The sequence below is a fragment of the Phragmites australis genome, chromosome 17 (genome assembly GCF_958298935.1).
Source record: "Phragmites australis chromosome 17, lpPhrAust1.1, whole genome shotgun sequence".
In the NCBI taxonomy this organism is placed as follows: Eukaryota; Viridiplantae; Streptophyta; class Magnoliopsida; order Poales; family Poaceae; genus Phragmites; species Phragmites australis.
Window position 1 is genome coordinate 28,814,960 of NC_084937.1, and position 121,896 is coordinate 28,936,855.

At 46.6% G+C, this 121,896-nt stretch overlaps 13 protein-coding genes, 1 non-coding gene and 1 pseudogene across 21 annotated transcripts; 7 read left to right on the plus strand and 8 right to left on the minus strand.

Moving 5' to 3' along the window:
• Positions 1–526: 526 nt before the first annotated feature.
• LOC133897430 (NADPH--cytochrome P450 reductase 3) lies at positions 527–6,416 on the minus strand. Of its 2 annotated transcripts, none has more exons than XM_062338164.1 (18): positions 5,849–6,416; positions 5,654–5,713; positions 5,473–5,549; positions 5,283–5,340; positions 5,109–5,192; positions 4,983–5,019; positions 4,417–4,486; positions 3,855–4,049; positions 3,679–3,771; positions 3,340–3,568; positions 3,174–3,257; positions 2,935–3,086; positions 2,751–2,847; positions 2,394–2,543; positions 2,217–2,294; positions 1,819–1,941; positions 1,616–1,729; positions 527–809 (listed from the first exon to the last, which is right to left on the minus strand). In XM_062338164.1, exons 1-18 carry the CDS (start codon positions 6,179–6,181, stop codon positions 729–731), a joined length of 2,115 nt encoding a protein of 704 aa, XP_062194148.1. In that variant the 5' UTR covers positions 6,182–6,416; the 3' UTR covers positions 527–728. The 2 variants fall into 2 exon arrangements, with proteins under 2 accessions (XP_062194148.1, XP_062194149.1); XM_062338165.1 differs by having other exon boundaries at positions 5,858–6,415.
• Positions 6,417–8,745: 2,329 nt separating this feature from the next.
• LOC133896652 (uncharacterized) lies at positions 8,746–10,190 on the minus strand. The gene is made up of 3 exons (XM_062337254.1): positions 9,754–10,190; positions 9,447–9,675; positions 8,746–9,324 (listed from the first exon to the last, which is right to left on the minus strand). The coding sequence occupies exons 1-3, from the start codon at positions 9,999–10,001 to the stop codon at positions 8,746–8,748; spliced, it is 1,056 nt and encodes a 351-aa protein (XP_062193238.1). The 5' UTR covers positions 10,002–10,190.
• An 18,009-nt stretch (positions 10,191–28,199) lies between these two features.
• On the plus strand, positions 28,200–33,505 carry LOC133897220 (mediator of RNA polymerase II transcription subunit 8). Of its 3 annotated transcripts, none has more exons than XM_062337863.1 (12): positions 28,200–28,535; positions 28,664–28,788; positions 29,803–29,927; positions 30,031–30,214; positions 30,341–30,448; positions 30,789–30,856; positions 31,206–31,484; positions 31,704–31,757; positions 31,845–32,051; positions 32,274–32,327; positions 32,927–32,960; positions 33,067–33,505. In XM_062337863.1, exons 1-12 carry the CDS (start codon positions 28,291–28,293, stop codon positions 33,243–33,245), a joined length of 1,662 nt encoding a protein of 553 aa, XP_062193847.1. In that variant the 5' UTR covers positions 28,200–28,290; the 3' UTR covers positions 33,246–33,505. The 3 variants fall into 3 exon arrangements, with proteins under 3 accessions (XP_062193847.1, XP_062193846.1, XP_062193845.1); XM_062337862.1 differs by having other exon boundaries at positions 30,341–30,436; positions 32,900–32,960; XM_062337861.1 differs by having other exon boundaries at positions 28,204–28,535; positions 32,900–32,960.
• Positions 33,506–33,980: 475 nt separating this feature from the next.
• On the minus strand, positions 33,981–36,253 carry LOC133897218 (uncharacterized). Its single transcript, XM_062337860.1, has one exon. It carries the CDS (start codon positions 36,173–36,175, stop codon positions 34,106–34,108), a length of 2,070 nt encoding a protein of 689 aa, XP_062193844.1. The 5' UTR covers positions 36,176–36,253; the 3' UTR covers positions 33,981–34,105.
• Positions 36,254–51,673: 15,420 nt separating this feature from the next.
• On the plus strand, positions 51,674–54,114 carry LOC133897509 (organic cation/carnitine transporter 7-like; annotated as a pseudogene).
• A 1,651-nt stretch (positions 54,115–55,765) lies between these two features.
• On the minus strand, positions 55,766–55,838 carry TRNAE-CUC (transfer RNA glutamic acid (anticodon CUC)). Its single transcript has one exon. It is a non-coding gene; the product is annotated as a tRNA-Glu (tRNA).
• Positions 55,839–55,965: 127 nt separating this feature from the next.
• LOC133897406 (protein STRUBBELIG-RECEPTOR FAMILY 5-like) lies at positions 55,966–60,347 on the plus strand. The gene is made up of 16 exons (XM_062338136.1): positions 55,966–56,242; positions 56,340–56,484; positions 56,597–56,668; positions 56,750–56,815; positions 56,904–56,975; positions 57,089–57,160; positions 57,304–57,375; positions 57,475–57,540; positions 57,807–57,872; positions 57,950–58,212; positions 58,386–58,657; positions 58,967–59,232; positions 59,340–59,460; positions 59,542–59,678; positions 59,808–59,964; positions 60,093–60,347. Exons 1-16 carry the CDS (start codon positions 56,134–56,136, stop codon positions 60,225–60,227), a joined length of 2,091 nt encoding a protein of 696 aa, XP_062194120.1. The 5' UTR covers positions 55,966–56,133; the 3' UTR covers positions 60,228–60,347.
• Positions 60,348–60,812: 465 nt separating this feature from the next.
• LOC133897887 (TORTIFOLIA1-like protein 2) lies at positions 60,813–66,668 on the minus strand. 2 transcript variants are annotated; one of them, XM_062338711.1, is made up of 8 exons: positions 66,555–66,668; positions 65,053–65,828; positions 64,306–64,500; positions 63,974–64,076; positions 62,646–63,289; positions 61,488–62,195; positions 61,209–61,390; positions 60,813–61,106 (listed from the first exon to the last, which is right to left on the minus strand). In XM_062338711.1, exons 2-8 carry the CDS (start codon positions 65,674–65,676, stop codon positions 61,049–61,051), a joined length of 2,514 nt encoding a protein of 837 aa, XP_062194695.1. In that variant the 5' UTR covers positions 65,677–65,828; positions 66,555–66,668; the 3' UTR covers positions 60,813–61,048. The 2 variants fall into 2 exon arrangements, with proteins under 2 accessions (XP_062194695.1, XP_062194694.1); XM_062338710.1 differs by lacking the exon at positions 66,555–66,668 and adding an exon at positions 66,401–66,544.
• Positions 66,669–76,865: 10,197 nt separating this feature from the next.
• Positions 76,866–80,429, minus strand: LOC133897062 (uncharacterized). Its single transcript, XM_062337638.1, has 4 exons — positions 80,162–80,429; positions 78,099–78,481; positions 77,707–77,764; positions 76,866–77,055 (listed from the first exon to the last, which is right to left on the minus strand). The coding sequence occupies exons 1-4, from the start codon at positions 80,427–80,429 to the stop codon at positions 77,039–77,041; spliced, it is 726 nt and encodes a 241-aa protein (XP_062193622.1). The 3' UTR covers positions 76,866–77,038.
• A 1,011-nt stretch (positions 80,430–81,440) lies between these two features.
• On the plus strand, positions 81,441–85,788 carry LOC133897400 (transcription termination factor MTERF2, chloroplastic). The gene is made up of 8 exons (XM_062338129.1): positions 81,441–82,113; positions 82,567–82,704; positions 82,800–83,045; positions 83,144–83,257; positions 83,378–83,560; positions 84,015–84,232; positions 84,510–84,969; positions 85,201–85,788. The coding sequence occupies exons 1-7, from the start codon at positions 81,526–81,528 to the stop codon at positions 84,838–84,840; spliced, it is 1,818 nt and encodes a 605-aa protein (XP_062194113.1). The 5' UTR covers positions 81,441–81,525; the 3' UTR covers positions 84,841–84,969; positions 85,201–85,788.
• A 1,238-nt stretch (positions 85,789–87,026) lies between these two features.
• Positions 87,027–89,713, minus strand: LOC133896833 (uncharacterized). Its single transcript, XM_062337482.1, has 2 exons — positions 89,442–89,713; positions 87,027–87,421 (listed from the first exon to the last, which is right to left on the minus strand). Exons 1-2 carry the CDS (start codon positions 89,613–89,615, stop codon positions 87,347–87,349), a joined length of 249 nt encoding a protein of 82 aa, XP_062193466.1. The 5' UTR covers positions 89,616–89,713; the 3' UTR covers positions 87,027–87,346.
• A 485-nt stretch (positions 89,714–90,198) lies between these two features.
• LOC133896832 (uncharacterized) lies at positions 90,199–92,535 on the minus strand. The gene is made up of 3 exons (XM_062337481.1): positions 92,216–92,535; positions 91,132–91,341; positions 90,199–90,588 (listed from the first exon to the last, which is right to left on the minus strand). The coding sequence occupies exons 1-3, from the start codon at positions 92,447–92,449 to the stop codon at positions 90,475–90,477; spliced, it is 558 nt and encodes a 185-aa protein (XP_062193465.1). The 5' UTR covers positions 92,450–92,535; the 3' UTR covers positions 90,199–90,474.
• A 103-nt stretch (positions 92,536–92,638) lies between these two features.
• Positions 92,639–96,102, plus strand: LOC133896830 (RCC1 domain-containing protein RUG3, mitochondrial). Of its 2 annotated transcripts, none has more exons than XM_062337478.1 (6): positions 92,639–93,135; positions 93,298–93,437; positions 93,591–93,785; positions 94,330–94,458; positions 94,703–94,858; positions 95,556–96,102. In XM_062337478.1, exons 1-6 carry the CDS (start codon positions 92,657–92,659, stop codon positions 95,756–95,758), a joined length of 1,302 nt encoding a protein of 433 aa, XP_062193462.1. In that variant the 5' UTR covers positions 92,639–92,656; the 3' UTR covers positions 95,759–96,102. The 2 variants fall into 2 exon arrangements, with proteins under 2 accessions (XP_062193462.1, XP_062193464.1); XM_062337480.1 differs by lacking the exon at positions 95,556–96,102 and adding an exon at positions 95,265–95,549 and having other exon boundaries at positions 92,657–93,135.
• Positions 96,103–97,423: 1,321 nt separating this feature from the next.
• Positions 97,424–99,267, plus strand: LOC133897913 (dihydroneopterin aldolase 2-like). Of its 3 annotated transcripts, none has more exons than XM_062338739.1 (4): positions 97,424–97,563; positions 97,767–98,011; positions 98,082–98,286; positions 98,418–99,267. In XM_062338739.1, the coding sequence occupies exons 2-4, from the start codon at positions 97,816–97,818 to the stop codon at positions 98,641–98,643; spliced, it is 627 nt and encodes a 208-aa protein (XP_062194723.1). In that variant the 5' UTR covers positions 97,424–97,563; positions 97,767–97,815; the 3' UTR covers positions 98,644–99,267. The 3 variants fall into 3 exon arrangements, with proteins under 3 accessions (XP_062194723.1, XP_062194725.1, XP_062194724.1); XM_062338741.1 differs by having other exon boundaries at positions 97,767–98,002; XM_062338740.1 differs by lacking the exon at positions 97,424–97,563 and having other exon boundaries at positions 97,570–98,011.
• Positions 99,268–110,377: 11,110 nt separating this feature from the next.
• On the plus strand, positions 110,378–111,656 carry LOC133897063 (probable pectinesterase/pectinesterase inhibitor 32). Its single transcript, XM_062337639.1, has 2 exons — positions 110,378–110,846; positions 110,923–111,656. Exons 1-2 carry the CDS (start codon positions 110,378–110,380, stop codon positions 111,654–111,656), a joined length of 1,203 nt encoding a protein of 400 aa, XP_062193623.1.
• The last annotated feature ends 10,240 nt before the right edge of the window (positions 111,657–121,896 follow it).

Here is a 121,896-nt window from a genome sequence, read left to right on the forward strand (position 1 = left end):
CAGCAGCATCAGCATGGATGGATCCATCTCAGTCAGATATCCAGATGCCTGACTCCTCCCCGAGAAAGAGATGGAGCATGTCAGACGCAAGCTTAAGAGCTAGCGGAGGACATCTCTTGGAGGTAGCTGGGCGTCACTCGCCAGTCGTCACTGAGCTACCCTACCCGGCAGGGCCGGGCCACGAAAGAAGGGCATGTGGCGACACGCGACTGCTGCGCTTTGGGTCTTCGGTCGTTTCACCCCTGTCCCCCAAATAGACTTTTCACGTACGAACGGGGGTGCAATATAATTCTCGTGTTGCAATAGGGCTCAATGCTTCTTCATTCACCAACTGCATCGCACGACACACACACCACCCAGAGTTTCTCGGCTCCAGTATTTCTCGACAGTTTCACACATAAAACATCGAGCAACAACACTACACGAGAGAACGCAGAGCAAGAACCTAGCGCAATTGGCCTGGGCGCGTTGTTGTGCTAGCGTTCGAGCCTACGATACGATAAAAAAACGCAGAACAAAAATGATCTCTTGTAAAATATGAAATTAATAGCTTGCTGCAGTCCTATGTATAAACAACCCTGCTGTGCTTTCAATTCAATATCAATCTGAAAATCCTACTGCTAGTGTATATTCCCCACACCAAACAGATCCCAGTTGAGGCAGAACTTGTGTTCTCTGATCTTCAAACGTTTGCCTAAGGATGCATGGATTCATGAGGGCGGGATATGTCACCAAACATCTCTCAAGTACCTCCCTTCCATCTGTAGGCTCTTCACGTAGCTTTCTGTCTTCGAGTTATCCAAAGACCCCTGCAAAGTATGTTCAAAGTTAGCATCCAGTCAGTAGATGGATGTGATGCAATGAACTTGTTGTCAAGCAAGAGCACCGGCAAAGATTTAGCAAGGTGTTATGCGACAAAGTCAAGCAAGCAGTTGTTTCACCCCCAGTAAGATAATCATCAATCATTTCACCCTGTTCTGAGTCACCAACAATTACACTTACCTAAACGGGACTAATAGAGTTGAACTGGATGATCATAAGTCAGCAGCAGGGTTGGCACCAGTCAAAGCCAATGAAATCTCCAGATTCGTTTTGACATTGGTTGGCCACAAACTACTGTTTTCTACAACAAGATTTGATTACCCTTTTTTTTGTGTTACTCAAGAACAAGATGCGTTAACAGGGGAAAACTGTCAACAGAAACTCTCTATGACCTTATAGTCAGGAGGAAATATATGTTATCTGGAAGCAAAAAGAGCAAAAAGATTTTTTTTTTCTTTCTAAAAAGACAATGAAAAACTAAAACAGCAAAACTCGATGATATTGATATGCCAACAGCAGTCAGCCATGCTTTGCAAGACAGATGTTTGGCGGTGGTTTCAAAAGCTTGAGTTTGAGTAACAGAGTTAACAGTCTAGCCGTGTGGGGCTAGGAGTAAATTTTTCCAGTGCAGATGACCAGTTCGTGTTTCATACACATGATATATTTGTAAACAGCATTTTTTCCACCATCCCAAGCCTACACACCATTTAGTCCCTTGGTAAAGTAAATAAATAAATCTAGAAAGCAACAAGGGATAGTGATACAGCGACAAACTTTTGGAAGCTAGCAATACCTGCTCCTGAACAACTGTATGCAGTGTGCGGTGCACATCTCTAGCCATGCCCTTCGCGTCACCACAGACATAAATATAACCGCCGTGAGAAATAATGCTCCAAAGCTCGGGAGCCTGGGAAGATTACACAGGAATGGTTAGAAAAGGGGGAATTTATTAGTCTTATGAACAAAACTTGATTGAGCAGTGATAAATCATTTTACCTTCTGTGCCATTTTGTGCTGAACATACTCTTTTGTAGGACCCTCACGAGAAAAAGCTACAATCAACTCAGAAAGGGCACCAGTATTAACAAAGTTATCGAGCTCATCCTCATATATGAAGTCCTGGACAAACAAAACATTGATTAGGAAAACTATAAAGAGGCTAGGAAGTACATCCAAAAACTTGTAAGATCATTTACTGCATTTCTGTGAGTAAACAGCAATGCAGAAAATTTTCCTGGCAGATAAGGAGATTCAAAAGAGGAATAATCACATGGCAGATAGGTATTTTCTATGTCACAAGAAGTATAGGTGACAGACTGAAATATTTCAGCAATTATGAAATTCTGCATACTAGTTGCGGATGAAGATGAATAAAGTTAAAACATAAGCCATACCATCTTCCGATTTCTGCACCCAAAGAAAAGGATAGCACGGCCTAGTTCCACCCCTGCCTCTTTTAAAGCTAATCGCTCCTGGCAGTCCCAAATACATCAGATATCCACATGAAAATCTTGAAGCGTGACAAAGTTTGAAGAACAATTAACAATGCCAATTTAAGAAGAAGAAAAAACCTGTAAGAAGCCCCTGAAAGGGGCCAGACCAGTCCCAGGGCCAATCATTATAATGGGCACAGTAGGATCAGCAGGCAGTTTGAAGTTTGACCGCCTAACAAAAATTGGAGCCCAGTGACATTCTTGGCTCTCTTCCAAGGGAGTCGAATGCTGCAATAGGATTGGCAGACTAAAATGTTTACTAGATGACATGATGATTGATGCAAAATAACTTCAAAGGATTTGATAATTTTATACTTGAATATAAGTACAGAATTATATTTATTGGAATAAATACATCCATGTCTAAGAGTCATCTCAGAAGAAAGAAAAGAAAAAAAATGCCTTTTAAACACAAAAGAATAGGCAACATTGTACCTTCATCCAAGTAGAACAAACTCCTTTATGGATTCTTCCAGTAGGGGTTGGCCCATATACGAGTGCACATGTCACATGAATTCTTGTTGGCACCATTCTGTTGCAATATAATAGTAGCATCAGTCCTAACTGACTTATCAATTTACCCAGGTTAAACGAAGTGTTATTTAAAAGTCATGGGTACCTCGGTGAGGAAGATATTGAGTAGTATCTTGGCTGCAGGCGAGGAGAAATAGCTGCAAAGAAGACACCAAGTGGAGGCTTTGCTGATGGGAACTCTGAAATAACTTCCAAGAGACTTCTTTGGCTCGTGACTATCCATTGTGAATACTCCTTCTGCCAATGAAATTCATGTGAGAAACTAAGAAATACAACACCAACATCAGAAAGTATATTGATCTGTATTACAAAGTACAAACCAACCTTTCCAGCAGGAGATGCGAGATGTTTAAGCCGCTCAGCCTCTTTCGAATCAGATGCATGAGCAGCCAAAGCGAGTAAAGCACTCTGCAGCAACCATTGAGGGAATAACATGAACGTAAGAAAAAACATCAGATACAAATGAATGTAAATAAAACCAGCAGTTCACCTTTTTAGGAGAATTCAACAGATCTGCGTATCTGGTAAGTGCAGTCCTCACTGTGCAAGGGGATGGGAAAGGAGGCGGCAAAGAACTCCCACAAAGCGGAGTACCATCATCTTGGTCAGCATAAATTGAGAATAAAGTATCTGGCGAATAACCTAGCAGCTTTTCTGCCTCTTCAACAGTTTCGATGCAGTTTTCAGCATATACACCAACATGATCTCCAGTCTCATATCTAGTAAGGTAAAATAGTAGCTGTCAGCATTCTGAAGACCGATTTAACAATCTATGTATATCTACTCTTATTTTCGGAATTAGCAGATCCAGTCTATTGAATATACTTACGTGAGGCTAGTTCCTGCGATATCAAACTCTAAATGAATGCAGGACCGGTCAGAAGCTGGTGTATGAAGCTCTCGCCGCACAGCCACATTAGCCCTGCAAGAAAAGCATGATCAGCATCTGCTCATACCACAGGCACAGCCAAACTTCCAGGCATATGAAAGCAAAAAAGTTCATACCTGCAAGGATGTTGAATGTCATAGACAGCATGACCATTGCTGAGACTAAAAGACTTGTTGATGTATTTGGCATCCTCTGGTTTGACAAACACAACTCTATATTCCGGAATAGCAACTGTGTAAGGAGTTGGTGCTGCTGAAGAATCATCTTCCTCGCGGAGCAGTTTATCCAATTCTGGCCATAGAAGTTCCTTCCTTTAGTCGAAGGAAAAACCAAAAGGCATTAGCTTTGATGTATAAGTGTCAAAGTCTACAGACTGTAGTCTACAGTTGAGCTCAAAGTTAAAATATGTGCACATACAAACGCACTACAGGCAAGATAAGCCAGATGAGTCATCATTAAAAGCATCCATGTGTCAGTTCAAAAGTCGAGACCACAATTAAGTTCATTGCAATTCTTACCACACATTAAAGTCATCCTCAATGCACATATAAAAGTTAAGATATGTGCACAAGCAAAAGCACTACACGAAAGATGCGCTAGATGAAACATCAGGAAAAAAAAACATTAATGCCTCGGTTCAAAAGTTAAGACCAAAATTAAGCTCATTGCAATTCGTACCACAAGTTAAAGTCATCCTCAATGCATTGATCATCATCTCCAAGACCAAGAGGAACAATGCATTTGCCACCTAGAAGAGATGTGAATGGACAGGAGTTAATCAACCTTGGATGGTCAAGAACACAAGAAAACTGGAAAAGGCATGTAACCCACAATACATGATTCAGAAGATCAGTAGTATCTCACTGAAAACTATTACATTGTGAAACAGTTGTTCAGTCCTTTCTGAAAAATAATGCTTGGTTTGACTTATTTATAGAGTGCAAAAGTTCCACTCAAGAAGCCAGAAAAACATCATAAGATTCAACTCCTTTAGCATTTGGGCATTATTACAAAATAGCACTATGCAATGTGTTATAGTGTACATGGTTGTGCACATGTATAAATAAGATAAGGTGTAACCCTTAAGCAGCGTTCTAAAAGTGGAAGTTCAGCCTGTGAACTAGAGGAGTGGCATGCAGAACTTTTCAGTGAGCACACACATACAGACTATATGCAAAGTCAAAAGCTTCGAATCAATCTGAATTGAGATAGAATCAATAACGTGGGCATTCTGATTTAGTTACCTTGTTCTGCGAGGAGCTGATCAACCACCTTTCCAACCTTCAGTAAAGAGAAAAAAACAAATTAGTGTGCATTGTAGAAATCAGAGTTGACATACACATCCAATCAATGTAGACACACCATCAAACCTTGTTAAAATGCTCGTATTGTCTGTTTCCAAGGCCAAACACTGCAAACCGAAGATTACTCAACCATTCACCTCTCTCATTCCCCTGTACACCAACCAAAACAAGAGGTCATCAATACAGAGTACCAAACACCCATACACAAGGTAAACCACAACAGTACATTTGTATTCCAACCTCCGAGAACCATTTATAGAACCTCGCTGCATTGTCAGTTGGCTCCCCATCACCATAGCTACAAAGACAACAACAAGACATGTTAGCAACTAACTGAAACCAAAATTCACACTTTATCCTGGCTTGATCGACTCGGTAAGAAATCCAGTAGCAGAAGCAGCAGGAGTGGGTATGGTCTGCTAATCCTTACGTTGCAATGACGAACAATGCAATGTTCTCCTTCTTGAGCTTCTCCTCGTACTCCTCATCCTCAGCAGCGTAGTCGTCCTAAACCCCAATGAAGCATATATCAATCATAGCAGTCGAGGTGCTACGCACATGAAATTCTATTCTCGACGCAGCAGCATGAGGATGAAGTATGTGCAACATACCAGATCGATCACCTTGAAGACGGCCTTGTCGTACCTCGCCTTGGCCTCTTCCGCGAGCGCCTACAAATCCACACCACACCAAAAGAGGCGACAATTTCCATCTAATTAGCATTCAGCGGTGCGGCAGGAGCAAAGCGCTGAGCTTTGGCCTTTGGCTGTACGAGAGAAGGCGGGGTGAGAGGAAAAAAGCAATACAGTAGGAACCTTGGCGAAGCCCTCGGCGGTGCCGGTCTGTGTGCCGAAGAAGACGGTGACCCTCTGCCTGCCGTCGTCGGGGTCCGGCTCGGCCCGTTGCCTGGCGGCGAGCGGGAGCGGCGACGCCTGGGCGGTGGCGGCTGCGCTGGGCGCGGCGGAGTGGCGGGCGAGCAGGGCGACGCCGCAGCCGACGAACACGGCGAGGGAGGTGGTGAGCAGGACGAGGAGGTGGCGGTTCTCGGCGAGCGAGGAGGACCAGTTGTGCGCGCCCTCGGGGTCCCGGCCGGCGAGCAGCGCCGCGAGGAGGTCGAGCGCCGCCGACGCGGAGTCCATCCGGGTGCGAAGCGGAGCAGGTGTTTTGATGAGATCGAGGCGGCAGGGTGTCAGAGATTTGCTGTCGAAACACCGGCGGTGGCACGGGAGTTTTGATGCGGATCTGCTGCGGCCGCGACTTGGGAACGAAACAAGTCCGGTCGCGTTGGCTCGAGGCCCCCACCACCACCAGATCCGTTCGCTTCGGTTCGCTTCGCTTCTGTTCGCTCCCCAGCCAAGTTTCGAATGGGAGTACTACACAAGCTAAGATATAGATATCCACCACGGAACGAGATCCTCGTCAGAGGGCAGTCGGTAGCCAATCGACCGCCCGTCCGGATCGGACGCCCTTCTCGCCTCGTTCCTTCCTCGCTGCCTTTCCAACACAGCGGCAGCGTGCGACTGCAGCTCAGTTTTGGCGCGGACGGAGAGGAAAAAACAGCGATCTTCAGGGCCAGGGCCTGGAACTAGTGACGGCGACGACTTCTACAGCTGCGCGACGGTCGCCATCGCCGGGGCACCTCCTTCACGCAGGCAGGTTCAACTTACCGATTGGGGTTCGGTTACCGAGCCCCTGCGGTAAACGAAAATTCGTGATTATTGCGATAACTGTTAGAAATTTGAATAAAATTTATTTACTAAAATTTAAAATTTAGTTAAAAATTTGTCAAAATTGTCTCTCGGTGAGCGATTTTTTCGATTTATTGAGTGATTTTTTCGAATTTTTCATATTATCGGTAACCGCTCGGTTTTGTTGGTAACCGTTCGTTTTCTCGATTTTTAGTAAAGTTCAATCAGAAAAAATCTAAAATTTGGTTAAATCTTATAAAATCAATAACTAATTTATCTGAGCTTCAAATCAAATGAAACAAATTTTGTTGGTTTTTTTTAACATGATCTACATAAAAAAAGTATTTATACTCATAAAAGTTGAAAATTTTCTGTGAGAAAATGTATTTGTTAAACCAAGTTAAATGCATAGTTTACTCTTTGCTAATCCAAAAATCACGAAACTAATTTTTTTAGTCTTTTTACATGATCATATATCTTTTAAAAATACATGAACTCATGAATTAGTTATTGTACCATGCAGGATTGTGTAAATATGTTGCGACTAGATTAATTTATAACTGACTCATCACACCTTTAAAATTAGTGAAACAACTTTTATTAGTTTATTTATACTATGATTTATATAGGAAAAATAATAGTAGACATGAAAAAATTAATTACAGTGTTGTTTCTTAACATATTCACTTTATGCTTGTGAACTTTGTAAAAATCATAGAGAAATTCATAAACTCTAAATAAAATGAAATCAATTTTAAATATCTTTTAAGATACGTCCTACGCAATAAAAATATGCGTTTGCATGTTAAATTTTTCCTTAACACGAGTTAATAACTGAGCCGCACGCTTCAACTTTTTTCTTTTTTTTATACTTCCTCCTTATAGAATAGGATGCAAACAACATTATTTTTGAAATTTGTTTTCGCAGAAGTTCTTAGAATTGTATCTATTTTTTAGGATTTGTTTTGATTTTTTTTTTGAATTTTTTAAATTCAAATTCAGTTACCGTTCGATTTCTGAAACCGGACCAAACTAGTAAGCTCGATAACCACAAATTTTAACCAATTACCATCGATAAATTGAACCCCGCCCTCCATTTGTTCCCTCCAGTCGCGCCAAAACTAAGTTGCAGTCGCATGCTGCCCCCTCCGACAGGCCCATTTCTTTCCATTTTTGAAAAAAAAATATTCCCTTCCCTAACTTACCTTTTTGAATGTTTTTTAAAAAAACTTTTTTAAAGATATTTTGAGAGAAAAGTTATCGAGAAAAAAAATTATGTGAGCCGCAATTTAGGCTGCTACGTGAGCCGCACATGATATCGCGAGTTGGGCTGTCGATGGACACGCGAGTTGGGCTGACGTATCAGAAATTCTGGTCCAATCCGGACAGACAGTCGATTGGCTGTCGACTGCCCTCTGACGTAGCTTTTCTCTACGTCAAAGGATCTCGTTCCATCTACTAATAGCATTTTGTGATAGCAACACAAAATGCTTAATTTATGTGAACCTACTACGTACTAGTCTTAATTTACTCTTGGTATATTTATCGGAGAACCACTCGACCTCCAGCTGCTCGGCGTCCCACTTGTAGCGCGCAGGAGGATGGCTGCCAAGCTCGGCGATCTTCGTCACTGCTCTAGTCCATTCCATAGGATCTTCGTCACTGCTGCTTTCTTCAAGATAATAATCGTCGTCGCTGCAATCGAATCCCGATTTATTATTTTGTTTGAACGTCAGAGTATGATTGATTAAAGAAACGATTTTGATTCGAAATTTATGCTCTGCTACATTCTGCAAGTGGTCCGTTTCCAAACTTTTGATTCGAAAAATGCTCTGTAATACCGTGCATATATAATACTCAACATGAAAACATTACGTGGATTTGTTACTAACACATGTGGGCATCCTCACACTGAAAGTCTGAAACTGAATGTTTGCATGGTGCTCGAAGAAAAGAAAAAACAATGAATGTTTGCATTGTTATTGACAAAGAGGCTTGCTTAGTAAAACTAATCTCTATCGCTGGAAAACACGATTCGGATTCCGAACACAATTGCACCGGCAGCCGCCGCCGCCATTATGCAATCCCTTGCATTGCCTCATAGAAGCACTCCACATCAGGCATCTGCCATCACTCGACTTCCGGTTTATGAAGCTGATCCCAGCAACATGCGGCCCCTGCATCTCCAGCTTCACCTTGTCATCCTTCCTCTCCAGAGATGCTTCGATTAGCCCTATCATGGGATCGCCGATGGCGCCGTAATTTTCCTTTGGATCCCTCACCTGCATCAGAACCATATAGACCATGCAATCTTTACCGAATGATTCATGGCGCGGCCGGTCGGCGGCGGCCGTGGCAGAGTCGGTAGCTGTAGAGGCCATCTGGATCTTTAGGCCTTCCAGGACCAATGCTTCCAACTTATCCATTGCTTTGAAGATGAGAGCTTCCACGAGGTCGTCCCCTGAGCTCAGCCTTGCCGTCCTGCGCACAGGCTTGCCAAGGTTCTGCCGGCCGGCGATGTCCTTTAACGGTATCATTTGAACCAGGAACTTGCACAGGTCCTCTGCCCTCATCGTTGTCATCTTGTTAAGAACCTAGTGAAGAAGACGCAATTGTCAAACCAAAACAGGGGTCAGGGGTCAATATAATGTCTCAATGATACGTAGATGCATTGATCCGTGGAGGTGGATCACAAGGTTAACTTAACCGAGCTCACCTCTGATGCGCTCGCCGCGTCCTCGGGGACGACGGGCCGCGACACCTGCACGACCAGCCACTCCCACGGCCGCCCGACTCGCCTGACCTCGTGCAGGTAGCTCCCGTCCTCCAGCCTCACCATCCCCTGCACGCCGCCGGCCCCATGCCCGACGCTAATGCACCTCTTGGTAGCGGTTGTCGTGGCCGCGGCCGCATTGCCACTCTCCTCCCTGGCCTTGGCGCCGCTTCTGACGCAGTCAGTGTTGGTGGCCGCGCTGCCTGTGCCGCCCTCCTCCCTGGCCTTGGCGCTGCCCATGACGACGCACTCGGCGGCCGGCGCGAGCCTCTCCTCCTGGCCCAGCCACTTGCTCAGCCTCCTGATCTCCTCCTCCAAGAACTGCACCCTCTTCCCGTACTGCTCCGCGGCCGCGACCGCGTCGCCGCCGCCGTCCGCGTCATCGTTTCTCCGAGGTAGATTCGGCGTCGGGCCGCGGCGGTGGAGGGAGAGGCAGGACATGAGGCCCGAACAGCCGGTGGAGGCCACTGCCGGCGCCGGCGGCTTCTTTCGGGACATCGATGCTCCGGTGGCAACGTACGGATTCTTGCTGCACTTGCACCGTCGCACGTACCACTCCGCTACTAGCTTTTGCTGGATTTTGTAGGTGCGGCGGCGGCTAGTGGAGTGGGAGCTGTTGGGATTAGTTGCGATTCGCAGTTCGAATTCGAACTCGAACCGGAAGGCCTTCGAGCTTTGCGGCGGACGCCGGCCGTAGAGTGCGGTGATGGGGTTGACACTGGCTCCTTTCCAAGTGCAATAACTTTCGCACTTCGAAAGTAGTACTGTAGCGATGCTCAGTGTACCTAAATGTGTAATGAGGTACCGTATGTTTGTTAGTTTCTTTTCTAAAGTGCAATAGAACGACTGATTTTAGGACGTATGGTTATCTTCAACGGCTATCTTAAAAATTCGTACTCTATAATATTATTATCGTATCCACTATCACTATTATAACACTATCTTTTTCAACCATCTCCTAGAGATACTTATAAATCAACCATATCTTCTCTCTCCTTTATTAAATTGTTTTCCTTTATTATCCGTTTCGTTCACTCCCTGGCTCTCTTCGTTCCCTCGGTGCCATCCGCTGCCTCCCTCCCTCCTCCATCCGCCACGCCCCTTGCACCCCTCCGCCACTGGCTCCCCTTGCGTCGAGCAGGTCGGGCGGAACAGGGGCAGCCGAGCAGTGCGGCCAGGGCGAGGGCGGTCGAGACGGGGCGACCACGCGGCGGGCAGCACGGCCGGCAGGGCGCAGCGGAGGCAGCGAAGACTTGGAGGAGCGGGTGGGGTACTGTCGGAGACAGCGCTCGGCCGACCCCACGCCGTCCGCCGACGCGATCTGGTCCTACAGCCCGACGTCAGAGAGCTCGAGGTTGTCGAGCACGGCGTTCAGGGGCGACAGCCCGCCAGTGGAGGGAGGACGGGCAGAGCCGGTAGGGGGACTCGGATGAATTGTGCACAGTGTTTCCGGTGCTCCTCTCCGTCGTGCTCAGCGTCGTGGCGCCGGCACTGCACTTCCGCCAGTTCGCGGGAACACGGCGTACAGTGTTGCGGCTCCTCCATTTCATCCGCAACAATGCCGCCCCTCTCTCCTCCCTTTGCCGTCACCGCATCGCTGTAGCAGTAGAAGACGATTCCATTGGAGAGCGTTTTCGGGCGTCCGTGCACTGTATCCGCACTGTAGCACTGGATTTGCCGATTTTATCATAGCTGTTGGACATGGCCTAAGTGGGTATATAATAGATAGTTTTAATTCACTATTTAGTTTATTTTTTCTTAACTTAATTAGGTGGTAGTGAATTTTTAGTTTATTTATTTAAATTTTGGGTCAACTCAATAACTAAAAATACAAAACTTGCGTTCTACTGATCCCTGTAACTTTCCAGAGAGCTTGACAATTAAATATTTTGGGATTATATTTTTTATATATAAAAAATGGGAGTAATAAATGTGGGGTAAACCATATAATATCAAAACCCATTTAATATAAAGAGCAGAACAGAACAAATTCCATTCATCTGAAGAACAAATTTTGCTTCTAGAATACCAAAGGTTAGCATCTGATTTTGCGTTGCATCATGGACATAACACTTTAGAAGAAAAAAAAAACTCATTCGTTATTTCCGGCCTCCACAGGCTTTCCACATTAATGAATTTCTATAATTGCGATTGATAAATCAACTGCATTTTGAAAATAAGACCCGGCATTATAGAATTTTTTTATGCTACTTTAAAATGCTATATGTATGTTTGAAGTGCTAAAACAAGGTTGTATTTGTTTTTTTGACTGAATTTCACGTATACTGATGACTGATCTAGTCCCACATGTCAGTATATATTGATGATTGATTCTGTCACACCCTTGATTCTCAGAAAAAAAAAAATCCTTTTCTCTCTCCCTCTACTTCTCTCTCCTCCCCTTGACCCGACGTCACCCTACCTTGCGTCGCGCCGCGTCGTGTCGTCTCGTCACTGCGCAGGCAGACCTCGCGCCCCGTGCAGCCACCATCGCCTATAAATACGAATAGTGCTCACGTTTCCCCCATCCGCACCGCACCACACCACCCTCTTACTCACCGACGATGGGACCCTTCGGGTTGTCGAATGATCTTGCGCGAACCTTCGGGGAACCGAGTCCTCGGGGGCCGCCACGCGCAGCCCCGAGCACTCTCTCCCGAGCACTTCGGTGAGACCTTCGGGGATCCGAGTCCTCGGGGGCTGCCACGTGCAGCCCCGAGCACTCTCTCCCGAGCACTTCGGTGGGACCTTCGGGGAACCGAGTCCTCGGGGGCTGCCACGTGCAGCCCCGAGCACTCTCTCCCGAGCACTTCGGTGGGACTTCGGGGAACCGAGTCCTCGGGGGCTGCCACGTGCAGCCCCGAGCACTCTCTCCCGAGCACTTCGGTGGGACCTTCGGGGCACCGAGTCCTCGGGGGCTGCCACGTGCAGCCCCGAGCACTCTCTCCCGAGCACTTCCTTCCCGGTATTTGGGCTCTGCGGATCATCGGGGGACCTAGGGTGCTCGGGAACCAGAGGCGGTGGCCCCGAGCACCTTCTCCCGGGACTTAGCTTCTTCTTACCTTGCAGGGTGGTGACATGTGGCGGATGGCCGGCCTGGTCTCGGGACTTAGGGACCCCTGGTTCCGAATACACCGACAGCAGCCCCCGGGCCCGTTGGTAGGTGACGGGACGGAGACTGCGAATGGGCCCTTCGTCGCGGCCGAGGCCGAGGCTGGTGCAGACGCCATGTGGCAAGCTTTCGAGAGGTGGCCCTTGCGGACCCGAACCTCAAGTACGCCCCAACGGGAAAACGAGTGGACGCGTGTCCACACAACTTCCGAAGGGTATAATGACCATACGGGTGGCACGCGCGGTCGCCGCGCAGATCGAGGAAAATACGCCTGGCAGCCGCTGACATCGCGCGATCGACGGGAGATTTGCCTGGCAGTTGCGTCGATCGAGGCGACGCTTCGCCGAGCGAACCGTTTGGGCGGCAGTTTTTGAACTTTGAGATATAAAAGGGGGAATGGATCGGTCTGTTCTCCTCTTTACGCTCTCTCGTACTTGTGCTCCTGCCTTCTTTGTGCTCCGAAGCCCTTAGGAAATTCTCAGGCGACCGGAGCATTCTCCCTTCTCTCTCTCTTCACCACCAAAACACCTTCCATCTTTGCCGAGATGACGAGGGTTGGAGGAGGACGCCGGGACAAGGCTTCGGACAGCATCTTGCCGGAGTCTCGTCTGAGGAACGAGGAGGCGGCGGACAAAATCAGGAAGCTGCTGGTGCCGGAGGGGCAAGAAGGTGCTGTGGCGGTGAGGCCGGCGAGCCTGACGCCGGCGACGACCGTCCCTGGGCGGACCGTCCTCTTCACTTCCTTCGTGGCGGCGGGGTTGGTGCCGCCGTTCTCCGCCTTCTTTCTGCAAGTGCTGGAGACGTATGGTATTCAACTAGTGCACCTAAGCCCCAACTCCGTGGTGGTGTTGGCGACTTTCGCGCATCTCTGCGAAATGTTCGTGGGGGTGTTACCGTCGGCGACGCTGCTTCGCCATTTTTTCGTCCTTCGGCCGGTGGGGAAGAAGAGGGGGCACTCCACGGCGGACGTCGCGGGGTGCTGCAACCTTCGGCTCCGGGACGGCCTGGGGGATCGTTACATTCCCCAGGTGCTGCGCAGCAAGTGGGAGGAGTGGCGACGGGACTGGTTCTTCGTCGACGTCGACCCCCACGAGCGCCTCGAGCTGCCGGAGGCGGCGGCGGAACCTCGGCGACCGACGTGGGAGGCGCCGCCACCAGAAGATGTGAGGATGAAGCCGGTGCTGGAGCGCATCCTGGAGCTGCACGAGTCCGGGCTGACCTCAGTCATGGTGGTTGTGGACTTCCTGCGCCGTCGGCTGGCGCCTTTGCGAGAGCGGGCCCGGCCGAGCTGGTTCTACACCGGGCCGGAGGACATCACCAGGACCCAGATCGGCGCGAGCTGGGATCTGGGGCAGGCGGAGCTGCGGGGGATGACACGGGTGATCACCGGAACGGAGGACATGAGCCGGACGGAGCTCCCGTGGCCGGAGATGGCGCTCTGCGCCAACCCCAACCGGGTGGCCATTATGGCGGGGCTGCCGGAGTTCGACGCCCAGGGGCCTGTGGACCGGCCACGAAGCCGGAGTCCCGAGGCCTCCGAACTCCCCGGGCTGGAAGAGCTACTTGGCGAGGAGGTCGCTGGCAGCTCGGCACGGGCTGGTGAAGGGGTCGCCGCAGGCAGCAGCCGCCGTGCCGAGGAGGAGGTCGCGACTGAAGTCGTCGAGGAGGTGGCGCCGGGAGATCGGGGAAAATGTCCCCGGGCCCTGATCCTGGTGCCGGACTCTCCGCCGTCGCCGACTGCAGCGGCGGCATTTCCGGTGCTGGAGCCGCGCCTGGTGCGGATGGGACCTGCACCGGCGCCCGCGACCCGCATGGCGGAGACCGAGACCAACGCGGCGGCACCTGAGGCCCGCACGACGGCGCCCGTGGCCCGCGCAGCTGTTCAGCCGAGCCCCCAGTGGAAGAGGCGGCGGGAGGAGTCCGGACCGACGGCACCGGACCCGGACATTAGGCTCCCAGCGGCCAAATGGCGGTACCGGTGAGTCTCTTTTCTTGCTTCTCCATGGGCATTTCTGGCCCGAACTAAGCTTCGGCATTTTTCATTTGTCTCCCGTAGGTCGGCCGCAGGCGCTACTGCGACGGAGAAAGAGCGGGCGCCGAGACCAGAAACGAGCCCGCCTGCCGTTGCAGCGGAGGCGGGCACCGGAACGGCGGAGGCGCCAATCGTCGTGGCGGCCAGCTGGAGAGAGACGGAGGCGGCGGCCGAGAGGAGGACGGAACAAGCGTCCGGATCCTTGGCGCCGGCGGAACCTACCCCGGGCGCGGAGAGCCCGGGGCGGATGACGGTGGAGGTGGATGCTTTGCCGGGGCCGGCGGACAGGGCGGCCGATGCGGGAATGCGGCCACCGTCCGAGACCTCGGCGCCGGCGGAGCCTACCCCGGGCAGGCAGAGCCCGGGGCGGATGGCAGCGCAGGGCCCTGCAGAGAGCTTGGCCCCCCTGGAGGCACTCTGCGGAGAAGCCTGGGACCCACTAGCGCCCGGCCAGCCCGCCGACCCCTTCCTGGCCGCCATTGAAGGCGTCCAAGTAGCGGTCGGGCGGCTGGGCGCAGCGGTGAACGCTAAGGAGGGGGAGCTCGAGGCCGAGCGCGCCCGCCTGGCGTTGGAGAAGGCGTAGCTGGCGGGCGCTCAAGAGGAGGCCCGTGCGGCGGCCGCGCGGGAGCAGAAGCTCCTAGAAGACCTCCGCGCGGAAGTCACGCGGGAACAGGAAGTTTTGAAGACCGCGCGGGCAGAAGCCGCGCGGGAGCGAGAAGACGCCGCCCGCCTGGCTGAGGCGTCGAGGCAGCAAGCTGCCGAGGCCCTTGCCAGGATGGGGCAGGCGTAGGAGAGGGAGGTGGCAATCGCAGCCCGCGAGCAGGCTGCGGAGGAGCGGCAAGCCGAGCTGGCCCGCCGGGAGGGCGCGGCCGAGAAGACGTGCGCTGACCTCCAGCGCAGGGAAGACGACCTTCGGAAGATCAGGGAGGAGATCCACCATTGGGAGGAGGACGTTTCCTTGAGGGAGGTGAACATCGAACTATTAGCGTCGGAGCTCGACGTTCGGGAGGATTCGGTGACTCAGCAAGAGGACGTGCTGGCCCGGCGGGAGGGCGAGCTGAGTCGTCGAGAAGGCGAATTGAGTCGCCGAGAGGGCGAGGTTGACGCAGCGGCGGCGGCCATGGTGACCAGGGCGGAGCAGAACGCGAAGCACGAGGCGGAACTGACCGCCCGTGAACGCGCTTTGTCCGAGATGGTGGCCAAGACGAAGCAGGCTGCCGCCCTCGCAGCAGTTTGCAGTTCTTCTGGTCCGGTCGGGGACCAGGGACTCGAGGCACAACTGCGGGCCGCCAAGGAGAAGCTCGAGACCGCCTTTGTCTCGCGGGTCAACCTCGAGCATATGCTGGAAGACATACTCCGGCGGATGCGGCGGGCCGTAGAGAAGGGGGGCCTCGGACGGCTCGTTGAAGGCGAGAAGGGCGACGGCCCCGCACGACAAGTGTTGGGGCTGCAGCAGGTCTGCGAGCGCCTTGAGGCCCTGCCTTGGGCGGTCCAGGAACTCGCCGCCCGGGAGGGACGTGGCTTGGCGCACGCAGTGGCCGAGCACGTCCTGGCCTGCTACCGAAGCAGGGACCCAAACTTCCCGCTGGAGCCGGCGCGGGAGGGAGTGGTCGAGGTTGAGGGAGAGGCCGCCCGGGCAGCGGTCCGGAGTACCGCCGCCGAGGTGGCGGCCGGCTTCAGGCGAGAGGTGCCGCCGCCGCCAGCGCCCGGGGATGACTCGGAGGATTCAGCCGACGCCTCTGCCGCCGACTAGACCTTTTGTACCCTTTTTTCTTTTGCTTTTGTTGTTGATGTAGGAGTGAACCCTTAGAAAATGCCTTGTATATATCCTGTGAATATTAATGGCAGTTTTTCCTTGGGCTCGCAATTCCAATTTCTCTGAGTGTTTGTTACTTCTTCTAGAGTTTCACCTTGAAGTCCCGGGGAGTACTCAGTCGGGCCTCTCCCGACCTTCCCGTCCCCGAGGATAAAGTGGTCCTGATTGCTGTTGCTGGCGCAGTCGGCCCTCGAGCTCTCGCGAGTCTGCATTGCCTAAGTTAAGAACAAAGACACAGACTTCCTTGCCCAGGAGATGGATCGATCCTGCTCGAAACACGCTATGCCTAATGAACACTTTTTCACTTTGCGACCACTCAGTTAGTAGAAGGGAGACGCGTGCGGGCGAGAATGTGACCATGAGTCCTCGCGGTCCGGTGGTGTCCGGGCTTGAAACGGGCCGGACCGAGCACTGACAGCCTGCCCCCGAGACCTGAGCTCCGGACTACTCGAGTAGCTCGAGCGATAGGATTACCCAGGGTACCCGAGGACTCGGTAGTGCTCGGGGTCCTTAAAAGCGGACCGAACACCACGACCATCACGAAGGGCTTCGGTCAGACATTATCGCACGCGCGCTACTCTTTTCTGCAAATCGCTCTGTCGTTCTGGGAAAAAGTAGACACGCGGCAGGGTTTTTGCGTGCGAGGAAACCACCTCACCGAACAGATTAAGGCGCGAGAGCCCCCGAGAATGACTCAAGAACATAAATTTACTGAAAGCAGACTTGTCTGAATATAACCACTCACCGGACAGCTGTCGGCCTTCCGGCCCACCGATCCAGGTGGGATGTGCTTTTGAGCTCGGGTGCCCGGGAACTTAATTCTTTCAACGGGGCGCCTGAGCACTCGGAGGCGTACGAGGCTCCTAGGGTCGGGTGATCTCGACCACCCAAGCCTAAGTGGTAGGACCACCCGAGGACCCTTGGGGCCGACCAGAGACCGGGGCATTGAAGCCCTCGCGGCCGAGCTGCTCGCGATCGCCAGCCTGTGACTTAAGAGAAAAATATTATTTCTTTGTCTGGTGCGCTCTGTTAGTGCGGTACTTGCTATAGATTGCTCTCATTTTCGACCCGAGACCTCTTGAACACCCAAACCGGCGGATAAGAGAGGGCAGAGGCATAACCCAGAGGTCCTATGGTTTGGTGGCGCCCGGGTATGACAAACCAGACCGAGCACCGACAGCCCGCTCCGGGGGCCCGAGCTCCGGACTACTCGAGCAGCTCAAGCGATGGGATTACCCAGAGCACCCCGAAACTCGGTAGTGCCCGGGAGCCTGTCATGACACCGAACACCACAGCCTACCATGCCGGACGTAAGGCAGCGGCGACTGCTCGCATGCATACCGATCGGGATTCTTTTATCAGCGGGGAAAAAGAGAGAGAGCAAACTTTTTCTCGCACAACCGAACACCTCACCAGACAGATTAAACATACGGAACCCAGAAAAAATATTTTGACATAGCGATTGCTTATTGAAATACTGAATGTGCAATATTCACAAGGTTGGGCGACAGCGACTTACCCAAGGGGCGAAGCCCTCGGACTGCTTGGGCGGGGAGAAGCCCCCGGCCTTGCTGACCTGAGTCACGAGCACGACCATCTACGGATAGAAGCGTCGGAGATGCTCGATGTTCCATGGATTCGGGAGTGGCTGTCCTTCCTCCGTCGCCAACCTGAAAGAACCTGCCCGCGGGACCGCGATCACGGTGAAGGGACCCTCCCACACAGGGGACAGCTTATTCATTTCTTCGCGCGACTGGACGCGTCGGAGAACTAGGTCCCCCACCTCGAGAGACCAGGCCCGGACATGGCGCAGATGATAACGCCGCAGACTCTGCTGGTACCGAGCCGCCCGGACAGCGGCACGCCGCCGGCGCTCTTCCAGGTAGTCCACGTCGTCGCGTCTTTGCCGCTCCTGCTCACCCTCAGAGTATGCGTGCACTCGAGGGGAGCCCAGAGTGAGCTCGGAGGGGAGGACTGCTTCGGCGCCGTAGACGAGGAAGAACGGAGTCTCCCCGGTGGCGCGGCTTGGCGTAGTCCGATTGGCCCACAGCACGGCTGGCAGCTCGTCCACCCATCCCTTCCCGTGCTTAGCGAGCACGTTATAGGTCCGGGTTTTGAGGCCCTTCAGAATCTCCGCGTTGGCGCGCTCGACCTGCCCGTTACTCCGAGGATGAGCGACGGAAGCGAAGCAAAGCTTGATGCCGAGATCTTCGCAATAATCCCCGAACAAGGCACTAGTGAACTGGGTGCCGTTGTCGGTGATGATCCGGTTCGGGACGCCAAAGCGGCTGGTGATGCCGCGGATAAACTGGAGCGCCGTGTTTTTGGTCACCTTGATGACTGGGACCGCCTCCGGCCACTTGGTGAACTTGTCGATAGCGACATATAGGTATGCATAGCCCCCGACTGCTCGGGGGAATGGACCCAGAATGTCCAAACCCCAGACCGCGAAAGGCCATGACAGGGGAATGGTATGGAGAGCCTGAGCTGGCTGGTGAATCTGCTTTGCATGGAACTGGCACGCCCTGCAGCGCCGAACCAGCTCGGAAGCATCCTGGAGAGCTGTAGGCCAGTAGAAACCTTGCCGGAAGGCCTTCTCGACCAGCGTGCGGAACGATGAATGGCCACCGCACTCGCCCTCGTGGACCTCGGTGAGAAGATCACCGCCTTCTGCCCGGGAGATGCATTTCAGGAGGACACCTCCTGCGCTACGCCGGTAGAGATCCCCATCTACTATGGCATAGCGTCTGGACTGCCGAGCAACCCTTTCGGCAGACGCCTCATCCCCGGGTAGGAACTTTTCTTTCAAGTACCCTCGGATGTCAGACATCCACGAGGCATCTTGAGAACATTCGGCGAGCACGGCGCACTCGCCAGACGGCGGCGCCCTGACGGGGCTTCCCACTGAGGGCATCGCCGGGGTTCCCTGAATTGAGTTCGAGGTTTCCCCTTCATCCTGTTCGGCAGGCAGGACGGAAGGCCGTGTGAGTCTTTCTTCAAAGACTCCGGCAGGGAGAGCTCGTCGGCCGGAGCATTATCGCGGCGAGGGATATGCCGCAATTCGAGGCCGTCGAAGCGTCTCTCGAGCTTCCTGACTGCAGCCACGTACGCCGCCATTTGAGGATCCGTGCACTAGTACTCCTTGGATACCTGGTTGACGACCAGTTGGGAGTCCCCTTTGACCAGGAGGCGACGAATCCCGAGCCCCACCGCAGCCCGGAGGCCGGCGATGAGACCTTCATACTCCGCCATGTTGTTGGATGCGCGGAACTGCAATTGTACGACGTACCGGAGCTCTTCACCTGTTGGGGAGGTGAGAACCACTCCGGCCCCTGCGCCTTTAAGCGAGAGGGAACCGTCGAAGTGCATGACCCAGTACCCGGGCGTGTCGTGCCCAGGATAGGTAGAGATCTCTTCTGGGGCGACGCAGGGGACGGGTGTCCATTCTGCCAAGAAGTCGGAGAGCGCCTGGCTTTTGATTGCCTGGCGACAGATGAAGTGTAGGTCGAACTCCGCCAGCTCGACCGCCCATTTGACAACGCGCCCGGTGCCCTCCCGGTTCCGGAGAATGGGTCCCAGTGGATAAGTGGTAACCACCGAGACCTTGTGCGCCTGAAAGTAGTGGCGCAGCTTCCGGGAGGCGATGAGCACGGCATAGAGTAGCTTCTGCGCCTGGGGATACCTTGCCTTGGCTTCTCGGAGGACTTCGCTGACGAAGTATACCGGTCGCTGCATCCGGCGGGCCCGGACGGTGGCCCTACTCGGGGGGCTGCCGCAGCCCCCAGGGTCGGCGGTATGGTCGGGGCTGGCCGGGTACTCGGGCTCGATTCCTTGGCTGGGAAGAGCAGTGTGCTCGGGTTCGACCCCTTGCCCAGGGGGAGCCACGAGGACAAGTGAGTGGTCGGGGGCCTCTGGGAGCTGGGACCCAGCACCCGGCCCCGAACACTCGTCGCGCTCCACCACCAGCACTATGCTCACGACCTGAGGAGTGGCCGAAACATAAAGTAGTAGGGGCTCACCTTGAGAGGGAGCCACCAACACGGGTGGCGAAGTAAGGTACTTCTTTAAGTCGCGGAAGGCCTGCTCGGTCTCCGGCGTCCAGTCAAAACGTCCGGATTTTTTCAAAAGCTTGAAGAGGGGGAGCCCTCGCTCCCCGAGCTTGGAGATGAAGCGTCCGAGGGCTGCCATGCAGCCGGCGAGGCGCTGGACCTCCTTGAGTCGAACCGGGGGTCGCATCTGTTCAATGGCCCGGATCTTCTCTGGATTGACCTCTATCCCTCGGCCAGAGACCAAGAAACCAAGGAGCTTGCCCGCCGGCACCCCGAAGACACACTTCTCCGGGTTGAGCTTGAGGCGGGTAGAGCGGAGACTGTTGAAAGTCTCGGCAAGGTCCTCGAGCAGGGTGGCGCGGTCTCGGGTTTTGACCACGAGGTCGTCGATGTAAGCCTCGACGTTGCGGCCAACCTGCGAGTTAAGAGTGATACGGATAGCGCGCTGGAAAGAGGATCCAGTGTTGCGCAGGCCGAAAGGCATTAACATGTAGCAATAAGTCCCCACCGGAGTGGTAAAATCAGTTTTTTCCTCGTCCCCTATGGCCATGCGAATCTGGTGATACCCAGAGTTTGCATCTAGGAAGCATAACAGATCACATCCCGCAGTTGAATCTATAATTTGATCAATGCGAGGTAAGGGGAAGGGATCTTTAGGGCAAGCCTTGTTAAGGTCGGTGTAGTCCACGCACATGCGAAGCTTGCCGTTGGCCTTCGGGACGATGACTGGGTTTGCTAGCCAGTCGGGGTGGAGGACTTCTCGGATGAATCCGGCGTCGAGGAGCTTGCTGACCTGCTCGCGGATAAACTCCTGGCGCTCTGGCGCCTGCCGCCGGACCTTCTGCTTCACCGGGCGGGCGTCCGGATGCACGGCCAAGTGATGCTCGATCACCTCCCTAGGGATCCCGGGCATGTCGGACGGTTGCCAGGCAAACACGTCTACGTTAGTCCGGAGGAAGGCGACGAGCGCGCTTTCCTATTTGCTGCCCAGGTCGCTGCCGATACGGACAACCTGGGTAGCGTCTTCGCCCACCACGACCTCCTTCGTTGGAACAGAGGTGTCGGCGGCGAGTCGGGGTCTGGATGAAGAGGGTCCCGGGCCCCCTGTAGAGCCATCGACCTCGGCCTGCGCTGAGACCAGAGCCATGTATGATTGTTCAGCGTAGGAGACGGCGCCGCCGGAGTCGGCGATCACAGAGATAGAGCCTGCGGGGCCGGGCATCTTAACCGTAAGGTATGCATAATGCACGGCCATCATAAACTTGGCAAGCGCCGGACGCCCGAGGATGACGTTGTAGGGGAGAGGGAGTTCCGCGACATCGAAGAGGACGCATTCCTTGCGGAAGTTGTCCCGGCTCCCGAACGTGACAGGCAACTCAACCTGCCCGAGGGGCAGGGAGTGCCCAGGGGTCACTCCACAGAAAGGGAGCGACGGCTTTAGGCGTCGGGAGGACACCTGCAGCTTCTCAAAAGCCTCTTTGGAAAGGAGGTTGAGGCCGGCACCACCGTCGATCGGCACTCTGCCGACCTTGACATTGCAGATAGTGGGAGACACTACCAGAGGTAGCCGTCCCACGGCTGCAGTACTGGCGGGGTGATCAGCCATGCTGAACGTGATCGGAGCATCCGACCACCTCAGGGGCCTTGTGGCCTCCTCGCTCGGGGTTGCCGAGCACACCTCGCGTCGCATGACCTTGATGCCACGACGCGAGCAGGGTGTGTAAGCGCCCACGTCGATGAAGGCGACGGTATGCTCGGGCTCGTGGAAGCCGAGCTCGGCGTTATTGGGAGCGACCTCAATATCGCCTCCTCCGCGGGACTCGTCGCGCTCCCTCTGGCGCTGCTCCACGAGTCCTTTGACCGTACGACACTCCGTGAGGTCGTGCCATCTGGTCTGGTGTATGGGACACCATTTACCAGGCTCGGGCCCCGCGGGAGCGGGGGCCCTCGCTGGAACGGGGGCTCGGCCGGGGGCCGGGGCTCTTGTTGGAGCCGGGGCCCTTGCTGGAGCCGAGGCCCTGGTGGGTACGGAGGCCCGAGGAGGAGCCCGAGCAGGGGCCCTGACGGGGCGTCGATCGACACCCGGCCGGCGCTCTTGCCGGTGGTCGGGCTCTTGCGGCACCCTATGAGCGGGGACCTGGGCTGGCTCAACGGGAGCGGCCTCACGCTTCCTCCTCTTCTTCTTTTCTCGCTTGTCGGAGCGGGAAGAACTTGGCTGGTCGGAGGTGGGGCGAGGAGCATGCCACGCCCTGGCCTCCGTAGCCTTGGCGCACTTATCGGCCAGTGCGAAGAGTTCCACAGGGGTCTCGATCTCGTGCGTACCTAGCTTTTCGAGCATCCGCTCATCGCGGACGCCCTGCCGGAAAGCAACAATAACAGCATGGGGGGCCACTCGAGGAATGGTGTTGCGAACCTGGCTGAAGCGCTGTATAAAGCGCCGTAGCGTTTCCCCCTCCTGCTGTTGGACGGCGTGAAGGTAGCACTCCAAACCGGGGCGTGTAAACGTGCCCTGAAAGTTGGCCACGAACTGGTGGCACAGGTCATCCCAGGAGCCGATAGACCCTGGGGGTAAGTTCATAAGCCAAGAGCGGGCGGAGCCCCTCAGGGCAACATGAAAATAGTTTACCATCACCTTTTCGCTGCCTCCGGCCGCTTGGACGGCCGTCGTGTAGATTTGGAGGAACTCGACGGGGTCGATGGACCCGTCGTACTTCTCCGGCAGCTCGGGGCGGAACTTAGAAGGCCACCTGACCCGGCAGAGCTCGGCGGTGAAGGCACGGCAGCCGGTGCCGTATCCCGCAGCGCGAGCGGGGGTCCTTGGTGGCAAGTGGCGGCGAACCGGGGATCCCCGGTGGCCTTGGGCCGGGAGAGAGGAAGCCTGGTCCTCTGCCCCGACCCCCTGCCGGGTCTCCCGCTGACGCTCGAGAGTAACCCGGGCATCCTCGCGGCCCCTGCGCTCGTCAAGGCACAAACGAAGATCCTGGGCTTCAGATACGGCCAGGGGGACGGCACTCCGCCTAGAGACCCCTCGGCCCGTGCGAGTGTTGCCCGCTGAGGAGCCGACTCTGGCGGCACCATGCTGGGAAGTGGTGCGAGGACTCCCGGCCTGTACCTAGCGACGAGCAGTGCCGACCAAAGCAACGACATCTTGGATCCACCGACCTTCCGGAGTGTTCGGCGTGGCCTGAACGGGCGGGTGCCTAAGCAGAGCATGTGCCGCAAGCAGCGCGCTCCCTGGGCTGGCCTCGCTGAAAGCGAGCCTGCGCCGAGGTGGCACCCGACGTGGTCCAGAGGCGGACCTAGCGGCCGGGGTCCCGACCACCTGCTGGGGGTCGGAAAGTGAGTCGGCAGCGGCGGCGGTGGCCCTGAAGGGCCCAGCGCCTTGATCCCCTTGAGCGGGAAAAACCGCGCCCGCGGATGGCGGCTGCTGCTGGCATGCAGCAGCGACTGGGCTCCTTCTGACGTCGGGCAGCGCTCCGTCACTGGAAGTGGAGCCGGAACGCTGGAGACGGTGCCCACCGGCCATCTTTTCCTGTGGAAAAACGTGAAACAAACAATCCAGGGATATTCCCCCCTACCTGGCGCGCCAGCTGTCGGAGGATGAACTCCTGTCGCAGGGATCCCGAGAGACCCTCTTTTAGAGATTCGGCCGGGGGGATGATCCTGAACGAGCTTGTTTTGGGAAGTAAGCGGGAAACGGAAATAAATGCAGTGGCTGGTGGGAGATGATCGTCCTAATGCGAGAAAGATGGGTGCACCGGGGTTTAGACAGGTTCGGACCGCACGGAGGCGTAACACCCTACTCCTGTGTGAGTGTTATATCTGCCCTTGAAGGGAATTCTTCAAGGATGTATCTGGTTATAAGAGAGAGCCACTTACTGAGAGCTTGAGGCTCTTGTGTTCTAGCTTGGCTTGAGCTGGTTTTAGCGTCTGCGTCCTCTTCTTCACCCACCCCTTTTACGTGTTCTCCATCCTTTCCTTTTATAGGCGCACCGACCTCGACATATCCTGAATGGGAAAGAGGGGATGCGAATGCCAAGGTGCCACGGAGAAAGACGTCATCATTTCGTCTTGGCGAAGTGACAGGGGCGGTGGAGAAATGCGGCGCGCATCCGACCACCCGCCACTGTGGAAGCCCTCGGGCGCCATAAAGGGGGCCCACCGGGCAGCCTCAGAGGTGCCCGGTGCGCCCACCCTGTCTTGTCTTTCTGCCAGGGCAGGGTGGCGGGCGGAGCGCTTCGATTCTGGCAACGTTATCCCGAGGCACCCGGGTGAAACGGGACGGGACCCGTGCATTTAATGGATCCACGCCCCCCTGCCAGTGCATGGCAGGGTCTGACACTGGGGCGTGGGCAGCTGAGAATGTCAGGATGTCAGGCCGCGCATGCCTATTAAATGCAGCATTGGGCCTTTGACTGGCTGACACCCCGACGATGGGACCCTTCGGGTCGTCGAATGATCTTGCGCGAACCTTCGGGGAACCGAGTCCTCGGGGGCCGCCACGCGCAGCCCCGAGCACTCTCTCCCGAGCACTTCGGTGAGACCTTCGGGGATCCGAGTCCTCGGGGGCTGCCACGTGCAGCCCCGAGCACTCTCTCTCGAGCACTTCGGTGGGACCTTCGGGGAACCGAGTCCTCGGGGGCTGCCACGTGCAGCCCCGAGCACTCTCTCCCGAGCACTTGGGGGAACCTTCGGGGAACCGAGTCCTCGGGGGCTGCCACGTGCAGCCCCGAGCACTCTCTCCCGAGCACTTCGGTGGAACCTTCGGGGAACCGAGTCCTCGGGGGCTACCACGTGCAGCCCCGAGCACTCTCTCCCGAGCACTTCGGTGGGACCTTCGGGGCACCGAGTCCTCGGGGGCTGCCACGTGCAGCCCCGAGCACTCTCTCCCGAGCACTTCCTTCCCGGTATTTGGGCTCTGCGGATCATCGGGGGACTAGGGTGCTCGGGAACCAGAGGCGGTGGCCCCGAGCACCTTCTCCCGGGACTTAGCTTCTTCTTACCTTGCAGGGTGGTGACATGTGGCGGATGGCCGGCCTCGTCTCGGGACTTAGGGACCCCTGGTTCCGAATACACCGACAGATCTAGTCCCACATGTCAGTATATATTGATGATTGTTTCTGTCACACCCTTGATTCTCAGAAAAAAAAGAAAATCCTTTTCTCTCTCCCTCTACTTCTCTCTCCTCCCCTTGACCCGACGTCACCCTACCTTGCGTCGCGCCGCGTCGTGCCGTCTCGTCACTGCGCAGGCAGACCTCGCGCCCCGTGCAGCCACCATTGCCTATAAATACGAATAGTGCTCACGTTTCCCCCATCCGCACCACACCACCCTCTTACTCACCTCTGCCGCTTCCCTCTCTTCCTCTCCGAGCGCCGCCGCCACCGCCGGTGAGCTCCACCATTCTCTCTCTCCATTTCCCTCTCTCCTCCTCCCCCCAGTGGAGCATAACTGGGCCTCCTCCATTGTCACCGGCTAATTCCCTCGCCCCCCTCTCCATCAGCCAGATCCGCCCCACCGGTCGGATCCGGCCACCGCCACCTTGATCCACTGGTCGGCAAAGCCCACCGCCGACCTCTGCTGTGCCTGCCGCTGCCCCGTCGCCCCTCTCTCTCCCTCTCTTTCTCCCCAACGAAACTGGGCCGGCTCCCCTCTCCCTCCTTTATTTCCTCTCTTGTCATCGTTGACAAGTGGGCCCCGCCGAGCCGTCGAATCGAGCTGAACCGCCGAGCCAATCCCCGTGCCGAGCCGTTGAGCTGAGCTGATCCCCGAGCCGAGCTGATTTCAAACCAGAATATTCCCCCCTTTTTCTTTTTTCTGATTTTCTCTCTCGGCAAAACTTCCGAAGCCCGTTTCTCCCCCGTGCTAACTCCGTTTTCAATGATTCTTCCACTGATATTCATCTAAATTTGAGATCTACCCAATGATGTCAATTTCATAATATTTATAATTTATTTACTTTTTATTATAATCATTTGATTGATTGTTTATGTGTGCGTTTTTGTCGTATGTTGCGATTGTTAGAGGAAGACACGTCCGTGGATGACCCTGAGGATCTAGAGTTTAAAGAAGGAGCGGATGAGGACTTTAACAAAGGCAAGTTCTACACCGTTGATCATATTGATCCTATATTTTTAAATACAACCCGTAGAGCCATTGTTTTAAATGATAGGGGATATGCATGCTTAAGTTATTAACTGTAATTTTAAAGAATATGCTAATATAGTTATGACCTAGCTTGTTTATGTCATGTCTTGATATTGTTACTTCTATTTTATCGAAACCCTAAAAGGTTCCCAACATCAACTATAATAATTGTTTAGATAAATGTTTGTTTACTAGCATGCTTAGGATTGTTTTGCTCAAAAGAAAGAACCGGATTAAATTACATATGTTAATCATACCTTTTCAAAAAGTTGAAGTGTTGTGTGCTTAGTGTGTGTGCATATAAGACTTGGGTTCCTGAAAAACTCTAGAGTATTATTGACGAGGGTGAGTAAGGTACCCCACAAAGATGGGAACTACCTTGGAGCAAGGTTTGCCTTTGTTATGTTCTTACTTAAAGACAATTGCCTCGGTCGTATAAAGACCGGTTCGCTGTGACATACTACCTAGTATCAAATCGTACAACCACATGTCCTGAATAGGCAGGACTTGACCCAACCCTTCCAACTTAGTTCAGTACCCACTCGGAGGCCAGTAGTGGCAATGTGGACTAGGAGAAGACTTGGGTAGTACGTAGCCCAAGATCCGGCTGGTGATAATGTTGAGGCCATGTCAGAGCATTGGGATTGCTAAGTGGTCCTTCCCGTATATCTTCTAAGGCCCCTAGTATCTTAGTGCCCTATGGGTGGATATTGTGACTACTTTGTGAGGTCGTTGCATCTCGTTATGACAGCTCCACCAGCTGCTAAGGTAAGAGCATGTGCATATCTTGTGGGTAAAGTGTACAATCTCTGTATTGTGTTAAACCTATTCGGATAGCCGTGTACTTGTTCAAGGACATGCTATGTTTCGGTCACAATGATTAGCTTTTCGGCGTGAATACCTCCTTGGTATGTGAGTGGACAGTGTGCCCGTATTTTCGAAACGAAGGGGTTGACTGTGTGCCTTGAGTATCCTGGACTATGTGTCTACCGACAAAAGAAGTGTGGAAATTGGTTACCCTCAGAAATGCTCTTAAGATAGTCTTTGCAAATTGAACCTTGTATATAAAAAACTAGCTTTCTACAAAACCTAAAGACTCTACAGTCTTATCCTTGATATACCTATATGCATCTAATGTCCCCTCTTAAGGTAGAACTTGTTGAGTACTCTATGTACTCGCACTTGCTATTTGTGGATCCAGATGATCCAGAGATCGATTTTATTGAAAGAGAAGATAAAGAATAGAGAAGCTAGTTTCGTATGCACTCAAGTTACCTAAAGGGCACGTGTTGCTTTTGCATTATTTCTGTTGTGTTGTGAGGGTTTATTTAATTATGCCTACGGACCTTTATTGTAATGAACTCTGTGATATTCTCTAATATCGTATTTAATCGTTGTATACCTACGATATCTATTAAAAATATGTGCGTAACAGTTACTTATCAAAAACTGGTACGAGTTACGCAAGGTGAATGAGCGGTCGACAGGTCCGGTCCCACCTGTCGGTATAATCGGGCAGGAAACTGACCCCGCTGCCCTTTCGCAGGAAACTGACGCTGTTGATCCCGACGCCTTCCAATTCGAGGACTCCTCCCCCTTCCACTCCGCCGCCCAACGCAAGTGATCCGGCGATGGACGCGGCGGCGGCGGCGGCAGCTCTAGGGGCAACACCCGCCGCCGGCGCGCCACCCCCGGTCGCGGCCGCGGGGGAGCAGCAGGCGGCTCCCCGGGCCGAGCGGCTCAGCGCGGGGGTGCAGCAGCAGCTGAACCTGGAGGGGATGCGGGCGCGCGCGGTGGGGCTGTACAAGGCCATCTCCCGCATCCTAGAGGACTTCGACGTCATCGCCCGCACCAACCCCGGCGCCTCCCCCAAGTGGTACTGCCCCCGTCCTCGCTCTCGGTTCATGGCCGGAGTGGGCGCTAGGGTTTAATTAGGATATCTCTGCTGCTGTGCTGTTGCTGCGCGATTTCTGACTGGTATGGCTGCCTCGGGGTGAATTGCAGGCAGGACGTGCTCGGGCAGTTCTCGATGGTGAGCATGGAGCTCTTCAACATCGTGGAGGACATTAAGAATGTATCCAAGGTGTTTGTTGTGTACCCCCGGAACGTCAATGCTGAGAACGCTACAAGTAAAGTTCCGTTTTATTTTCCCCTTCATGTATCATGCATATATCTCATCTCTGTGACTACCAAGTTATCACATAATGAGATATGTTTGTTAAAATCATAATTATATAGTTTTCTTTAACATAGGAGAGTTTTCCAACTGTCAGTTATATTCTAGTTGAATCGTGGGGTTTATTGATTCAGTTATGGAACGGAGTTGCCTCCAATTCAGGGATGCCAGTTTAAGAGACATGTTAAGAGTTCATTATCCTTGTCTGTAAAATTTAGTCGGTTCATTTAGACCTGAAAAGCTAGCTTTTGGAAACAATATAAATGGATGCACACAAGTTTGGGAAGAAATGATCTGATATGAAAGAAATCTTCTCGGTTTATGCCTTCACTTAAATATTTCCTTTAACGAGTTTTGTTTGGTAACCAACTGAGCATCAACTATTGAGTCCAAAGGAATCCATCAAACAGATAGTACTGTCTTACTTGACCGAATACCAAACAGTCTTTGAGTGTTCAATGCTGGTCTACAGCTGATGAGATTATGACTCATCTATGATTTCATTTATTTTAAGAAGAAAAAAATCTATGATTTCTGTTATTTTACAGCAGGATGAATGAGGTCTAGAAATATAGTGATTTGAGCTAATACAGTTACTTTTTTCTATGCGTTTATTTGGTTTTCTCACAATGCTGTTGAACATGAATAGTCAATCAATGGACTTTCTCATTGTTTGGCGCTGTGTATTTCCTTTGATCTAGATGCTGAATGAAACCTCAGACCTTTGAAGTCTTCTATGTGTCATGGCCTTAATTTCAAAATAGGTTATTCAGGGATAAATAAATATGATAGGATCAGTGCAAATGACCCAACAAACAAAATGGAAATGGGGAATGGTCGCTCTAAGCGGTCATGATGAGTTGCAATTTAGTGTTCCTGTGTTGCATATTGTCAACACTCAATATATATGATTATTTGCTACTAGTATTGCAGCATAATTCTTATTTGATCTGTATGAATACTGCAGTACTACCTGTAATGCTGTCATCAAAGCTGTTGCCTGAGATGGAAGTTGAGGAAGCTACAAAAAGGGAGCATTTGTTGTCTGGAATAGCAAATCTACCGGTGCCTACACAAATTGAAAAGTTAAAGGTGATCAGTGAAGTCTGAAGAATGCAAACCTATAGCACATGGTACTTAATTGGTTTATTGGCTGTCTATTAAATAGAATGGGACTTGGCCTTATTCCTTTCAGGCTAGAATAGACATGATTGGCAGTGCATGCGAAACTGCTGAGAAAGTAATTGCTGAATGTCGTAAGAGTTATGGGCTAGGGGCCCGTCAGGGGGCAAATCTTGGTCCTACATTGGACAAGGCACAAGCTGCAAAGATACAGGAGCAGGAAAACCTACTTAGAGCGGCAGTAAATTATGGTGAAGGTGAAAGACAATGCTTTATCAATATCAATAAAAAATTGCAATTTAGGCTTCCAAAATAATGTCTTTACTTCCATTCTTGTTACTACTTCAATACTTATATCCCTGTTGAAATAATTTGATTGTCAGGATTACGGGTACCGGGAGACCAGAGGCAGCCACATTCATCTCTTCCTAGCCATTTAGTAGAAGTACTTCCTTTCGGAGATGGGGCACAAAATTTTGGTGATAATTCTGGTATATATAGATTTTGTTGTTTACCTAAATTTTCTTAATGGTTCTCTCCCTATTTTGAGTTATGACATCTATGGGTTATCTCATTTTCACATGCTACTGAAGGGACTCCTATTATGCTAGGATTTGCTGTTACCCTCAATCCCCAAAATCATTACCATTTGCGTTGGAGATGTGTGCCATAAATGTTCCTCAAATGCTTAACTCATTGCCATTTGCATTGGACATGTGTGCCGTAAAAGTTACTCAAATCCTTAAATCATGCCATTTGCAATGGACATGTGTTTCACAAAAGCGCTTCAATATCAGCATCCAAGCGTCTAACTGCTATTTTTATTTGCAGGTGTGTATCCCAAAAATACATCAACATTTGCACCTAACAGTGCCAATACCCAAGGAAATCCAATTCAGGTTTCTGTTTTGTAATTATTACTGCTTTATCAGTATGATATTAGAAGAGGTCCATGTTATTGCTCTTTCGGTTGAAAACAACAGAAGTTCCTCTTCAGAAAGAGGCAGATTGAAAGGCGTGATTCATTCTCTGTTATATGACATTAATCTTCTCCCCGTTGTGTTGTTTTTTATTTATTGATTGACCGTGCAATGTCTTCTAATTGTCATGTGTATTACTTGTTGGTTGATGCTTTTGAACATCCAAAATACCAAAGAGAGTTTTATTAGGGAACAACAATAACCAACTTGAACTCAGACAAAAGTTTGATCCTTCTGTCTCAATTTCAAATATGTTGCCTTCTTTCAGGCATCTGGAGGACAGTTGCTTGGCAGGCCTGCGCCATCACCTGGAGCCACAGGAACCCCTAATTTTGAAAACGTGTCTACTCCTCCAATGCCATATGCTAACTCCCCTAGGTCAGGCGCCAATATGATGAATACCCCTTCACCCCAGCAGCATCTAACACCACAACAGCAGAGGCAAAAGCTGATGCATGCATCTCAACAGCAGCAACTGCATGCTCAACAGCAGCAACTGCATTCTCAACAGCAGCTGAGGCCATCAGCTGCTGGGATGCTAGCACAGGTAAGACAGGTTTACATTTGGACTTCCTTTAGTTTTGGGAAAGGTTTTCCCTCACTCACCCGTGTGTTGTGTACTTGTGCTTATGACTTGTGACAGCTCACCGGTGTTATAGGTTTTTTTTAGTATAGTTGCTTTCCTTTCCTTTTCTTCTCGACTGTATTAAATTCATTTTGTATGCTGTTCCTTTTCATGTGCTTATTGAGTGCACACTTCCTGTAGAGTACAATCCCTCAGCTACAAGATTTACAGGGGCAGGCTCAACAAAAACTACAGGCAATTCTATCACTGATTGCTTTCTCTTTTCTGAAATATATTTTTTTTCTTCTGAAAACTCAATTTTCTGTTGAAAACCTTTTATAGGTCCCCGGACAACAGCAGATGCAGTACAACCAAGCCTTATCGCAACAGTTTCAGAATAGGCAGATGCAGCCTGGACGTATGCAACCAGGCATGTCTCAGAGTCAATTGAACCAAGGAAATCAGCTGAGAAGTCATTTGGGCCAGTTCACTGGAGCTGCAAACAGTGCAATGTTCACTGCTGCGCAGGCATCATCAAACTCACAAATGGTTAGATATCGCCTTCTTCTAATAATTTAGTGGGGAAAATATGTTCCTCCCCCCCCCCCCCCCAATTGGATGGTTGGGCTTTATAGACATGCATTTATGGGCTCATGAAATGAATTAATGAAGAAAGATTCTTAGTTGTTCAGTTGCTAGTCTAATCTATAGATATTTTTATAAATGCTCCCGTGGTTGGCTAATCTTGCCTGGTTTGTTTTTGCATTTTAGATGGCAAATATGCCTGGGACAATGCAATCACAGTCGCTTTTACCGCAAATGCAGGTCAGTGCCTTTTTCTTGTTTCCCTATCTCCAGGTTTTGTTAGAATTAGACTTATCTGCATCTATTCGGACAAAATAATGCTCTGCATATGTCATAATTGGTCATTGCAATTAATGGTCAATCACACTCAATATTGCCCTTTACCTCTGTAAATGTAAAAGAGAGATGTCTTTCTTACTGCATTGGACATGGGAGTTTGTTGTAGGGTACTCTGATTATATAGGCCCTTTATTTGTGTAGCCTCATGATTCATATAATCACGAGGTTGGTTTGTTCGAAACAAGTTAGGCACATGCTACTCTAGTGGATGGACTTGTGCAATAAGTCAAATGCTCATTTAAGCAGTTGGTTTTGTCTTGCAACCGATAAGGTTACTATTTTGCACGCTCCTCTTATGTGGACGACATGTCGTCCATCATGGATACAGTTTGCTGATTAGCGAAGAGGTAGTATAACATGAAGAGTGCTGCATTTTTTGCCTTTTTGCTTTGTGTTGTTTCCCGACTGTCTTCCGTTCTTCACACATATGAACTTCTTGTATTTACTGTATTGTTTCGATGATCATTAATCAGTATGGTTTGACTGGTGGGCATCCACAGAGGAGTCATCCATCCCAAATGCTGACTGACCAAAGTATGTACTGTTTCCTTCCTCTCTTAATCTTTTGTCAATTGTCAGTGTTGACGTAATTTTACAAGTCATGAATTTGATATATATCATATACCACTATGTGCTGTAGTGTTCGGTATGGGAGCCACAAATACTACCAGCATGATGGGAATGCAGCAGCAGCAGCAGCAAGGGGTATATGGAAACATGCAGGCAGGTGCTCAGAATATGCAACAGGGCATGGTGGGCCTTCAGAATCAGACGCAGAATCCCAACTTCCCTCAGCAGAGACAACAAAACCAGCAATGATTAACAACTAACGTCAATTTGCTAGAACCAGGAACACGTCACCAATTCGTCATTAGTCTGCTTATCTGCGATACCTGTTCCATGTTGTTGGGCAAGCGGATAGCCATGGTTTTGTTGTAAATCGATGTTAGATGTATCACCATTATGAGAGGCAGGCCAAGTCTAGCATGATATATTGTAACTTACGTGTCCAGATATCTGTCTACCTGATATCTGTCTGTTTTGTTGGGATCTTGTAACACGCATTCCTGTTATCATTCTGGACCTGCTTATTAAGCTGCACCACAAGAACAGATGCAAATGATGCAATGAAACTGCATACGGGTAAGACAGGCATGGGGTTAGTTATTATTTACAAATTAAGAACCAGTTTTCAGACTATAGTGATATCTTGTTCAACAGGAAGGTCGCAGGATCGGGAAGCCGGTGCGCCTCGAGCAATTCCATCTTGAGGTGGCTCCAGACACAAGAGCCTGCCGGCCAAGGTCTCCATTCACATGGTACTATCTGGTTGACCATGCAGTTTGGTAATCCGCTGCATGCAAAGAATCTCCAACCTTCACACCACTGAGCGCTCTGTTTTGAGAAGCAGCAGCAACAGTACAACAACACACACACACACACATAAAATGACGATGAAAAACACTACTGGAAATTGGTCGTCAGATGCTAGGCATTATTATTATTAAAGCAAGAAACAAACAATATTACATGGCTTTCATTAAGACGAGGAGCAAGACCAGTGGACAAACATCCATAGATAGCACTCAACAATCGATGCACAATGTTCCGTTCCACGGGAAAGCAAAGCAAATAAACTGGGAAGACGAAATGCTAGTCTCCATGAGCATCATCAATTGTCAAACCATGTCTTGTCCAGCGGAAGTCGATGGAGCGTCGGCGTCGGCGTTTCCTTCCCCGCTTGGATTTGGAAGTTGTGTCGTCTGTAGCCTCTCCGCGAAGGTCTCCATCCCCATGCGCGACAATAGGAGCCAGACATAGGTGAGCAACTCCCCGCCTGTGCCCAAAGCCTTGGCGTGTAGGTGCCCTCTGCATCTACCAGCGGAGAAGCAGAGCATCTCCACCCAGACGCCTTGGATCACCTCCCACCTCTGCTCATCACCCAAAGCCAACAGTCCTCTAGCAAGAGCCCAAGCGTCGTAGATGAAACCTTCTCCTGTGGACCGCAACTCAATCTCCTTGATTGTTCTCTGGATAAGTCTTCCCTCCTCCAGTGGTGGATTCATGTCCTTGAGAATGTCTTGGAGCTCGTCAGAGGCGGCTGTGAATAGATTCCTTCTGGTGCCAGGCAACAGCATCTCTGGATTGACGAACAGTAGGTAAATCATATAATTGGATATCTGTCTGCACTGGACGGCTTTACAATTCAATTTTTCTTCTCCACATTGAGAACCAGGCTGATGACTTGCAAGGTAAACCCCTGATCTTTGCTCAAGATGATGCAGAAATTTGGACCATATTGTTGGGACCTCAGCAAAGGCGCATCTATGCCCTGGAAACGGGCTTGAGTCTTCGTAGAAGCAGAAATCTGTGGCGATGTGCCACAAAAGGACACTCTCATCGAATGGCCTCTTTATGCTCCAGCCTAGGTCTTGGTATCGCTGAAGCGCCCGCTGGCCCCTGAGGTCGTTGAACATCCTGTAACTAGCAGCATCTTGTATGTTATCCTTCCATCCAGCTTTGACATGTTGAAGAACCAACTTTGTAATTATACGGGCCGAGGAGCACGACTTCATGCTCCAATGTTGGTCAAGGAAGTCCCTGCATCCAAGGGAACTCACAATGTGCACCTTCTTCTTGTGCTTTTTGTTGCGGATAGAGAATCCTATGAGGCTATGCTGCGAAACCATTTCAGGCCAGACTAAGATGATGTAGTTAGCCTGGGAAGACAACTCTAGCACGGCAGTACAACAGAGCAAGGCATATGTAATCTTGACATCGGTATCGTTATAATCTTCTCTGTGACTATTGTGGAAGAGGCCGATGGCTGCTAATGATAGCACCATACTAAAATTCCGTATCGAGAAACCAAACATCGGACTGGGAGATACTACTTTTTTTCCTGAATTGATATAACTCAGCACATGGGACATCTTTGCTTTGGTGTAAAGAAGACGGAACACATAGGAGAGCACTATTCTCAATGACCGATGCACTTGCTCTTCATCAAGTACCCAGAAAGATTTTAGGATACCAAGTCGATCAGGATAGGGTGATGCAAGGTCTACAAATAGCTTATAGGGTGATGCAATGTCTTTGTGATGCTCCTCGACTTCGCTGGAATGTACAAAAGCTCGGTCATCCTGGAGTAAAAAAGCTCTGGCTTCCTTCACGTAGTCCTCGAGTGAATTGATCTCACCTTGTCTGTTTGTTGGCCTCGGAGCATCCCTGGAAGAGATTAGACTATTAATGCTAGCGCTCTTGAGAGCCCATGGCTTCTCTAAGCACTTGAGAACCCCAGGGACGAAGAGCACTATTGCTGCCTGCAGCAACCTCTTGTCGCCACGGGGCCATGATTTGCAGAACACGTAGATGGCTACGGTGACTTGGGACAGCGCGGTCAGGACGTGCCGCCTCCACAGCTCGTTGTCTTCGATGTTGTAGGCGGTGATGGTGTCCTGTCCGCCGAGGTGCATCAGGAGGACGGGCGTCCATACCACCTTTAGGACGCTGCTACCTCTACCATCCTGATTCTTATGATGGTTGAAGAGTGTGGCGAGGGCATATATTGCCAGGGCATCGCTGGATAGGTATGCCAGCCATATTAAGGATCTGAACCAGGAAGGAACGGCATACCTACGCCAAGGGGAAGAGAGGAAGAGAAGCCACTGGACGACCAGGCTGCCCAAGACGAGGATGCGCAGCTGCCACTCCTCCCACCATTGCACGGCACTCGAGAGATCCGCCATGCACGGCACTCCACTCTCTCCTTCACTCGTTCGAGAGAATGGAATAGCTAGCAGTGTCGGTTTGCCTAGGCATGCAAAATGGCTCTGAACCGTGAGAGACTAAAGGCAGATCCGCTGGAACAAATAACCCAAGACATCGAGGAACCAGATGCCAAAGAGTGGTCCTTGCATTCTTCATCACATTTCCATCTTTAACGGTTCCTTGCATATTCTCTGTTGGTCGTAATATATATTCCTTACTTTTAATGACAAGATTTGGTATTTATAGTGGCTATTGCAGTCATGACTGATTTAATGGATGACCAGATGAACAGTACCGCGACTAGATGAACAGTACCATGACTAGATGAACCGTGACTGATCAGGCAAGTAGTGCTCGACCAGATGAATAGTGATTTCAGACCAGTGAATTGTGATTTCAGATCAGTAATCATGACCAATGACCAGATAACCAGTGATCATGATTTATTCCTGCAATTGGTCTCCGGACAGATGAAAGAGTTGATCGAATCTAAGAAAGCCGAACTATATTAAAGCGTACTCAGGTAGATGTATGGGAGTTTTACGTGTTCAAATAGAAAATATATGTTTGTTATAGAAAGTTTGGAGATCAGGTAGGCGTAACCAAATCATATATGTAAATGTTGTTCAGTTCGAATTAAGAGCCCTGATCTCTTACGGCTAAGACATGCTACCCTTTAAATATGAGAGAGTCGTGGCCTATTGAGGACATCAACCAATAGATCAAACATAATTTACAATATCTTTCGTCTTTTGTCTAGCTCCTATAGTCACATTCTTTTTTTCCATATATATTACCTCCTGTTCTTGATCTCGACGACCAAGGACAAGCCGTCGGTCACCCGCACTCTGATGGGATCCCTCTCGAGCACGGGTGACGACGACGACAATCCGACGACGCAGCGCCACAACCAGGGCATCCTGGGTGCTGCTCGCCAGATATTGCACACGAGGTGCTCGGTGTTTTTGGCGTGATAACTTTTTTGCGTCAACACACTTTTTGGCGACTCCGCTGGGGATGAAGTTTTTCGGCTTTCTCTTAGCTGAATTCTAAAACCCTAGTCATGACTACTTCGGAAATTGACAAAGATAACATCATTATGGCGTCGTATGATGAGTTGCCAGAAGAGACGCATTTGGTGATCGAAGCCGACTTGGAGCAACGTCAGCAACTGTTGCTCTCGCGCTATATGAAGACTTGGCAAGGTGTGTTCAAGAAAGAAGACTCTCCACCACCCGCCGACGAAAGCCCTAAGGTAACAACCAATGTGAGTGCTTAACCCTCTCCTTCTTATCAAGAGGTTGCTGTTATGATCGATCAATCTGTTGGTGCAACCATGGCTAATAGTGTTCAGAAATTGGTTGAGAATACATTGGTTGATAAGCTTCGGCCTTTAGTTCTACAAATTCATGAGGAGCAAAATCTGAAAAAACCTGCCACTAGTAATGTTAGTACTCCAATTTTACCTACTATTGTTAATACATTACCTAGTGCTTTTTATGCACATAATCATCATGATGGACGAAATATTACGGGTAGTGTTGCACCTAATTATGTTACTTCTCATAACATTAAAACTGATGTAACACAAGACCCGTACCAAACACCATATGCAATGCACAATGCTTCAACTTTGGCTCAAGCTTATAGAGCCGGAAATTATCCCAACGTGCAAACACCATATTACCAAACCGTAGCGTATAGTGTTTCACCTATACCGCCGCAAGGATCGGGGGTCCCTTATGGGCCGATTCCTGAACAAAATTTTGCTATGCCACCTCCTGTTACTTCTCATGTGCCAAATTTATCCACACCATCGCTCAAGCCAATAGCTAACCCTAATCAGCTTGTAGCCGATTATACTGAAATCATGCGAGAACAAGTAGCTACTATGCTTAGAGAGCAATTCGGCTTGGAGGATAGAAGGAAAACTCGTGCATACCAAAAGCCATATCCCGAGCACTATGATACAATCCCATACCCCCGTGGTTTCAAGGTTCCTGATTTTGTGAAGTTTACCGGGGAGGGCAATAGAACAACTAGGGAGCATGTAGGCCAGTTTCTTGCATAATTAGGTGAAGCTAGTTCCAATGATGTGCTGAAAATTAGATTATTTCTTTTGTCATTGTCTAGAACAACTTTTACTTGGTTTGCATCTCTTGCTCCTAATTCTGTTCATGTGTGGTCTCAATTAGATGAGAAATTTCATAAATATTTTTATAGTGTTGATACTGAATTGAGGTTTTCACATTTGACATTGGTCAAATAATAATGCAATGAACCCGTTGCTGATTTTATTAGAAGGTTCAGAGATAAAAAAAACCAATACTTTAACTTGACACTTTCTGAAAAATACTTAGCTGAATTAGCTTATTCACGTTTGTTGTCTCATCTTAAAGAAAAGCTAGAAGGTTATAAATTTCAGGATATTAGCCAAGTTTTGCAAGGAGCTCTGTCATTAGAAAGTCGGGCTAAAGAGTCTAGAATTTTTCAGAAATCAAATGATAAATTTAAAGTTGATCGTTCTAATGTTCATATATTTGAGTATGAGTTTGAGAGTTCAGACGATGATGATGCTGATGTGTGTGTAGCTGAAGCGGCTTGGTCTTCTAAGTCTAAACCGTACGTTTGCTCTGCTCTTAAGCCGATTCCTCCTAAAAATCGGCAAGAAGAAATTAAATTTACTTTTGATGTAGCCAAGTGTGATAGGATTTTCGATTATTTGCTGTAAGAAAAACAAATTAAGCTTCCTCATAGTCATGTAATTCCACCATTAGAAGAATTGAAAAGGCGAGCTTGTTGTAAATGGCACAATTCTTACTCTCATGCTACTAACGATTGTAATGTTTTTCGTCAACAGATTCAATCGGCCATTAACGAAGGACGATTAAAATTCTCGGAGATGCAAGTTGACAAGCAATTGTTCTCGGTTAATGTAATTGATCTCTAGGATAAGAGTGTTCTAATTTGGCCAACTCAAGCCGAATCAGCTAAAGGAAAAAAATGTGATCGTCGGTGAAGATAGGCCAAAACCTTTGGGAGAGAATAAGAATTTGCTAAGAGAAGTGCTACTTGAGAAGACTCCCGAAGGCAAGGAATTGATCAAAGTTGTGTTGAACACTTCGACCCCTGGGGGGAATGACAATGCTAGGATGATCAAACCCAAAAATTCAGAGGTTGGCAGGTGGAAGATTAATAAAGCCAAATGACATAACAAGGTTGTGAAATTCAAACCCACGTTCAAGCAACTTCTTTCCAAATATGAAAAGGATAGGGCCGTCCAAACTCATACGATTCAGCCAAATAATCTCAAGCGACCAAGGTCACATTTGAAGCAAGAAGTGCATGGTTGTCGGTGTAAAGAATAGTGGGGTCCCCTCGTGGGTGGACCCACACCGGTAAGATATCAGCAGGTACCGCACTGTCTAGAACAGTGGTCCTCCCGCACGATCAATCAGCAACCGCGTGACTAGCCAGCAAACACGCAACTAGGCTCTCCGACCGAGCTCCGTGACCAGTCCCCAGTCGCAGGAACAAACCCCGCGACCAGACTCCTCCGGTCACGGGGCAGGTATGTGTCTAAGCAATCTAATCATAATAAATACTTTTTCACTTGAGTAGTTCCCTTCCCCAGGTCCCCTTTCCGGTCGTCCATGGCGTGGTCGGCACATAGCAGCCGTGACCCGTCCCGTAGCATTAAACACTACGGGACGGCCTGACAGGTGTGGTAGGAGTTCTTTTACAGGTGCGTAGGCAGCGCGTGGGGATGGGATAGGACAGTCTGGGTGACCGGGATGACACAGGCAGTGGAGCGACGGGACAGGTTCTATGGTGCCATAGAGCAAATGGGATACGTCTGCTCTTAGTAATGATGGACCTAGGTAGAAAGGTCTAACTAGGTCTGAGTCTATATCTTGACTCACGTGTAAGTCCTCTCTCCCTCTGATATATAAAGGGAGGAGTACCAAGCTCTCAAAGGGGGGATCAGAAGAAAAAGAGGGGTCTAGAGGCGAAAGAGGCAGAGAAGGTCCGGCCTGGATCCAGCCCAATCTGGACCCATCTCGGCCCAATTGCTACTATTCATGTGGTTTGAGTTACTATTTACTGGGCTCCACCTGTGGGTCCCACATATGAATAGTGTTATTTGGTATTTTCCAATTTAATTTAGATTAAATCTTTCGGGACCCATAACTTCACCGTTCTGGCTCCGATTTCGGCGATTCTTTCGCCAAAATTCATCTAAAATCGAGATCTACTTATCTGTCATATTACAATATCCATTAAGGCTCATTTGGTTTTCCAATTAGTGTTATTTGATTCTTCTCTAGTATAGTCGTTATTGATTGTAGTCGTAATTGCAGAGCAACTAGAGTTTTGCGAGTGCTGCACAGGAAGCATCAGGAACGAAGAGGATCCTGACTACAACCAAGAATTTGAAGAGAACTTTGAAGAAGGTAAGTCCTATCTCGTTGATCATATTGAACCTATGATTTCTAAATAATCTACATGATCAACTAAAACTGAACTATTATCGCATGTGGTATGTATTGCGCTTTTACAACTACTTGTAATAGTTAATCATAGCAAACACATGCCATGCCTTAATTTTATCACCCAGAATACATATCACCCTAGGATTACTTGTTGTTATATATATCAAACAATAGACGACGCCTTGATACCTAGCATGCTTAGGATTGAATACACCTCCTCAGAGATGTCGCTTTTAAAATGCACCTCTTCAGAGATAACGATTTATTGATGTCAATGTTAACTCATATACCATGAATCCTTGATGGTTATAAATTCTGTGATGGTTGTGAAATCTTTAACATCGTGTGGGATATGTGTAAAAATGGATGAAAACTATTTTGACGGGGGCAGATGGAATAGGACTCTAGACGATGATGCTCCTAGGGGCTCGAGTCACTTTTGTGGTGTTCATTGCCAGAAGATACCTGCTCTGGCCGGTTAAGGACCGAGTCATTGCACCATCATGCTTAGCCACCTCCGTGCAACCATACGTCCTGAATGGGCAGGACTTGCCTTTTCTTTCACCCGACTGGGCTGGGCATCATACTAGGCGGCTGGGGAGCAGTGAGAAGCCAAGTGTCCATCTGGTCCTCTGTTGAATATTTTGAGAGACGGCATAGCCAATCTGGTGTTCTGAACATGGTCTCTGGTACTTGGGGTGTCTCGTAGGAAAGCCCGGCAGGAAAAGTGTTTGGAGGGTCTCGGTATGATTCGCTCCTCCGCTTGCAACGGCTGGAGGCTGAGCATATCGTATGGGTAAAATTGTACAATCTATGTAGAGTGTAAATCTATTCGAATAGCCGTGTCCACGGTCATGGACATGCGAAAGCAATAACCCTGATGATTAGACTCCGAGTGCGTGTGTCTTGATGAGTGAGTGTGTAGACTAGATGTCCGTGTGATGAGGTTCCTGGCTCGATCCACCAGAAGCTGCGTGGTACTAGAAGTACACCAGATATGATAATAGGGACTACGGAGTGAGGTGTAGTCCCTTCCAGGAAAAAAAACCCAGATAAAGCTTGTTACCCAGTTTTAATCTATTTAAAACGGCTTTAAAGTCAATAATAAATGATACAATGGAATACCTGCATAAACCGTTTTACGCTTAAAACTAAACTGTAAAGCCTTATTTTGAATTACCCATTTATGCATCTATCAACACCTTGAAATAGTATAAGGCTTGTTGAGTACCTTCCGTACTCACTCTTGCTATCATTCAGATAAAGAGGCAGACCCTGCCAACGCCAGAGGCGAAGGTGAGGATGAAGAGTAGTCTATAGAGTCGCGTTCGCACCATAGCTGCTTGTGACTTGGGTTTCTGCTTTCCGCTGTGCTTTTGTTGGCCGTTTAGTCAGGTTTGTAATATACGCTATGGTTTGTAACATTTTGTACTCTGTAACCTTAATACTTATATACGAAGTTTGGTTGTGATACTATAACTGTTGTACTGTGCGTATCAGCTACTTGATCTAGGAACTGATACACAAAGCACAGGAGATCCCGAAAATGGGGTCTTACACTATATCATTGTCGGCTGAAGCTTTCAGCCGGTAGTGATAGCCGATTATCACTGTCAACTGAAGCCTTCAGCCGGCAGTGATAACTGCTTCACTACCGGTGTCTGGGTTGGCAACTATCACTACCCGTTCCTCACTGTTGGCTTTAAAACCGATAGTGATAGTCACTTTAGAGCTGACAGTGATAGGGTTTTCTATAGTAATGGTATTTTTCCAATCGAGCAAGAACGTTACTAATGTTATACGTGCATTGAATGCACCCGTTCTCTTAAAGGAAAAAAACAAGAACATTATACACAAAGAAGATGATATACACTCGAGCAAGAACGTTACTAATGATATACGTGCATTGAATCCACATGCAGCACCAGGTCCTTGAGAGTGTAAAGGCAACATGCATATACAGTACATCAGCTACAGTACGTAGCTTGGCTGTAAATTCTCTGATTAGCTAGCGCAAGGTACAGTGTACAGAAAAGATAGAAAAAGTTGTATACGTACGAACCGGCGCGAGTTATATATATTATATAAAAGTAAAACATACACAGTACATGGATCGATTAGTTAGTTGTGCGGTATCGGCGCTGTGCCCCCGCGGCGATGCGTGTCCGGGGGAGGATCCACGTACTCGTAGTCTTCCTCCGCCGCCGCCGCCGCAGCCGCAGCGTCTAGCAGATCACGGCCGCCGCTCACGACATCGCCGGCAAAGTACTCCAGGCGCTCGCTCGGTGAGACGCTGAGCACCGCTGGCTGTGGCCGTCCATGCGCGACGACGTCGCTGCCGGCCGTGCACAAGCCAATCGCCAGCACCAGCGCCACTGTGCTGGACGCTGCCGCCGCCACGCCCAGCAGCCGCGATTCCACCGCCGACGACGACCGCATGATCGATCGATTCACCGGCTGGCGAGTACGCCTACATATACCGTACCTGCAGGCTAGGCTCACAGTAGAGGAGCAAGCTAAGCAATATATGCTACGTCGTATATGCATCGATCTCGAGCGATTGGTTACTAGCTCGATCTCGTTCGTGTGTGGTCATGGAAATGGCGTGGTGCATCTAATTAAGCGCGCGCGCTGAAACATAGGAAGGCCGAACGGTGTGTGCCCAGAAGCTGTTACTTGATCCCAGCAAATCAAGGCATTTTGTTTGGTTTGCTCCAAATCGAGGCATCATCAAATGATGCGAAATTGGTTTGGGCTCACCTCTTTGCTAGCTATATCGATATCCCGGCCCGAGGTCCAAACGTCACGTTCGTTCCAATCAGGGCGAAATTTCAGCTAAAGGCGCTCAAATTCGTCCTCAGAAATAAATCATGCGCCACAACGTCAACAATGTACAGCACATGATATTTTATTTTTATTTTTTGGGTGCATGTTTTTTTTTATTGCCGTCTTGCTCTAAACGGCACGAAGAAGGGCATCACATGAGCGGTGTAGTTTTGGGCAAGTGCCGGCAAAAAGCCCTAACGATTTTGTTTTGTCTTGCCCAATTGAGTAATCTAATCTAGTCGTCCTACACGTTTCAGATCAAATGATGAGATTGAAAAAATTCAAATTTCTAACCATACCCCATGATACAATTCTTATTAAGCCTGTCAGCAAGCTAGATTAATATATATATACTACTTTCCGGGTTATATTACCAAGTTCTTTAATTGTTGTGTGTGCTAGACCAAGATTTGTTGATTTATTAATGTTATATCAAGGCAGGTTAATTAGAACACGAGAGAGGGGAAGAAAAGAGAGTTTGTTACTTGGAAGAAACATACTAATATGTATGTGATAAGTGAGGTACTTCTCTACTATTTTTAAAAAATATGAAGTGATTCTTAAAGTCTTCATGTGATATGCCCTTCCCTCTCTCGCCCTCCCGTCCGTCTAGGCCATGTCATGCGTCTACAAGCCTACCTGCCACGCCACACATCCAGCCTCACAGGTGTGGCAGCCTCCAGTACGCGTGCATCCATGTCTTTTTTCTATTTCTATATACCATAGCACACACATGCACGCTATAGAATAATTTTTTCAGCTAAACTTCACATGACGCTCCGATCTTCCGTATCATAGACCGCATAACTTACGTATACATTTTATGTGTATTTCAACTCTATTATATCATAGTTTGTACATATCTGATGAACGCCTTATAATGTGATCATCTCGCGTGCTCTGCTCTGAGTCCCGCACCTTCCCCCAGCTTCACATGTCTTAGATCATCTTTAACCATATTTCCTTCATTTTGTTACTTTTTCGATTCTCTTTCCCATTCTATTTATTTTATTTTCTCTTATCTCCAACAGTTTTATTTTGAGAGAAATCGTGAAGAGAAAGAAGAAAGAATTTCATCATGAAATAAATAACCTTAAAAATCCCTTCGTAACGGGACCGTAAAAGCAAACTGTTGAAACGCTGAAATAAACGAAAATTTCGTCATCAAGAAATTATAAACCTGAAAAAAAATGTTGAAGATGATCTTACCGTATGGGTCCCTCGTGCTCCGTGTCTGACCTGCAGAGCACGTGCACCCGACTAGTATGAGTAAAATGATCAACGTAAATGAGCGTCAGAAATTGGGCCACCCCAGTCAGTCAGTCGTCGTCCTCGATACGCTCCCGGAGAGTCGGAGGTCGTCACGCCGCCGGCTATCTCGACGAGGTAGCCCTCACCTACCTAACCCCGGCTCTCTCCCCCTCTCTCGCCATCCATTAATCCCTTGCGGTTCCTGCTCGTAGCCTGCTAGATTCGCGAGTCCGCTGATCCGCTCGGCGTCCTCCGTTAACTGCAGTTCTTTGTTCGGTCTCTCTCCGGTATGACCGTATGGGATTGCTGTGGATCAGAGGATTCTATGGGATTACATGGTCATTTTCAGGGGACATCCGGACATGGTTCTAGATTTTGTATGGGAGTCCGTGCTCTAGTTTTATCCGCTAATCCTGTGATGCATCCATTTTATTGAGGGGACATTCCGTGCTACGTAGTTCAGTTGACCGGTAGTTTGTTCTCAGTTGGCAAAATGCATGATTTTTTGTGTGTCTTAATTTCGGATGATGACACGAAAACTTGACATTTGGGCGATGCAGAAGTTAATTTTGTCCACATTGTTACCCTGTTTTTGTGAATCAGTCTTCTCTTGAGACAAATCTGAACCTTCTGTCAGTAGGCAAAAAGCTGCCCCTTTGGTTGGACTAGTGCGAAGAATGGCACCACCATTTGCACAGCTGATTGGAAATTCTCGGTTAACTAGTAAGCTAATTCCCTACTAGGTACAATTTAGATGCGCATGGTTGTTCTCCTTATGTGCCTAATTTAATTCTTTTCCCCAAACCGAGTGGTTATGTAAGGATACTAAAGGTTTTTTCTTTTACTGTTGGTAGATAGATATTCAAATTGTTAGTTTGATATGCAATCAGGGCCTCTAACAATGTGAATATCAGATGGTACGAAGAACCACTACGCTCCCCTCGGCACCTCCTTGTGGGGTGACACGAGAGGCGAAACACACCGCCGTCAAACCTCCCCGTCGCCCGATCCTTGCTGGCCACCGCCGCCAATTTACCCTCTTGTTATGTTCTAAATAGGGTTCCAACAAAGAATAAATAGAAAACCCCATATGAAAAATAGAAAAGGAGAAAATCATCACTTTCTTACTTGCGTACGTGGGGGTGTTTGGCAAAAGTAAATGTGCCAATCACTAAGAGATGCAAACTTGGACCTAAGACAGTGGATTATGTATTTCTAGGTTATGCTCATCGGAGCACTGTTTATAGGTTTTTAGTAGTTAAATCTAATATATCCGACGTGCTTGTCAATATAATTATTGAGTCTCAAGATGCAACTGTAGCGAACATGACCCTCTTAGACATGTATGTGATTTTAGTGATTAATAATAATATAGTCAATGAGACTAACATGTTTATCTAGTATACACTTTAGTAGGTCTCATGGATGCAATACATAAAAAAACTACCGAAGCCGGGACAAAGTTTGGTTGAATTGGAAAAAATCCCAAAGAAATTGTTCTTACCAGATGGTCTGGCGCAGAAGGTTTGTACACACCAGAGCAATTTGTCCAGAGACAGTTTTGCCTCACCAGATAGTCCGGTGATAAGTGCAGTGTATGCACCGGAGTATTGTTGATAAAGGGGAGAAAGTTGAAGGCTTCACCGGATAGTCCGACGCTTAGCATGTATACTCGCTGGAGTATTTCTGACAGAGAGTGATGATCACCTCTTCGGATGATCCGGTGTTCAATAAGGAAGAAGCACCAGAGCATTTCCAAAAGAAGGCAAAGGAAGATGACCTCATTGGATGGTCTAGTGACTCAATTGTACTCACCAGAGTATTGCTCTAGAACATTTCCTGCTGAGAAAGTTACATGTGTTGAAGAACGAATATCAACTCGCCGAATGATCCGGTGATCATCAGAGGATCACACCGAAGCAATTCTTGCAGAGAGTTGAAGTGGCTTGGTCAGGCTCAAGCTAACTCACCAGATAGTCCGGTGATGGGGTTGCAGTAACGCTGGAATGTCCAGTGTTCACAGAGGCTTTGAGTAGGTTCCAACGGTTAGTTTATGAGGATGTACTCACCGGATGATCCGGTGTTAGTACTACTGTTGTCACTGGATCATCCGGTGTACACAGTAAAGTTGAGCCATTAGGGCAACGACTAGTATGTGGGTTTAAAGCTATAAATATCCACCCACTTAACCATTTGAAGGTGCTGGAGTACAAAGGAAGCTCATACACACTAGAGAAGAATTCAAACCACCAAAGTGCTTAAGTGATCATCCAAGGCGATTAAGCACACAATTAGTGAGTGATTGTTGCTTATAGGCCTAGAAAGAGTGTTGCTAGGTAATAGCTGCCTAGAGAGTGAATCAAGAAGTGATCCAACCTTATACCAAGAGGTATGTTGGCGCTATGGAGTCATAGTGACTCGCTGACACCTTATTGACCCTCCGACTTAGTGTGGAGCGGCGGCAAGACACATGTATGGAGACATAGAGACCCTTGATTTAGTGGCTCAAGCTCTGAAGTGAAGACGGTGACAAGTGATCATAAGAGAGGCTAGTGGTGAGACCTCACCAAGTAGTTTTTAAGTGTCCTAATTTATCCCTCCCCCTCTTAGAACGCCCACTATCCCTACAGCAACCTTCTTTGAGAACATATTTCCAATGAAGGATTTGCATAGTTTTAGAACCTCTGAGATAATTCTTGAACCCACCACATCAGCTGAATATTTTGAACAAACACTTGAACAAGTTCTTAAGGAGGATGACAATGAAACTCCAAGAAGGAGCAAGAGACAAAGGATAGTTAAATCCTTTGGTAATGATTTTACTATGTACCTTATGGACAATACTCCCAAATTTATTTCAGAAACATATGCATCTCCGGATGCAGACTATTGGAAAGATGCAATCCGTAGCGAAATGGATTCTATACTCGCTAATGGGACTTGGGAGGTCATGGATCGACCATATAGTTGTAAACTTGTGGGATGCAAGTGGATGTTAAAGAAAAAGCTTAGGCCTGATGGTACTATTAAAAAGTATAATGCTCAGCTTGTGGCCAAGGGTTATACCAAAAAAGGCAAATATTTTTTTGATACTTATGCACCTGTCGCTAGATTGACCACTATACGAGTACTACTTTCCTTAGCTGCCTCATATGGTCTTATTATTTATCAAATGGATGTTAAGATAACTTTCCTATTTGGAGAGTTGGATGAGTAAATTTACATGAAACAGCCTGAAAGATTTGTAGCAAAAGGTCAAGAAGGTAAGGTATGTAAGTTGTTGAAATCTTTGTGTGTCCTAAAACAAGCTCCTAAGCAATGACATGAGAAGTTCAATAAAATTTTAACATTTGTAGTCTTTGCAGTGAATGAGGCTGATAAATGTGTTTATTATTGCTATGGTGGGGGTAGGGGAGTTATATTGTGACTATATGTTGATGATATATTGATCTTGGGGACAAATATTGTTATTATTAGTGAGGTCAAGTCTTTCTTATCTCAAAATTTTGATATAAAAGATTCGGGTGAGATTTATGTAATCTTAAACATCAAGTTAGTCAAAGGTGAGGATGGGATTACACTTTTGCAATCTCATTATGTGGAGAAGGTCTTGAGCCGATTTGGTTATATGGACAACATGCCCTCTCCAACATCTTAGGATCCTAGTATGACACTCCGAAAGAATAATGGATTTGCTAGAGATCAACTGAGATACTCTTAGATTATTGGATCACTCATGTACCTAGTTAGTGCAACTAGGTCTGACATCGCATTTGCTGTAAGAAAATTGAGCCAGTTTACGTCTAATCCGGGCGATGATCCTTGGCGAGCGCCTGAGCGAGTTATGCACTATTTGCTAGGTACTATAAATTATGGCCTTCACTATACCGGGTACCTAGTGATTCGAAGTAGATATCCGATGCTGATGAGATTAAAGCCACTAGTGGATATGTATTTACTCTTAGTGGTGGTGATGTATCATGGAGGTCTTATAAATAGGCCATATTAACACAGTCAACCATGGAAGCAGAACTCGCGATATTAGATACTGCCACTGTTGAGGTAGAATGGCTGCGTGAGCTCTTGATGGACTTACCGGTGATTGAAAAACCAATACCAGCTATCATTATAAACTGTGACAATCAAACAATGATTGCTAAAGTAGGTAGTTCTAAGGATAATATGAAGTCTTTAAGACATGTGAAAAGACATTTGAAGTTTGTCAAGAAATTGAGAAACTCTAGAGTGATAGCGTTGGACTATGTCCAGATGGCTAAGAACCTGACAGATCCATGTCGAGGGTAAATCCCTGACAGTGGTTCTGTGGTGTGTTGGTGGGTGAGTGAACGGCATTTCAGGGAGAGAGTGTGTCTATCCGTGCAAATGAAGGATTCTGGGACACTGGGGGTTATATAGGTTTGGGTCTCCCGGAGGATAACAACCCTACGTTCTGGTTCTTTTGTGTGTTATAGTAGATCTCACTTGGTTACAATGGTGTTCTAGAGGATTGCCGGAACTAATCTGCCCTGTCTTTACAACGGGGTCTTCATCCCTTTATATATTAGGGAATGGGAGAACTAACATGTCGGTTCTATACAGATGGCCTCTGCTCATCCTAATATCTATCTCAGGTTATTATTACGGAGTATCAGGCATGTAACTTTGCTCTAACAGCATTGTACGTCATGCAGCCGCGCGCCGTCTTTGCCCAGCCTGTAGAACCTTATCCTGCTGCATTTAATGTGACGGGACGGAACGGTGCACCCTTGCACCATCCCCGTCTGATTGTCTCCGTGCGCCGTCCACGTCCACTTGCCTCTGCGCGCCGTCTTCGTCCACTTGCCTCTGTGCGCCGTCTTCGTCCGATTGCCTCGGTGCGCCGTTCTCGCCCACTTGCCTCTGCACGCTGTCCTCATCCACTTGCCTCTGCGCGCCGTCTTTGTCCACTTGCCTCGGTGCACCGTTCTCGCCCACTTGCCTTTGCTGAATGGCTGATAACATCCCATCCGTCGCGCGGCGCTGCACCGGCCTGTGGAGTCTCATACCGTAGCCTTTAAGGCTACAGGACGGGACACGCCCCCTTCACCACCCATGACCTTATCCATTGGGGCTGGTGTCTGGTGAAGAGGATTGCTTTGGCAAGTGTTCAATCAGGTCCTGCGACTAGGGGGGTTGGTCGTGGGTTTGTGTGAAGATGCGATGAGAGTGGTTGCTGGAGGCTTTGCACCGGTCAGGGTAGCTCATCGACTGACTAGATTTTATAGGAGATGTTCCCCTGACCGTTTGTACCCTTCATGGGTCCGTTTAGTCAGGGTACCCCTTTACTTGGTACACCGACAATCCCTTTACAAAGGGGCTATCAAGGAATGTAATTGTCAGCGCATTGAAGGAGATGGGTATGAGACCCAAGTAAGGGCCTGTTTGTTTCAGTTTTGGATTATGAAAAATAACTTTTGGATTATGGATTGTGAAAAGCTGAATTGTAAAAAGCTGGAGTAAAAGCTGAGGACTGTTTGGCTACCTGGGTTGGATTGCAGCTCACAGAGTAGGTGGGGCCCACTCGGTAGTGTGAGAGAGGGAGAGGGTGTGTGTGGATAAGGCCGGTCGGTGGCTCACAGAGAGGAAGAGAGGCCAGAGGGAGAGAGAGGAGGCCAGAGGGGAGGAAGAGGCCAGTGGAGCTTGCCGGCGGTGGGATGGCAGCACGGGGTAGAGCGAGTGAGGGAGGCGACGGTGGGGGAGGCCGGAGTGGTGTAGCTGGAGTGCGAAGGGGGGAGGGCGGTGCTCCAGGCGACGTCGACTGGCGGTGACAAGGCTGCATAGGAACGGCGGCGACGCGGAGGCTACACAGGCGTGGAGCAATGGGGAGGAGCAGCGCAGTGGCGTGGGCGACGATGACGGTGATAGCGGGCCGACAGGGAGGCAGTGGTGTCGAAAGAGCTGCGAGACGGAGGTAGCGTAGCTCGATGGGCAGTGGCAGGTGGGTAAATTTGAGCCACAATCTATGAAGAAGCAGGGGGGATCCGGATTGTTGGATTCTAGCAATCCAACAATCGGATTGTTAGAATCTGAGACTAGAAGTGGTCCGTTTGTTCCAGCTTGGGATTGTAGAAGCTCGAATCCACAATCCCAAGCAAAAACAAACAAGGCCTAAAGTTATATCATAGTGCTTACCCACCCTATGTGATCGGAGATCCTGTGAATTAGGATTGGAGAAAACAAGCTATGAGATAACTGAAGGAGAGTACATATTTTATATCAGTAAGCAGGAGAGGGCGAAGAGGCATGCGGGTGGTAGGCAGGGATGAAGGCAGAAAGAAGAAAGAAGAAAGAAGAAGAGCCGTCCGGTCTAGATCAGATGGTCCACATCGTCGACTGAAATCCAACTTGAATTTCAGTCAATTAAAAATTAGCAGCGCCCCGCGTTGCTGGGCTTTTTTTACAGAAAACTCCCTAGAACAGGGTATTTGCAGTTTATCATGATTAATATAATCGCGATCCTGAGTTTTTGTAAAATAGCCCCTCTTTGGCGGCTACCATCCCTCCGTGCTCGTATCGGGGATGGGGATTCCTTGGAACATTGATCGAGTTGGACTGAGGAGGTTCGTGTCCATCGAGTTTCTTTGGGCTATGTTTCACATCGCGTCACCGACTCCGATACGGAATCCCAAACGACACCCCGCCGTGTTTGTAGGTAACAAGACATGGCCGAGTCAGAGGGATGATAGCCGCCAAAGAGGGGCTATTTTAGAAAAACTTAGACAAATACAAATACTCTGTTTTAGGGTTCTTTTTTTGCTAAATACAGCCTGGCAACGCGCTGCCATTGGATCACGATTGTGCGGTCTGGATAGGTCAATCGAGGAGCTGCGACCAGTCGTGGCCATGATCAGCCATAAAGAAGGCAGGTTCTTCCTTACTTCTTTTTTACATTGGCTACTGGGATTTACTTACGAATGTTCTAACCTTAACAAAATCCAATCTTTTCAATCATAATGGAGGATTGCACACTTTCACATGTGAATAGGAAAGCTACGCATTGATTGTTGATTTAAATTATTTTGGAGCAATCTTAATTATTATTATTATGGACATGACAATATAACTCTTAACTTGTTAGGGTTTGGTTTTATCATTTTAGAAATTGGGGAAATAAATTAGGTAAATTATATTTTAATCAGCTATTTTCTTCTTAGGTTCTGAAAATCTTTATTGATATGAAAGATATAGCATGAGATTACTCTGTGGTATTTTACTGTTTCACATTGAAGCCTTTGGATTTAGTGCTAGTCATTAAATACTCGCTTTGTTCCCCGTCTCGTATGATTCTAAAGGATCCTTCAGTTTATGCAGTGACAAAATGTCAAAATCCCATTTACATCATGTAAGTATTTTTTTGCTAATTGTAGCCCCTTTGTACAGAACCAGGGTTGGGTTCAACTTCACAGCCCTCGTAACTGGTGGGGCTGGTCTTCTCAGCGCCTTTGCTCCAAATTACTTATCTTTGATTGTACTGTGATTTATGGTCGGTATTGGACTGGACAGTGGGCCAGTTCTGGGTTCTTGGTTTCTAGAGTTCATCCCTTCTCCTAGCCGAGGAACTTGGATGGTTATGTTCTCAGCATTTTGGACCATTAGCACAATAATGGAAGCTTCACTTGCATGGGTAATTTTATATATTTAGCAAAAGTTATATCAATGTTACCAAGCTGATTTATGTACCGACTGTTTGAGAGATTTTTAGTTGGGTAAGCAGAAAGTAACAACAGATTATTCTGAAATATTGGTGGTATGTATAAGACCTCTACAGTGGATATCACACTCTAGTTTCTAACATAGTATTTGCACAGTGCGGATGTTTTTCTGCTGTCCTGCCTGTCCTTTGTTATTGCACTTATAACTCAAGATTAGGATATACCATTGAATCCTATGTGTCAGGGTGCAGTGCTCCTCCATCAGATGGGCCCTAATGGGCTGGACTTTTTTTTTTCAATAATTCTAGCAAGTTTAGACAGCACATGGGTCTTCTCATATCATTTTGTGAAGTATTATAAATTAATTAATCAGGTCTTGATGGTGTGGTCCTTCACTTGTGCATAGTATTAATGAAGTGATCATGGGTAGCCACGTAATCTATATGTTGTATATAATCCAATGGAGCCGTGTTGGCATAAGTGGTCAAATGACACACATGTTCATTGTAATCCGTAGCTATTTCTGAAATATCCATGTAAATTTTCTAGTTACTCATCTGTTTAATTTTCAGGCTGTCATGCCAGCTTTTGGCTGGAGGTGGCTGCTGGCACTCTCATCATTACCATCGTTTGCTCTACTACTCTTCTATCCAGTGACACAGGAGTCACCAAAATACCTATGCATCAAGGGTAGAACAACTGATGCGGTTCATGTTTTGGAAACAATGGCGCGAGTAAACCGTGTTACTCTCCCTTCTGGTCGACTTGTCTCTGGCCATCGAATAGAGGAGCTTCGTGAGTTCACATATTTCTCAGAAACCTCACAGTTGTTGTCAACTAGGAAAACTAACCCTATTGAACATGGTAGCAAATCTGAGATTGGAAGCCTCAATGCCATCTTAAAGCTTCTATCTCCAAGCTTAGTTAGATCAAGTCTTCTTCTTTGGACTGTATTCCTTGGCCATGCCTTCTTGTACTATGGTCTTGTTCTGCTAACCTCAGGGAACCATGGAAACAGGATTTGTGGACCGGAGAGAGCAGAAATAACCCAGACAACCCACATAAATGATGAAAATCTCTACAGAAATGTACTTATCAGCAGCTTTGGAGGTACGTGTGTATGGTCAACCAAAAATCTATTCAGAAACCCTGTCTTGGAAATTCTTCACATTTATGCCACATTGATGCAGAGATTCCTGGCCTTCTTCTTTCCGCTGCAATCGTGGACAAGATCGGGCGCAAGCTCTCGATGTCCTCCATGCTTTACATCAGTTGCCTGTGCATAGCTCCCCTCATGTTCCCCAATCAGAAGCTCTGACAACATTCTTCTTGTTCGGTGCACGGGTTTGCATCTCCGCAAGCTTCACTGTCCTGCACATCTACGCCCCTGAGGTTTGGTCACTCCAATAGTCTCAACTTTCCCCTGGAAACAAGCGGCCGGAAACTGAGCGACCACATCGCCGCATAGAGCTGATGAATTTTTGTGACTTGCGAGGGATATGCAATACAGAATCAAGGCCCCAGAGGCCATTCATTCTTTTTCCTCCCTTGATAGAGAATAGAAAGAGAAGAAATGAGTAAAGGCAGATTTGAGGCTGTTAACTGATTACACTACTTTCAATAGAGATGTACACACTGATGATTTCAGTTGTGTTCTTTGCTATCTTCAGATAGTAGTAGCAGTACTTTGAGCTTTTAAACGTCTCAAAATTCATCAAAAAATATCTCAAAATTGTAACATGTTTTCTTGTTCGATTTATCTACAAAAATAGAAGATGAAAAAAAGGATTTCCGTTGCCAAGACTCGAACATGCTTTCTTGTAACTTTGAACTTTTAAACGTCTCAAAATTCATCAAAAAAATATCTCAAACTTGTAACATGTTTTCTTGTTCGATTTATCTACAAAAAAAGAAGATGGGAAAAAGGATTTCCGTTGCCAAGACTCTTGAACATGCTTTCTTGTAACTTTGAGCTTTTAAACGTCTCAGAATTCATCAAAAATATATCTCAAAATTGTAACATGTTTTCTTGTTCGATTTATCTTAAAAAATAGAAGATGAGAAAAAGGATTTCCGTTGCCAAGACTCGAACATGCTTTCTTGTAACTTTGAGCTTTTAAACATCTCAAAATTGTAACATGTTTTCTTGTTCGATTTATCTACAAAAATAGAAGATGAGAAAAAGGATTTCCGTTGCCAAGACTCGAACATGCTTTCTTGTAACTTTGAGCTTTTAAACGTCTCAGAATTCATCAAAAATATATCTCAAAATTGTAACATGTTTTCTTGTTCGATTTATCTTAAAAAATAGAAGATGAGAAAAAGGATTTCCATTGCCAAGACTCGAACATGCTTTCTTGTAACTTTGAGCTTTTAAACATCTCAAAATTGTAACATGTTTTCTTGTTCGATTTATCTACAAAAATAGAAGATGAGAAAAAGGATTTCCGTTGCCAAGACTCGAACATGCTTTCTTGTAACTTTGAGCTTTTAAACGTCTCAGAATTCATCAAAAAATATCTCAAAATTAACATGTTTTCTTGTTCGATTTATCTAAAAAAAGACGAAGATGAAAAAAAGGATTTCCATTGCCGGGACTCGAACATGCTTTCTTGTAACTTTGAGCTTTTAAACTTCTCAAAATTCATTAAAAAATATCTCAAAATTGTAACATGTTTTCTTGTTCAATTTATCTACAAAAATAGACGAAGATGAAAAAAAAAGAATTTCCGTTGCCGGGACTCGAACCCGGAAGGAAATTACCCACACAACAAAGAGTGGAGTCGTTGTCGTGAACAAGATTCTTCCCACCCTTGGAAGTAGGCTGGCAGAAAGAAATAGCTTTTCTCTCATCGCCATTTATGGTTATGGCCTGGTCTGGGGATTGACCCTACGGCCATGGCTATTGCGCTTATCAATTCAAAAATGCAAAGATTTTTATTCTTTGCATATATTCAATTCTAAGAGCTTCTAGGGCATAGAATGTAGCACCCTCTTTTCTTCCTTCAAAGCAAGCTTCAATCTTTCATGACCGATTTCAAGTAGCTAGTATCCTACTTAATTCATTCTTCTCCTTGCCGGGATGTAATTCAAAAAATATCTCAAAATTAACATGTTTTCTTGTTCGATTTATCTACAAAAGACGAAGATGAAAAAAAGATTTCCATTGCCGGGACTCGAACATGCTTTCTTGTAACTTTGAGCTTTTCAACGTCTCAAAATTCATCAAAAAGTATCTCAAAATTGTAACATATTTTCTTGTTCGATTTATCTACAAAAATAGACGAAGATGAAAAAAAAAAAGAATTTCCGTTGCCGGGACTCGAACCCGGGTCTCTCGGGTGAGAGCCGAGTATCCTAACCAGCTAGACTACAACGGAGTCTGCTCAGCCTTTGGAGAATTTTCATTTTGTTATAATTCGTCGACGCGTGGTGCCTTCGAAAGCAACGGCCTCCCGCTACTCTCGCCGCTCCAATGGCCGCACCCGCGTCCTGACCCTCCCCCCCATTTCTGTTCCCATCTCTTCCTCCTCCGTCACCTAATTTTGGAAAAGCCATTCCTTCCCACCAGGCCACCACCAGCCCATGAGAAAGAGGAGGAGATCAGGTGACGCGCGTGGGGGTCTCCTCCTGCATGCTCTCAGCTGAGACGCGCCGTGCTCTCCTTCGCGCGCAATGGCTCGTCGATGTCGCCCCCTTCCAGCGCCGCCGCCGCCACTCGTCGGCTTCGTCCTCCTCCTCTCTGTGGTGGCGGCCGTGGTGGCCAAGACCGACCAGCCTGACGGTGAGGGTTGAGGGTTGGCAAGTTCTTGTTCACTCTGTGAATGCATCGTTCTTGATTCTGAGCATTGTGCACTCACTCTTTTGGTTTTTTATTTCAGTTTCTGCACTCAATGTGATGTTCAATAGTATGAACAAACCATCTTCTAAGTTGTCTGGTTGGAAAGAAAGCGGCGGCGATCCGTGCGGCGGCGACGACGACGAGTGGAAGGGAATAGAATGCAGCGGCTCATCTGTCACAGAAATGCACGTGATTGGCTCCAATATTTGCCTAAAGAAACAACATCTTGTTCCAAAGAACTTTTTTTGTAGCTAGATATTTACTTCAGTTTGTTTCTAATCATGTTGCTTAGTGCAGTAACTTGTCGGGGCTTGGACTAAGTGGCACGCTAGGCTATCAGCTATCAAGCTTGAAATCAGTAACAAAATTGTGAGTTGCCCCTGTGATTTCCTTCATTGATCATCGTAGTTATGCAACTTAGTTGAATTTTCCTTCTTTTACGTAGTACAGTGATGTGAGTAAGAACAATCTCAACGGCGAGATTCCGTACCAGCTTCCACCAAACGTGGTTCAACTGTGAGCTTCCGGTTTTCTCGTCAATTTATTGTTTTCATGGGGTCATGGCTAATCCAAGGCATTCTCTTCTGATATTTTTGTGGTGCAGAAATCTTTACGGGAATTCTTTTACTGGTGGAGTTCCTTATTCGATATCTCAGATGGATGATCTGGAAACACTGTAAGAATTTCAATTCACATTGTGCAGTGTCTAATTGTTTGCTTTCTTCTCCCTTCACACAATCATGATTTTTTTTCATTAATCACCGGAATTCCTATTTGATTGAATCACAGAAATCTTGGTAAGAATCACTTAAGCGGGCAGTTGACAGATATGTTTTCACAGCTTCCGAAGCTATCAACACTGTAAGTTAAGCAGCAATATATGTGATTACAGATGTATGTGATTGTTTAATGGAAAGTAACCATAACAGCAATTATCTGATAGTAAAGCATAATTTTATCCCAGTTTTGTTGGCCTGCATGACTAACCTCAGCTGTGCCATCAGGGATCTGTCATCAAACCGCTTCTCAGGTAGCCTGCCCCAGAGTTTTCAGCACCTCAGAAACCTCAAGACACTGTAAGGACTTAGGAAACTGAATTTATGCAGTGTAGTGGTTCATGAAAACACTCTTTCAGATCTAGAAATGACTGCCATTCTTTTCAAAAATATGTCCAGGAATTTGGAGAGCAATCAATTCAGTGGTCATATAGATGTTCTGTCCAAACTTCCTCTCGAGGATCTGTAAGTATTACCTCAAAGTAAATACTGCATCAAAACCAATTTTGTTATCATGATTCAAAATGTATGTATCTCGGTACCTCAGCAGGGCATTACAAAAGAAATAATTTTGACAAATATAAAGCTTTTAATTGTCATGCTGATTTAGGCATGTAATGGAAACTCTTACTTTTTATAGCCTATTTACTATACACAGATATTGGAAATATAGACTATAGAGTTACCATTCTGAGAACTAAGCTACAATGGTTTTCCCCTTTGTGCTCAAGGAATCTGCAGAACAACAAGTTTACTGGGTGGATCCCAAGTAAACTAAAAGACATTAACAGTCTACAGTAAGTAGTAATTTCAGTCAACATAATCCTTTTAATTGCACTTGATGAATTCTAACAGTCCTTAACACAATCTGAAGGATTGGAGGGAACCCTTGGTCGTCTGGGTCAGCTCCTCCTGGTATGGAGAAGGGCTCTTCAGTGGGAAGCTCTTCCGGTGGAGGGAATGACAGTCGGATAAACGGTTTCGCTATCGGAGCAATGGTGATAGCTGTGCTTCTTGCAGCTTTGATTCTCTTGTCTGTGTTGAAGAGGAACCATTCATCTCCTGTCTCATCCCATTACTATATGGACGAGTCAGGTCACAACCGATCGTTTACCCCGCTAGTTGATGACTGCAGAGGTACTTATGCGCACTATATTTTCTCGAGTCAAAGAAAACTATGCACTTCTGCATCAGTCATTAAATTGTGATGTGTCAAGGAATGCCTCCTTCCCTGATGCTTTCTGTGGTATTTCAGGGATGAGCACATTTTAGACTTCTAATAAGAGTTCGTCTTGCTTTTTATTATATAGGCGGTAAGGAATCTTCAGCGATCGACATGAAGTCACTGGAGCAATCTTCATCAATAGGCAGGAGGACACCATCTGCAGTGCCTCGCAAGTCGATCAGTGACAATGAGTTTGAGAACAAGCTAAACTATTCGAGGCGGAGCACGGATCCGATCAGCCTCATGACTTATGCATCATCAGACCTGGAAGCAGCCACTGGCAACTTCCACAGTAGCAGGCTACTAGGTCAAAGGACAATCGGTCGTGTTTACAAGGCAAAATATGCCGATGGGCGGGTAGGCTCTTACGGTTGCCTTCTTAAACCCATGCCAAAGGAACTTGTTTGCAATTCAACTCTAGTATTCATCTATGTCCGAAATTTAAAGTTTCATATACAATATCTTGTCCAGTAGGCATCTAAAGATGTTCTTGACAGTTTTTCGGAACACTGCTAGTAGCATATGGTTGAATTGAACTTGACTATCACTCTTACCAAGAGGTCTCTAAGGGGATTGTTTGAAGATATGATATAGAGTTGGCACTTGAAATTGATCATACGCCCTGCATTCCTGGTGTCCTCATCGTCTGTCATGGATTTTTTTCAGGTGCTGGCCGTTAAGAAGTTTGATCCATTGAGTTTCTCAGGAAGCAGCGACTTCATGGATGTCGTGAATGGCATTTCCAAGCTGCGCCATGCAAACATCGCTGAGCTTGTTGGTTACTGCTCAGAGCCCGGGCACTACATGCTGGTCCATGGCTACCACATGAATGGGTCCCTTTATGAGTTCCTTCACTTGTCGGACGACTACAGCAAGCCGTTAACCTGGGACACCCGGGTTCGGATCGCTCTCGGTACAGCTTGTGCTCTGGAGTAAGTTGGAAAGTAACATTTAAGCCTAGATCCACAATCACAGAGGGGTACGAACGATGATCTGAGTTCATAAGAAAGATGCTAAGATTTCTTTCTTTTTGATTCAGGTACCTACATGAAGTCTGCTCACCTTCAGTGATCCACAAGAACATAAAGGCGTCTAAGGTGCTGCTTGATGCTGATCTCAACGCTCACCTCTCCGACTGCGGCCTTGCATACTTCTATGAGGTTTGCAGAATGTCTCCTCTGACATTTTATTTGATGAACAAAGTGGGACTGTAAAGGCAATGTGATCTCAACTCTCTACAGGATACAAGTGAGAGCCTGGGACCAGGGTATAATCCTCCAGAGTGCACAAGGACATCAGGTTACGTGATGAAGAGCGATGTCTACTGCTTCGGTGTAGTCATGCTTCAGCTATTGACCGGTCGGAAGCCTTACGATAGGTAGGTAATTGAAGAGAAAAGACTTGGACTGCGCATTTTGTGATTCCAAAACATGAAAAGCCTGCCTGTAGGACATTGTGATCAAGAGCATGACTGCAATTGATGTTTTGATGTCCTTTGTGACCCCAGCTCCAGGCCTAGGATGGAGCAGTCCTTGGTCAAGTTTGTGACTCCACAGCTACATGACATCGACGCCTTGGGAGCACTGGCAGATCCAGCTCTGCGCGGCCTGTACCCGCCTAAAGCAATATCCCGTTTCGCCGATGTTCTCGCTCGCTGTGTTCAGGTGAACTCCTGGTTCGATTATCGTCGTCCAGCGATGAATTCTTTCATCTACAATGCTCGAGACCATGAATCACTTCGAAATGAGCTTAAGTCTGAAACTCTGAACTTTGCTTCCTGGTGGCGTTGCAGTCCGACCCGGAATTCCGGCCGTCCATGTCGGAGGTGGTGCAGTCGCTCCTCCAGTGTGTCCAGCGCGCCACCAGCAACAAGAGGATAGGCGGCCACCGCAGCGTCTCGCAGCGGAGCGACGACTCTGATTGGTGACGCCTCTGCTTCTGATTGCCCTGTTGCTGAAACTCTGAAACAACTCTAGCTCGAGTCATGCCGTTGTACAAACAAAAAGGCTTTACTACACAATTTTGATTGCTCCAACAGTATAATATGGCAATAAACTCGACCTACGGGGAAAGACAAATTATAGCATTACTTTTAAAGGTCGAGAAAATACACCGAAGACGAGCCACCAGAGGTATCACTGAAAACAACTTCACGGCCACCCGAGACCACACTGAAACAACACACAACAAGACGTCTTTTTTTTTGTGAGAACCAGAATTTGAACTCTAGTTGATACCATCACAACCGGATAACTTACCACTGTGCTATCAGCACATTCTCAATGTGGCAATAAACAAGTTGGTCCATTTAGGGAAGGTAAAAGGATAGCGCGTGTTCTACTTCTTGTAGTGAGTAGTGATATGGTAATTGTACTGAATTCCTCTGCCCCTTGTTTTTACTGTTTATATGGAAAGCACACAAATCTGATGCTGTGGACAGAAAGTGAAATGCTGGTACCAGTGTTTCGGCAACATTTGCACGACCTTGTTAACAAGCATTGTTGATCAAGCATAGACTCAAGCTCATTGGCTATTACATGCCAAACATCAAATTCCATATCAACAGTACACTGCTGAAACACACATGTTTTCAACTAGCAAACTATAAATTGGTATGCAAATCTTCTAGTCTTTCAAACACTAATTAAACAGATCATACATTGCCACGAAGGTTGTATGGCTACATGAAAAGAAATTGAGCTCACTAAAACACTGCTTTGCGGCTTGGACATCATTGTGAGAAATATTTCACATCGCAGTGGCCATGATAGTTTCATTCCCTCTGCAGACTCTAGTTGAAATTTTCCTACAAAAGCAGAATGGATGTGTAAGTAATACAATTAATTCAAATTAAGTAGCAGAACTGATGAGGCACTTCTAATCATTGTCAATTGACAATGTTGGTTACCTGCATGGGCCAACCTCAAAAACTTTAGTCAGTTTAAATGCAAGCTGCGCAATAGCGATCCTAATGGCTGGTTCTGTAGATCCACTTGTTGCAGCTTCCTCCAATGCAGAAAGAAACTCCTTTTGTGCTCTCACGGATGCAAAAAGTTGACTTGGCTTATAAATCGTGCTTAAATCTGCTAACTGGGGCAACATATGCAAATCAGAGTTGTAATAAGTAAGTTGCACAAGCTTTCATCAGATTTAGGAATTATTGTAAAACAAATTCTAGTGAACTTACCTGTTGAAGCCAAGGCAGCGCCAAGTCAAAGAACTTTTTATTAAGAAATTGGCCAACAATAACCCTTAAAACTTCATTTGCTGTCTCACATGACAACTTCTCAAGAACTGGTCCAGTTCTATCCATTAGGTCAATCAGATCATCACAATCACCACAGTTCAGGGCTTCTGTGTATGCAGGCTCCATGCCGTCAGCATCTTGAAACTCGCCAGACTGGTTAGAAGCACACAATGCATTTTGCAGTTCAGGTTGCTCACAGGAACTGGTAAATGAAACTGGAAAAATTCCCTTAACCCCTGATGCTCGACTCCTCACTGAGCTTGGAACATATCTTCCCAGGTTACTCTCTGAGCTCAGAGGCCCAGGCTTCCTAACTCTGTTGCGAGCATGGTCTTTTAGAAATTGAGCTCCCTCTTTAGTGCACATGCTTGAGCCCTTAGATGGTAGATCATGCATCCACTTCTTCTCATGTTTCAGATGTGAAATTGGAGGTGGCTTATAGTTAGCATCCACAGATGATCTAGGTGTAGAAGTAGAAAGCCTGGGTGAAGAAGAGGCACTTTGGTTCTTAAAAAACTTGGAACCAGGAAGATGGTACTGACTTTCACTCTGAGTAATTGTATACACAGTTTTGTCGACAGCATTCTCCAAATTATGCACCTTGAAATTTATCACTGACATGTTCTCCACTGAGTTAGACATGAATTCCTACAGTAAACCAGGGGAAAGTAAGCATTTCGGAGAAGATAAGAAATTCACTTCTTTACATTACATACATGGTTTGTTCATATGTAATTGTATACAACCACATCACTTGTTCTATAGGAAGACTCAGCACTTTTTCCTACATGATGCAGTGGTAGAGTAAAGATTGATGTAAATTGACTGGCAAGCAGCGCATAGCTTGCAGAAAGCAGTAAAGGTTACAGACTAACAGGTCAGGGGGGGCTGTTCAACAAAATCATAAATAATCAAGAAGCTTAATATAATATTGTAGGCTAGTACAAATAGGTAAAGTGTACAGTACCGATTAATTTTCAAAGGATATTATATAGTGTTACCACAACAATCAAATATATAAACTTATTCCAAATCAGGTAAATATAGACATGAGTTAAATCAACAAGATCTTTCACAAACTCAAAACATGATAGTTACCTGCAATAAATCAAACATGTTTGCTTGCCTCCTTTCCATTTCTTGAAGTTGCTTCCTAATAAGGGTTAATTCATTCATGGCATTCATACAACAACTATGTGTGCCATGTGCATTGACATCTGTTACTGTTGAATCTATGCTCTTACTCTCTCGATCCCTTGGGTGTCGCTCATTAACTTGTGTGGAAGCACAATCTTCAGTGCATTCCTGGGTAGTGGTGACATGCTTGGTCTCACAATTCCTGCTGGCTACTTCTGACACAGAAGAGCATTCTTGTTTATCGTCCATGATGTCATAGTCAAACTTACTGTCTTCATCAACTATTTCATATGCATTTCTCTTTGCATCTTTTAGGGTGCAGACTTTACCGGACCCCTTTTCATCAATATCAACCAGTGGCGTCACATTCTGCTTAGGAGCTGATACCTCAACATGCCAACCACCAGTCTTCATGCGTTGCTGATTTGCAGCATTGTTTAGGGCTATTTTGTTGATAGACAAAGGAGATCTTCTCATTACTGAATTGACAGAACTACCACTGATAACAGATACAGAAGGCCCATGATCCATTCTCCTAAAAGAAGTATCTCTTGATGCACCATCATGTATACTTCTGACATCATGATGGTCACCAAAGAAGTTCTCTGTGAGAAGAAATCAATAGACACTATAAAATAAGCTGATTATGGGGCAGCAGTTAATGATGGCTGAAAGCTAGAAGTAATGCAGAGGACATGTGAAAAAATAATTGCAGTAGGCTCTTCGTTAGCTAGCAGCATCACACTTTTGTCGCAAATCATAAGAAGGCATTAACATGGTATTACGGTATTCATGAATGAGTATTAAGCTCGAGAAAAACGTCAATAAGAGATCTCTGCAAACAAAAGATCAACATCCAATAGGTTGTGCACAATCAGTCATGATCCTAGGACAAATCTAAGCAGAACAATAGCCTTGGCATGCCACGACCTGCAGTATTTTCTAGTTATTTGTTTCTTGTTGAATATTTAAGAGTTAATATGCATGATCCTGCAAAAGTTGACAAATAAAGAGAGAGGTACTTATATATAGCATCATCATGTGAATTCTGATTAACCCATTTACTTTGTCAAATAAAACAAATTTCTTATTGAGGTGAATAGAAGAAATAAGATATATGTATGCAAACTTTTGATATAAAAGAAGATAAGGATTGAACATAAAAGGACAAGAAAACAGCAACTAGCAACGCATACTCGCTTCGGAAAGAACAAAGAAGTGTTGTAAGTTGTAACTCTTTCGCTCAATATCAGGCTATTAAATTTAGACTGAAGGAACATATTTTGTACCTTTTGTGGATGATCCAGCTTCCGATGGTTCAGGAGTATGAGACCCTGGAATAGCTTTCCACAACTGAATGGCATGGTTAATTGCATCACGCACTGGTTTTACCTATCATAGTAGGCATGAAATTGGTCAGTGTGTTCGGTCATTCAGAGTTAGTGTGTGGCGCGTATGTTCACTTAGAGAGGGAAGGGTGCGTGTGTTAATGTGTTTTTCCTTTCGTTTGGTTCGTTTATTGTACTGGTTACACTTTTTTCTCACTTAATATAATGATACGCAATCCTCCTGCGCGTTCGAGAAAAAAATGCTACGGCGTCAATTCCACAGGTACACTGACCTTGTCAAATTTACAACGCTCAAGGGAGCGAAGGCAGGAAGTTCTGAAAGAGGCAACCAAATATCCAGAATTGACTGCAATACTAGAAAGAGCTTGAGAGGCAGCCTTCCTGGTAGTCCAGTCACTACTCTTCAGGGCATCCATAATACTTGTTAGAGCTGATGATAATGCCTGCTCTGTAGAAGCACCTTCAGCCTAAGAAAGGGGACCACAGCAAAATAAGAACAGTAACACAAAAGGTGAGATATTAGTGTAGTTACAAGCTGTAGAACCAAATTGAAGGGGAAGATGATTACTTTACTTCTTGCAATGTTCAGAAATGTTACTAAATTTATAACAGATACAGAGACCAATCAGCCTAGCATTATGAACCATGAAACTAGAAGCAAGGAAGGCATTTGATTTCGTAGGAAGATTGCAGTATTTTCTGTGGCAAACTGACAGAGCAACCATTAAATAAAGAACATAGATTGCTACATAGAAGAATGCTTCTTTTTCATGATACTAATCATTCCATAGCAATTAACAGTCAATGTTAAGCTATTTAATTATCACCTGCATGTACCTGTTTCTGGGGGGAAAACTATAAATGTATATTACAAACTGTAATTCATAAATGAAGAGCTCTCTATGTCAGATGAACAAGCAAGTAATCATGTATAAATGGAGAAAGCACGTGCAACAGTGCTGCTAGCACATGCAGAAGTTTTAATGGAATGGCACTGCTCATACAAACAAGAGCGCAACCTGAACAATGCTTCTTATCAATTCAATCACTGCAGGCTTTGCCATGAAATGGGGGTTCTTGAGCAGTTTAACAACACGAGCAAGCATTTGAGGGAGAACAGATCCAGGGAAGTAATTGCTCTCATCTATAACTTTGGCCAAGCACAATGCTGCCCCAGCCTGAACATATCTGTTCTGTTCACCCAATGATTCAAACAAGGGCCGCACCAATGCAACCATGGCTGCGCCACCATCCCCATAGCTTCTAGCACACATTGCAAGGGTACCACAAGTGTCAACACATGCATCTCTAACAACCGAGTCGGTGTCCTTCAGGCGCTTGACTACACTGGACACCATTTTCGCCATGTGTGGTGCCAATAGGTTCCCATGTAAGCGTGCCAGTGTGCCAATCACCTTGATGCTCTCCTTGCGCAGTGCACTTTTCTGCTCAGCATCCGTGTCAATCACACACGACAAGAAGGGGCCAATCATGTCGGGGGCCACGGTATCCGCCATCTTCTCGAGCTCATCCAATCCTATATGGTAAGTGTCTCTATCGGCAATCTTGTTAAGAGCTTGGACCAGCCTGTGCTTCAGCTCAAACACGGCCTTGCCTTTCGAAGTAACCGCACTGGACTTCATCTTGGCAGTCTAATACTGTTGCAAGATACGGCTCCAAGAACAATTTGGCAGAGAGCTCACAGAAGAAAGCACAAGGAGAGGGACAGTGCCTTCTCCCCCTGGGGAATGGAGGCCGTGTTCCGTGCAGCTTCCCAATCCATTCCTTACCTGATCTGTAGGAACAAAACGCACATGAACTCAAATGAGAGATCAGATACACCTAAGAGATAATAAAGAGAATGACAAATTTGAGCTCCGAAGACTATCAGGTTATCTACATTAAGATCCAATCTGCACTTGTGTAATTGCCGAGGCTTACTTGCCAAAACAGAAATTAACTATTTCACAACCAGGCAAAGAAAATCAAAGAATCATTGCAATTTGAGCAGAGCAAGATAAGCAGGGAGGCAGCAGACACCCGTATCTCACGCTTACACTTGCCGCATTGCACGAACCGGGACATCGGAGACCAATTGGCATTGGCGCCTCTCCGGGGGGGAAATATCACATGAACACGAAAGAAACAGGAAAATGCAAACCTAAATTTGCCACCAACTAACCATTGGGGAGAGAGATTCGAAACCGCCGATCCCACCCCCACCCCCACCCCCACTCCCGCATCTCACCACACCCAGGAAAGAAAAATGGCGCAAAAACTAAATCGCGCGGTGAAACCAACGACGCAGACTTTGATCAAGCAATAGCAAATCCCTTGCACGTCGAGGAGGAACAGCACAGCACGTACAGCGGGAGCAGTGTGGACGCTCGGAGATCTCTCTGCGACTCCCGCAGCCAGCCCGGAAGGGGCAACGCACAAGCTTGCAATGGAAGCCTCGCCTCGCCCCTCCTCTCCGCCTCTCCTCTTCCAGTACTAGTAGAGATTTGAATTCCAAACTTACCTCGCGGTAACCGAGTAAAATGGCCGCAGCTTTTTTACTCTCTCTCTCCTCTTCTCTGTCTTCTCCCGAAGGAGGAGGCGGCTTTTTTTACTCTCTCTCTTCTCCCGGAGGAGGACGAGAGCGCAAACTCCGAGGACTAGTAGTCTTGCTCCTCCGCTGACCTCCCTGTCTCCGAGGCCGGCGGTAGCACCAGGGGAGGGGGACAAGCCTTGCCTAGCTGACACATGGGTCCCGGAGGTATGTGGCCCGCATGTCATGGAGTGGGAACGTGGGGAAGTTAGCTAGCGGAGCGGTGCATGGAGGCGATCGAGGTGGGGGGGCTGCTGCGGCTCTCGCGCTTTGGGGTGCCGGGATTCGAATTTCGTCAAGGCTTCGTCTCCTGACATGTAGGCCATCCAGCAGTGGACCCACAACTCAGTGACAGTTTCCAGCGGGACGCCCTGGTGTTTGAATCTTCTTCCCACTACAAGCGAGGTGTGGGGGGCCCACAGGTAAGAGACACATTTTCGAACTGATCCGGAAGAGGGTAGCTGGGGCTAGATGCCAACGGGCTAGACAAAGGCTGACATGGGGCCATGGCGTCATATCTTGTTCACATGCCGGCCCATCCGACCTCATCCCGAAATTCAAAAGTTTGACTCTAACAACAGCCCAATTTTGGTGTATTTGGTTTTCGGACGAGGAAAAGTTGTATTGTGTAAGTAGTTTCAGAGAAAGTAACTTAAGTAGGATTATATTTATTTAAAAGATAAATATTTTACTGGGTGTATTTGTTTGGATAGTTTAAACTGAGTTTCTGTTTTACTGACTTAATATAAGATCATATGAGTGGATGCTAGAGTTAATATTATGTTTAATTATTTATATAAAAATAATTTTATAATACTGATAAATTAGTCTACCTATATAAACTGATATATAACCTGTATGAATTGAAGTAGTAGATACTAAACATGTTTCTCTAAGATAATATACATCCATCGGATCAAGCTATGGAAGATTTGAACAATCAAACCCATCCTTTACTGCTGAATTCATACAGGTTTGGAATTTGGATGGGTTACTAACTATGATTTGGGTACTAGAGTATTATCTATGATTGAGGTGTTAGCAACAACCAGTTCGCACAGTTTCGGCCATTTGATTGTGTGTCACTATTTCGTCCTAGGAAGTCACAGCATGTTCTCACCATACAGAGTGGGATTGTTTTAGGAATTTTTGAGGTTCGGTTTAAATTCAAACAAGATAATAATAGTCTGTTTGGTAGAGCTCTCAGAGTAGTTTCCTGACTAAAATTAAGAGAACTCTGCTAAACAGTAGTTTTCAGCTTTTAGCTCTCTGAGTAGAATCCGTGGAAGTGATTATCTGAAATGAACTAGAAGTTGAGAGCTGAAAAAAGCAGCTTCCCCTGATTCACTTCCCGTACAAAATCATTTCCTCTATATATTTTATTTTAGAGAATCACTTTCAGTCACAGAATCACTTTCTCCAAAAAATCACTTCCCGCAGAAAATTTAGATCAGGGAGAGCTCTACCAAATAGGTCCTAAGTGTTTAGGTCCATCTCTTCTGTCCAAACAGACTACATGTGCTGATGTGTCAACAGTGGTGACAAAAAAACACGCATGGATTATGCATGTCCATCCTCATGGTATGAGAGTTGTTGCAGCTGCGATAAATACGAGAGATGGTAGAATAAGAAAGTGTTTCTAGTGAGCAAATTTCCTTTTGCAAAGACAGCTAAAATTCTCGTCATCTGTTATAAATATCGGTTTTGCTATTTATTTGTTGACAAAATTCTTGCTTCCAAATATGTCTAATTTGTGACCATCTGATTGGCTTTAGCAGTTACGTGATGTTTGATAATTCTCTGATGGATTTTTTTTGTTATCGGGCTTTGATATGCATCCGCAACCTATTGATAATTCTCTGATGATTTTTTCTATTATCGAGCTTTTTGACATCCTTGATTTATTGAGATCAATACTGATTCATGACATCATGTTACTACAAACATGAAACAACAAATTAAATTCAGTATGTTGTACACATTAAGAATGAAATTAAACTTAATTCATGACATTGCTAAATGAAATGTTATAAGTGAGCGATAAGAATTTGATGTTGATTAGCCATTACATGTAATTTATGTGTTGTATTGACTATCCATGCCTTATTTTGTCTCTCTTTATTTATCTATCTATATATTATATTTTTTATTTCTCCTAATTCTTTCTTTTTCTATCTCTCCTTGTCTCTCTCTCTTACTCTATCACTCTCTCTTTCTGTATTTCTATCTGCTATCTCTTTTTTTTCTATTTCTCTATCTCTAGCTTACTATATCTCTCTATCGTTATGTATTTATATCTCTCCCTCTCTTAATTTCTCTCTCCCATGTTGTATCTATTTCTCTCTCTATCTTTAATCTTTCTCTTTGTATCTCTTTCTCTCTCCATCTCTTTACTTCTTTCTCATTTTATCTCTGTTTCTATCTCTATATCTCTATCTTTATCTTTGTATCTTTTCTCTCCTCTATGTCTCCCTCTTGTATCTTTGTATATATTGTTCTATCTCTGAAATAGGCATGTTTGTATCTCTCTCTGTTGCTTTTTTTTACTTTCTTTTTTACCTGATTAAATTGTTGCAGTAAGTAATTGGAGTCTTATGTTATCCTATTTGCAGTATAAAGAAGCTATTCTGTAAAATAACGATTTCATAATTTTTTCAATAATAATTTTAAATATCTTTTACAACATGATGCTATATTTTAAACCTATGGGTGGGCCGTAATTCTTGTTCTGCTATGTTTTTCTGGGCTCATGGGAGTCCATAGCAATTTTTTTGGCCTTTTTGGCCTATTTTACTTTTGTTTTTTACCCTAGAATGTTGGGAGTCCTTTTGTACATGTTTCTTTAGTTGGGTCTATTTGTAGGTTTTGGGCCTTTTTTCGGATGCATTTGCAGTCCAATTAACTAAAGATAATGTAACACCCTACTTCCAACTGAGCCTAAACATTTGAAAATAGGAAATTTTGGCAGCATTTCCTCTGTAGAGTGGTATAACTGACCACAAGATAAGTTCTCAGGCAGCCAAAACATGATATAACCAACATTTATATATCACCTTCACGACGCTACCAGCGTCTCACCACAACATATACCAAAACAAACGGCAACTCATCAACAAAGCTCAACTCAAACACCGGGAGACTATCGGCTTTGTGATGAGGACGTGCGTGCAACTACCAAAAACCATCCCCCGACATGCACGTCAGCAACTAAACATACCTGTAAAAGATTTAACAGGGGGTGAGACAAGCTCAGCAAGTAACAGCTATGTATATAAACACATCTCACTTAAAACAAAAGCATTTAGAAGTAAAACGTTCTTCTTTCAGCAATCAGAACAAACCACATGGTTTTTTTTAAGAGACTATTGTTTCAGAATTTTCGTTGAAACAGAAACGACAACCTTCAATCTCAGTCTCCCACAAAACATGGCATTCAACTCCCAGCATTCTGAATTCTCCAAATATCATAAAAAGAAATGTATGAATGCCATGATGCAACTCCATTTTTGAGAGTTGGACGATGCCAACAGCTCATGCAACTCCATATACCGGTACGAATCACGCACGATGGCAGTGATCGGCCTTTATCACCATATGAAATGCATAAATGCATATGTATGCATGTGAATTGACGTCAATTCTTTATTTCTCTTTGAATAGCTCAAGATGAAAACCACAACTGATTCATGAAAACCAACTGATTTCATGAAGATAATGGTACAGTTCCGATTAATAAGAAAAACCTTGATTTAAATAATTCAAAAGCAACGACATCCATAAATTAAATGGATTTGAAAATAAAACCATATATTTCAAATTTCTGTTTGCAAAAGAAGTAAGACATGAATATAAACATAGCATAGAACCACACCCCCAAGTTACTTGCCTTTTACCAAAAGCGACGAATCCAAAGCAAAATCACGGCCGCCCAGAAGAGGTACCACCTGTACAGGTATGTGATTAGCACTAAAACACATTTGAAGCACATACAATAATGAAGCGTCAACCCTACGTCGAAAAACATCGCATCTACGCCGACATTTAGGACAACTGAACAGAGAGCTGTATCGCATGAAATGATACACTATTTACAATTTAGGGTTGAACTAAAATCCTCATTACTTGGATTGCACTTCGATGAACTGAATACTGCAACTCAAATGTCGTATCTTCGAGTCAACCTCGGTTATCAAAAAGAATCGAACTATCGATCACATGAAATGATACGACATGAATTAACTGATTGATTTAATCCAACCACAAACGTCCAGAAATTACCGAGAATTCGCCTTCGAAAGTTTGACGACGAATCCGACGAAATTCCAAAATTTCCAACTTTTCCCCCCTTTTTTCCTCTTTTCTTTTTTTTTTCTTCCTTTTCTTTTCTTCTCTTTTCTTTCCTTTTCTTTTTCTTCCTTCTTCCTGGCTTTTTCCTCTGCCTGGCGCTGGCCGCTTCGGCCGGCGGGGCTCTGGCCGCCCGGCAGAACAGAGAGAGAGAGGGGGAGGCAGCCGGCGGCGGGGCCGGTGGTGGCCGGCGGCAGCAGCGTCGGCCGGCGGCGGCGGGCGCACGGCGGACGGCGAGCTGCGGCGGAGGGCTGCGGCGGCGCCGAAGCAGGCGGCCGGCGCGGCAGCAGGAGCTGGCGCACGGTGGCCGGCGGCGGGCTGCGACAGCCGGAGCAGGCAGCCGGCGCGGCAGCTGGGCGCGGCTCGGCAGGAGAGAGAGAGAGTGTTCGTGAGAGAGAGAGACAAACGAGAGAGAGAGTCACGGCTCGAATACTCTGGATGGGTCGGGGTGACGACCGACCCATCCGGCTTTATCCTCTTTTTTTATTTTTATTTTCAAAACAACGGACGGTCTAAATTTATTGGGCTCGCTACGGGTTCCAGAGTGCCCGGAACGGACATATGAATAGCAAAATGAGTTCGTCTCGACGAGATGAACGCAACCACGAACTCCGATCTGTCATCCGAGCGACGGATTAAAAAGTCAAAGTTTTGGTCAACTCTCTCTCTTTTCTTTCTTCTTTTCTTTTTTCCTTCTTTCTCAAAAAACCAGCATTACATTCTCCCCCCCTTAAAAGAATTCGTCCCCGAATTCTGCCGCTTTCATGACAACTATGAAACAGAGATATAAATATTTCAAAACTTATGACTCACCAGTCTCAAATAGCTCAGGATACTCCTTGCGCATTTGTTCTTCGAGTTCCCAAGTTGCTTCTCGTTCTGTTTGATTTGTCCAAAGCACTTTCACAAACTTGATAGTTCTCCTCCTCATAACTCGCTCTGAGAAATCCAAAATACGTACCGGGTGGCACTTTACAGTCAGATCCTTCTCTATCGTGATTGATTCCACATCAACTTTATGCTCCGGATCTCTCAAATATTTTCTTAGCATAGAAACATGGAAGACATTATGTATTCCACTCATTGAGTCTGGTAATTCAAGACGATACGCCAGACTGCCTACACGGGCTATGATTAGAAATGGACCGATGTACCTCGGGTTAAGCTTCCCCGACCTTCCAAAACGTACAACACCTTTGGTTGGCGACACTCTGAGAAGAACATAGTCACCAACTGAGAATTCTAGTTCTCGCCTCCGGATATCTGCATAGCTCTTCTGTCGACTTTGAGCAGCCAACAGATTCTGACGTATTTGGTACACCTTCTCTGATGTTTGCTGAATCAAATCCGGACCAAGTAATGATCTCTCTCCAACAGAATCCCAACACAAAGGGGAAACACACCTTCGGCCATACAAAGCCTCAAAAGGAGCCATCCGAATACTAGCTTGATAGCTGTTGTTATAAGCAAACTCTGCTAAAGCCAGATGGTCTTCCCAACTACCTTTCCAAGATAAGACACAAGCACGGAGCATGTCCTCCAAAGTCTGAATGGTCCGCTCTGACTGACCATCCGTCTGAGGGTGGAAGGCTGTGCTAAGAGAAAGTTTCGTGCCCAAGGCACTTTGCAAACTCTGCCAAAATTGAGATACAAATTTAGAATCCCGATCTGAAATGATCGATTTTGGCACACCATGCAACCTTACTATTTCCCTGATATATAAGGGAGCCAAATCATGCGCCGAACTGGTTGTCTTCATTGGAATGAAATGTGCAGATTTTGTAAGCCTATCCACGACAACCCAAATAGCATCTCCGCCTCGAGGTGAACGAGGCAACCCAACAATGAAGTCCATAGTGATATGTTCCCATTTCCATTCTGGAATTTCTAAGGGTTGCATTAATCCTGCAGGTCTTTTATGTTCAGCCTTTACTTGTTGGCAGACACCACAAGCTGCAACATACTTAGCAATATCCACTTTCATCCTTTTCCACCAAAAATTTTGCTTCAGGTCTCGATACATTTTGGTTTCACCTGGATGAATGGTATAAGGAGCCCGGTGAGCTTCTCTCAATATATCCATTTTCACATCTGTCTTCTGTGGTACACAGAGACGGCCTTTAAAACGTATTGCACCTTGCTCATCCATATTAAACTCTTTTGATTTTCCTGTTGAAATTCTCTTTCGAACTTCTAAAAGAAGACGATCATGCTGTTGAGCTTCACGTACACGTTCAGGTATAGCAGATTGGATAATCATTTGAGTTTCTTGCTGCACAGTGCCAGCAAAGCAAAAAGATATCCCCATCCGATCCAACTCTGAATGTAAAGACATTATTGCTTTAGGTACACCTGTTCTGCTGAGGGCGTCAGCTACCACATTAGCCTTTCCAGGATGATACTGAATTGTCAGATCATAATCTTTGATTAATTCTAACCATCTCCGCTGTCTCAAGTTCAGATCTCTTTGAGTGAAAATATACTTGAGACTCTTATGATCAGTGAAAATATCACATGACTCCCCATACAAGTAATGCCTCCAACTCTTCAAGGCAAAAACCACTGCAGCCAATTCTAAATCATGAGTGGGGTAATTCTGTTCATGAGTCTTCAATTGTCTGGAAGCATATGCAATTACCCGACCTTCTTGCATAAGCACACAGCCAAGCCCAATCCGAGAAGCATCAGTGTATACTGTGAAACGCTTACCACTCTCGGGCAAAGCCAAAATAGGAGCATTCACCAGCTTATTCTTTAAGGTTTGGAAACTGACCTCACAATCATCAGTCCATACAAATGGAATACCCTTTTGAGTAAGTCTAGTCATAGGCTTTGCTATAATGGAGAAGTCTTGTACGAAGCGCCGGTAATAGCCAGCTAGTCCAAGAAAACTTCGAATCTCTGTCACATTAGATGGTCTTTGCCATTCTATTACTGCAGCAACATTCTTTGGGTCCACAGTAATACCATGTTGATTAATAACATGCCCAAGAAATCCAACTTCTTCGAGCCAAAAGGCACATTTCTTTAGCTTCGCATAAAATTTATTCTTCCGAAGAGCCTCCAACACCAGACTGAGATGCACCTCATGTTCCTCTTTTGGCTTGGAATAAATTAATATATCATCGATGAAAACCACCACAAAGACATCCAGATATTCATGGAGCATCCGGTTCATGGCTTCCATAAAAACAGCAGGGGCATTCGTTAGTCCAAAAGACATAACTACATATTCAAAATGCCCATACCTTGTATTGAAAGCCGTCTTCTCAATATCCTCATCTCGGATTCGCAATTGATGATAACCTGATTGCAAATCAATCTTCGAAAATATCATAGCACCCCTCAACTGATCAAAAAGATCATCAATACGAGGTAGAGGATATTTATTTTTGATTGTCACTTGATTAAGCGCCCGATAATCCACACAAAGCCTTTTTGTGCCATCTTTCTTTTCCACAAATAAAACAGGGGCAGCCGAAGGCGACGTACTCGGTCTGATAAATCCCTTAGCAAGGAGTTCATCCAATTGCTTCTTCAATTCCATTTGTTCCATTGGAGCCATTCGGTACGGAGTCTTATAAATAGGTTGTGTACCTGGAATCAACTCAATACGGAAGACTGTTTCTCGTTCAGGAGGCAATCCTGGAAGCTCACTAGGAAACACATCAGGATAACGACACACTACTGAGATATCTTCCACACGTAGAGTGACATCCTGCCCTTCAACCAATGACCAAAGAGCACCAGATTTCCACATCCTTCGGTTAGGGAAAATCCTGCACAACATGGAAAGTGTATATGGCAAGGCCTTCCCTTGGAAAACAATCTCCACTCCTGATGGAGCTCGCAAGGTGATGATTCTCAAAGAACAAGAGATAATGGCTTGGTACTGGGCAAGCCAATCCATACCAAGAATAACGTCGAAGGACTCTAGATTAATCATCACCAAGTTAGCTGTGAATTCCTCGTCTCCAATATTTATAACACACCCCGGGCAGACATAAGAACTGGATATAAGACCACTGGGGGAGTTAACTACCACAGATTGTCCAATTTGTTGTACTGATAGTCTCGCTCGTTTAACGAAGTCTACCGAGACAAATGAAAAGCTAGCTCCAGAATCAAATAAAACATGTGCATCAAAAGAGTCCACGGGTAAGATACCTGTCACCACGTCATTATGACCTCCAGTCTCAGCACCAGGTAAAGTATATAACCCAGGAGGTGCCTGAGATGAAGAGGTTCCTGCCCCGTGGGAAGAAGATGCCCCAACCACCGGTGGTGTCGGTGTAGAAGTTCCCTGAGGAAACATAGGCTGATGTGTCCAGTAAGGCCCAGTGGGAACTGTAGAAGGAAGATAGTACTGCATCGGTGGAGCCATCGGGCCAGTGATGACTGTAGGAGCAGGAGTAGCAGCCAAAACATGTGCTGATCCCTTCGATGAAGAAGAAACCCCAGATGAAGAAGATACTGGTTCCCACCTGATGCGACTGTTTGGGTTTCTGCGACACACCACATCTTTGTGGCCGGGACGACCACATACTGAACAACTCCCTCTCCAAGAACATTCACTCTGCATATGTGAGTCACCACACTTGAAACACACCAAACCAAAACCGGGTTTAACCACTGTACGGAACTGGGTACTGGTGCCTGGAGAATGCATCTGAGAGGATCCACCACGGTATGGTTGGTGACGTTGCTGTCCCTTGTACTTCTTATGGATGGGACCACCAAAACGACTCCTCTTCTCTTCTGGCCCTTTATGCTGATCTGCTCCCGAGGTCTTGCGAATATCATCAGTGTAAGATTGCTGCAGCTCAACACCAGAAGCCTGCTCAACCATAGAACGAAAATCTGTAACAGGAAAAGCACCAAGCACATGACGAATAAAAGGCTTCAAACCCTGCCTGAATCGTCTGGCCTTCTCCGCATCATCGTGGGCTACATGAGGTACAAAGCGCACAATTTGATTAAAACCCACTTCATATTCTGCCACTGATTTCTGACCTTGCGTATAGTTGTTTAAATCAATTTGCATTTTATCCAGAAAAGTGGCTGGATAGAATCTCCTCTCAAATTGTCTGACAAACTCAGACCAGGTCAGATCTCCATGGGCAACAGTCCTGGCTGACTGTACACCTCTCCACCAGATCTGGGCTTCTCCCTTCATCAACTGTACCACATATCTGACCTTGTCTCGAGGCAGCACATCAAAAGCATCCAGCTGCATCTCTACATAAGCAAGCCAATCTGCAGCCTGAATTGGAGTCCCTGATCCATCAAAAGAGTCCAATTTCATACTGACCCATTCACGGAGCGACACACCACTAGTAGCACCCCCTTCAGGCATCTCACGTGCCACAGCTCTAACAGCAGCAGGAGTATTTGGAACAGCCTGCCTCAATGCTCTGAGCTCTTCTTGTATTTCCCTCATAGTGGTCATCAGCTCCGCTTGACTGATACTTCCTGTCTGAGAGGATTCACCCTCAGCAGCCGATAACTGGGCATCACCACGACCTGGGGCTCCTGTACGACTACGACCCGCCTCAGTACCTCGACCACGACCTCGCACCTTCGGCGGCATAGCTACAAACACCACAACTGGTAAGTAAGCAGGCACTAACTGCAAACATACTTCAAACAAGTAAACGAAAGGGAATAAAGCAGAACAAGGCATATGAAAAGATATGCAACCCCGTTCCCATCCTACATGTGCATGTGTGTCAGGTTCGTCATTCCATTACCTAGGATCTAAAGCCTAGGCTCTGATACCAAGCTGTAACACCCTACTTCCAACTGAGCCTAAACATTTGAAAATAGGAAATTTTGGCAGCATTTCCTCTGTAGAGTGGTATAACTGACCACAAGATAAGTTCTCAGGCAGCCAAAACATGATATAACCAACATTTATATATCACCTTCACGACGCTACCAGCGTCTCACCACAACATATACCAAAACAAACGGCAACTCATCAACAAAGCTCAACTCAAACACCGGGAGACTATCGGCTTTGTGATGAGGACGTGCGTGCAACTACCAAAAACCATCCCCCGACATGCACGTCAGCAACTAAACATACCTGTAAAAGATTTAACAGGGGGTGAGACAAGCTCAGCAAGTAACAGCTATGTATATAAACACATCTCACTTAAAACAAAAGCATTTAGAAGTAAAACGTTCTTCTTTCAGCAATCAGAACAAACCACATGGTTTTTTTTAAGAGACTATTGTTTCAGAATTTTCGTTGAAACAGAAACGACAACCTTCAATCTCAGTCTCCCACAAAACATGGCATTCAACTCCCAGCATTCTGAATTCTCCAAATATCATAAAAAGAAATGTATGAATGCCATGATGCAACTCCATTTTTGAGAGTTGGACGATGCCAACAGCTCATGCAACTCCATGTACCGGTACGAATCACGCACGATGGCAGTGATCGGCCTTTATCACCATATGAAATGCATAAATGCATATGTATGCATGTGAATTGACGTCAATTCTTTATTTCTCTTTGAATAGCTCAAGATGAAAACCACAACTGATTTCATGAAGATAATGGTACAGTTCCGATTAATAAGAAAAACCTTGATTTAAATAATTCAAAAGCAACGACATCCATAAATTAAATGGATTTGAAAATAAAACCATATATTTCAAATTTCTGTTTGCAAAAGAAGTAAGACATGAATATAAACATAGCATAGAACCACACCCCCAAGTTACTTGCCTTTTACCAAAAGCGACGAATCCAAAGCAAAATCACGGCCGCCCAGAAGAGGTACCACCTGTACAGGTATGTGATTAGCACTAAAACACATTTGAAGCACATACAATAATGAAGCGTCAACCCTACGTCGAAAAACATCGCATCTACGCCGACATTTAGGACAACTGAATAGAGAGCTGTATCGCATGAAATGATACACTATTTACAATTTAGGGTTGAACTAAAATCCTCATTACTTGGATTGCACTTCGATGAACTGAATACTGCAACTCAAATGTCGTATCTTCGAGTCAACCTCGGTTATCAAAAAGAATCGAACTATCGATCACATGAAATGATACGACACGAATTAACTGATTGATTTAATCCAACCACAAACGTCCAGAAATTACCGAGAATTCGCCTTCGAAAGTTTGACGACGAATCCGACGAAATTCCAAAATTTCCAACTTTTTCCCCCTTTTTTCCTCTTTTCTTTTTTTTTCTTCCTTTTCTTTTCTTCTCTTTTCTTTCCTTTTCTTTTTCTTCCTTCTTCCTGGCTTTTTCCTCTGCCTGGCGCTGGCCGCTTCGGCCGGCGGGGCTCTGGCCGCCCGGCAGAACAGAGAGAGAGAGGGGGAGGCAGCCGGCGGCGGGGCCGGTGGTGGCCGGCGGCAGCAGCGTCGGCCGGCGGCGGCGGGCGCACGGCGGACGGCGAGCTGCGGCGGAGGGCTGCGGCGGCGCCGAAGCAGGCGGCCGGCGCGGCAGCAGGAGCTGGCGCACGGTGGCCGGCGGCGGGCTGCGACAGCCGGAGCAGGCAGCCGGCGCGGCAGCTAGGCGCGGCTCGGCAGGAGAGAGAGAGAGTGTTCGTGAGAGAGAGAGACAAACGAGAGAGAGAGTCACGGCTCGAATACTCTGGATGGGTCGGGGTGACGACCGACCCATCCGGCTTTATCCTTTTTTTTTTATTTTTTTTTTCAAAACAACGGACGGTCTAAATTTATTGGGCTCGCTACGGGTTCCAGAGTGCCCGGAACGGACATATGAATAGCAAAATGGGTTCGTCTCGACGAGATGAACGCAACCACGGACTCCGATCTGTCATCCGAGCGACGGATTAAAAAGTCAAAGTTTTGATCAACTCTCTCTCTTTTCTTTCTTCTTTTCTTTTTTCCTTCTTTCTCAAAAAACCAGCATTACAGATAATTTAGTAAAACATAATTAGAATGGGGATCTTAAATGTAGTTTTTTAATCAAAATAAAAAACATACATCACTTGTTCTTTAATTGTCATTTTGCTAAATCAATTTGGTGTGTTATTGAAATTGCTTTTGGAATTGAAATACCTAGAAACATCAACCACATGATGGGTAGATGGGTTACAGGGGTGGGGCAACTTAACAAGAATAAGATCTTTGTCGGTGTAGCAGCCATTTTTTGAGCTATATGGCTATGTCAAAATAATATTACTTTTGAGAAAAAATCAATCACAACTACAGGCACTTTTTAGGGCATATGCTGGCTAAGATATTGGAGTCTGTTGCAGAAGGAGGAGGACATGGATGTTGTGTGCAAGGTGTGCCATGTTTTGGAGGTTGTGACTATGGATATCTTCGTCAAGAATGGGCGCTTTAGTAATAGACTCGCTGGTAGCTGATCTGTATGCTATGGAGTTTATGAACTATTGTTTTCTCCCATTTCAAATGCTTGCAGTATTATTGTAATAATGAACCCAGCTGTGTGCATCAAATAGTGCAGATACTGGAAACTCTTTTTTTCATTATCTAAAAAAAGAGAGGCTATTTTCATAGTTTGTTGGCTTATTGAAAGCATAATGTGGCATTAGTTCACATGCTCAAAATCTGATAGATTTTTTGCTTCTAAAATCTATTACCAGGCGGCTAGACAGTCCCTATAAATATTTGTGCGGCTTTCAATCTTTTGCCTACAACTTTGGTGAAACCAAAGCCCGTATCTGAGTGAGAGCGTCGGGGCCTTCGCTAGCAAAGTCAACCTTGCAACTAATGTAGATAGATGCTCTTCCTGTGTGTCCACTATCGGCGAAAGCATGCCTTACCGAATGCATAATTTATGAAGTAGGATGGAAATTATGAGCTAGAAGAGGGGAGCTTAAGGTAGTAAGAAGTTTAGGAAGCGAGAGGCTAGTTTAAGCGCTAAAACCACAAATAAAATCAGATAAATTAGTCTTAGGGCATGTTTGTTTTAGCTTTAAATTGTAAAATTGTGATCGCATAATCTGCATCTATGACAAACAGCTAGAATTTTGGTTCTAGATTATAATAATCTGACCTCCATATTATAACAATATAACAATCTAGGTTCTCCAAACTCTCATAGATTGTGAAAGGCATAATTACCAAACTAGACATTAGACTTGGTGTGAAATTACCCGCCGATGCCATTTGCCTACCCCCAGTCAAGCACCCCTCCCACCCCCCGCACCAACTGTGCCAAACACCTGCTTGTGAAGCTCTCCTTGCACCAACCCTAAGCGGCGGCTCACTGTGGCCGCAAATCCCTATGTCTGTCACTGGACCCCTCTCTCCTTCGCCGAGGCGTCTCCAGCACCCCTCTTTCCTCCCGTCGCCCCTCCCTACCGGCTCCCTGACACGCAGATCGAAGTCGACGCTTGCCTCCCTCCGAGGTGCCTCCCCACCAGAGTTGCCTTCCTGCCCGTGTATGACGACCCTCCTCACCGCCTCCCTCCCCGTCGGAGTCGACTTCATGCCCACGACTACCGATCCTCCTCGCAATGTGAAAAAGAAGTGAAGAATACTATTGTCCTTGTGGTAAAAAAGAAATTTGTAATCACTTGCATTCATCTCTTTGCAACATGATTGAGCGATCATTTGATGCTTTGAAGATGAAGTGGAGAATATTATTGGACTTGCCAAATTATTTTATGGTTAAGCAAACAAAAATAATCATTACATACATGGCTCTCCATAACTTCATTAGAGATAGTACTTTAAGGATGAAGTTTTTGAGATGTGTGATCAAGATGAAAACTTCATTCTGACCCGAGCATCTTCATCTCAAGGAAGTTATCACAATAAATTAGGAGATGAAACTCCTGACATAAACGCCTTTCGTGATAGTATCGTTGATGTTTTATTTTTTATGAGAGAGTAGATTGTTAATAAAATGTCATTTGTAAGGACAAAAGTACTTTTGTATGAATGATGTATCATTTGCTATTTCAACTTGCGAATTTGTATTTAAAATTATAAAAACAACATACAAAATGATAAATAGAAAAAATATACACTCACAACAGCATGAGGTATTATAGACATTGCACAGTAAAAACATCAATCCAACCATCCCACCATCCAGGATGTCAAAGAGCCTCATCTTCTTACAATCCAGTTTATAAAAATCTATAATCTATAAGCTACTTTTCACCCTCTACGGTTAAAACAAACAACTCCTTATAAAAACATGCTCAACAAAAGCATTACTCCTCTTGGCACATGGGCCATCTACAAACTTAGAACGTAGGAACCAATAGACTTTGATGTGTTTGGTGGTCAATTTATCCCATCGAACCTTTCTAGCGGAAATGCATCATCAAAGTATTGCACAGGATTTGCCATGAAAATGAACTAAAAAGCCAAGGAATAGAATTTCAGCCTCAGCATCAAACCAAATAATAACCAAATTCAGTGAAAGTTGCCAAAATTTGATGAGTCAAACTCAGTAATCGAAATAATTCGTTCTAATTGCAGTTTTTGCTCATCCGATGGATAATGCACGCGCGAACGGTTCAAGCGTGGGGATTCACACCATCACTCTCCCACTCGCTCCCCTCCGACCTCCGCCATGGCCATGGCCGCCGCCGCTCTCCCACTCCTCCGTCCTCCCCTCCCCAAACCCGCAACCCCACCACTACACGCCCTGCCACCTCCCACCCTACTCCACCCCAAACCGCGCCCTCATCCTCGCCCCCTCCTCTTCCTCCTCCCGCGCCGCCGCCGCCGCCGTGGCGACCCCATCGCCGCCTTCCCCACCGCCGCGTCCGTCTCCGCCTCCACTGTCCACGACGCCCGCGAGGCCGAGGCCGCCGTCGCAGAGCTCCTCCGCGAGAGCGGCGCCTCCCCGGCCGACGCCGCCGCAATCGCCGCGCGCGCGCCGGCCTACGCCGCCATGCTCGCCGACGGCGTCCGCGACCTGGACGAGCTCGGACTCTGGGCGTCGTGGAGCTCCTCAGGCGCTGGAGCCCGGGTGGGCCGCGGCGGGGCCGTTGAGATGGGGAGCCTCGGGTTCGGGAGGAAGGTGTACTACATGGGAAGGAGCAGACGCGACCACGCCGTGGTGCCGCTCCTCGAGAGCGTCGGGGTGCGGCTCTCCTCCGCCAAGCTCATCGCGCCCTACGTCTCGGCCGCCGGCCTCCCTGTGCTGATTGAGAGGGTGAGACATATTCAGTGTGTTTGGTTCAACATGAACAAAATTCATTCTAGCTATTAAACAGGGAACACTCAAACTGATAGGAACTCTCTCTCTCTCTCTCTCCAAAAAGTATTGTCCGCAGCTGCAAGCTTCTAGTCCTGCACAGAGTATGTGCTCAAGTACGTGAGCCAACTATATGCTCATTTGTGCCACTGATCTCAATAGTACTTCATTTTTTTATATCGTGTCACGAAACTAATTTATGGAATCATTTATGATACCTAAGATTAGAAATTTAGAGTACGTGCAGCAAATTTTCATTAACACTAGTCAATGGTGACAATACATCTCTAGTACCACAGATACTAGGGATTATGATAATGTTAGATTTGTTTCTTTAGTTGTGGTAGTTCTTGTCATCATCTTATGTTTGCCAGACCACTGTATTCATTGCTTATGTTTATTCACATATAGGTTAAGTTTTTGAAGGAAATGTTATTTTCAAGCAGTGGTTATGCAATGCTAATCGGAAGGAATGCTAAGCGCATGATGATGCACTTATCAATACCTGCAGATGATGCACTCCAAAGTGCCTTATCATTTTTTGAAAAAGTAAGTTTCTGTCCCGATTATTATTTCTCATGTCAATTTCCTTGCATTGAGTATCTCCAGAAATTGCATTTTTTTCCCCGGACTTATTTTTGTAGATGGAGGCTAGGTATGGTGGTGTTAGCATGTTGGGACATGGAGACGTGTCATTTCCGTATCTCATTGAATCATTTCCAATGCTTCTTCTCTGCTCAGAGGATAATCATCTCAAGCCATTAATTGATTTTCTTGAGTGCATTGGAATTCCGAAGGAAAGGATTGCATCAGTTCTGCTGTTATTTCCTCCTATTATCCTTTCTGATGTTGAAAATGATATTAAGCCAAGGATTCATGAATGGGAGAAGGTATTTATGTTTGTGATGTCTCTTGGAACCTGCAAGATTGGTGTTCACCTGACTATAAGAGCTATAGTGTAATATTGTCCCATTTCTAAATTTTCTAGGCTGGCATCGAACAAGAATATATTGGTAGGATGTTGTTGAAGTATCCATGGATTCTTTCAACAAGTGTGATAGAGAACTACAGGCCGATGCTTTTGTTCTTCAACCGAAAAAAGGTATCTGGAAAAAAGAAATTTCCTACTCTGTCAACTTGGCTCAAGTCCCTGTTCATTATGTATTCTGTACTGCCTTCTTGTTGTTACCAGGAGTCGTAAGTCAGTTTTTTTTACTTTCAGATTTCCAGTACAGTCCTTGGTATTGCTGTGAAAAGTTGGCCTCATATTCTTGGCTGTTCTACAAAAAGAATGAATTCAATTCTGGAACTATTTGATGATCTGGGCATCAGTAAGAAAATGGTGGTTCCAGTTATTACATCAAGTCCACAGTTGTTGCTGAGAAAACCTAACGAGTTTCTGCAGGTGTGTAACGATCCTTGTGGTTTCATTTACATATTTAAACTCCTCTTGGTAATGGAAAAGCTACTTTTGGTTGCTTATAATTTTTTTTAAGCAAATTGGAACCTTCCGTAAAAGAAATATTTTGTTTGGCCACTATCATATGTCATCCATTAAGACATCCATTAAGTTGACATAGATAATGGCTTTCGTAGATGTACATTGAGTTTTACAGCTTCACATCTTTTCCCAATCAACAAGAATGAAGTTATCTAGGATTAAGATTTATGGGGCATGAATGTGGTGGTCAGCATCAATGCTTTGTTCTTGCTGTCTGTCTGTAACTGTATCCACAGTGCGCAAATTTATATCCAAAATTTGGGATGGTCTTGATTCACCTCTTGCGTTGTTGCTCTTTTACATATTTGACTCTCCAGTAATTGTATCTCATTACTAACTGTTCTACCTCGTGTTTCAGACTGTTTTCTTTTTCAGAGAAATGGGTTTCGATAAGAAAACCATGGGAAAGATTTTGTGTCGTTCTCCCGAAATATTTGCTTCAAATGTGGACAGTACCCTCAAGAAGAAAATCAACTTTCTTATCGATTTTGGTGTTTCCAAACATCATCTTCCTCGCATCATTAGGAAATATCCAGAGCTTTTATTGTTGGACATAAATCGTACATTGCTCCCCAGGTATGACTGTAACTTAGTGTAGTATAAAATGCAGCATAGGTAGACATTTAGTATTACAAAAATTAATTATGCCATGGTCTATTTTGAGTTTTTCTACAAGCTGCAAGCTTTTGGTGCGATTACTGTCAATTGTTGCTCATCCCCTACATGGATGGTTGCACCTTTTAGAGATACTTCCTTTTGCAACATTGGAATGCTCTGTATGCACCAGTCAAGTATATTGACAAAATCTTATCATAAGTGTTCGATGCATGTAACTTTATTCCAATGTTTACAGAATGAACTACCTATTGGAGGTGGGTTTGTCTAAGAAAGATGTGCGCTCAATGATCTTTAGATTTTCCCCACTTCTGGGTTACAGCATCGAGCTTGTTATGAAACCCAAGCTTGAATTTCTACTAAGAACCATGAAGAAGCCACTTAAAGCTATTGTAGAATATCCAAGGTACTTCAGTTATTCACTGGAGGGGAAGATAAAACCACGGTTTTGGGTACTGCAGAGTAGAAACATAGACTGCAGTCTGACAGATATGTTTGCAAAGAACGATGAACTTTTTGCTGAGGAGTACTTAGGAATAGGAGGATTACTTGAGAAACCTCTACAATGAAGCAAAGATGGTTAATTTCTGGACTCAACCATGCAATGCACTATGCCTGAACTTCACAGCTTTATGCTTCCACTGCAGAGGCTGTTTTTCTGATGGGAAGCCACTTTTCCAGTGCTCGGTATTAAAAAGGTAATGCACTACACATGAAAGTTACCTATCAAAACTAACAGTAACAAATATAGATTGTTGAGTGTTGTTGTTAGTAACAAATATAGATTGTGATGTTGTCAACTCACTATTAAAATAATAGTGCATTGGGTTGCGAGAATACTTTATAATCAAGGTGATGAGCACCTTGGTTTTTGCCATGCAAAGTTTCTCAGTGGTATGTTAATTTGTGTTTTCATACTGTTCTTTTAGGTTCAGGGCTTCAGGCAAACAAGGGAAATTACGAAATAATGTGGTTTCCAGCTAGGAGCAAAAAGAAAAAGGATGCTCTTCACCTTTGTGTGAATGCCTACAGGAATCGATGCTGGCCATAATTCTCGAGGAATTATCCGTCACGCAACCCATAGTCCCTATCAATCTCTTTCTCATGGAATTGAAGCCTCTCTATTGCTTCTTGCATCTACGTCAATCTGAGCTGTGGGCTGACCAAAGGTGGTCGCTACACCCTTGACAACCGATCACAACAGAGATGCCAAATGCCAATGGTGTGTGCTGCTTCCTTGTGCATACCCAGCTTTGCATTCTGGCCATGGCCTCACTAGCAAAGATTAACTCTTGTTGTTGCAACGGCCTGCTGGTATTTCGACTGTAAAAAGGCGTACACACATCATATTTCTTACAAATCCTCTACAGTCGATGATGTGGCCTTTGATTATGGGGGAGTAGATGGTGAAATCATGTTTTGTGTTATCCGGATCAAATAAATCTGATGGATGAGAGCTTGGATTGTAATGGTGTCTAAGAAAACATTATTATCTATACCATTGCCCTTTCTTTTCATATGATCATCTTGTAACTTGTAAGACATGGTAAGTGGGGACCTCTGGTGCTATTCCCGGCAACAAGAATTAACCAACAATGCAACAAACCAGAGCATAATCTTGCCCGTTCTTCCTCAACTCGACGCAGATAGGCAGGGAATTTCAAAAGCCTGTTGCTCGATTTCCTCCTCGCAGCCACACGTTCTTGCCGACTTCATGGCCAATGATTAATCAAGACCCTCATGTAAGCTGTCACTTGTGGATGGCCGCCGGCTCGAGGTCGTCGACGAGGCCTCCACCGAGAGCTCGCTCAGCAACTACGTGCCCGTCGATCGTCGAGATGGCACGGTAGATGGTCTTCTTCCACGAGGCGGACGCCGTCCGGATGGCGCGGTTCGACGCCGACCAGATGGTGCTGGAGGAGCTGCTCGCCCAGATGCACGGCGTTCCGGTGCGTGGTGACCCGCGGCGAGCGAGGAAGGTGGAAAGGGACCCTTTTGCGATTATCCTCGTAATTCTTGACCGCTCAAGTCCGATCCAACGGAGGAAACACACCCATGGGTTGCCGACCACCCCTCCGTCCTTAACGGCATCGTCGGCGACAGCCGCGCCTTGGTGGCCTCCACCGCTAGCTTCTCGACACCTTGGCGGACGTTATGCTGCACATGCGCTCGGATGCACTCACCGGAAGCCGAGTGTTGGCAGGTGCGGCTCGCTGAAGCAGGAGGTCTGGGCGTCTGGCCAGGCTCGTCGGTGAGAAGCACGGCGTTCTGCAGTACAAAAAAAGCATGCAGAGCAGCAACAAGAGGCGCAACATTTTGCGGAGGGTAGCAGTGGAAAGGTGCAGCCTCACACTCTCACTCCTGAGGTGACTGAAGAGCTGTTGATGCCTTCAAGGAAGGAAGGAAGGCCCTGAAGCTGAAGATGGCAGCAGCTCCACCGAAGGACCAACATTTCGCAACAATGGAGATACAACATCAGTTGGAATCCAGAATCACGACACGGAAAGAGTCTTCCTTCCTTATGCACGGGCGAGGCCCTCAACAATGGCGGAAAGAGTCGCTGCTTTGCTAACTTGGTGCGTTTGCGCTTTTGTTCGAGCAGCAGAATTTTTCAGAATTCAATATCTGGGTACGTGAGGAACAGGCCGCCGGGAAGCTTCTTCTCATCGCCTCTTACATCACCTGAACAATGCACAAAGCTGTTGCTTGCAACATATCGCCTGCCACCACACATCGATGAAGTAGAATTCATCTATGACAAACTGATAGCATGCCATCACAAACATGCGATAACTAAGAATCTTCACTGGTGAAGTACGCAAAGGTCAACTTGCCGTGTCTACATTCACAGCATCAAACCCCTCAAGTAAATTCATCAGAGGCTTATGAAATTACCACTTTATTTTAGTTCGACAGGCACTCCTTATATGACATGATGAAAAGCCAAAAGCCATTACACGTAGCATTCCAGCATTTGTTCATTACACTTCTTCCAGCATTGATCGCTGACCACACACACACAAAAAAAAATGTAGAAGGAGCAGGTGCCTTCCATGCAAGTTGGAACACATCCCTTCAGTACTCTTTCTTGCCAAAGTTTTTGCACCACAGTTGGGATGGGATCGGCCGGACTGGGTGATGCGGGCGTTGCTGCATAATAAAGTATAACATTTGTCAGTGCTGCGCTGTACGCAACTTATTCCAAAACGAAAGAATAACACAGTGAGCCTGTATGACTGTACTTATCCTCTTAACAACAGGCCTGCTGGCTGAACAAACAAGGCGAGCTCTGGAACCCACATTATGAAAACAGAAATTGCATTATATTGGTCAATATTCAATTTAGTATGCAGTCATGTTCTTAGCCAGCTTTACGTAAAATTAATAATGGAATTTTTTTGAGATTGTTCTAACAAGTGAAAAGAATACACATTAATAACCATATAAAATATCTTATAATGCTGTACCCTGTAAACACGTGGCATGCTTGACAAGTGTCACCAAGAACTTGCACAAATGCAGCACATTTTTAAGAGGAGCAACTCTGATTTGTTTATCATTATCAGATTTCCCATGCTCATAGGTGCATACTAGCACTAAGTGTCGTCCAAGATACGAGTGAAGTGTCTGACATAAAACAGTGATAACACAAATGCAGCATACTTTAGTTGTTCATCTATCATCAGCTACCATTATTTTGCACCTTTGCCCTACAATAAGTAGCAATGCAAAGCAATGTTCAGTATATAATTTGCTTTAGAACAGAAAATGTACATTCCTACGTTAGTTATTTCCATTAATATCTGTGAAAGGTACCATAAAACATACAAATCTTACCTTACATCTATAGGACTCCTTCTCAAAATAAGTACATCATGTGCTCCGAATTGGACTAAATTACCTACTTGTGAAGGGAGTGCAAGCCCCATAAATTTTGTATGCACCCTAAAACCCTTATGGCCCTACTACACATGCTCCATTTACCTTACTGGTGCATGTTTTCTCAAGATATAAACAAGGTCATTATTCTAGTGACTTTTTCAACATTCTAAAAAGCGTTAGGCGAGCAATGGGGTGGCGCCTAGCGCCTAATCGGGGGGCGCTAGTGATCACCTAGGTGGGCTAGGCGGCGATTAGGTGCTAAGAGGAAGGGTGGTGCCCAGGCACCACTTAGACTGTCTAGATAGCTGCCTGTTAGAATAATGATTTTGTAAGACAACTTACGCACATACTCTTTGGATACCTTCATGATGTTTAATTGGCACTGAAAAGTACGATGGGTGAAAGAGGTTGAACCATAAGTTCAACCAAATTATAAGAAATACTTGCAGTGCAGGATGGTTAGCCCCATATTCTGCATATGGCTTACATTCTGTAGTCTGTAATGTATCACTTTGACCAGAATGGACTACATGCTTTCATTGGCAAGTGGATCTTACATGAAATAGCAGCCTGCCTGCTTGGGGACACAAGTGGTAACTGGCAACCACATATAGTAACATCTCACTTCCCTATCCTCTTTCCTCTCCATCAGCCTTTGTACTCCTTAGCTAACTAGTGAACATGCACTATGCAGAAGTTCCATCAAAGAAGTTCAGCGAAATTACTAGACCCATTAGGATCTGTGCGCATGTGTACTGCCTGGCTGGCTAACATGTGATTGTCAGCAAGTCATCCAAATAGGAACAAGCACGATCATTGCAATTTGTCTACAGATCATTTCAGAACAGCAGGCAAATTACAGGAGTTTTATTATTTTTTCAATATAGCTTTCGAATCAACCCACTCCAATTAAGTAACATCCTATTCTGAAACTGCATTCCACAGCAACACTAATTTAAGATTTCAAGGGTACTTCCACCAGGATCACAAGCATTACCCAAATGGCACTCACAACTCACAAGTTTTGAGTTTTACAGCTGAATGAAGAGCAGAAGCAATTGGCTATCACTTCCACATTCGAGCTGTGCGCTATGTAGACTGCGTAAACTGTTCGTAGCTACTAGTTCCAATGACGAGAAGTCTCGCCAGCTCCGTAAATATTCGTTCGCCACAGATCTAATCTCTAGGCTAGACTAAGGGTCACCTCAAATCCTTCAGACCGTGTACGCCAAGGAGGGGGAGAAGTAGCAGGGTTAGAGCCTGGGTGGCGGGGGCACGGCATGTATACCTCGAGCTCGGCGGACTTCATGGCGATGGGGATGCAGATGAGGAAGATGCCGAACATGGCGATGGCGGTGTTGCGGCGCCAGTGGACGGGGCGGCAGTAGGGTCCACCCGTCATGCTCCACACCTTGTGGCGGAAGTCGCCGCCCCCGTGCCCGCCGCCATGGTCGCCGCCCATCGTCGTCGCCGCCGCCGCCGCTCCTCGGATTCAGTCAGATAGGGGGTGAGGTGTGAGCCTGACCGTGGAGAGCAGTTTTTGGGCAAGGGACCCTGCTGATTTCGCTAATTACATTCTAGTACTGCCGATTGGGAAAAAAAAATCAAGAAATACTGTAACTACACTTTGTCTGATGAAGCCCTTGTTTGGAATGCAGGAATTGAAAAAAAGAGAACATTCAATATTCTTCAAAATTTGGTGAAATTCCCTCATTTGAAATTATGTCATAAACTCATCAACTGTACCTACCTCATTTGACATTTCTGACATCAAACCTCGACTTTTCAAATTGTTACGATTTGAATCTGTTTTAAACCCGAATAACATAGGTTTTATCACTTATGCGGATACAAGAAAAAGAAGTGGCATACATGTTTACAATATGTTTCTAACAGCAAAAGCCAAGAATTATTCAGAAAGTAATGATCAGTGTATGATGTTATCCATGACAAATAAAGTTTTGCAAACCCATAATATTCAGGATAACATTCGCTCCATCAAGTATTCAACCTTTGCATTGAAGCAGAAACAGCAAGTCACACGATTGATCAACAGCAACAGTGTTGTTCCTTGGCCAGGGCAACTTCTTTGTGTGACAAAATCATAAGTTTGTATTTATAATACATACACGAGATTTGATTCAAGAAAGCAAAGCACAATGAGACTAGCCACTGTGGTTTCTACTCCTGTGAGACCTAACAAAGCTCTTCGCCTCTTCCGAATTATATGTGTAAATACAGTAGTACAACTAGAGGGGAAAAAAGATCATAAGAAAGATACACAAAATCAACTTAAGCTTCCAAACCATTATTATCCAATACTAGAACCTAGGAGGGCTTGTTGGGATTCTTGCAGCCCCCTGCATAAGATTTGCACGCCGTTTCCGGTAATATACGAATGGACCGCTTACTAACAACATACTGGCCATTATCACCTGCAAAAGGACATACCTTTGAGATTCATGCTAAGAAATAAAGGGAAATTTGTATCGGATTCTCATTGACTAATGAAGATTAAAGATAAAACAAAACATCAATAAAAATGTGACATTGTTAGTGTTGAAGGAGTAAGTTTGTGCTGGAAAGAGAGTACAACCCATGCTTTGCATTTTTAGGGTACAAACACTGTCCTTTTACTGGGATGCTTCAATTTTGCAAGTAAACCGCATGGTCAGAACACAAAGCTCCAGATATCTACTGTCGCAAAATGAGAAGAAAAGGTCTGTGTGTCCTCTTGTTTAAGGGTGAGATTCAGAGCCCTGGTTTGCAAAAATAATGAAATAAGCCCAGAAAGGCCAGAACTATTTCTCACTTAACATTTTTTTGCAATTTTCTTCCACAGTTTTTTCTCACTTTCCATTCTTTGCTCCCTATGGTATTAGTGTTAGCAACATGTTATACTGAAGTAAATGAGGAATATATTGCAGACGGTACAATCTCTGTAATAATAGAAGATAAAAGTTCTGCGAATTTAATACCTCGAAACCAAGAACAGATAACTTCTCTTCACCCTCCAATGGCACACAACTCCTGTAAGTAATATAATGCTTTGTGCCACTTGATGTGGATGCATCATCTAATACCTTCCTCTGCTTGCTCTTGTTTCCTTCTTTTGTAACATTTTGTACTTGTACACATTTCAAAGGCAGGCGATAGCCAGTTTCGCTGCAGCTGTACTTTTCATTGTTCTAAAAAAATGATATGTTATTGTCAGGCCAGCAGGACCAGTACAATGGAAACGAAATACGCAAGCATGCCATTTCAGTATGACAGTGAAATGGTCTTGCATGGTTGTAACTTGTAATCTGAAGTATTGAACCCAGGCTTGTTATCTATGAAGTGTTCAACTCCATTGAGTTAAGTAGATACAAAATATGCAGCAGCTGAAAATATATAGGTCTATTGTCTTTGCTAATGGGGCAAACAGGAAACCTCTGCCTGTCTGCCACATGTTTCTGCAAATACTATCATCCAACTTAAGTTTCTGCAAATACTATCATCCAAATGATCGGAAAAAGAGAAACCCTTGGAGCAAATTAAAAGATAAAACTAGAAACTCCCCAACATGGCACAAAGTATCTCTATTCCCCTAATGCTGCGGGTGCGCAACACCTCAGTCTCACCTTAACGATAGTTTTTCTTCCTCAATGGCACCTCATTCTCTATAGCATCAAAACAGCACAACACGAATCGGGCGAGAGACTATTCGATCATATATTACATAGTAACTTGGACTTGGCCTTAATCAGTGCCCGGAACCAAATGTACCAGGTGAAGCAAATCGAAGTACCCCCCAAAAAAAAGGGGAACAAACAGGCTCGTTTTTCCAGTTAACATTAATCAAGATCTGATCTTTTCCCACGATAAAGTTCTACCATTCTAAGCTAGGAACACTAATTACCCATAAACTAGGGAAAAAAACAAGGAATGTATCAACCGACCCCCAAATCCCACTGGAACAGCATAATCTTCTTGTTTCACCAATCAAGATCGATTTTTCCCCCAGCCGACATTCCAATACAATATGTACGCGGACTCCAGAAGAAGAGAAAATCGCCTGACCTTCTCCGAGTACTGGCAGGGTATGCAAGGACCGGATGGGGTGCACTGGTAGGAGGCGTTCCCCTGCGCCTCCACGAAGCCGAGCAGCGACCTCCGCGTTCCCGAGGCCGTCGATGCGGCCGCCGCCGCCGCGGCGATCGCCGGGGGAATCCAGCATAGGGCGGCCACGGCAACGAGGAGCAGCAGCAGAAGGCGCCACCGCCAGGAGGTCGCCGCCGTCGCCTTGTTCGCCATGGCTTCCGCGGCTGCTGATCTCGCCGACCTCGCTTGGTGCGGTGGCGACGCGGTGGCTATGGGAAGTTGGACGCGCCCGTTAACCCGATACTTTTAACGGGCACATGGAAATTAACGGGTTCAAACCCGTAGACCCGACTTTATACTAGCTGTCGTGTTCGCCGCTTCGTCTCTCGCAGACAAACAAACGCGCCGCCGCCGCCGGCAATGTTCCGCCGCCTCCTCCCCCTCCGCCGCCGCTGCTTCTCCACCTCGGCCGCCTCGAACGCCACCCCAACTCTCTACTCGAGCGGCACCAACCCGTTCTCCCTCCTCTCGTGGGGCCGCGGTGCGTCCGGCCAGCTCGGCGGCGGGAAGGAGGAGCGCCGGCTCTACCCCTCCCCCGTTGCCCACCTCCTGGTCCCCGACTCAGACCCGCGCCTCGCGCCCACCCCCGGGTGCCTCCCCGTGGATGCGGAGGCATCCGGCGTGGAGGTGGGGATCTCCTGCGGGCTCTTCCACTCCGCGCTCCTCGTCGATGGCGACGCCTGGGTGTGGGGCAAGGGCGACGGCGGACGCCTCGGCCTCGGCGACGAGTCGTCCGCCTTCGTCCCCCGCCCCAACCCGAACCTCCGCGAAGTCCGCCTCCTTGCTCTCGGCGGCATCCACTCCGCCGCGCTGACCGCCTCCGGTGACGTCTTCACCTGGTGAGGAAACTGCCACATTGCTGATTTGAAAAGTTTAGTATGTGTATACTTCATGTGATTAGATGTCTAATTACTTGTCACTCGATGAATGAATTGTAAGAAGAATGCATTGCATTTTGATGGATGTGGCTGCTGCATCACTCAGTTTACTGTAGTCTGCAGGGGTTATGGTGGATTTGGAGCTCTGGGACACTATGTTTACCATAGGGAGCTGTTGCCGAGGCGAGTGAATGTCCCTTGGGAAGGGAAGATAATGCACATTGCTACTAGTGGAGCGCATACCGCAGCAATCACAGACTCAGGCCAGTCTTATTCACGCTTGATCCTAAACTATAGTTTTTGATCATCTGATACCATCTTTCGCAATCAATAGTGCTAATATCACTATCCATGCATTGTTAGTCTCTTGCTATTGTTGAATTCCCTCAGCTCTGATCATTGTACTTTGAGAACAGGTGAACTTTACACTTGGGGTCGTGATGAAGGCGACGGTAGGTTGGGGCTTGGAAGTGGAGGTGGTCCCGGTGAAGCTGGCTCCCTCAGTGTACCTTCCAAGGTGAATGCACTGCCTGTTCCAGTTGCTGCTGTAGCTTGTGGTGGCTTCTTCACGATGGCGCTGACTTCAGATGGGCAATTATGGAGTTGGGGAGGTTAGGCTCTGACTAAACATCAAACAACGACTCATACTGTCATACACATTTACTAAGAGTTAGTGTTTTCCTCTAGATGGCATAGCAGTTTTCCAATAAATAGCCTGTTTTTGTTTGCATACCAGATCCTTCATTTCATTATCAGACATAGCTTAGCTGACTTTGATATTGTCTCCAATCCATGTAGAACACAATCTCTGTCATGCCTTTTTATGTTTTCAGTTGGCCACCCTACCCTAGTAAATTGACCGGTAAAAATATCAAAGCTAATATGAGTATTGCCAAAACACTCCAGATTTGATGTGCATCCATTTCTTCTCCAATTGATATGATGCTAGAGTCTGCACCTTTTTATTCCATCGTGTTAAGTTACATGTCAAAGGAATGCATCCCTTCATTTTGGCTTTCTACTGTAAGAGAATAATGTATTTTTGAGTTTTGAATTGCGCCCTCTCGTCTAATTACTCATCAGTTTAAATTTTCCTAGTGCCTGTTGGCAACTTATTGATGTACTGAATGATCACATCTTGCATGTCATTTTCAGCAAATTCAAACTTTGAACTGGGTAGAGGAAGCAATTCCAGTGATTGGAGGCCACAGGCTGTCCCTAGTCTGAAAAATATCCGCGTAATCCAAGTAGCATGTGGTGGATATCATTCTTTAGCTTTGACTGGTAAGTTATTAGAACCTGCAAATTCTGATCTTTCCTGAACTTTTGTTAGAACATACAGGAACCAATATAAAGCCACTGCATTTGTAGAGAGAGATTTGTTTCAGTCCTATTAATATCAAATTGCAGCTGTAGCACCGCTTTGACTCCTATTAATTTCAATTTGCAGTTGTAGCACTGCTGGCTGTTGCACCATAGCATTGTGTGAAATGATGTGAAATTTCTCACTGATCTTAACTGTTTACAGATGAAGGTGAAGTTCTCTCATGGGGACATGGCGGACATGGACAACTTGGGCATCCCACCCTTCAAAATCATAGAGTCCCACTTCCCATCAAAGCTTTATCTGAGGAGCGAATTGTCTACATAGCCTGTGGAGGATCGACTTCTGCTGCTATATCAGGTGAAATCTAGAGATTTTCTCTGGTAGTCGTTCAATACCCTAATGCTGTGCAGATTACTCTTGACATGCTCTTGGTCTCACTTATCTTTCATTCATTATTTAGTTAACTAGAATATGGTAGTACAAAAGAAAATCTTGGTTCTAGAAAATGTGAAATAAATGTCTCTGCTGGAGATCGGAAGGAATCGCCAAGGATGCAGTACCACCATATGACGACATGTAAACTGAAAATAAATTATGTATTTTGAACACCATTCTGGAGATGAATAATATTATAATGTTGAAGAGAGCACTGCTTGTTTTTTTTTGTACCGAAAGCTTGTATATTGGTACCGTGCCATGTAATTCATATTCAGCAGATAAAATCTCTATTAATGACGGTTTGTGCTATCTTTTAATTTGTTAGGTATTGATAAAGAAGTCGTGGTGCCTTTATGTTGACTAGAGTACCAGTTGCTCAATCAATTCTGATTCCCAGAATATTACATTTTTACATTGTAAAGGTTACTTCTTTGTGGCATGAGGTTGATCTACTTCATGGGTCTGGGCTTGCTTTGCCTTATTCTAGTTCTACATCATGATTCATCTAAAGAAAAAAAGTTCTACACCATAACGTCTATTAGCTAAATGCAAACAATCAAATTTCCCCGCTGTAAGCAACTCACCTGAATTTACTTTGTTTTAATTGTCTGGACAGAGAAAGGTGACTTGTACATGTGGGGAAACGCAAGAGACTGCCAGTTAGGCGTCCCTGGTCTGCCAGAAGTTCAGCCACTCCCAGTTAAGGTGAATTTCCTCTCAGACGGCGATGAAGATTTGGGCCCTCCTCGTGTCATCTCTGTTGCAATAGGAGCTTCCCATGCCATGTGCTTGGTCTCCACGCAACAAAGTGAGAAATAGCGTATTCGGGTTTTCAGCTTTGTAAAGGCGCTCATGTTTCGACATTCTAACATCCAAGTTGATTCCGGAGAGGATCATCTTCTTTCCTGGCTCGATCCTGCTGGCCCTGTTGGTGGAAGCTGGAAAGACTTGCTCAGTTTTAAGTTCGACATCAGCAAGAAACAATAAAAGCTGCGTGCTGATGAACCAGGAAAGGCCATGTGGCTGGCTTTAGGTCTGGCTAAACACAGCCATGGTAGATTCAAATCCTTCAATTTTTATAGTACTGCAAGTTCTGTGTAGACGTTCTTGGTTTTCTCAAGCACTGTGACACGAGTAATGAAACTGCGACAAACGTGAATGTACGACATGTACCCTTCTTTGTTTTTTTGGCGAAAGGGGAATATCATCATATTAAAAGGTAATAGAGATTACAATACATCCTTTTTACGGAAGGGCCCCTATCTAACATAGAAATTACATCAAGAACCCTTATGTTCTTCTTCCTCTTCGGTTCTGGCTGCTTCTGCTGCTCACCAGTCTGTCGCGCTGTGCACCAGAGCATCGAACTTCCATCCTCTCCTGCCCAAATCATAGAACGGACTCCAAACATTGGTAAGCCCCAAGAAATCCTCGGTGAAAGAACATAGGTTGTCGGACTCCCCAATTTGGTAGCACAATCACTTTGACACCACCGTGGACTTCAACCTCCCGAATGACCCAGAACACAACTCCAGTTCCACCGGTGAGAACACTGGCAGCTCAGAAACCGAACCAAAAAACAGCGGATTACAACCATAACAAACCGCCAACACAAACACCACTAACTTGCCAAGAATCTCGCTAGAGAGACCAACAGACCATCGCGACCGGAGAAGGCTTGCAGGAGCATACAAGAACTAAAAGTGGCTGGAAATGCCGTCATCGGCGGCTCCACTGGAGCCTAGCTAGACCTAAAGAAACAGATCTATAACCCTAAGAACTACAACTAGACTACACTATCAATATATTTTTCATGTGATCAATGGCACCTAACATATATATTAAATGTAGGGGGTGTTATGGGTCTTTTATGCATGTATGTGAGGCTATAGGATGCATGTGAACCTACAATGATGTATGTTTTGTTATCTCTGACTAATCCACAATAATGATAGTTTCCTTATCGCATGTGGATTGTTTTAAACTCATATTCTCCTGCGAGATATTCCTTGCTCAATATTCTCATGTGAACTTATATACTCGTTACGAGCAGTGATGCAACCAGGATGAGCAAAACCTGAATGAATGGAAAGGGGGAGCTCGAGTGAGCAAACAAGGATGAGCTGAATGTACATCGGATAAGCTGAATTTACGTTTACCTGCATCTCCTCTTAAATGAAGCCACTGCCCTCCAGCTTCTCCTTTTAAATAAAAAACTACCTACATCTCCTCTTGAATGAAACACCAGTTTCTCCTTAAAAACACATATTCTTTGGACGTAGCTTGACGAGAATTCTTTAGTTTGATTGATTCTAATTCGGATGTTGAGGATGTATCTATATAGATTGGTATTTGTAATTGTAATTAGCAGAATGTTGTAGTTATCTTGCTTTTCTGTCACCATTCCTTTTATGGGAAATTTGAGGATCGGTCGTGAAATCGGACATCGGTATTGTTTAATTGATATTGTTAGTAGTGGAAAGCGGAAACCTGAAACACGCAATTGACTTGAGGAGGCAGAAATGGGCCAATTACGTATACAGACTCCGCTTTCCCCCCTTCGCCCACTCGCCCCGCGCCTCTCTCCCATCCCCGGGCGACCCGCCGCGTCGGAAGGCGTTGAGGTGGGGATCTCCTGCGGCTCGTCGACTCCGCGCTCCTCGTCGACGGTGGAAAATGGGTGTGGGGGCAAGGATGGCGGCGGTCGCCTCGGCCTCGGCTACGAGTCGTCCGCCTTCGTCCCCCGCCCCAACCCCAACCTCCGCCTTTTCTTGGTTTCTACTGTTGCACCGAATTTGCAGTCTAATGTTTGCTATTACTGTCTCAGCATCCACCATTTGAGACAAGCGAGGTGTTCTTGGCTTCCTGCTGCTGTTATGCTCACTACCTTTTCCTTCTGGGGTCAGATTGCACGTCTGCCCAAGCGGATAGGTTCAGGGGATACGTCTTGCGCGCGCATCTCCATCCGTGCGCCTTGCTTCCTTGCAGTCAGGCAGCGATCTCCTCAATTTAGTTTGGTTCACAGAGCATCCTTCAATTCCAATCACAATCAATCGACAAGAGGTGCTGCAGGTTGTCAAGATAGGAGCTTTGTATCTGCTGATCTCCATCAACTAATTGACTGAACTGTTCTGTGTTTTAGGTACCATTATGGCTGAAAGGGAGTTGATTGACAAAGATAAACTTGTGCTTAGAGGTTTGCAGTTCCATGGTTTCCATGGAGTATTACAAGAGGAGAAGACCCTCGGCCAAAAGTTTATTGTAGACGTCGACGCCTGGATGGATTTGAGCACTGCTGGTGAGACCGACAACATATCTGATACAGTTAGCTACACGGATATTTACAGGTACAGTGTTCGTGTATGTACGATCAATGAATAGAAACTTTGATTTTATTGCGATACTTTCGATAGCTTTTTGCGTTCCTCACTCATACATTCATATTAGCAGAGTCCTGATTTATGTCCACGCTCTGCAGAATTGTCAAGGATGTGGTCGAAGGCCCATCGCAGAATCTTTTGGAGTCAGTGGCTCATCGGATTGCAAGTGCCACATTGCTCAAGTTCCCTCAAATATCAGCTGTCCGAGTGGAAGTTGGGAAACCTCATGTTGCTGTACAAGGAATTATCAACTATTTAGGTGTTGAGATATTGAGGTATCGAAAGGACATGCTAGGGAATTCATCTGGAGCTTCATTAAGCTAGTGTCGTACCAAGGTTGAGCTTGAGCAGCAGGAAGCTCAACCTCTGTCTATGGCGTCACTTGACTACTCAACATTGCATTTCTGCAGTTGTCTGTGTCACAACAATTTGTAGTGAATGTTGGCCTCAGAAGTTGTTTAGTTCAAAGTTATGCTGGGGTTGAGGTCACGTGCACCAGGCGTGCCAAAGACTAAAGGTTGTTGTGTTGGAGGTTTTCGCCAAGAATAGATATCGTTTTAATTCCAGACTATGCACCGGATGATTTCCAAATCATTATGTAATTCAGCACGTATTTGCATACTCAATCATACTTGAGTTGGGCATTTGTACTGTAATAATGACTCAGGCTGTGTGCACTATATGGCCGGAAAATTTGTTTTCCGTTATCTAAAAAAAATTGCTGGGGTTGAGGTAGGCAATGTTAGATTTTAAGCCAAAGCTTTGGTAGACATGGCTTGGTGGAACTGGAAATTTTGTTGAGGCCACTTGATATTTTACGTCATTCGCCTTTGTGTACTGGTGTCTGATCTGAGACGCTGTAAATTTTGTGGCCTTTTTGTTCTGTGTCATGTTTGAGCAAATTGGAACTGTCATGTGGGCCCCATGTAGTGAGCTCATATTTCTTTACTCAGTTGTTGATAAATACATCTGAAACAGCAGTATTTTTTGTGGATACATATACACAGATTGAGCCAAAATGTTGTGAAAAGGGGGGAAAGTGATGTGGACGGCTGAGTTCGTGGATCTGAATGACACATAAAAGACAAGTTTGAGGAGCGCTATTGCATTTTACTCTATGAATTATTATAAGGGAAACAAATAAGATTTTGGTACCTGTTATTTGTAGAAAAAGTTGTCACTTGCTAAATTTTAATTATAATGTGAAAGTTAAACATTAAATTTTCAATATTTTACAAATACGAAAACCCTAGCAGCACAAAAACTTTAATTTGTTAGTAAATTTTAAAATTCAAACCTTTAAGAAAATATGTGTTCTTAGCTTTTATGCTTATGTTGGAATATTTGAACTAATTTGGATATTTGAATCATAGTAAATTTACATGATATGGATATCTTAGACATGTTTTTTTTGTCAAGTGCAAAATCAATTTCCTCACAAAAATAGGTACAAAATATATTAGGGGAAACACCTCAGCCTGAGATATTTAAACGATGAACCGTGGGAGGGTACTATAGCGATTATAGTCTCTCGGTTACCACGTCACATGTAAAGGGGTGAAATGCTCAAAATACCCCCTATGCACATGATTGTAAATAATATCTTAGGGGTAGGATGGTAATTTTCTCTGCCGCTTATCTCTATAAAATAAACCCTCAAGGGGTGGGGGAGGAGGACTCCAAGATTTCCCCATTACACTAACTCTATCTCTCGCTCTCTCTTCTCCGGCTCACAGTCCATCTCCAAGCTTGAACCTCCCTGTTAGAACCTCCTTGTTAGAAGATGTTCCCATCGTGTTCTGTCTAGGACAAGTTTTCGTGCTCCAACAAATATGTTTTGAGATGCCAAATATTCTGATTTTAATTTAACACACCAGATTTTGTTGCCTATTATTTGGTAGGTGCCCCAATGATTTCCTAGATTGCATGTATTTATGCTTATGAAAGATTTACACTACTATAAAAGGCTTATTAGTGCCGTTAAAAAATGCTTTTATTACCGGTTTTTCAATCGGCACTCTTCACTTGGTACTGATAGTTAACTACTATTAGTGTCAGTTACCCACCCGACACTATTACTATTTCGAGCCAATAAAAAAAGAGAAAATTGGTGGCGTTGGAAGCGGCATCTGAGCTGGCTCGGATGCCGCTCCCACCGCCGGTCTTGTTGCTGCCATTGCCGCCACCGCTGAGCTCTCCTTCTTCCTCACCGCCCTACTCTGCGCCTCCTTGTGCCCCACCTTCCCTGTCGGCCAAGCTCAAACCCATCACTCGTCCACCGCCACTGCCACCGTTGCTCCACCACCGTCACTGCCGTCACTCCACCGCTGCTCCACCGCCGCCACCGCCGCTCCTGCCGCGGTGAGGGGATGAGGGAGAGAGAGGCTGGTGGGGGAGGTGTGGGAGGCTGGTGGGGAGGAGGTGGAGGACGGCGGCGAGGAAATAGGTGAGAGAGAGAGAGAGATAGAGAGAGAGAGAGAGATATATATGAGGGAATTGAACGCGGTGTGTGCCGTGAGATAAGGTGAAGAGATAAGTGTAAGCAGACGTGAGGTGAGCTCGAAGCTGATCCTATAAAAATTTTAAGTCCAATTCACACATCAGTGCCTAATAATAACTTATATGTACTGGTTGTTTTTTAAAACCGATACTGATACTACTTTCCTTACGAACCGACAGAGATAATAGCATCAATACCGGTTTTGACTGAACCGACACAGATGATGCGACACTTATGACTAATTTTGTAGTAGTATTAGCATCTGCATTAATACTTGGGATAATCTGCTTCTTTTTGCAGCACACATTAATAGGTAAGCGACACTGAGATTTTTCTTAAGATAAACAAACCAATATAATCAACCGTCTGGATCTAATTTGCTTCGTATGTAAATCTGGCCGGATCGAGAGAAATAAATGGAGAGCTAGCTGTCAGCAGCCGTGTGACTGCCTCACAGGACGGAAATTAATATGGAAAATATTAACGATACTCAAATCTGGCCGGATCGAGAGAAATAAATGGAGAGCTAGCTGTCAGCAGCGGAAATATGGAAAATATTAACGATACTATGTTATGTATATATACATCCTGTGTCAGCTTCATTCCATCGCAGCCATAGCCACATCTAGAGGCCCGACGCGTCTCGTTCTTTGTCGTTCATGGCAATGGCGCCTCCCACAACCTTCTCCCCCCATCTCCCGATTCTTGTCATACTCACAGTCTTCACCATAGCCACATCTACAACAAAGCCCTCGCCGTCGTCCGCCGCTAAGGCGTTCCTCCGTGCGCGCTGTGCCACAACCAAAAACGCGACCACCTGCTATAAAGCCCTCCTCCCTTTCGCCGACTCGTTCAATGGCAGTCAGGTTAGGATTTCCAGCGCAGCCACTGCGGTGGCATTCCGCCGGCAACGCAGCTTCCTCACGGAGCTTCGACGCCTTCAAGCACGGCGGTCTCATCAGCCCCTCAATGCAACGGGCCCTCCGAGTCACCTGGATCAGGCCCTTGAGGGTTGCGTGCAGAGTATCGATGATGGCGGCCTGGGTGAGAAGGAGGCGTTGTCTGACCTCCGCCTGCTTAACTCTCCAGGCACGAGCAAAGAGAAAGCCAAGGACGCGCTCTTTGACGTGGAAGGATGTCTTAGCGCGGCGGCCTCATCAGCCGAGGGGTGCATCTATAGCTTTCAGGATGCAGGCGACGCCGTGCTTGTGTCGCCGATTGGCAAGGAGGTGGTGGCAATGGCTAAGAATACCGATCAGTACATCGATATTGCCCTCTACCTTATTGTGGGCATAACGTTGTAATGAACCGAAACATGCTTCTATGTATGTTACTTAAGTAATATAAACAATAATATCAGGAATATTTTGTCATCCATTGTGCAAAAGGGGGTTTTGATAGATTTTATCCGGAGGAAAACAAAATTACCCAAAATTTGGGTTCGTCAGATTGCACATCTGCCCAAGTGGAGAACCCCGGGAGATACTCGTTGTGCACGCATCTCCACTGGTGCCCCTTGCTTTCTCCTCCACCGCGCTCATCTCTTCCAGCATCGCCCTGCGCCAAGCTTGATAACGCTCGGCCTCAGAAAAGCTTGATGGCTCTTAGCGGCAAGCAGGTACAGCTCATCGTCGTCGAGTTTGTGTTCAGGTTGCCCAATCGGCGATATTGCTCCGTCGCCCAGCACATTGTCGACGGTCCGGAACTGCAGGGGTACAGAGTCATCATGATCCTTGTCGACGACGTCAGTATAGCCCGTTGGCGGCGTGGCGAAATCAGTGCCGTCCATATTTGCTAGGTCTGGAGCACGACTTGCAGCGGGTGGTGTGGCAGGCACCATGTCGTGGTCTTGAGGCAGCGCGCTCCTGGAGCCTGGCATTGTGCAGGGTGTAGAGCCGGGCATAACGTGGTCCGTGTACTCCACCATGAACTCACCCGGCATCGCTGACGAACCCTTGTAGCTGGTGCTCAGTTCCATCGTGCGCCCTCGTCGAACACCACATCCCTGGTGATGTGCACGTGCATGGTGTTCGAATCAACCACGCAGTACGCCTTTGCGCCCTCCTCATAGCCTCCTCCAGCTTGTGCAGATGCGGCTTGACCTCCCTGACGTGAGCGACACACCCGCCCACGTGCAGAAAGCGCACGTGACGTGAGCGACACACCCGCCCACGTGCAGAAAGCGCACGTCCGGCTTCCGCCTGTGCCATGCCTCAAATGGAGTCTGCCCGTCCACGATCTTGGTTGGTGCCCAATTTAGCAGGAAGACAGCGGTCATAACCGTCTCTCCCCAAAACTCCGGTGGCATCCCCTTCGCCTTCAGAAGACACCACGCTATGGCCACCGCCGTTTGATTCCGGCATTCCATGACACCGTTCTGCTGTGGCGAGTAGGGAGCAGAATGATGTCACTGGACGCCGTGCTGCGCGCAGTGCTCCGTGAATTCAACCAAAGTGAACTCACCTTCGTGATCCGTGCGAATCACCCGCAACCTCCGCCCTGTCTCGACCTCCATCGCCGCCTGGAATTTGGCCACTGGCACCTCCGATTTGGTGGCGAGAAGATGAAGCCACATGTACCTGCTGTGATCATCCACCAACAACAGGAAATAGACCTTCCCTCCATGTGTCGGTGGCGAGGTTGGCCCGCAGAGGTCCCCGTGGATGAGGTCGAGGAGTCCATCAGCTCGATACTTCGCCTGACATGGAAATGACGCTCGTCGCTGCTTCGAGGTGAGACAGCGGTCGCAAAGCTGATCCACCTGCTTGATTGCAGGCATCACGTGTACCATGCCCTCCCGCGCTAGCTTGCGGAGGGCGTCGAAGTTGAGGTGTCCATAGCGCGCGTGCCAGTGCCACGCCACATCGTCATGATGAGCCGAGAGGCACACGGACTTGAAAATGGTGAGCTTGATGGTGTACAAGTGGTTGCACTCACGGTTCACCTTGGTGAGCAGACGACATTCCCGATCTTGCACGTGCAGAACCTTGTCGTCGATGAGCACCTGAGAACTATTCTCGTCTAGCTGTCCGAGGCTGACGATGTTGTTTCGCAGCCTCATGATGTGGTAGACACCTGTCAATGCTCGGTGGCGTCCGTTCTGGCATGCGATCAGCACTGTACCATGCCCACGGATCTCGACCACACTCCCATCGCCGAACTTGTCCGAGCCGGTGATGTTGGTGTCGAGCTCGAAGAAGACGTCACCGCGGCCAGTCATGTGGTTGCTCGCGCCTATGTCGAGGTAACAAGTGTCATCGTGCGGATCCTCCTCGTGCCCAAGGTACGCCTGTGCCCGCACTTCCACGAGCTCGACACCGTCGCCGGTGACCTGGGTGCTCTCGGTCAAAGCACACACCTGTGCCATGATCAGCGATGGTTCATCGTCATGGGCTTCGGCGAGATTGGCGTGGTCGGTGCGCTTCGGCTGGCGGCACTCCCGGGCCCAGTGCCTCGTCTTGTCGCAGTTGCTGCACTTGTCGCGGCACTGTCCTTGCCATCATGTGCGCCATCCTTTGGCTGCTAAGAAGACTTGCCTCGGCAGCGGTTGTTGCGCTCGGACGTCGCCCCACTACCACTGGAGCCCTCACCGACTTGACGCTGCTTATAGCGAGCCAGCCATTCCTCCTCGCTGAGGTACAGCTTGCCGCCGCTGCTCGCACTCCCTGACGATGGAGCCCCGTGCTTGTCATGTTCTTCCACAGCCCTTAATCTCTTGGCGAGCTCCTCAACCGATAGCGTCTCAATGTCAAGAAGGGTCTCGACTGAGAGAGCTATCTGGGAGAGCCGCGGGGGAACACAAGACCATGCTCTTCTAACAGCTAAAGAAAAGAAATGACATATGCACAAGGTTTATTTGCAACAGCATGCAAGCCTATACTGACGCCCCAGATGGTGTGTTCAATTGTTTGTCCATACCTCCGTATTTAATTTTTAAACTTTTTTGCCCAACATGAGTATTGTCTATAAATTCCATATGTGATGACTATCTGTAACTTTGGACAATCAGGTTATTCTTGTGATTGTGTTTGTGGGCATAACTTTCATTCCTATTGGCCTTGCTTGTATCGCAGCGTCAAATAAGGTATGTTTGAGTTGTGAAATCAGTACTCGAAACGTTTGGTTCTTCAAAGCTGGAACCTAAGTTTAGAATCACTGTCTGCTTTCAAATAGGTCGTTGAAGTGGTTTATCAATACGAAACTAAATGTGTACCAAGAAACATGCTTCACGACAAAGTTGCTTATATCCAAAATCCTTCGATAAATAAGACCTGCACAAGGTTTCTCAAGGTAAAATAGTTCTCAGCAGGCTTCGATAAATGTGCTTTGGTTTATATATAATGAGTAATTGATAAGATTGTTGATTTGGTTTTTTGATTTATCGGATTGCATAAGTATGTCTATGTACTGTAATTATGATTATAACTAACCAAAGTTTGCAGAGAAAATAGAGTTAGTGTTTTTTGTCTAAGTCCAGAAAAATTACACACGCCGGATGATCCGGCGCTCGGAAAATTGAACACACCGAAAGGTCTGACGTTCAGATGAGGAGCACACCAAAGCATTTCAACTCAGAAGCAAAAATTGAAGTATTCACCAAATAGTCCGGCCACAGGTGTAGCCAGGAAAAATTGTCGTCGGGGTCAGGCCTGGTGCGGGCGTGCGACTGCACGGAGGCCGGACGCTCAAGCCTGCTGCACTGCTGCATGTGGCTATGTGCATCGGTGATCCATTACTAGACTGGGCTGGCCCTGCGTGGCTGCGTCAACAAATGGCCCGAGCTGCTGCGTGCCAGGGCGCTGGGTGGGGGACCGGGGTCAGGACCCAATTTTCACTGGGGTCAGCTGGGATTTAAAGGGTGGAGGTACTCAGCTTGGCGGCGGGTCGTCGGGGTCGACTGACCCCAATAGCCAGACGTAGCTTCGCCTCTGGGTCCAGCGCTCAAGGAGCTAACACTGGATGTTTCGCCAGAGTGTTTGTTGTAGAGAGGTTACAAGATGGATCTGGTAGAGATACACACGCTGGATGGTCTGGTGATGAGATGATGTGCATGTCAAACTAGTTTGTCCATAGAACTTGCAGACAGCTTGATTGATGATTTGCACACGCCGGATGGTCTGACGCGTTCACGTTTTCTCTGATATGTGCTTTGTAACGGATGATTTTGATTTGACTAATCTAATGTGATGTTAGAGATGTGTGTTTGCCTGTCTCATGTTGTGTATGTGATGGATGCAACTTGGCGGTCGATGGCGATGATCGAGGCCAAGCGGGATGCTTGGTGCCGGACGATCAAGGAGGCCGAACAGAGTCAAGGGTGATCCTTGCTATGCACAAAGAGATCAAGCAAAGCATGAGAAAATGGATGAAAACAACGTGTTGATAAAGTCAGGCAAAGGGGATGCTGGTTCAAGTGACAATGCGGCTCAAGAGATCGGGAGCGAGAGAGACTTGCTGGCGATCAAGATCGCAAGACGGAGTACACATTTCGCCATCGGGATGCTTGCTTGAGGTGAAAGCAAGTAGCGAGTCACGCTTTGAGAAGCGTGCAAGGTGGTTTCATGGTTTGGCCTCAAAACCGTGGAAGGATGGGGTGCACGTGGTATCATCGCGAAACTTGCGTCGAGACGAAGCTAAGTTGTGAAAGTGTCACGACCGTTTGATGGACGGAGCGAAAAATAGACAAAAATATTCTGGTGGTAGATAGGAGACCATTGAAAGAGAAGGGTATTTTGGGAACCAGAAAAATTGACTTCCAAGGGACCTCCCTAAGCCTATAAATAGAGGGGTATGGTTGGTTGGGAGACTTTAGCTAGCCACTTGAGTTTGTGTGCTAGGGTTTTAGAGGAAAAGAGAGATGAGAGCTTAGCTTTTGTAATAGGTGTGATCTTTTGTGAGGAAAATAACTTGTAATCTACTGAAAAGAGGGTTGACCTTTGCAAGAAATGAATTGCTTGTTTCCTCCAATGTTTGTGTTCACCTCCTTCTAATTTCCTTCTATTGGCTCCCTTGATTTGTTGCGAGTTTTTCCTTTTTCTTTGTGATTTTCGTTTTCGGTTGAAGGCTGAATTTTTTTCATTTTGAGAAGTTGTTCTTCTTGTTACTAGAGGTATAAAATTCACATACGAAAGTATACAAGTGGGTCTTCAATTTCCTTGCCTCTAGATCATCAACTTGGAGAGTTTCTTCTTCCAGTGCTCTTTTATTTGGTTCGAGGTTTTCTTACTTAAGTTGCTATCGTTTGTGACGGTGACTCGTGAGATGAGTGTAAATGGAACATAGAGTTCATCTATAACCATGAGAGCTATGATCTTCCTTGGAATTCTCCATAGCAACTAAGTTTCCGTTTGGTTGCCCGCATGGTTCAGCTTGGCTGAGTTGAGACAGGCTGAGTATAGTTGAGATAGGCTGAGCGGAGTTGAGACAGGCTGGAGAGATATAATAGGGTCTGTTTGGTTGGTTATATGTGCTCAGCCTGACTGAGAAGAGATTGTGTTTGGTTGCCTGTATGAGTATATGTTGCATTACAAAGGAACTTACTTTTTCACCAAATAATTTAGGAATAAAAATATTTTTATAAATTAGTACATCACATGATAAGAATATTAGTGATTTTTTTCTTCTGATTTTTGGAGAATTTTAATTAAATATTGACTTAGCCTTTTTGAATCAAACCAATTAAAATGGGTTGTTAGTGAGCTCTAGTTTGATCTTGAAAACGTTTAGAATTTTTGGATCACTCTTGTACCTAAATAAAATCAAGAGTTAAATAAAAAAATTCACGCATACCCGGCTCGCACCACGCGAGCCACGCCCAGCGATTTGCATCGCTGGGGCCTGGCTGGCGTAGTCGCCGAGGCAACCAAACGTGCGGGGCCTGGCTCCGCTGCTCAGCCAGGCAACCAAACGGCCTTTAAGTTTCTCTCCGTTTTGCTTCTGTTTAAGTTTTGAGTGGGTGGGGGTGAATAAATAGGAGAAGACTATTAAATTCGAAAGAAATTTTGTGAGATACCTATTCATTATCTCTAATTATCATTCTCGATCCTACAGTATATATAGCTGCTGCAGATCACAATACCTTGTTACGACGCACACATTGTTCAGACATGAGAGGTTCCTTCCTTCCTCTGTTTATGTTCATGTGATGAGACTGCATATGGAATGAAGGAAGGAATTGAGCTAGCTTTAAATTTGAGTTCTATTTACGCGAAATTGATTGTCAGTTTTTTAAAAATGGTTGTTTGCATCCTATATGTCCTGGGACCTTGTTGGTGGAGAAACCGGAAGTAGTACTTTCATTATAAAAAATAAATGGAAAGAAGGAAATGCAGTCTCAATGTGCTGAACACGGTGTCGTTTTGTTTGCAGGAAAGAGCAGAATCTCATGCTGCGGTCCCGACTTGCATGATGATCATGCTTCGAGTCGTGAATATATACATCCAACAGATTCGCTTCCTATCCTGGATTCCTGGGTGGTGATTGCTCTTTTGGAACTTTTTAGAATGATGATTGTTTGTAGCAACAGATTTCAGTAATATACATGCGTGCGGTTTGCAAGTGAACTTGTCTGACGACAAAATTAAAGTTCAGACATGTTGGTCACCTGCTCAGAGAAATTCAGATACTCGATTGGATCCATCCAAACGGACCCAGATGATGAAGCAGTATCTTGGAATCTTTACTGGAGTTCGAGGAGAATCAGATTAAAAACTACCAAGATAATTGATCAGTTGCATCTTGCTAGCGAATGTGCTTCCTTGGTCAGAAATCACAACCAGCGATTTCTTTTGATTAATTAAACTCACTTAGCTGCTAAACAAAAATGAAATTTTAAGAGAGAAGGAAAACAAAAATGAATCAAGGATCAGAGTATCAGGCTGCTGGTCGCCATCTACCATCGTGATTGGATATTTTGGACGACGTGCGGACGCGTCACGGCACACGGCGGCACCGAGCCAAGAATCTTGTAGGCTCTTTCAGCTCCACCGCAACTGCCTTCGCTCTGCGCACTTCACTCCGTCCAATGGACAAGGCCGCCTCCTTCCTTGGCGGCGGCGACGGAGGGTCGCCGGAGCCGGCGTCCACGGTGAAGTCCATCCTCATATACCCCGTCAAGTCCATTCCATCGTCATATCCAGTCACACCGCACGTACTGATCTTGGCGGGCAGGGTTCAGGTGGGATCGGCAGTGGACGCTGGTGAACTCTAAAGGGAGAGCCTACAGCCCTACACTCGCTCGTCGAGGTGAGGAGGTTCGGGACCGCTTCCAGACCGAGTTGAGTAGCACACATTTGAGCACTGTTTGTTCTTCGGCCATATATTACAAAATGTGGCCAGGGGCCTGATTGGGAACGGCTTTACATAATAGTAGTACAGCTCAGCAGGGCAAAGCAATTCCGTTTGATTAATCTCTAACGCAGGGAGCAGCACAAAATTAAAAAGAGGGTCGGCTTACAACTGAAAGCAATCCAAACCCTAGCAGAAACTTACTTCCACCCACGGACAGCAGTGACCACAGTCAGCAGAATAGGATCCCGGCAGGAATCCAAGTGATTTCTGATCACGAACTCAAGCACAATCTGCCAGATGGATCACTATATCTATGGGTTCTGGAGCCAAGTTCGACAGGAGAAAACAACGATACAAGTCTAATCTGATACAATACAAGGGCGACAGCCACTAATATATGCTCGCAGGCACGACTCCGACTCAGGACCTAATAACTCAGGCCCGACTCCACCAAAAATAGCCTAACCTGACTCAAGTTAACTAAGGCCGAACCAGACTCAATTCACCAGAAAAGAGATGTTCCCTTAGCGTGCACCTTCACGGAGTTTCGAGTCCATCGATCCATGTTTGAGCTACCTCTCTTCGTTGCATTTTGCTTACTGGTTTACTACACGATCGATCTTGCAAAGGAGACAGATATCTTACTGGTTGGATGGAGTTGACAACATGTACGTGTTTGATTGTTAAGTTCTTTACTGGTTGAGCGAAGCAGCAGCACAGTACACTTACGAGTTGAGGTTTGTAGTCCTGTAAATTGACACGTACACGTATGCACCCTGGGCAAGCACTGGTGGAATGCTAATGCTATATATATACTCCTCACCTAACATAAATATCAGAATAGAAACCATGTATTCTTATTTCAGATGGCCGGTGATTAAAATGTGATCCGTAGGAATAATTCGTCCCTGCAGCCTTCCTGGTACCGGATAGGAGGGCCAATATTGCCAATGGTTCACAACACATTTGCATGTGTGCATATAAAGATTGCCACTTGCAGCTTCCTTCTCGCAGACGTTGTTCCATGAACATGTGGTACGCACTAGTCGTGCACGGCCGTCCACGCTCAATATGTCACAGCGCGTGAGTCCATATTCTCGATCGATGTGGCACGGCGTGTGAGCCAGGCACTTGTAAACACCATGCAAGACTCGTAGCTAGCTATATAAACACCATGCAAGACCCTTGCACTTTGCCACACACAAGCTCAGATCACAAACAAACACAAGTGCACTTTGCCACACACAAGCAGCTCACAAGCCAACAACCATGGCAACCATGCTTACCGTGCACCACCTCTTCCTCATTGCTCTCGTCCTCCTTGCCATGCCACCTCCGGCAGTCGCATCCCGTGCTGAGCTCAACGCCGACCTGGCCCATCCAGCATCGGCCGACGACATCAACCACACACTCGTCGAGAAGCTGCCGCATTGGCTGCCGGCTCGGGACGCATGGCTGCTCAAGAGCCCGCTCGAGGATGGCGTCGCCGTCGATGCTGTCGTGTCGGCGGATGGCACCGGCAACTACACGACGATCAGTGCTGCCGTCGCTGCCGCGCCGACGAAAAGCACCGCAAGATACGTTGTCCATATCAAAAGAGGGAGATACAAGGAGCTTGTTGACGTCGGCGCCGACAAATGGAACCTTGTGTTGCTCGGTGACGGGATGGAGGCCACAACCATCACCGGCAACCGAAGCGTGAAGGGCGGCTACCACACCATGACAACTGCCACCGTTAGTAAGTGTCGATTGCTTCGCTTTGTTCTGCTCAATCAATAGGTATCCGCTAACATTCTCTTTCGATCCTTCCGAAGGTGTTCATGGCCCAGGCTTCATCATGCGTGACTTGACGGTTGAAAACACAGCAGGAGCAGTGATGGAACAGGCCGTGGCATTCATGTCTGAGTCCAACCGGTCTGTGGTGCACCGCTGTGGCCTCCGAGGGTACCAGGACACACTCTACGCATTCGAGTACGAACAATTCTATAGCGAGTGTCGTATCTCGGGTACGGTGGACTTTATCTTTGGTGATGCTGCTGCCATCTTCCAAAACTGCACCATCCTCGCAAGACTACCTATGAACGGCCAACCGAACGTCATCACTGCTCAAGCCCGGGCTGATGCCACTCACCGTACTGGATTTACGTTCCAGTTCTGCACGGTGGCTGCCGACGACGAGCTTGTCCACGCCAACTACACCGTGAAGACATACCTTGGCAGGCCATGGCAGGCTTACTCACGAGTCATATTCATGCAGTCCTACTTGTCTGATGTCGTGCACCCCGATGGATGGATGCCATGGAATGAAACCAACTTCGGCTTGAACACTTGTTACTACGCAGAGTTCAGCAACGGAGGCCCTGGTGCTAACATCAATGGCCGAGTGAAGTGGTCTGGCGTGCACAGCAGCCTAGGTGCATCAGAAGCATGGAACTTCACGGTGCAGAGCTTGATCGATGGCAACCAGTGGCTGCCGGCAACCGGAGTCAGCTACACACCTGGGCTTCGAGCCTGTCACTTGTCCTCTGATTACACTGTAGTTGTCTAGTTGACATGTCAATGAACTAAGATCATATCGTGTCATCTTGTGTTGTTACCTGTTGGCATTGATGGGTGTGTGTGATGCACTTATCCGTTAGCCACACTATCTCAGACATTTGGGAATGTAAGGGCATAAATGTATCGAAATACATACTAGTAAGTCATTAAGAAGTTTCCTTATCTTCTTAAAGCTATTATTTGTGAGGATGGTGGGCACAAAACCGTTTGCATTTAGGCATGTAGCTGTGGACAAAGATAGAAATGAAAGCGCGTGTAGAGAAACTGAGATGTGAAACATATCCATGAAGTGCAAGATGGATGTACAATGAAGCGTGCAGACGTTGCCGAGGGCAACCTTGTTAGGGACAACGTATATGGGATCTACATACAACTGGTACACCATTTAGAATTGCGTTTGAGGTTATATGCTAATATTTTCGCAGTTCATGGAAGGCCTTGGCTGGATGATGCATCCCACGTAGTTCTCGTTCAACTAGGGAACGTGCCGTAGCTAAAGTGGCAACGGTGCCTGGGTGCATCCGAGCCCACCCGCATTCGGCGCCTGATGTTGGCACGGGTGCTCACCTTCGGGTGGGGCTAGGTGTCAGCTCGTTTGATCTATGATCTCCTACTAACATAGCTTTCTAGATGAATATGATAATTTTTTTTTTAAGCTAGCGTAGTCTGTCCATTACCCAACATGCCGAACAGCAAGAACATCATCTAGAGCAGCAGCTGCAGGTCAAGCCATGTCACCTCCACTGCTGCACATAGCGCCGCCTCGCCTGCCGTTGACGCCATGAGGGCCACGGCTGGCACCCGCCGTGCCACAGCCACATCACCTCCTTGGATTCGAGGAACTTGAGCTCCCCCCGCACGCTCCAGCCGCCGCACTCACTCATCCTACTCTTCATTGATCACCGATGCATCCACAACCAGCAGAGGCCCGAGCAGGAACGAGGCCAGTGAGTAGAGAAGAGACATCCATGCAAGCCGGAGCTCCCTCCCCTTCCCCTCTCTCGAGTTCCCAGCCGGATTCGCTTCTTTCCCGACGGAATCGAGCTTGGAGACCGTCTTCCCAGCCTCGAACCGTCGTCCTCCGCGCCTCACCATTGACTCGCCGCTCTAGCCCTCCTCCAAGTCGAAGAGCCCCGCGGTGAGCTTTTCCTCTGCCCAAGGATCCTCATGTGTGTCCCTGTTTGGCTTGGGCCCATCGCTGGTCCAGCCTTCGTCGTGTTGCCACCGACGAAACTCGCTTGAGCCATCAATTGCCGCTGATGCTTTCCCTCGCCATCGGTCATGCTCCCCTCTCTGCATGTCGCCACTGAGACCCCAAATTGGTTCCCCATTGTGTGCTGGTGCTTCTAGTACCCTTCCCTGGCCGAGCCCCGCCGCCAATCGTAGTCGGCAAGCCGATCAATGCTACCCCTCCCTCTCCTGTTTCAATTTGACCAGAGTCAAAATATCGAATTGATTCAGTGGGTCTCGGTCCCACAGATCCAGAGAGAGGCTACATAAATCTGGGTGTAAAAAGTGTTTGCAGGCATCATGTGGCATGTCATGTTAGTGTCAAGACCCCTCTCTGAACCGGTATGGACCTGATTGACACGGTTTAACAACATTAATGATCTAGAAATGCATTTTCAGAGTTCGTGGGCTTGAATGACACACCACGATAAAAGTTTGAGGATTATTACTGCATTTTACTCCATGAATTATTATAAGGGAAACAAATAACACTTTGGTACCTGCTATTTGTAGAAAAGTTGTCACTTGCTAAATTTGAATTATAATGTGACAATTAAACATAAAATTTTCAATATTTTACAAATATGAAAATCCTGGCAGCGCAAAAACTTTTAATTTGTTAGTAAATTTTAAAATACAGACCTTTAAGAAAATATGTGTGCTTAACTTTTTATGTTTAGGTTGGAATATTTGAACTAATTTGGCTATTTGAATCATAATTATTTTACATGATATGGATATCTTAGACTTCATGATACAATTGTTTTGTTGTCAAGTGCAAAATCAATTTCCTCACAAAAATAGGTACAAAATATGTTTTGAGATGCCAAATATTCCGATTCTAATTTAACACACCGGACTTTGTTGCCTATTATTTGGTAGGTGCCCCACTGATTTCCTAGATTGCATGTATTTATGCTTAGGAAAGATTTAGCATCTGCATTAACACTTGCTCATTTTGCAGCACACGTTACTTGGTAAGCGACAGCGAGATTCTTCTTAGGATAAACAAACCAATATAATCAACCGTCTGTTATATATACAAAATAATTTGATTCATATGTAAATCTGGCCGGATCGAGAGAAATAAATGGAGAGCTAGCTGTCAGCAGCGGAAATATGGAAAATATTAACGACACTCTTTTATATATACATCCTGTCAGCTTCATTCGCAGCCATAGCCACATCTAGAGGCCCGACGCGTCTCGTTCTTTATAATTCATGGTGATGACGCCTCCCACAAACTTCTCCCCCCATCTCCTGATTATTGTCATACTCACAGTCTTTACCATAGCCACATCTACAAGAAAGCCCTCCCTTGCTGTGGCCACGCCGTCGTCCGCCGCTAAGGAGTTCCTCCGTGCGCGCTGTGCCACAACCAAAAACGCGACCACCTGCTATAAAGCCCTCCTCCCTTTCGCCGACTCGTTCAATGGTAGTCAGGTTAGGATTTCCAGCGCAGCCACTGCGGTGGCATATGGCCAGCTCCGCAGCTTCCTCACGGAGCTTCGGCGCCTTCAAGCACAGCGGCCTCATCACCCCATCAATGTAACGGGCCCTCCGAGTCTCCTAGATCAGGCCCTTGGGGTTTGCGTGCAGAGTATCGAAGTGGGTCTCCAGGGTGAGGAGGCGGCGTTGTCTGACCTCCGTCTGCTTAACTCTCCGGTCACGAGCAAAGAGAAAGCCAAGGACGCGCTCTTGGACGTCCAACATTTTCTTAGCGGGGCGGCCTCATCAGCTGAGGTGTGCATCTATGGCTTTGAGGATGCAGGCGATGCCGCGCTTGTGTCGCCGGTTGGCAAGGAGGTGGTGGCAATGGCTAAGCATACTGATCAGTACGTCGATATTGCCCTCTACCTTCTGGTGGGCATAACGTTGTAATGAACCTAAACATGCTTCTATGTATGAGTAATATAAACAATAATATCTGGAATATTTTGTCATCCATTGTGCAAAAGGAGGTTTTGATAGATTTTATCCGGAGGAAAACAAAATTACCCACAATTAGGGTTCGTCAAATTGCACATCTGCCCAAGTGGAGAACCCCGGGAGATACTCGTTGCGCACGCATCTTCGCTGGTGCCCCTTGCTTTCTTGCAGTCCGGCAGCCATCCCCTGAATCTAGTTTGGTTCACCGAGCATCCTTCACGTAACCAATCGACAAGAGGTGCAGTAGGTTAGCAAGATAAGAGCTCGTATCTGCTGATCTCCATCAACTGATTGACTGAGCTGTTCTGTGTTTTATCTTAATCGATGGTAGCCCAAGAGACAGACATAATTAATCAGAGGCCTCACGAGACCACGGGAACCAAGATGAAGTAGTCACCGGAAGCTTTAGTCAGATATTGTGTGCACATGTGTGTGGAACAAAATGCTGTTGTTTCGCAGATTCGAAACATGCCGTTGGAATTGTGTGTTTGAAACGGTGTATGTAATATTTGCGGGCGTACCAGTATACAGGGTATACAAGAGATAGGAGACAATGTAATAAAATTGTAAACTTTATTTATTCATATTGAATTCATAAAGTACGTATTTCGATTACAAAGTTTTACTCCACAACGCACACGCTATCTGACTATATCCATGATCTAGCGATTGCTTTGTCTTGGTTCCTAGGGCATCGTGAAGCTCTCCGGTTAATTACGCCCGTCTTTGGGCTACCTTCGATTAAGCTGCGCTGACGGTCGTCGTATTGAGATCGTCTCCGAGTCTACAAGGCTGTAATCACATGCTACAAAAACCAAGCAACATAAGTGTTAGAAATCAAATAGCGGTAGAGAACAGGATAACAGTCTAGCATAAGTTTTTTGAACTGTTTATGTATCCCGGATCATCATCGGCCACGTAGGCCTCATAATCATGTATGTTCTATGAAGAGGTGTGCTAGGAGTGTGGTATGACGTGTAGTTTCTATCGAAAGCGGTGGCATGGCCACAACCAGGAGCTCTGACGTCGTGCTTGACTCACTAACTCACTCTTCGGGCCTCGGATTTATCCTCATCGGCCATCTCCGAAGGCAACAGGCAACGAGCCACACATGCAAAAGCCACAAAGGCGAGGGTGATCACTGTGGGCCACGTAGGCTCCAGCCACAAAGACGCATATTCTAGTAAGCCACATAGGCACTACACCACAAAGGCGTGAGGGAGATAACTTTGTGAGCCCCAAAGGCATCAGCTATGAGGGCCTTATATTCTTTGCAATCACGAATTACAGCAACATGAAGGCAATCACAAGATATTGCCATTAACTTTATATTATGTGCTCATGCTAACTCATAGCCAATGGCAATAAGAGAACATCTTCATAGCCTTAGTTCATAGAAACATCCCAAGCATCAGATCGGCTCCTGTATGCAATCTGGAAGGGCAAAATCACAATGCGCAACCACATCCTTGCTAACAAAAGAGAAGAACATGATAACCGGGCTTGCACAGCACAACTGCGAGGATGAACAGGGGCCCAGCACAGCAGCTAGACCAGCAGCACAACGGCGCAAACCGGGGCCTCACTTTTATCATCACAGGTCAACAGGCACGACGACAGCGTATCAATGAGCACCAGGCGAGTCATAGCGGCCCGAGCCTTAGTTTATCATGGCCGACAGACACGCAGCATCACAACATCGAGCACAACGGCGGCACGATGGCACGCACAGAGCACAAGCATAAACCATAGCGGTCGAGCCTTATGTTTCAATGGAACACAGCAGGAGCACGGGGGCTACCACGGTGCGACCGGACATAGTACAGACAGAAAGCACGCGACGGCTGGGGCTCAAACAGCACAACGGCATGATTAGGAACAGATAGGAAATACGCACAGCACGACGGCACATGCAAATAGAGCATCACAATCACGGCTGAGCTGGCATTGGCACCACAGCGCGCGCACGTGAACGGGCAAGATGACAGAAAAAAAGATGGCAGCCGGGCTCAAACTAGAGCACCACGGCGCACACAGGTCATGAAACGGTAGTTGGGCCTCAGTTTTAACATCACCGACCACGGGAAAAGCACGACGGCACGAAGGCCGGGCTATCACAGAGCAGAGAGGGAGAAGCGCAACGGTGCGGCCGGAGCACCGGCTACGACGGCATGGCCGTGCATGAACACAAAGAGGGGAGGTAAAGACAATCATGCCGGGGGCTCACCTTGCGAGTCAATAGCTGTGGAGATGAAGCTGGTGTTCATGGCGACAACGAATTGCGGTCGGTGTTCACGGTGCGCGGCGAACTTGCATGGCGGTGGCGGTGATTTCGTGTGGCAGCAACTGGATGCGATAGGGCCTCGCCAAGGTGTCCAAGCCTCCCCCTTCCTCCCGGGCACCCCTTCCCTTCCCTTTTATAGGGGGTCGAGGTCCCCACGGGAGGAGATAAAGACGCAATGAAGAGATAGAGACCCGATCCTTCATGAATCCAACCTAATCCAAAACAAATCAGCTTCCCAGGGAGATATACACGGGAATCCACTAAGACTCCATCAAATTTAGGTGCGGATCAGGTCAGGCTTAGAGATAGAGAAGGGAGGCAACACCGATTGAATCGGGAGAGGGGATCAGCCATAACGGCTTGGGTGGAGAAGACAGAGGGGAGCATGGGTGCAGGCCGGCTCGGGCTAGAACCAGGGTGGCGCATGTGGATGGCGCGGCTTGGGCAAGATGCATCATGGCGCAGGGCGAACCTACGGAAGAGGCGGCGGGGAAGAGAAGAACAGGACGGTGCCCCTAGGGATGGCTCAGGGAAGGAGGAAAATGAGAGGGGAGCTGGGCCAGCTTGGGCCGATGTGAGGAGAAGGAGAGGGGAGGAGGCCGGGCCAGGTTGGGCCAAAGGAGGAGAGGCGGATCGGCACTGGGCCAGACCGAGAAGGGAGGAAAAAGAAGAAGAAAAAAAGGGCTGTTGGGCCAAGAAAAGGAGAAGTGGGCTGGTTTTGCCTCTTCCTTCCTTTCTTTTTTTTTTATTTTTTTACTACACCAATATGCGACAAAATGACATCATACAGCTGTAAGCGATGAAACTTGTACTTTATGAATCAAGAACATGAATAAAGCCCAATGTTTTTTGTTACATTGCTCTTCTTTTCTTTTTATACTTTATGTATACTGGTATGCCCGCATAGATCATCTTTAGAGTTATATACACATTTTGCATGTTTCTCTTGCATGAAACAGGGCGGACGCCCTTAAAGGTGGTGGCTTTGTTCTTCCTCACGTCGTCGTGCACCGCCATCTCCAAACGTCAACAGAGCCCTGGACCTGGAGGAAGGGAGCAGGATATTCTTTCTCGATTCGCTTTGAGGTCTCAAGGGCACTCAGCCAGCCTCTCAGGTATTCTAGCATCCTCTTCTTCACCTCCCTAAAGTAACATCGCCTTGAGATTCTTCTCTTGTTATTCGAAGCAAGGGCAGTGCATTGCCATCATCGTCGACTGATCTAGCTAGCTACTATATAAACGTACTACGGCCTAATGCCGACACAACTAATCTGCTACTGCAGCCTCCTCTTCATGGAGCCTGAGGCATCATCATGCTACTGCAGCCGCCTCCTCTTCTTGGATCCCTGGTTGACGGGTGTCATCACGCGCGTTACTGCAACCTCCTGTTCTTGGAGGATGGTGTAATACCTGATAATAATAATAATAATAATAATAATAATAATAATAATAATAATAATAATAATAATAATAATGTGACCTTCTAAACCGTTGCTCGGTTGGACGATTGGATATTGTGGATGCGTAGATCTCGTCAAGACAAATCCGTTTTGCTATCTAATGTCACGTTTGGGCACTTAGTGAATCCGTGATGAGTCCAATAAGTTTAGACCATTAGTTAAAATAAAAAAATAAAAAGGGATAAGGCTTGGTGGGATCGTCTCCCACCCAATCCCACCCGCACTTGCCTCGCTCGCCTCGCCCTCGTCTCCACTGGGCCGACGCCGCCGAGGCTTCCGGCTGCCACCTCCGACTGTCGCCACTGCCGCCGTCCCGGCCCCGTCACCGTGCGCCCAGCCTCCCACCGTCGCGCGCCCAGCTGTTAGTTGCCAGCTGGCGCGTCGTTGATCGGCGGTGTAGGGAGGGGAGCAGGAGGCCGACTACTCGGTCAGCCAGAGAAGAAGAGAAGGAAGGAAAATAAAGGAAGAATAAAAGGAAAGAAAGGAAAAGGGAAGAAGAGAAAGGGAAGAAAAGAAGGAGGAGGGAGGAGGAGGCTGACTGCGGGTTCGTCGGTTTTGCAGTTCCGCTCCAAAGGTGACTCCTCCATAGTCCTTAGATGCTTGTAGGAGGTTGGGTTTAGTCGTCTGCGTTGTTGGTTAAATGTATTGTTGGTCCGGTTAGTGAGTAGAGCGTCAATTAAATTGGAGGCCTAACCGATGTTGGACGTAAATGTATGTCTATAATGGAAGTTGTAGTTCATGTTATCGACGTACCGATGGTGTTGGCATTGTTCTTTTTGGGTAAGCGGTTTAGGTGCTTTTGGCTTTTTTGTGTCAGTGTCCAGCGAGGATTAGCCTTATGTTGTGGCTTATTCTTCAATCTTTGACTGAGCTAGAGGAGGTTCTTGCTCAGCGTCTAGTGAGCTAGTTGGTAGATGTCTTTATGAAGCCTTTGGTTGTCGAGAATGCTGGGTTTTGGGCGTATAAGCGTGCACCTTCTTTTACTTCGTCGTTGCAGTGTCGTTGTGCTAATTGTGTGTTTGTTCAGGTGGTGCCGCCTCGCATCACGTCTAGTGTCGTCTTCATCGTCGGTGAAGGCAAGTGAATGTACCGAATGGCTATGCTTTAACCGGTTATTTAGTTGCCTACATTCTTTTAATTACAATGCATTCATCTAACCTGAATAATTGATTATGAGCTGGTTAAAATGTTGTTTACCTTTCATAAGTTTACTCGATTATTGATTTACGAAGTGCAGTAAGCATGTTATGCCATTTGTAGTTGTTCATTGTTGTATTATGCAATTCTTGAAGTCTTAAGCATTTTCTGGATGTTATGTTGTTGGTTATGCATAGCATGTCATACATATACATCTTATGCATTGGAAGTTTGTCACCGTCTTCTGGTCACGATCGTACTGGTACAGCACCGTATGTTACATGAGAAGGGGTACGGTGCACACCCTTACGTTACCCGAGGAGGGGTAAGGGTGAGGAAGAGCATGTCATGTGCATGTTTAGGCATTCATATGAAGTTCATTGATTTATTTGCATCAAGGTCTTACTTCCATTAGTTGGCTTGTATATATGATGCGTGTGAAGGTTTATGGCATCATAATGTTAAAATGGTTAATGTTGTCGTTGGACTTGCTTAGCCTTTTTTGTTTCTCTTGTTGTTGATAGACTGTTTCGTTACTGGTTTCTATTTTAGAGATGATTGCTTATTCAATTGTGGCTAAATAACTCTTTAAAGCAAATTCTCTTGCTGAGATTTTTGAATCTCACCCGTGCTTTCTTTGCAGGTTCTTTTCGAGGTGTCAATCGCTTGTGGGATGAGTAGCTACACGTCGCCTGCGCGTTCACCTTCTCTTTTGGGCTAAACTTGTTGTGTTGTTAGATGATGACTTTTGCCTTGTGATGTATATAGTGAGTATGTGGTGGTTAAGTTGTATGGTCGAGGCTTGTACCTCGTTTGCTAGGATCTTTATGTTGTTAGTGTGATAATCTATAATCTGATTTGTCTTAGTGTGTTTTGTTGCCAATTATACCTCCAGTTTCAGGGGAGGTGCTGCCGAATTTTTTCCTTTAAAGCTCAGCAGATTTGTAGGTTAGTCTGAGTGACATTCTGGGCTTGTTTTGGTCTCGGGGTGTTACAGTTGTTGTCAGAGCTTAGGCTTTAGGTTCTAGGTAATTAAATGTTAAAACTGACACACTTGCACTTGTAGGAGGGGTTTTGGTTTCATTTTCTTCGCATGCTCCGTTTCTTTTATATAAGTCGGTATGCTTATTTGTTCCTTAAGTGTTGTTGTGTGCTGAACTGTTGGTTGTGATTTGTAGATACCTCCTAAGGTTCGGGGTCATTGATCTGGTCGTGGAGGGCAGGGAGGACATGGTCGCACTGCGGCGCTAGGGCATGGCGATGTGCAGTCAGTGGTCGAGTCATCCTTGCCAGAGGTTAAAGATTAGGTAGACCTGGTTACGGTCATTAGAGAGATGCAGGAGGTGGTGTTGAGGACGCTGGGATAGAGCCAGGGTCAGGCTGCTTGTGCTGGTCACCCCGCTATGGTGCCCAGGACCGCTGCAGCTAGGCCTAGCAGTGGGATAAAGCTATGAGACTGGGTTGGATTGAAGCTCGACAACTTCGATGGGTCTGGCAGTCCAATCCAGGTAGCGGTTTGGTTGGCCTATATGGTGAAGCAACTTGAGGCTTTTGAGGTAGGGAAGCAGGATCATGTGCGCTTTGTGACTTAGCTGCTGAAGGGAGAAGCTCAGATCTGGTGGGAGGTCCATGGTGTTAGGCAATCCTTCTTGGGAGGAGTTTGCCCCTACACCTCCATAGGGGGTTTACTGGGTACCCCAGTTTTTTCCACCGTTGGGCCCGGTGCCACGGCAGTGGGGTTCCGCACTGTCACGTTCAGGTGCGGGGGCTTCTTCCTCTCTGGTTGCTCCTGGGGTCTATGCTACACCCGCAGTTGGAGGCGTGGACCGTGGTGATGTGGTGACAAGTATCATTTCAATTGATTCTGTTGATGCTAGTGCATTGTTCGACTCTGGCGCTAGTTTCTCATTTGTCTCTATGGGCTTCGCTGGTCGTGCTGGTCTTTCTATGCAGGAAATTGGGCATGTCATGGTGGTTAGCTCGCCGCGTGGCCCTATCTCTAGTTGCAAGGTCTGTCCGGGTTGTCTGGTATTCTTGGCTGATGAGGAGTTTGTGGTGAATCTGGTGGTGATTCCTTTGGAGTCGTTCGATATCATCCTTGGCATGGACTGGCTATCTCAGTACCAGGCAGTGATCGATTGTTCATGGAAGACCATCACCTTGCAGACACCGTCTGGACAAGAGGTGAT

What these genes read in the sequence shown, in the direction of transcription:
- LOC133897063 (XM_062337639.1), top strand. Translation starts at nt 110,378, where the DNA reads ATGGCAACCATGCTTACCGTGCACCACCTCTTCCTCATTGCTCTCGTC. An exon ending in CATGACAACTGCCACCGTTA is followed by an intron (nt 110,847 to 110,922) that starts GTAAGTGTCGAT and finishes ATCCTTCCGAAG; the next exon opens with GTGTTCATGGCCCAGGCTTC.
- LOC133897062 (XM_062337638.1), bottom strand. Translation starts at nt 80,429, where the DNA reads ATGAAGTCGACTCCGACGGGGAGGGAGGCGGTGAGGAGGGTCGTCATA. An exon ending in AAGGAGAGCTTCACAAGCAG is followed by an intron (nt 78,482 to 80,161) that starts GTGTTTGGCACA and finishes CGGCTGTCGCAG; the next exon opens with CCCGCCGCCGGCCACCGTGC. An exon ending in CTTTCGAAGGCGAATTCTCG is followed by an intron (nt 77,765 to 78,098) that starts GTAATTTCTGGA and finishes ATACCTGTACAG; the next exon opens with GTGGTACCTCTTCTGGGCGG.
- LOC133897220 (XM_062337861.1), top strand. Translation starts at nt 28,291, where the DNA reads ATGGACGCGGCGGCGGCGGCGGCAGCTCTAGGGGCAACACCCGCCGCC. An exon ending in CCCGGCGCCTCCCCCAAGTG is followed by an intron (nt 28,536 to 28,663) that starts GTACTGCCCCCG and finishes GGTGAATTGCAG; the next exon opens with GCAGGACGTGCTCGGGCAGT. An exon ending in GGCAGTAAATTATGGTGAAG is followed by an intron (nt 30,215 to 30,340) that starts GTGAAAGACAAT and finishes TTTGATTGTCAG; the next exon opens with GATTACGGGTACCGGGAGAC.
- LOC133896832 (XM_062337481.1), bottom strand. Translation starts at nt 92,449, where the DNA reads ATGGCGAACAAGGCGACGGCGGCGACCTCCTGGCGGTGGCGCCTTCTG. An exon ending in CCTGCCAGTACTCGGAGAAG is followed by an intron (nt 91,342 to 92,215) that starts GTCAGGCGATTT and finishes TCATTTTTTTAG; the next exon opens with AACAATGAAAAGTACAGCTG. An exon ending in TATCTGTTCTTGGTTTCGAG is followed by an intron (nt 90,589 to 91,131) that starts GTATTAAATTCG and finishes GTCCTTTTGCAG; the next exon opens with GTGATAATGGCCAGTATGTT.
- LOC133897913 (XM_062338739.1), top strand. Translation starts at nt 97,816, where the DNA reads ATGCTCACTACCTTTTCCTTCTGGGGTCAGATTGCACGTCTGCCCAAG. An exon ending in ATCGACAAGAGGTGCTGCAG is followed by an intron (nt 98,012 to 98,081) that starts GTTGTCAAGATA and finishes TCTGTGTTTTAG; the next exon opens with GTACCATTATGGCTGAAAGG. An exon ending in AGCTACACGGATATTTACAG is followed by an intron (nt 98,287 to 98,417) that starts GTACAGTGTTCG and finishes CACGCTCTGCAG; the next exon opens with AATTGTCAAGGATGTGGTCG.
- LOC133897400 (XM_062338129.1), top strand. Translation starts at nt 81,526, where the DNA reads ATGGCCATGGCCGCCGCCGCTCTCCCACTCCTCCGTCCTCCCCTCCCC. An exon ending in GGATTCATGAATGGGAGAAG is followed by an intron (nt 83,046 to 83,143) that starts GTATTTATGTTT and finishes TAAATTTTCTAG; the next exon opens with GCTGGCATCGAACAAGAATA. An exon ending in AATCGTACATTGCTCCCCAG is followed by an intron (nt 84,233 to 84,509) that starts GTATGACTGTAA and finishes CAATGTTTACAG; the next exon opens with AATGAACTACCTATTGGAGG.
- LOC133896833 (XM_062337482.1), bottom strand. Translation starts at nt 89,615, where the DNA reads ATGGGCGGCGACCATGGCGGCGGGCACGGGGGCGGCGACTTCCGCCAC. An exon ending in TGAAGTCCGCCGAGCTCGAG is followed by an intron (nt 87,422 to 89,441) that starts GTATACATGCCG and finishes TTTATTATGCAG; the next exon opens with CAACGCCCGCATCACCCAGT.
- LOC133897406 (XM_062338136.1), top strand. Translation starts at nt 56,134, where the DNA reads ATGGCTCGTCGATGTCGCCCCCTTCCAGCGCCGCCGCCGCCACTCGTC. An exon ending in GGCTCATCTGTCACAGAAAT is followed by an intron (nt 56,485 to 56,596) that starts GCACGTGATTGG and finishes TGCTTAGTGCAG; the next exon opens with TAACTTGTCGGGGCTTGGAC. An exon ending in TTGAAATCAGTAACAAAATT is followed by an intron (nt 56,669 to 56,749) that starts GTGAGTTGCCCC and finishes TACGTAGTACAG; the next exon opens with TGATGTGAGTAAGAACAATC.
- LOC133896830 (XM_062337478.1), top strand. Translation starts at nt 92,657, where the DNA reads ATGTTCCGCCGCCTCCTCCCCCTCCGCCGCCGCTGCTTCTCCACCTCG. An exon ending in CGCAGCAATCACAGACTCAG is followed by an intron (nt 93,438 to 93,590) that starts GCCAGTCTTATT and finishes CTTTGAGAACAG; the next exon opens with GTGAACTTTACACTTGGGGT. An exon ending in GCAATTATGGAGTTGGGGAG is followed by an intron (nt 93,786 to 94,329) that starts GTTAGGCTCTGA and finishes TGTCATTTTCAG; the next exon opens with CAAATTCAAACTTTGAACTG.
- LOC133897887 (XM_062338711.1), bottom strand. Translation starts at nt 65,676, where the DNA reads ATGAAGTCCAGTGCGGTTACTTCGAAAGGCAAGGCCGTGTTTGAGCTG. An exon ending in AGCGTTGTAAATTTGACAAG is followed by an intron (nt 64,077 to 64,305) that starts GTCAGTGTACCT and finishes CTACTATGATAG; the next exon opens with GTAAAACCAGTGCGTGATGC. An exon ending in CGCTGCCTTGGCTTCAACAG is followed by an intron (nt 61,391 to 61,487) that starts GTAAGTTCACTA and finishes ATGTTGCCCCAG; the next exon opens with TTAGCAGATTTAAGCACGAT.
- LOC133896652 (XM_062337254.1), bottom strand. Translation starts at nt 10,001, where the DNA reads ATGTCCCGAAAGAAGCCGCCGGCGCCGGCAGTGGCCTCCACCGGCTGT. An exon ending in AGGCTCGCGCCGGCCGCCGA is followed by an intron (nt 9,676 to 9,753) that starts GTGCGTCGTCAT and finishes TGACTGCGTCAG; the next exon opens with AAGCGGCGCCAAGGCCAGGG. An exon ending in ACGCGGCGAGCGCATCAGAG is followed by an intron (nt 9,325 to 9,446) that starts GTGAGCTCGGTT and finishes CTTCTTCACTAG; the next exon opens with GTTCTTAACAAGATGACAAC.
- LOC133897218 (XM_062337860.1), bottom strand. Translation starts at nt 36,175, where the DNA reads ATGGCGGATCTCTCGAGTGCCGTGCAATGGTGGGAGGAGTGGCAGCTG.
- LOC133897430 (XM_062338164.1), bottom strand. Translation starts at nt 6,181, where the DNA reads ATGGACTCCGCGTCGGCGGCGCTCGACCTCCTCGCGGCGCTGCTCGCC. An exon ending in TCTTCAAGGTGATCGATCTG is followed by an intron (nt 5,550 to 5,653) that starts GTATGTTGCACA and finishes ATTGGGGTTTAG; the next exon opens with GACGACTACGCTGCTGAGGA. An exon ending in AGCACAAAATGGCACAGAAG is followed by an intron (nt 1,730 to 1,818) that starts GTAAAATGATTT and finishes TAATCTTCCCAG; the next exon opens with GCTCCCGAGCTTTGGAGCAT.